Here is a 128,690-nt window from a genome sequence, read left to right on the forward strand (position 1 = left end):
TCTCTGTGGTGGGGTTGGGTGGACTGTCCAGGGCTCTGTGGAGCCGGGGGGCGCTACTGCACTGGGCCCCGGTCTGATGGGCCTGGGCCCCCCTTCCCTGGCGGGTCGCGGAGGGTGGGAGTGCCTACTGGGGTCAGCGGGGGAGCTGGCCCCAGGGAGGGGTTACCTGCCCCTCCCTTCCTTCCCTCCCCATCTCCAGCTGCCTCCCTCTTCCCGCTCCTCCACAACCACCCACACATGCAGGGCCTTGGAGTGGGGGTATGTCACCAGGGTGCAGAGGAGGCTACCCCCCCCCCCCCCCCCCCCCCGTCCCCTTCTGGCTGCCTCTGCCTCAATTTTATCCCACAACTTAGACATTCACATTATTCACACTCTCATTACACATACATATAGGATCTTGGGGGTGGGCACAATCACGGAGTCCAAATCACCATCAGGGTGTATACCTCACCCCTGACGTCGTTGCCCACCTCTCAATTTTAAATACACTTAGTCATTGAGGGTTAGCAGGAGGGACTATGCGCTTACCTGCTGCTCTCTGGCAGGTAGCTCCATGCCCTCCTGGGTTTTAAATGCACCTTAGAACACACATGCATCAACACTACAATGAGCGGGTGGAGGGAGGTTTGGAGTCTTCTCCCACCCCCATTCTCTGCGGCCTGCTGGAGCGGGAGGGCTAGTAGGAGGAGTTGGCCGTCCGACTGCGGTCTGGAGTGTGGGGCCTCCCTGCTGCTGCGGAGTCGGGGCGGTCTGCCTCTCCCCACCGCAGGGAAAAGGGTAACACCACCTGGGTCTGGGTGCAATTCCCCCCTCCAGGGGCAAGGGTACCTAGACCCGGTTCGTAGAGTACGCTTGGGGAGTGTGATCGTGTGTACAGCGTCTCTTTATGTCTGTCTCCACGTTGGTTGAGTGTGGAGTGAGTGCATATGAGAGCATGAGGGTGGGAATGGATGTTTGTGTCTGTGTGTGCCTGTATGTCTGTGTCTATATGTCAGGTTGGGTATCAGACGCCACCTCTCTGGGGACATCTCAGGCCCTCCAAGGTTTGGAGGCCTATCTCCACCCACCACCACTTCCCCTGCCGGTGGCGGACTCCCTCAGGTGTCGGTGTGTTGGTGGTTCTTTGTGTCTGGGGGTGGGCGTCCGGGTACACACCGGCTCACTCCTTGGCGGCCGCTTGTCGGGGCCTGGGGCCTGGGGCTCGCTCGGGCCCCTTTGGAGGTGGGGTGCCCCCGGCCTCTCGGCCTAGGGCTCGGTCACTCAGGCGCAGCTGGGGGCCGGCGGAGCTCACGGGCGCGTCACTGCAACTCCCCCTGACTTCTGCTCCGCGGCTGCTGAGTGAGCTCTCATCTGGGACTCTCCTCAGCTCTTACTGGGACAGTGGCGCGGCTGCCCCTCTGTTGGTCTTCCATGGTCTCTTGTGTTCTGGGGGCCTCTGGATGTCTGGAGTTTTGATCTCCTCCATACCCGCTTCACACCCTGGAGGACGGGGCTGTGGCCCCCCCACACTCCCTAGCAGATCATTACATGGAGAAACCTTTGGAATGCAAGCATGCTGATCCACACAGGTATGCACACATGGGTATTCACAGACGCGGACTAAAGCTTTCTTGGCTGCTGCCTCAAAGCACACTGTGCGCTGTCTATCTTGCGTGCTGCACAATATCGTTTATTATTTAGTAAATATTGATATCTATGGCTAGCTAGTTTATTGTGATGGTGCTTTGTTTTCTCTATTATTATGTTGCTCTTTGTTGTTTGCTGTCTCCTCTGTTTGTTTTTGTTTGTTTGTTTGTTTTTTTTTCTCCATACAGGTGACCCAGGAGTTCTTTTTTTTTTCTCTCTCTCTTCCCCCCCCTTCTCACCGTCTCTTCTCCTCTTTGGTTTTCTTTCTTTCTCTCCCCCTCTCTCTCTCATTCATTCCCCCTGTCCTATTTATTAAAAAAAAAAAAAAAAAAAAAAAAAAAAAATGACAAAGGATGAACTGAAGCTCTGCCATCACGTAATGTCGCATACTGCTGTTTCTGATGTCATTTAAAAAAAAAAAAAAAAAAAAGAAAAACATGATTTTCATGCAGGACAATGCTCCATCACACGCGTCCAAGTACTCCACAGCGTGGCTGGCAAGAAAGGGTATAAAAGAAGAAAAACTAATGACATGGCCTCCTTGTTCACCTGATCTGAACCCCATTGAAAACCTGTGGTCCATCATCAAATGTGAGATTTACAAGGAGGGAAAACAGTACACCTCTCTGAACAGTGTCTGGGAGGCTGTGGTTGCTGCTGCACGCAATGTTGATGGTGAACAGATCAAAACACTGACAGAATCCATGGATGGCAGGCTTTTGAGTGTCCTTGCAAAGAAAGGTGGCTATATTGGTCGCTGATTTGTTTTTGTTTTGTTTTTGAATGTTAGAAATGTATATTTGTGAATGTGGAGATGTTATATTGGTTTCACTGGTAAAAATAAATAATTGAAATGGGTATATATTTGTTTTTTGTTAAGTTGCCTAATAATTATGCACAGTAATAGTCACCTGCACACACAGATATCCCCCTAAAATAGCTAAAACTAAAAACTACCAAAAACATTCAGCTTTGATATTAATGAGTTTTTTGGGTTCATTGAGAACATGGTTGTTGTTCAATAATAAAATTATTCCTCAAAAATACAACTTGTAGTGTATAGTGTTTTTTTTTTTCCCAAGAGACGTTTTACTGTATTTGGAATTCGGGGGTGACTACTTATGTAAACATGCCTGGTCCATGACTGGTACAGGCGTAACTGGGACATAATAATGCCTCACTGTACCACTGATCAGTGGGCCTTGATCAGTGGTTGTTGATCACTGATCGGCAGAAGCAACAACTTCACAGCAGATGGCGATGAAGGCAAAGGAAGTTCTGCTCTCTTGTCTCAAGGGTTACCGCAGCTTCACGCGGGATACCCTTCCTGGCGAATATGAGATATAAATAAAAATCAGAATTAGAAGAGACTCTTGTGCATGTATAGTACACAATCTACAATTTACGGGTTACTGTTGTATTAAAAATCCAACTCTATTGGCTTTAGTAAGCGACATGCTAGAGATCAAGGCTAAAACTACTTTTCCCAGAAGTCAGAGCGAAAGAAAGAAGGCGCTGCATCTCAAAAGGAACGCACAAGGTATGCCTTGTTCCTCTTCGTATTTACCAGGATTAGAGATATGTAAACTCCGCTTCATTAATGCAAAGTCTGTCTGATGGTGTGACACCAGATAGGTCAGCTAATAGCTTCAAACACTGTCATTTATTAGTGGCAGTGAAGGCGTCACGACGGCACTGTTTTTATGCCCATGTGCTATTAGCCAGTTGGCTAGCAGCCTCAGTTCGGGGTGATTGAGCTACAAACTGAAGTCGGCACGTCTCGGTCGTTGTTCCAGCAGCACAAACAAATCTCCTAAATACAGCCAGGTTTGGCAGCTAACGTAGGAATAAGTCGAGCTAATGTGAAACACTGACATGCTAACACACTTTGCTTCCCTGTGAAGTAGTTGTGTAACTTGTTGTTCCCTAAAATTTGGAAATGAGGCTGAAGTTCAGTCAGGAGAAAGCCAGATCACTCCTGGAGTTGTGCTGATGTATCACGCTAAAATAAATAAATAAGAGGTAAGAAAATTGTTTGGTAAATTTTGCCCAAAGTTTAGCAACATTAGCATATGTTAGGGCTGTTTTTGTTGTGCATCTGCACTTTATTGTTGTCAATGTCTACGCATGGGACAGTGTGAAACGTAATTTCAATTCCTTTGTATGGCAAGTACATTTGAAGAAATTGACAAATAAAGTTTTCTATTCTATTCTATATAAATGCACAATATTTGCGAGTTTTTTAGTAAATCAGTAAACAAGATTAGGCTAACAGTCTAATTGAAGAAAAAAAAACTCAGATTATTTTCTTAAAAACTCTTTTTTTTCACTTCGGTGAAGGAGCTGCTTCAAGTTACAACAACACATATGGGAAAACGTTACATAAGTGAATACGGTTTTCCACGTCTCTGCGCATGCTCCGTTTAACCTCCGCGTAACCTGCCATGTATCTGAATGTTTCTGCCGCTCATTTATATGGAGTAGGTAGCAACAGTAGCACCAGGTTACAACCAGCAAGATCCACGGTTTCCCTCGGAGTTACTCGAGTTCAGGAGCTTCTCCTTCTCAGTGAGCCTCACCTGGCGATTCTTCGAAAGAGCAACAGGGTTTGCAGCAGCACCAGACACACTTATCAACTAGAAACAGCATGCTTTTCTCATCTGTCTGTCTGTCTATCTACAGCCCTCCACTGAATAAGTGGAAGATATTTAGTGCATTAATTATAAAAAGCTTCACCAGTTGTGGTTATTTTTTTTATCCTGATGTGATTGCTTATATAGAGCTTTTATATATAAAGCTTTTAATACTAGGCTGCAGTCAAACGAGGCCACTGCACTGTTGTTGTCCTTTTCACCCACAAATTAAAACATATTGCTTTTGTCTTAATACAACAAGGAGGCAGTTTCTGCCAGATAGCTAGCTGAGCCTGGATACTACTTCTAGTAGTGCACAGCTACATATAACAGTGCAGATACAGCCGTGTAGGGGCATGCAGGGTAATATCTACGCCAGTTAGAACAAGCACTGCGGCAACACCTTGGAATATAAGGGAGCATCTTAAATTACCCTTAGTGGTATCTGTGGCTGGATTATTAGTAGTGTGTTGAGGCCATGGCTTAGGTACGACATAACCTACGACATCTTCCGGCGCCCCCCGTGTGCGGCAGCCTGTTACAGCAGCTCTGCTCAATCTGAGTTTCTTTCTTTCTTATCTTTTCTTCTTGTAATTTTTTATAACTAACGTATCAGTAATTAGACTTTCTTTTCTAACAAATTTCCCACGTGTGGGACTAATAAAGGTTATCTTATCTTATCTTATCTTAACCATATAAACCAGGTGTGTAAAAGATAAGGCTTGGGGCCCAAAATCGGACAGCAAAGACTCCAGTCTGGCCAGCTGGATGTCTTTGGAAAATATAAAAATGGGTGTACATTTTGGACTTTCACCTGTATTTTCATTAATTTTACAGTTTTGCCTACTGATTGTACCTGATAGAAGCTATAGTTTCTGCTTGCCTACTCAGATGTGACACTGACACAGACTAAGAACTATAGTAGATTGTTTTTGTGGTAAGATGCCTCGTAAACACAGTGTATGGTTATCGCAAAGCACATGAATGAAAAACTTAAGTAGAAAATACAAAAATTAATTATAACTTGGATTTAAACATCGTGGAAGAACTGCTTGTTTTCTTTTTTGTTTTTTAAAAAAAGGCTTTCATGCCCCTCAGGCGTGCAAACGTTGCACTGCCGTCACTGTTTTGGAAGGCGCAGCAGACCAGCATTGATAAGAGTTATTGATAAGTATGGAGACACACAGGTCAGGTGGATTGCAGTTCTAGGAAGTGTTTTTCAATATCTTCCAATATTCATGGAAACGCACAGAAACATTTGGTTTACTGCAACACGTGAAGAAAACTGTCAAATCAGGGGTGGCAGCGCTTTGCATGAAAATCTTGTTTGTCACACAGATTAATAGTAAGAGTTAAAGCTAAGACCTGCTGTGTCAGAACAGACTGCGCAGCTCACATGATTGATTTTGTTTTTCAGGTGAACAATGACATTGGACTGAGCGGCTGGAAAGCTTTCTGTCTGACAATGTCAGAGAGAGGAATGGAGCAAAGGTCAACATTTTCTCTTACTCGCCAGCAGCAGCATGTAGCTTTTTAACCAGCTCGTCGGATGGTTCGTTCTCTCCAGTTCAGCCCTCTCTGACACAGAGAGGCAGAGGACTTGAGTTTGTTTTCTTCATAAATTCCAGGTGGAAAGTCGGCAGCTTTTCTTATCGAAAAGAATCCTCGCATGCTGATTTGATAGCGTGAGGGGGGGAAGAAAAAGTTACACGCCTGTGCAATGGTAGCAGAGGACACAGCAGGAAGTGGGGACAGATCAGATGGGGAGAAAGAGATGGATCAGAAAGCATCTGAAGACGGCGAGCGGCAGGAAGACGGGGATGTAGCGATGGCCGCCACTGCCGCAGAGTCTCCCTCTGGAGAGGATGAAGCCAGAGATCCCAAAAAGTGGAAGTGGTCTGTGATTTTCTTGTGTTTCTACGGGTTTATGTCATCCATAAAACCCGGGGAGCCCTTCATCACGCCATATCTGCTGAGCCCTGAGAAGAACTTCACCAGAGAGCAGGTGAGTGATGCACATTTCTCTGCGTAATTTGATGAAAGTTTGTGTTGACTGGTAACCTTCCCATTAGGGCTGGGCCATATCCTATCGTTCACGGTAATACCGGTATAATGTTAGGCAATGATAAGAAAATGAAATATTGCGATAAAATATGGGTAAAACACGCATTTGCAGTGCCTTTGTTTTCACACGCGCATAGCGGAAAAAGCACGGCGACAACAGAGAATGAGAAGGGCGAAAGCGGATGAAACAGATGAACCAGAACTGGTTTGTAAAAATGCTGCAGCTTCAGTGGTGTGGGACTGGTTTAGCTTTCGTCTGTCAGATACACAACAAAGCACATTATTTGGTAGAGCATGCTAGCGGGCCGTCGTTATTACCGAACCGATTTTATGTGCACGGCGCTTGAAAATCTGTTAACAATGTTTTAGTACGACTTTGCTAAGCTAAGAAGCCGCTTGGCTTGATGGATTGTCGGAGCATTACAGCTATCGTAGTCAGGAGCCTCGTGCAATAATACGTACTGTGCTTCAACATATTACCGTATTGTGTGTGTATAACCTCTTTTTAAGTTTTGTGTATATTATACATGGTTATGCTGAGGATATGTCGGCCAGTTTCCACTGGAAATGCCTTTTGGTTAAACTGTCAGCAACGAATTTGCATTTGCACTGTTACATGTTTATATAACTTATAAACATGCAGATAAAAAACAGCTGCTTGTTTAAGTGAAAATACATTGATGGGGTTTTTTGCACTAATAAAGTTGTGGAGTTGTAAAGTATTTTGCCTCACGTCAATTATATCGTCAGTTATATCGTTATTGCAAATTTTCAAATGTATATTGTGATAAATATTTTTGGCCATATTGCCCATCAACATTACGAGAGACAAGACCTTCCAGTTACAGTCCTGCTTACAGGAGTTTTGCAGAGTTGAAAGTCATGAGCAGTCCAAAAAGTTAACCTCTGAGACTCTAACAAGCTCTGCAGTTAAGCATGTATTGCATAGAGCTGGGCGATATGAGATTTTTTCATATCACGATATGTTTTTTTCATTTCAGGCGATAACGATATCTATCACGATATAAGCCAAATAACTATATTTGTAAGATTTAAATGTGCTGTTGCTCACAAGTAAAATGTGAAATAATCAGCAGCTTGTTTTTATTTAAATATTTATTTCCCATAATAAGTTCAACAGGGTAGATGTACTTAAGGAACATGAGACTTTTTCAGATAAATAAAGGCAAATATTGCAAACTACACAAAAGGCAGCCGCTAAAGCGTTTAAGTTTCAAAATAGAACAAACGAAACAGACTAAATTGTCAATTCCACTTAGAAACAAAATATTAATTCTAAAAATAAATCTTAGTTTGTTTTACAGAAGAACAGACAAAACTGACTAACTTTTGTCAATATCAAATAAACTGAGAACTAAAAGGAAATTCTCAATCTCTCCTTGTTGTATAGCTTAGCTTTTCAAACAGTTTTAACAGTTACTTTAGTCTGACAAAAGCCGAATGACGAATTAGCGCTTCCAGTCAGAGACTGAGGCTACGTCCACACGTACACGGGTATTTTTGAAAACGGAGATTTTCCGTTTTCGTTTTAAAAAAATAATCCCGTTCACACGTAAAGGCAGAAATGAAGGAAAACGGTGCTATGAACATGCCAAAGCAGCAGGTGGCGCTAGATTCCTAACCGTGCAGAAATATTGGCCAATCAGAAGTCTAGAAGCCTCGGTGGGAAAAAGTAAACAAAGCTGGGGCATAGAAGCAGAACCGAGTCGTATGTGTGGAGGGACAGTAACTGTGTGTATATGTAAGCATTTAAACACTGCAGAGAGTAGAATTAACAGTATTGTAGAAATTCATTTCACTGAAACAATAACGTGGCGCACAGTGTGACGCATGCACCAGTTTATTGTATTTGCAGACTTGCTTTCAGCACAATTTACAGTGCACGCTACTCTGTTTTTTGTCAGACTTGAAATACCCGAAATACCTTCACACTACGGAACTTCTATGGCTCTTCCGTTCGACAATCTCTCCGGCGTTGGAACCATCATCTGTTTTCTCTTCGGTCACGCTCGGTTGATTTCTCTAGTCGGCACACTCATTTCCTCCATTACCCGCTGGCTGCTTCCCAAACAAACACACGTGCAGCTTGGCACTTGTGCTGTACGTAACAAGTCACGCGACGTGAAGCTGCGGCTGTGATTGGTTTGGCTCTGCGCTACTTAATTTGGATCGGCCGACCTTTTTTAAGAGGACAAGAGCGGCGAGGTCTATCGCGATAGCTTAATTTCTCTATCGAGTAAAAGTTATATCGCGATAGATATCGTTATATCGCCCAGCTCTAGTATTGCACAATAGAATTAATGAGTTCCATGTGGGGAGTTTGCTGATCCATCTTACTGTGGTCAAAGTTCACATTCCTTCAGAGTGGGTCAGTGCATATGTGGAGTTAGACTTGTTTGTAGAGTGGGATCACTGGAAAGTGATCACTATTCTTGTTTTCCTATTGGCCTGGCCATAAGCACGAGGTGAGCTGCCAATGTGTCGACAGCATGTGGAAAAACACTTCCAAAGACCAGAATAGCAGGTTTACAGCAGAGCTGAACTCCGTGTAGAAATATCTGTTTACCTGTGAGGTTATTTAAGAGCTTTAGTCCATCGATTTTCCTGTTTTTGGGATTCCAGGGAACAAGCAGTTTATCTGTCATCAGTCCCAGTGAAGCTGGCATTTGTGAAACAAACATCAGTGCCAGACAGATGTCGATGCTTTAACCAGTTCCAATGTCATGAAGTCAGCTGTGATAGAAGTCAGTTAAACAGAAGGTGATTGGGGTGAATCTAGGGCTGGGCGATATGGCCTAAAATCCATATCGCGATATAATTTGAAGCACGTGCGGTAACGATATATATCGCGATATATTCTTTTCTTCTCTATAACGTGTTTTCCACACTATAAGGCACACTTAAAATCCTTTAATTTTCCCAAAAATCGAGAGTGTGCCTTATGTATGAATCCTGGTTGTGCTTACTGACCTCGAACCGATTTTTGGCGTGCAGAAATCTGTTAAATGTTTTAGTACAACTTTGGTAAGCCACTGCTTGATTGATGAAGAAACACAAAGGGTTTCTTTATTTTTTTCACATGACTGCACAAAGTCATGTGAAATTTCTCTTTTTCACCCCCACTGAACCCACAGCTGTTATTCATCAGTAAAAAAACCCTCCCCTTTATCTTGTACACTGTTACGACTGTTACTGTGACCAACAGTGTGTATAGTTAAGATAGAGGCTGGTATTTGCAAAATACTAAAGTGATGCAGAATTGTGTTTTGCATCAAAGCTCTTCAGCAACTACTCCGGCAAAAATGCAGAACATTTGCTTGATGAGGATGGTCAGGGGATTTTGAATTATTGGTTGGCCAAAACAAGTAATATTTGCATTTGCATTCGTGATCTTTGTCATATTTTAATTGTATCTTAGTTGTATCCTTACAGATGTGAAGAAGAATGCCAGCAATGTTGGTTTATATTTACAGCTTCGTTGAACTTTCTTTAAACCTTCTTTTAAAAGTAAATAAACTGTATATTTGAAGAAAAGTTGGCACTATTTAGGGTAGAAAGTGCACTGTCAGAAAGGTTCGTGTAAGACTCTAGCTTGATTTTGCTTTTTTTTTTTTTTTCCCCACGCCTTATTTGATTGATTTATTTCCAGGTGACCAATGAGATCACTCCAGTGCTGACGTATTCCTACATGGCTGTGCTGGTACCAGCCTTCCTGCTAACGGATCTTCTGCGTTATAAGCCGGTCCTGATCATTCAGGGCGTCAGTCAGGTGGTCATCTGGATCATCCTGCTGCTTGGCGGTACGCTGCTTCAGATGCAGTTCATGGAGTTCTTCTACGGCATCACCATGGCCTGCCGTGTCGCCTACTCCTCCTACATCTTCTCCCTGGTCAACCCGGTCCTCTACCAGCGCGTGGCAGGCTACTCGCGCTCCTCAGTCCTCTTGGGGGTTTTCACCAGCTCTATCCTGGGCCAGCTGTGCATGTCCTTGGGAAACATCACCTTCTACACCCTCAACAGTATCTCTCTGGGGTTTGTCAGCTTTGGTTTGCTGCTCTCACTGTGCCTGCCCTGGCCTAAACGCTCCTTGTTTTTCAACCGGACGAATCAGGAGGAAAAGGAACTGGTAGAAGTAGCCACCAAATCTGAACTGGACAAAATGAACCCAAAAGATGGAGGGCCATCCTTTGCTGCCCCCCCATGTCCTGCGTCAACCTGGAAGGATTCTGTGTTTATGCAGATGCTTCTGGAGGTTAGAAATGTGCTGAAGAGGCCAAACCTGAGGCTCTGGTCCCTGTGGTGGGTGTTCAACTCCACAGGGTATTACCTGGTGCTCTTCTACGTCCACATCCTGTGGAACAAAGTCTACCCTGCCACTGAGAACAAGAACGTTTACAATGGGGGAGTGGAAGCAGCTTCTACATTGCTCAGTGAGACATTTCCAGACATTTTAAAAAATAGCTTTACACAAATAGTGTTATTGAAATTTAATTTGTTTTGTATCCAGCTTGGTGTTGCTGCAGCTTGCTACATTTAGATACAAAAAATGTAACAACTCGTGCAAAGTATAAACTAAATCTCAGCCATTGTCTAATTTAAAGGCTGGCAGGATGTATTTAGCTTTGCAGTGATAGCATCAAACAACTACTTAATGTAGGACACAATCTGCAGGACTTTTATTTTTTAGGAAGAAAAATCTATGCTAATGACTCTGATAGACCCCCATCTTCATGAGAGACTCGGATCGAAGCAAAAGTGTGATAGGAGATAATTGGGTGTCTTTTTTCCAGGAACCAATTTGAGAGGGTCAGGAAGAGCTGAAGAATGATGATATGTGTTGTTATTTAAGACTAAAGTAAGGACTTGTCCACACATATACAAAAGTAGGTTTTGGAGTTTTAGGCTTTTATTCAAAGCAAATTCACTTTCAGATAGCTGAAAAAGGATGGTTTGGGTCCAGGCTAGATATAAAAGATTGACATAGCCAATGTAATGACACCCAGGCTGGTGTTTTTGCTCACCACATCTAGTGTTTTTTGTAATCAGAGGGTCTAGCTGGGGAGTAGCTCACTAGCTTTGTTAGAAAGATGGTCACATCCTCAAACTTAATTACACTTGTGTATTGAGTCTGTTATGTTCTCTGTGCCAGTGTTGTTACCAGCATACTGATGTGTGGGGTTCTTGGGTTGCTGTAGTTGGTGAAGTTTCTGTCTTTGAGTCGATCCCAAATGGAGGCAGCAGTAGCATCAGGGAATACTCAAAAGGAAACAATGGTACTGAATGGGCCAATCAGTGTGACTGTGCCGTTACTAGGGCAGGGTATCGTCACTGATTTCTAGAATCAATTCGATTCCGATTCACAAGGTCCCGAATCGATTTGATCCACTATTCGATTTGAATCAGGGAAATTTTGCCTCAGTCAGAAATATTCTAATTCTGATCACGTATCAGTACATTTCCATATTTTTATATCTGTAAAAAGCAAGCTGACACTTGCGAGACTTTATCAAAGGTGTGAGCATCACAGCTGATGCCTTTGTGTCAAAGTAATTGAGGATAAAACAGAAAAACATGAAGGTGGTTTTCCTGGCCTGGGATTTTATGAAAATATTCTGCACTAGATCAAAAACGAAAGAAAACCGTTAATCAACATATGAACATTACATGATGCTGCTGAAGTCAAGCAGCATCATGTAGCCCCCCCAGTCATTACTAGGGCTGGGGCACATTATACCGTTCACGTCATAATGTCAGGCAATGATAAGAAAATGAAATATCGCAATAGAATCTGGGTAAAACGTGCATGCGCAATGCCTTTGTTTTCATACGCACATGGCAGAAAAAGCATGGCGGCGACAGAGAACGAGAAGGGCAAAAGCGGATCATTGAATGAAACCGATGAACCAGAATTGTTTTTTAAAAACGTGCTACTTCAGTGATGTGCAACTGGTTTCGTTTTTGTCCGTCAGATAGACACCAAAGCACTTTTTTTTGTAGAATATGCAAGCGGGCCGTCCTTACTACCGTATTTTTTGGACTATATAAGACAACCAAAAATGTGATGTCCACATATGTGGACGCCAGGTCCGAGGAGGTTAATGCACATAAAAAACAGCTGCTTGTTTAAGTGAAAATAAATTGATGGGTTTTTTGCACTAATAATGTTGTGGAGTATTTTGTCTCGCATCAGTTATATCGTTATCCCAAATTTTAAAATATATATCGTGATAAATATTTTTGGCCGTATTGCCCTGTCCTAGAATTACATTTCTGGGGTGATGCATCAGTCCTCCCCCAGAGCCATGTTCTGTTGGAAGGTTTTTCTCCTGTTAAAAGGGAGTTTTTCATCCGCAACACCTTAAAGGCCGGTCCGTGAAAATATTGTCGGGCATGAACCGGTCCGTGGCGCGAAAAAGGTTGGGGATCGCTGATATAAAGTGCCCTGAGGTGACTGTTGTTGGGATTTGGTGCTAATATAATAAATACAGTTGAATTGAGCTGTAACCACTTGAAAGCATGCTCTAAAGTTGGGCTTTTAAATATGGGAGTCTGTGGGGACAAACCTCAAGTTTTAAGACCATTAGAGGATCTGTAGTTCTTGGAAATTAGAAGGGTGACAATGAGCATTTGACTTAGGATATCATCTATCAGTGCTTTTGATTGGGTCATACTGTTGGTTGAAAATACTTGACAGTATTGAGTATTATTATTATTATTACAGGGAAACACAGATTCAAGTCTGATTTCTTTTGAATCTTTTTTTTGGGCAAAATCAGATGAAATGAACTGTTGGATTTCTACCTATGATTCTGATGATTAGCTTTTTGAAATGATCTTTTAAATAATGTTTGTAAAAAAGGTATAGGCTCAAAATGGTTTTCTAAAAGTGTAGTCCTGAAACTGACGTGTGTGTTAACATAAACAGAAGAGCAACTGCAGTAAAGGGTGCGCTCAGCTGTTTGGGAGAAGCTTAATAATTGATTGGCCAGCCCTACTCTGTAAGGGATCACGTCAGCTTTAGACGGCAATAATTGCACTTTAAACAGTTGTAAAGATTAAAGGTAGCAGCTTCGATAATCTGGATGTCATGTGTAAGTAATGAGGTTTGATGACAAAAGTCTGATAATTGAACAGTGATTAGGAGACTTCTGTGCTGCTGCTGATATTTTTATGACAAGAACAGACTAACTTATGTCCAATATGAATAACTTTCATTTTATTGGTGACAGTAGTGCTTAGCCGACTGCTTACTCAGTCCCTCTCTACAGATTACTTGCTCTGTGCTTTAACTTAATCAGTTTAAAGACTATAACCTGTTTATTTTTCTGTAGGTGCTATAGCGTCCTTTACAGCAGGCTTTGTCAAAATTCGGTGGAACATCTGGTCAGAGCTGGTCATTGGTATCATCACAGCGGTGCAGGCCGGTCTGCTGCTTCTTATGAGAACCACAGACGACATCTGGGTCTGCTATGTTTGTTATGTACTCTTCCGAAGCTTCTACCAGTTTCTGGTGCCTATTGCCACGTAAGTGCCAAAAACAATGTATTATTTAAGATGCATCTGCTTACGATGATCTTAGTTGTAACTATGCTGGATTAAAGTTAAGTGCTATAGGAATGTGGCCAAAACTGTGGTGCTTATTATTGGAAGATTTAGGCCAGAAATATTTGGGGGGAAAAGGATCAGAAGCTAAACCACAGCTGCCAATATCAACTGCCACGAGAAACTTCACTCTGAAACGACTTTTTTCTTCTTCTTTTTTTCAGTCTTTGCTCAAGCAGAATGAAGGATAACGATCTATTATAATGACATAAGCTGACATGTTTTGTGCTGTTGATCGTACAGAATAGGTCCTCTGGTGTACATTTTTTGTTGATGATTTATACCAAGTGATAACAGCATAATAATGAAGAAAATAAATGTAGCCCTCAGCTAAACTCGTAATGAAAACGTTAATGAGATAACACAGCGTTCGATCTGATAAGCCTCAGTACGTTGTGTCTGTCTACACTAGTATTTTATTGCTTTAACTTCATGTAATTTCAAATAACCTAAATACATCTACAGCGAGTAAGAACATACAGCGTATCATACATTTATACAAGACAGTTGCTCATGCTGGATGTTATTGTCTTGCCAGTTTCCAGATTGCATCGTCACTCACCAAGGAGCTCTGCGCTCTTGTGTTTGGTATCAACACCTTCTTTGGGACAGTGCTGAAGACCATTATCAGCCTGATCTTTACTGATAAGAGGGGCCTGGCCTTGGACGTGCACTCTCAGGTAAAACAGTCAAACAGCAGGGATGTTTCACACCAGTTGGATTTGAGAGTCCACATGCAGTAGTATAACTGGAGTTACAGTTGTCAGAAGTTTCGTGCTAATGGTGAATGTATGTAAAGTCCTGATAATTTTGGTCTGTTAATATTTTTTTTAACTTAATGACTTGAAAAAAACAAGAATTGGGTGCACACGTTGGAATTTATTTTAAATTTTTTCTAATCCACAAAGGATGAAAAGTGTACGTACAGATTTCAGAAATATACATACACCCCCAATAATATTAGATTAAGTTTTAAATGTCTCTCAGTAAGTTGCACCTTGACCAGAGGTAGCTTTCAGTAAGCTGATCGCTCTTCTTGGCGGACTTGATATAGTTCAGTTAAACTAGTTGGTTTCCTGGAATGGGCGCAGCTTTTAAGTATAGTCCACAGATTTCTTTTCAGTAAGGTCGAGGTCGGGGCTTTGGGATCGTCATTCCAGGAGCTTAATGTTAGGCTGCTTTATCCATTCCAAAACCAGTTTTAATGTGTTTGGGATCATTGTTCTGGTAGAACACCCAACACTGACCAAGTTTCAACCACCTAGCTGTTGATCTGAGGTGAAGTTGAAGAGTTTGGAAGTAGTCCTTCATTATTCCATCCAATTTGTGCAATGTTCCAGTGCCACCGACAGCAAAACAGCCCCAGAGCATAATGCTACCACTACCATGCTTGACAGCTCATACACTGCTCTTAGGTTTTGAAGCCTCGCCTTTACTCCTCCAAACATACCTCTTGCCATTGTGGTCAAAGACCTTTGCAAAGTGGTGAAAAATTAGAATAATTCGTGGTTACATGCAGTTGGAATCTGCAGTTGTTTAGAAATGACTCCAAGAGACCTCCCCAAATTGTGTAACTTGACAATTCTCCCAAGTTGTTTACTGAGTTCATTGTCAAACAAATGCTGCTTATGCTGCATAGATAAACTCCCAGTTATAGTAAATCATGATCATTAATGAGAAGTTGGTAGGTAGCCATGTGAAATTAAGACATTGTAGAAACTTCAACACTTTATTAAAATATTCAAGTGAGGGTATGTCTATATCTGAGTCCGTATGTATAATTTCGACCCTCTGTGGGTTAGAGAAAGTCTAACATAAATTCAAACGTGTTTTCTGAAGATGTATGCTGCACAATCACTCCACCCTGGAAAAGGTTCAATGAAAAGCTCAAAATTATCATGACATTCATGCTCATGATGAGTTTTTGTAAACTTCTTACCACAACTGTATCCCTAATGTGGTCTATTGGTGTAGTTTTATGTTGTGCATCAGGGCTGTCAAACTCAAATACACAGTGGGCCAAAATTCAAAACTGGATCAAAGTCGCGGGCTAACGTTAATATTCATTGAAAAAATCTTCCTCCAAATATAACAAGGAATCTTTTCTTATGGACTCAAACAGTATGGAACAAGCAAAGCTTAATACTAAACAATATATTTAACTTATATAAATGTATATATAACTTAATATTGCACACATGCAAAATCAAAGTTCCAATTAAATAACACATCAGTGGAATTCATTTCTTAAATAAAAACTGTATTTGCAGCCTTCTGAATTAAATGTTATCATTCATCATATTTTCATCATATTCTCCCACCTGCTCCTGTTTTTATTCTTTTAGCCATTTTGGGATCGGTAGCATGGCAGTATTTGCATGGTTGCTATGACTATTGTCAACAGAGGAGAGGGAGCTAATGAGTCCTGTTGTGACTGATGCACCAAAACACCAACAGAGCATTCTGGGAATTGTAGTATTAGCAGTACATGACCTGTGTAATAGCAGCAGGCCAGCTCTAATAGTTTTGTATGGCTTCACGGGCCAAATGCAATTAGGCTGCGGGCCAGAGTTTGACAGCTGTGTTGTACGTTAAAACATCTGGACAGCTCCCTCAGTTGTATGTGGAAGAACCATACACATCCATGGGTGTAACCCACATGCTCAACTCTGCTGCTCAACCCACAGTGTAATCAACCAAGCAAAGACTTCCTTGCTTTTGGGGAAACTTGTTAGGAGACTCGTTTCTGCTCCCTCCTGACAGCTGTCAGTGGCCATATTTCCAAACCATTATTTTGCCATTTAACAGGTTCTTTACTTCATTATCGTATTCAAATGAGAATAGTGTTGTTGTTTTTTTGCCAGTTTAGTGGAAATTGGATTAAAATTTTGTTTGGGCTAGGATCTCATGAGGTGCAGGATAAAAAGCCTCATCCATTGCACATCTCTCTTACAGTTTCTGGTGTACTTCTTTTACTTCACTCTTCTTACTGTCGTCTACTTTGCCTGCGCTGCTGTGGTCATCTGCCGTCACTACCGAAACGAGCGGAGGGGAGGAGTAACCAGGGACCAGCCCACGCCCACGGAGCTCAGCCCTGTGGTGACAAACAAGGAGCTAGAAACTTTGTCTAATGGCAAAAGTGCCTAACCCTAAACACAAGAGGAGAAACGTGTAGTTCCATAACATTGTTAGACCAGTTTTACTAATAAGCTCGTGAGAGTCACTGAGATCAGTGTTTTAGCCCCTTCATACACTCAGGTGGGTTCAGTGATGCCTCTGAGCCTTAATCAGAAGTGCCTCATGTGCAGCGACTCCAAGAGTGCAGCAGCTTGTGTCTGAGGAGAGATTTTCTAGAGTAATTTGCTTTTAAAAAAGTCACTTTGGTGTTTTTAGACATTGCTAAAGCAGCCTGGGACCTTTAATATCACAACCAAGATTTCTTAGAAAACACGAAACAACCTTGTGACATGCTGGAGTGATTCTTTTCTATAGTCAAGGCTCACGAGACACGACCACACGTGTTTTTAACAAAACACTCCTATTGTACTTTGTTACAATTACTGTGTTAGTGGCATTTTTAAAGAACATGTGAGTATGAATGCACCTTAGTTATTGATGATGATTATCACAGTCTGACATCAGTGTTATGGGATCGGTAAGATCTTCACTGCCGATCATTTCAAGCAGCACACTGCAGATTTTGTGCAGTGTACTCTGCTCAATGCAATGTCGTCTGGTGTCTGTTTGTATTGCAGGAGCAGCACCACAGACGATTGCAATAATCTTCATTTGATACAATCATTTCTTTTTTCTTTTTTTAGGACTAATTAACATTTATACACATCTTTACAGAAAATTAAAACCTGTTCTCAATTTCAGTACCTCAGTCAACTGGAGCTGCTCGTGAGTTTGTCGATAAGTTCAGTAAACAACAAACCAAGTAAAATTTGTAAAACCTGATTTTATTTATTTTTGGTCAATGAATGGCTGTTTTTCTTTCTTTGCTTGTGTTTAACATTTAAACATGCTGGGTCAGTGCTGTAGAGCAGTGGCTCTCAAAGCTGGGTCTGTGATTCTTTGGAAAAGCAACATGTCAAGCTTTTTACTTCCACACTTAGTAACTTTGGCTCAATAGAAGAGCGTGTTACATATCAGAAGATTTAAACATTAATAGGAAACTTAATGAGGGGATTCCTTTGAAAGGCTCTCCCCTCTAAATGGCCACTGACCCCAGAGAATTTCAGAGCCCCTGCTCCGGAGAACACTAGAGGCAACAGGAAGTGCAGCGGAAATGTTAAGTAGGTTTTAAAATGACTTTGCTTGATCACTTAAACAGAAGATTGAGTTATTTCTTACAGCAGATGCAATGGTAGTTTGTGTTTACTGCATTGAGTATTCAGTGGGATGATACATTTACTGTATAGATTTGTTCTCTAGCTTCAGTTCAGTGTTAAGTGCATTTTCACTTGTGTTGTAAAATCAGGAGTATCTGCACTGCCATTGTGTCGTTTTAGTGTTTGAAGGCAGAATTTTGTGATTGACATCATTGCTGAAAAATGACTATGAACATGTCTGAGTGCTGTAACAAGGAAATGAGATGTTTGTTTTTTATTCACAAATAAATTACTGAGTGGATAAAAACATGCTGCCTCTGTCTTTTTTTGAGTGCAGTAAACCACATTTACAATTTGACACCATGTGATAGAGCTTTAGTGTCTTTAGTGTTTAGTGTTTTTTTTTAAAACCTCTTGTTTTATTGTCACAACAATCGCTTGCTCGGATCAGCTGGGGGTAAGTTTGGGCTTTCAAAGCTGTTGCCAACAAGCAAGATGCAGCATTTCCTCTGCTGGACAAACTTTACAACGTCAACACTGACTATGATTGAAAGGCATTTCTCCTCTTTCTACTTTAAAAACGTTCATTCATCTGACATTGTAAATGCTGATACCGATATCATTAAATACAATAGCCAATATATCAGTCTGACTCTAATTTATAACTTTTTGGAGCTAAGATTCGGTTGAGACCGAGCCACTCGGTGGGCAGGAAAGTTGATGGGAAAGCCGAGGGATGCATTTATCAAACGGGGCATTATCTCTGTGACACTATCCTCCTGTGTACGTCTGCAGCAAAAATATAAAATGTAGATGTAACTCAAAAAAATCTCTGTACTGATATGAGTTGATATTTTGTTGATTTTAGGCATTTAAATAGCCGATATTCTTGTAACCAAATTTGCAGATATGAATACAGTCGAGTGTTCAGTTTTAGTTGCTTCTAGTTACACTGTGTTAAATGACCAGATATACAGATGTTTGCTCAGCTGCAGTTGCTGCTCACAGCGTGATCACACAGAGCTCTTTGATTCTTATTTATTTTTTGTACATTTCTTAGCAGGAGGCCACTTATTAACTGGACTGTTTGTACAGCTGGTGTGATGATCCTCCCGTGTGATGAATGTTTAGCCTGAGAATCTGCACATCACCTGGTTTCTGCTTCTCTAAAAGTACAAAATAAATTCTGAAATAAATAATGTTGAAAAGTACACACTGAATCCCCCTTTTTCAAGTGATTATAACACAGTGGATTGTTACTGTAATATGAGTAAACAGGCCCAGATTCACATTTTTTGTGTTACCTTTATACTAAATTCATTGTCATTGTAGAGGCTAAGCCTACGCTTGAAGCCACTGAGGTGGTCGTTAACGGGGGTGACGCGATGTCACTGGTATGCATGAATTAAGTTCACAGTCCAATAACTCCAGCAGTATGTATCTTGTCCTTTTTGGTCTTTATTCCGTATCGACATAGCATAACAGCGCAACGGTCACAAACTGTTTGCCTTCTCAATGACACACCTGACGCCGATTACGTGCGTCTACCTTAAATACCTTTACATTACATAATCAAAACAGAAAAAGGTGACCTCTAGTGACCACATAAGGTATTAACCCAAGAATGGCTCCTACAGTCATGTTGATGTTTAAAGGAAAGACTGATATTGTAAAAACACCTGGGGACAGATCATGGTCTCGGTAAATCTGCTTTAAGGAGTAAAACATAATCTGGAGCCTCGGGTGATGTTTCTTGGCCTGCTCGCAAAGAAAAATCCTTCTTTTGGAACTATGTATTCATGCGCCATAGTTTTCACATTTCTTTTACATAGTTACCTTATGTGACACATTTGTGGTTAATTGGGTGAGTAGTTTTCATAGTCTTCGTGTGCTTTTCTTATCTGGTTCATTTATTGTGTCTATGGCCACTACGTTATACACTACGGAGAGTTTACACTGTACAGCACCGTGCTTCAGATGTGCTGTATTAGTAAAATATGGAGATCGAAGGCACCCTGACTTCAATCATTGGGTGAAAATCTTCTCTCAAAAAAGTTTGTGGATTTATTTATGTTTATTTATTGATGGCCGGATCATGATTCCTCATAACTAAATGAAGTGGTTTCCACATGTAACCGGCTGCTGTTTTCCATTAAATAAAAGCTTAATCAGAAGCTACAAGATGAATTATGTTCCTGTATTAATGAGACCATGTACGTTATTCTCTTGCATTTTTAACAAGGCATCCTGGTTATTCTACAAAGAAACTAGCAAACCGCTGTCATCGGTCAGACTGCACTGATTTGCTGCCCTCAAGTGATGTGTTTTTTTTTAGCAACACAAATTTTGAATTATTACCTTTACCAATAAACTCAGTGATTACTCTGTTTGTGTGTCTGTACAATTACAACAAAAGCTTATGGATAGCTTTGCGTGAGCAGCAGTGGAAGATGGAGACATTTGCACGTTTCACAAATAATCATCAAAGACAAAAAAATAGAATCATTACCTTGTTACTATGAAGAAAATACAAAGTGATCTACATCCACGTGTCCTTTTGGATCCAGTGATTGCATCGTATAGAGGAAATAATCAGTATTGTGTACAGACTGTTTTTGTTAAAGTGAAAACTGGTAAAAAAAAAAGGTTTTTATTAAACATAGCTCATAAAGACACATATATGTTTACATTATTTGCATCCTCACACACTGCAGCTTATACTTGACTTCCAGTTAGTTTGTGCCTGACAAAAGTCTGACAGTACAGCTACAGTACATCCTCCGCACACACAGTAGGTTTGAATGAGACAAAACATTGTTACAAACAGAATTAAAGTTCAGTGAAACACAGAAGATGAGCTAAATAAGATCCACGGTCAAAGAAGGATTAATAGAAATAATAAGACATGTAAATAGAAAACCTGCAACTTCATCCAGGCTTCAATTTTATTAGTAGCGCACACACATGCACAAACTGTACAAAGCACTGACTGTTGTTTGACCCTGCGGCCCAAACCAAACAATGGCGTTCCTTTCCCCTCCACACACACTGTCAGTTTAAGGTCCTCCTCACCTCGAATCACAGATCATCCCCCAGCGTTCCTCTTTAACGTGGTTGATGTGTCATTTGGTGTCAGGTATGCAGTCAATCACAGGAAATGGCACTTTGCTGAGTTTCCTACTATTGTTTAAATCTTTACCTCTTTGGAAACTCCTGGAACGAACCTCATGAAGATGTGAGATCTGCTTCAAGCCTGAAAACCTTTATGACTCCTGTTATATCTCATGTATGTGTTATTGTAGGGTCTGCTTTACAATACAACGCCACTTAAGGTGACTGTTGTTGTGATTTGGTGCTGTATAAACAAAGTTAAATTGAATTTTTAAGCTTTTTGGGGCAAGTTAAGTTTTTACATCTAACTACATCTAACTACATCTATAGTGTTTTAAACAGTAAAAGGAAAAGAAAGAGTTTATCTTCACTGCAACGATGCAGTGCAGAAGATGACCAAAGCTGATTCTTGATCAATATCCGATTATGGTTTCTGTTCAGTTCTTTGCATCAAAAACAATCAGAAAACAGCTTTAACTTCTTACAGTAGCCAAGGTCACATGACTTGTTTGCTTAGGTTTCTGCACAGATACAAACTGTTTAAGTGCATTTGTGTTGTTTGGATCCCACTGCTGCTCAACTTCCACGCCACGTCTGCACTTCCTGATTTTCTGAATCTAATTTTAGAAATCTTTCAGGTCATCTCAGTTCCCACCTGGCTGATATGATATGATAATTGTCTCCTCTTGCAGAACAACAGCAATTTTCTGTAACATGTACATTATTTATAAATAGTTTAACAGCGGTAAAGTATTTATATGATAAAAAATGTTGTTTTTTTACTGTACAATCAAAAATACTTCTACTCTTAAAGGTTTTCAAAAAAAAAACAGAGCTGGAAATAGGCTGAATGCTGTATGTCCTTGTTAACATTTTCTCTCAGATAGATTTACTGCTGTCAGTGGACAGAAGCTTAACTAGTTTGAAAGCGTCTCACCTTGAGCCTTTTTATGCTTTTGACGAGCAGAGGCGCCGTTATCCCCACAAGCTTCTCCTGTTGTTTCAATGACAGCTTTTTGATACCATGAAAAAACAGGAAAAAAAAGTAAGAATCCCAATGTGGCTGAAATCAAAGAATGATGAGATTAACAGAAAACACCGCACAGTACTGTGGACATTGTGAGACCCCTTCAGATGCTGTAAAAGATGACAGCAGCAGTAAGTGGCTTTTCAGAGTTGATGACGTGCAGCATCAAGGAGTTTGAAACGAATGCTTTGAAAGGAATGTACAGTTTCCACATCATTGATGCTGCCCCAATCCATTTGTCAATCTCATGCTCCACTCTCCCCATATTCGTGAAAAAGACCCCAAAATACTTGAACTACACAATCTGGGGTAGTGACTTGTCCTGGACCCGGACTGGGTACGTCAACCTTTTCTGGCTGAGAATCATGGTCTTGGCCTTGGATGTCCTTTCATTCCCGCCGCTTCACATTGGCGAACAGTGCACTGCTTCAGTGCAAGTAGGAGCCCACCACTTGATGAAGCCAACAGAAACACTGCAAAAAGCAAAGATAAAATCCTAAGGCCACCAAAGTGGAAACCATCCACCACCGGGACACGCCTGTTCTGTACAAAAAAACCCAACCAAACTGTACAGAATAGGCCTTTTCCGATTATTGTCTTCTCAAAGTCCACAAAACAAGTAGACTGCTTGTGCAAACTCCCATGCACTCTGGAATATCCTTGCGGGGATAAAGAGCTGATCCAGTGTTGAAAACCGCATTGTTGCTCCTGTGTCTAAGATTCGGATGGGCTCTGCTCTCTGGCAGACTTTCCTGAAGACGCTGATGAGTGCGATCCCCTTATAGTTCTAGAATACCCTCTGGTCCCCCTTCTTAAACCAGGAAACGCCAATCCAGCCTGCAAGTTAAGGGACACCGCCCCGGAGCTCCTCACAACGTTGCACAGATACGTCAACTAGCACACCCTACAACATTCAGAGCCTTAAGGAACAAATATCCACCCCAGGGACCGTCCACCATCTTGTTCTGGGATTACCGCCACAAGAAGAACAAGTGACTAGTTCCATTATGTCCCAAACATCCAGAACTGGGTCGACCCAAAACAATCAACTCACTGAACTCAGTTTTCTTCTTTTTGTCTGAAGGAATGTTTAGTAAAAAAAAAAACAAAATGTATAAATGTTTTGCATAAACAGGTTGTGCTTAGAACAATTTTCGGAGACATTCCTAACCACTGGAAGATGGAGGCATCTGCGCATTTCACAAATGAACATCAAAGACAAAAAGCTCCCTGAATCACAATCACGTTGAGGCTGTGAAGAACATATAAACTAACCCAGATCCACATCACCTTTTGGATTCAGAGATTCATTTCTTCCATGGTATAGAGGAAATGATCAGAACTGCCAGAAGTGTACAGAGTGATGCATACATGTAAACACTGCAACCTGCATTTTTGTAGGTTTTATTAAACATAGTTCATAAAAACAACACATATATATTTACATTATTTGAGTCCTCAGACACTGAACCACAATAAATACAAATCCAAGGGAATAAAAACAAATATTAGTGCTTGTTGTATGAAGCAATGTGGAAACTTTAGTGTATCTGGAGATTGCTAAAGACCGATGGCAGCAGCACTGCAGCTCATACCTGACTTTCAGCTCGCTACTTGTGCCTGACAAAAGTCTAACGCTACAGCTACAGAACATCCTCTGCACACACAGTAGGTTTGAATGAGACAAAAAAAAAAAACTGTAACAAAAATAATTCACTGTAACAGAGAAGACAAGCCAAATAAGATCTATGTTCGAAGATGAATTAATAGAAATAATAAGACACGTAAATAAAAAACCTGCAACTTTGTCCAAGCTTCAATTTTCCCAGAAGCGCACACATATGCATTAACTGTACAAAGCATTGACTGTTGTTTGACCCTGTGGCCCAAACCAAACAATGGCGTCCCTTTTGCCGCCAGAAGCTGCCAGTTTAACATCCTCCCCTCCACACTGCGAGGCTGCACCACACCTGGCTCTTATTATAAATCATCCCCCAGCGTACCTCTTTAACGTGGTCGACGTGCCATTCGGTGTCAGGTATGCAGTCAATCACAGGAAATGGCACTTTGCTGAGTTTCCTGCTATTGTTTAAAAAATTTTTTGCCTCTATGGAAAATCTTGGAGATCTGCTTTAAGCTTGACTCCTGTCACATCTCATTCAAGTTACCTTTTTACATCTAACTACATCTGTAGTGTTTTTAATAGTAAAAGCTAGTAATTAAAATACTTCAGCAGCTTTAAGCAGGACAGAAAAAACAATACTTTCATGTCAGATTAAACATCGGATTAAAGTGAACATGAAACACTACATTTATAAAGGCTGATTTACACTGTGGAGCCCTACTCTAATCTGTCATCCTGAAACGTCAGATCAGCCCCACCAACTGTGACTTAACAATCCAAGATGGCGGAAGTGAATGTAAACAGCAGTAAAAACGTAAAACTTATAATCTGGACTGCCACTGCTGTGATTTCACAGATGAATCCTATAATCATACTCACAGCACTGAACAGGCTCTATCCACGAAGGGGCCACAGCTGTGTTCTTAATAAGCACCCCCCCCGAATGGTTGCATCCTGCTAAGAATCAAAATGAACCCGGTTTCTCTGGTTTTCCCAAATTTCCTACTGGAATGCAAGATTGCTGAGGTAACTGGAAAATGGCTTTAGTATATGTGAACTACTGAGTGACAGAACTGTTTTACAACAACAGTTACAAATATAACTATTTTTCTTACCAATGCACATGGAAATCCTGACGTCCATCAGCATGTCCACAGAGGAAAAAGTCTCCATGTTACGCTCTCCTTCACTTATATTAGGGTTTTGATTTTCCCCACTTCTAGTATGAAGTAATGCACTGACATCATCATCTCACTCACTCCAACGAGTGTAGCAACTTTCCCTCTGATGTTCCTGTTCTACACATCACTCTGTTCCCCCTGCAGAATCTCAGGATTCCTGATGTGTTTGAGATGGGCATGTAGTAACTTATGTTGTAAACTGGTTGGGCGTGTTTGAGGAAAGAAAGACTGTTTTACTGCATAAAACAACGCTTCACATCCTCTGAACATCTGCTCTGCCAGCTAATTGTGTGCCGTGTGTCTGCATCCAACCAAAGGAGGAAAAATCAAAGACAACGGGGACAGTGTCAGACTGAAGCTTCTCGTCCTTGTAAATCACTAGTCCACCTAACTCCAACAAGCTCTGCTCATTTATAAAGTGCTCTACAAACCCGAACAATACGGCTAACTGGTGGAGTCCCATATTTCAGTGCAGCTAGCCAATAATGAACGACCACTTCGTGCTGAAGAGACAGAGAGTGAAAGGGGACAATACATCCTTGGTACTTTAACATAAAACTCACTACAACATAAACTAATGTAAGTCTATTAGCACCAACCAACCACATAACATCACTTTCCATACTGGCACAAGATGGCACTAAAAACCTTATACACATATTATTATTAAATCCAGCTTCATAGCCATTTTTTTAAAAGTGGGACTCGATGCTGTAAATCAGCCTTTATACATGTAGCACTTCCTGTCCGCTTTAAATGTGTTCACAGTAACAATGCAGGGCACACGAAGAACAAAGCGGAGTCTTCTTCTGATGGAAATGACTTCAAAATATTACATGATTCATTCATTTCAAGTCTCTAGACAAATTAAAACAACAACCAAGTAAAACTCGTTTTACTGGTGTGTGGTTTGGAGCCTCCCCCGGCGAACGTCCATTGTACGTCTGCACTTCTTGACATTCTTAAACATTTTCAGTTTCTGTTTGGATCTTTCAGATCATCTCAGTTTCCGCCTGACCCGTCCTTACTTGATGTTTAGCCGTTGGTCATTGGCGTCTCCTCTGACAGATTTCAAAAAGAAGACAAAGAAGAAAAAAGTTACACACAGCTGTTAAAAACCTGAAGGCCTTATAAATATGGCCAAAGTTTTAAATTAAATTAAACGCCGATTCAGGTGCCCGCAACTCTCAGCTCTGTATCATGTGACTAAACCATACATTTGTGAGAGGAGGACGAAAAGATGAAAGGTGGCTCACATGGAGCAGAAAAGGAAGTGAGAAAGGAAATGAACTGAGGGACAGTATATGATGAATAAGTATTTTTAAAGCTGTGAGTCTGTCGAAGCAGCTTCCACAGAGTCCAAGATCAAACCACAGAGCTGGAGATATGCTAAACACGTCCTTTATAAACTCTATACCCAGAGCGATTTACTGCTGTTTAAGTAGTTTGAGACAGTTTTACCTTCAGTTTGTTCATCGTTTCGTTGTTGAGCAGTGGTGCCGTTAGCTGCAGGAGCTCCTGTTATTTTAATGACAGAAATATACACATCAGCTTTTTAATCCCACACAAAGCCCCACTGTGAACATAAAAAATACAATTTTGGGCTGAAACTTACTCTGATGTTCATCACTCCTCCAGAAATCTGAAGTGGTGGAACCCCCCAAAAACAAAACATAAAGAACAATGACATTAACAAGAAACAGCACACAGAAGAACCACGGGTGTTTCTGAGTTCTACTTTCTAATAGACACTGATTTAAAAAAAAAAAAAAAAAAGGGCTATAAATGATTTGTTACTGACCTCCTTCCCACGGCATGGACTCTGCAGAGAGAATTACAGCAAAGGACAGTTAAAGACACCAGTTTTTGTTTTATTGTTCGTGGTCATCACTGAGCTGCCAACACTTTGATATTTATATCATAAAAAAGGACAATATTTTCTTTACGATGCTGTTATTATGCTGCATTTCACTGCCTGATCAGAGAATCTGATTTTGAACTAAAAATACATCCACGTTCACTAAAACGCTGCAGCATTTCTTGAAGCCAGTCAGTTCTGTTAAAGCTTCAGCTGTGATGGTTTCAACATTAGAGCTGAAACTGAAGAGAAATGCTCCTTCAGTCACGTTCTGAGATCATTTATGTACAACACAAACTGTTTGCACGTCTCTCCATGTTGTTCGTGTTACCAAGATCCACCACGGGCACGTGGTTTGTAAAACTAACGCTCCAGTCTAAAGATGAATCACATGTCATGTATTCTTAAACTGACTGAAAATATCAGATAGCATTCACAACTAATTCACCATTTTAAAATAGAGAGTAACTGACAAAGCAAATCAAGTAAATGTTTACTTTTCAGCTTCAGATTTGTTTAGGAAGCACTTTGTTTTAGACTTCTTACCTTTTTCAAAAAACCACATTCCTGGAAGAAATCAAAAGAAAATTACAACATTAGATTAGCGATCCACCAGAAATGAAACTCAAATACAACCTCAAATAGACTTAAACGAAAAACCCTTATTCTGAAAGTTCTGGGACAAACCCTACACTCACTAGCGACTTAATTTGTTACTCGCTAATATCGGGTTGAATCCCCTTTTGCCAAATGCACTAATTAATCAATCACCAGCAAATGTGAGCCCCTCTTTAAAATCAGAGGTTTTGACGGTGTGTCGGTCTGGAGCATTCAGGTGTCTTCCACCTGAACAAATTCACTCCAGTCAGACGTGAAATTCCAAAAAACCCAAGAGCTACATCTCAGACTCTACTGGTCTCAATTAGCAAAACACTGAACGCGTGTGTGTTGTTTGTATGAAAGTGTCTTCATTCTAAATGAACATGGCAGCGGGGATTAGGTTTGTAAAACTGCATCTGAATAAACCACAAGACATCAGAAAAACATACTTTGGATGGTTGGACTGAAGTGGACATGTTCGGCCATTAAGCACAGCACCACATTTGGTGAAAATTAAGCAAAGCAGATCAGCACACAAACCTCAACTGTCATCACGATAGTGGAAGAGTGATGGTTTGAGGTGGTTTTGTAGCCACATGATCTGGGTACCTTGTGGTTATCGAGTCGACAATGAACTCCTCTGTATACCAAAGTATTCTAGAGTCAAATGTGAGGCCATCTGTTGCCTTCAAAACTGTCTGAAAATTTTAATGGCACAAATTCAACAAGTTGCTGGAAACATTCAAGCATAATTTGGTTGTGAGAGGTTATTTGACTTGCTGTTATCTTCAGCTGGAAGCAGTCTGAGCACTGACAACAATGAGACATTTAGACCCATAGAGCTCTGAAAACTTGAAAATCCAAGTAGATTACCAGCTTGTGAAAGACTCATCTGGCACCAATAACCACATCAAAGTCACTTTAGTCACCTTTCTTTCTCATTCAGCAGCCACCTTTGCCATATGTGTATATATAACGAGCAGCTGAGGAGGTGAACATGTGTATATGCTTTGTTTAAGCTCGATGCCAGCAATGCGTTTAAATAAATTACTACAGAGCATCTTTCCTAACATGTTGCATTAGCTTGTCTTTTAACAGCAAGCTGTAAGCATTAGCAAGCTGAGGAGACTGTTGTAGTTTTGAATTACATTGAGGTTCATTTCATGGTCAAGGTCATTTTTTAAAATATTCTGCTGGAATCTGAGTAGGGATGGGTACCGGTATCTGGTGCCATTATGGCATAAATGGTAGTAACCAGACCGAAAAGCAGCGCACATTTTGGTGCTTTATTTCTGTGCTTTTTTCCCCCCTGAGCTGTGATACACTTCAGATTCTAGCCAATCGTTTTACGTTTCCGAGGATAGTAGGCGGGTCCAGGTACGTACGTTCTTTTAGAGCAGAGCTACAGATTAAAAATGCCCAAGGCGAAGCTGTCAAAGTCTGGCTGTACTTCACAGCAAAAGATGCAAACTCAGCAGCAACAAGTGCTTTAAGCTGATACTGTGATACTGTCAAAGGAGGTAACACCTTGAATCCGATGAAACACCTGGCGACGCATAGCGTTTTTTTTTTTAAAGCCGAGAAATGCGCCGTATTTGATAGCTTGCTGCGAGACCTCACACCGAGCACATCTACTGCGGGTGTGGTGCCTGTTATCGGATTCGGAGTTAGCAACATCCCCTAAGAACCCGAAGAGGAGAGTCCTGGCCCCTAGCCCTGCCAGTGTAGCAGAAATGATGAGGATGATGATGCAGCAGCAGCCGTTCTTCTCTGCGTGAGTAGCTTAATGTTGTTCGTGTGTAATTTACGTTGAGTAGGCTAACCACGTTATTACATTAATGCATGTAAAGTGAACTAGCAAACATCATCATAGCTACATGAGGCTGTCTTCTTGTTTGATGGCAGATGCTCCCTTCACCCTGGCCAAAAAGGCTAAAATGACCAAAGAAAAAGTGGAAAACAGCTGAACATGAGAGGTTTTTGGACAAAGTTTGTGTTTTTTCCATTGTTTAAGCTTCCAGCCAAGAGTGATACCATATATGCCCCATAGCTGCAGAAAAGGCTAACATTGTTATCTTTTTACAAAAAAAAACAGCTGAACATGAGAGGTTTTTGGACAAAGTTTGTGTTCTCCATTCTTTAAGCACCAGCACCGTTTCAAAAGTACTGGTTTGGTACTGGTATCGGATAAAACCTAAACACTACCCACCCCTACATCTGAGCCTATGAGTTTGGGGGACAGGGGGAATCACAATACTGAATATCAATATGCTGATAAAAGACTGTATTTATTTTGTCACCTGTTTTCCATTTATGAAAGGCAACCAGCAGTGTGACGACAACCAGCAGCACGATGAGCACTGTAAGTCCCATGTAAATGTTTGGACCTCCTCCAGGTGCTGTAAAATAATGACAGCAGCAGTAAGTGGCTTTTCAACGTTGATGACCTGTAGCATTAATAAGTTTGAAAGGAGTGTTTTACAGAAATAACTCACGAGATATCACAGAGAATGAGTCTGAAGAGATGGTGATCGGTTCACTTCTCTCCCGGCTGATTGGGTTTTCTATCTCACAGCTCAACTCATAACTGATTGAACTGTTCACCTGGAAATGCAGTGAAATTGTTAATATAATTGAAACCACAGAGAAGAAGTCTTCGCACCTTCTAAAGTCTACTTAAAATACCTTATGAACAGTATATTGTTTCCCAGATGAAACATGCTTCCCAGTATCATCTGACATCCACGTGTAGCTGACTGGAGTGGCTCTGGCTGTGGTTCCTTCACAGATCAACTCACATTTGCTCTCATCACAGGATTTGTTAACACTGGGTACAGGGACGGGAGCTGTTGTTAGAAAAGGAAACAGGAAAATTCATCATGTGATTCACTTTCATTAGTTTTGATGTAACATACTAAACACTTTCAGTTTTACTTGATAAGCTGAACACAGTTTGATTTATCCACTTACAGAGGACGACGAGGCTAACTGGAGTGAGTCGCCTGTTGTTGATCTCGGGTGTGTAGCTGTTGCTGTCATTATGTAACAGACCGCTGATCGTCATCACACCAGTGGAAGTGTCCAGGTGGCCACGATCTTCAAACATATATGATACTGTTACCTTTAACTCATCACTGATAATCAAAGATGGGACCACTGCACCACTAACACAGCTTACCACGAAACTGACGATAGCCTGTTGCATTCGTATCTCCTGTCTCCCACTCCATGGCTTTGTTAGAACCTTCTTTCCATGAGATTTGTGTGATGGGGCCAGACACAGAGTTGGCAGGTGGTTTTAGGACAGCTTCTCCTCCCACTTTTCCATAGACTGTAGTATCTGCCCAGATAAATGATCAGATTAAAAACTTTAAAGTTTCTATTAGTGACTGGTCACATATTCAATAATGAAGATCAAACTGTTCTTTAGGAAAAAGTGACTAATTCTTTAAAGTAGTGTGAAAGTTTCATTCTGAATAAAGCTAAACTGCACACATACAACACGTTTCTATAAAAGTGCTTTGGCATTTCAAACATGCATCGTGCTGCTGTCTGTCTCATTGTATGCTAACTAATCCTGACTTATTTATCACCTGTTGTTTGACACATGCTGTTACAGCTGTAGCTTCCAGTTCACCTCCTCTATTCTGGAGTCCATAAGGACTCAGTCCTGGTGTGCTAGCTTTTGTTGACTGTAAGAAACTGGCTGAAAACACTATGTGAACGCCGGTTTGCACTGGGTGGGGTCACAAACAGGGAAAATCACTAAACTACGATTCAGCTTTCATAAAAACACCCACCCACTCCGCAAAAACACAATTTTCACTATGTGCTACAAAACGAGCTGCTTTAAGGATCCTTCAAGAGGACAGCAGACTTACCCGCATGTACTGAAGGAGACACGGCAGCTAGGACACACAAACAGCCGAGCGACACGATTAGCGTCTCTGAATGCCACATCTTCGTCACTTAAACGGTCATAAACAACGAAAACTCCAGGCTGGAAGTACCGAGAAACATGCCAGATAAACTCAAAGTCAAAAACTAAACGCACAGTAGTTCAGACGAGCTAGCCTAAACGGTTAAGCTAGCATAAACACCGAACAGCGCAGGGCGGAATGAAATGAAAGCAGGGTGGGAGTCCCCACCGGAACCCGGACATGCCTCTGTAACTAACACCCAAACGTGGTTATATTGTTGGATAATCACCATAAAGCGTTTGATACCAATAAAACTAACTTTAAACGAGGTTAAGCAAAGTTAAAGTACTTTTTAGAAAGTAAATGGAAAGTTAAAAAAAAACAAAAAAACAAACGTAGTTTTTCTCCCCCTGGCGACAATAATGTGTTACTGCAACCTAAGAAAAAGCTCCCCTCAATCTTATTTACGTCTTCAGAGATATGCATCCTGTGGTTATGAGATAAAAACTCATATTGCAGCACACTTACTAGTGACCAACATTTCTCATACCCACTCCAGTCAACTCTGATAAAGAGGAGTAATGCTTCCCTTTGCTGTACTACAGGTATTTGTTTTTTAATCTCAGGTCTTATTAAATTCAGAAAAGTGCTTTATTTAAATTACAGCATTCACTTTATTTACTTTGACTGTTGATTGTACAATATAAATGCTCTTTTGTGTCCCAGTAACCACTGAAATTAAAGTTAAAATAACTTCCCAAATAAATGGCAAAAGACATTTCATTTCATATAGGTAAAGAAGAATTAACAGTGAACCGAAAGACAAAAAGTAAATCTTAAAAATGCTGTCAAAAGTCAAATGAAAATATAACCAAGTAGATTGCACCCAAAAGAGTTTTCAAATAGTTTTTTCTTTCAATGTTTTAGGTTCTAGTGGTTATCACAAACACAATGAAATCCCTATGTGGTTCCTACCTGTTTTAATGAATCCTGGTGATAAAGAAAGGAGCTTTTCAAAAGGATGAAACTGAAACAGACTACACACGTTTCCTGAAAGAGTGGACACTGTAGTAATTATTTTAATCCTTTTGAAATATAACAGAGGGACTAGGGTGAAAATCAATATTTAACCACATTTCAGTGGTTGAGCTGTCAGTTTGTCCATTATTAGCAGTGTAAACTTGTCACACACATTGACTGGGAGCCCCTGTCAGAGAAAAGTGAAGGTATCACAAAGCTTCCTGCAGTATTTCCATCTGATCCTTAACCTCCTAAGACCCGAACTCTTCCATGGCATGTATTTTTAATTTGTCTTTGATATTTGGGCTGATTGGGACCTCATGAATGTAAAAACAAAGAATCACCAGATTTTTTTTACCCGATATTTGTTTCTAAGAAAAATACCGTAAGAGCCACATATGAAGACATTCATTTTAAATTTTGATAAAACAGAAGCAGTATAATGTCCTCGCAAGGGGATATCAGGCCCTTGTGGAGCTAAATTTAATATTTTGGTCTAGACAACCCAAAATGTGATTTATTTTGATAAATTAAAATACTTTAAACAAAACACAATCACATAATAATAATAATAATAATAATAATAATAATAATAATAATTTTAAAAAAACAGCGCGTATCGATGTTGATGACGCTAGACGTAGATCGAATGCTGATTGGTTGAAACACTGAGTTGACCCGGGAAAGAGAAAAGCTTCACGGAAGTGGACAAAAATGCAGGCGCTCGAAAGTTTCGAGGAACAGTTAGCTGAACAAATTGCGTTACACCACAACCTTTATGACCCTGGACACAAGTATTACAAGAACCCGCACGTTAGCATCAAGTCGTGGCAAGAAATAGCAGCCGCCCTCCAGACAGAGCCGGACAAATGCCGCGAGAAGTGGAAGCAACTTCGGGACAGGTATGTTCGGGCCAAGAAAAAGTTCAACAGCAAAAGCAGCCAGCCAGCGAGACCAGCGAGAACCCCTCCGCTGCTGAAGTCCCTGTCGTGGCTGGACGGGTACGTGAAACACAGGAATGCCGTGACGAGGTACACAATAGAGGTACGAGACGCAATAACTTCCAGCTGTGCAGAAAAATAAATAAATAAAAATAAACAAACTATAAGAAGGTTTGGGTTTTTTACAGTTCATGTGTCCTTAATAGAGTCCCGAAGACTTCTCATCCTCCCCCGCAGGGCCGGCCCAGGTGCTGGAAGACATGGCTAACCCTGTAAGTGTTCCTGTTTGTGTGTGATGTTTTGATGCCCTTCACCTGTATGTTTAGCTATGTACAGTCATAGCGGAAGTGTTTGGTGGTGTTACTGAATCTCAGTATTTTTACACTGGTGCTTTTTTCCTTTAGTATCCCGATAAATCCCAGAGTTCAGCTGCAGCATCCCCTGGACCGTCACCACACAACAGCAGCCAGGGAGGCGAAATACAAGTAAGAGCTTTTACAGGACTAGCCTGACTGGCACAGACATGTGTGGTTCATCTATTATGCTATTTTAAATATATTTGTTATAGCACTGTGTATAATCAGATGACAAAAACTTGGTTGCTTATAAACACTTAACAGAACCATATTTACATATGGAAAAAATGGGAATATACACATACACAAATGGAGAATGTAACATTACATTGACAAGGTGATGATGAAATAAACATAATATATGTGGAAATTAAAAGAATTATTTTTTGGAAAAAGTTATTAATAATTGCCTCATGTCAGATATGTTTCTGCAAATTCATCTTCACCCACTGAGGAGGAGATGTGGTCCATACAATGCAGTCATTATGGTAAGGTTAATAACTGCTTGATGATGCTTCCTTGACTAGTAATTTCCCATTCTGTTTCGTTGCAGTTGATGGAGTCGACTCTGCCGAGCCCCTCCAGGTCCGAGGGCAGCCCGACGCGGCGCTGCATCACCCCGACCCCACAAAGCCGGCCTAATAAAAGGAAGGAACACGATGAGGACCACGCCACCACCTCCATAAAAGACCTGCTAACGGACTGCTCCAAAATGGCAGCATTACGTGACATGTGTGCTGTGCAAGGGGATGAGCTGGACGAATCGCACTACTTTGGAATCGTGGTCGCAAAGGGGCTGCGGACATTGCCGGACAAAATGCGGGCAGATGCCATGGCACAGGTGATGGCGCTGTTGAGCAACTTCCGTCAACAAGCTTTCGAGCTGCAAACAACAAATGACAACAAGAAAACCTGATGACACGTCTTTGTTGTTCTTTTTTTTCATCCATTCTTACGCGTTGTTCTTAATATCATAAAATCTTTGCTTCCATCTTCTGCTTTTGTCTGTGAGGCTCGTAGAGAGAAGCTGAGAGTTTCTCTGACAGCATGCTGTGAAGTGTGCGCTCGCTACACTGTTGCTGACAGTTTCAGGACATTTTTATAGTTGTCAAGTGTTTAGTTTATACGTGTGCACATACATCCGCCAAGTCCCACAATAGCCTTATTACAAAAATACAGGAATTAGTATAGCACAAATGTATATATTATATGTTTATATTAAATATGTAGTGTATATTTATAAAATCTTTGAACTTTTATTTATAATTATGTGCTTTGTTTGTCTGGTACACTAGATGACTGACTTTGATTTAGGAACTAATACTGTGACGATGATGAGAAGCAAGACAAGAGTTACCAGGATGTCGCAGCTCTATGTAGTTTGCATAGACAACGGGAAAGAGCACTGTTACTACACTGTACACACCATAACACTGGCAAGTGTATCTTGATCATGGTCACTGGTGTTTTGCCACAGCGCCAGTCCGATAATAGCTGACTGCTCTGGCCCAACAAGTCGTCTTTAATGTCGAGACTTTGTTGAATGTACGTTTAAAGCCTAATGAAAATCAGGGTAGTATTGCTCGTATAAAGAAATTAGCTTCCCACTTTTCCTTTCAAGAAACTACAGAAAACAATTTGTTTACTGCAAAATTTTTAAATTTGAAACAGCCCGATTTCTTAGTAATTAGAGCAGTAATTTAACATGTGCACATCTCTGTGAAATTGCTAATGATTTATGTCTCATAATGTGAGAGCTAGCAGACAGCTGTTAGAAAAAGGAGAACAATGCACAGCTTATTTCTTTCTTTTTTTTTAAATCTGAAAAAGCAACAGGAACAGTTCAATTCCATTCATAAACCTATTGTTAATAGTGTGATTACATATCCTAAATTAATAGCAAAATACTGTTCTGCCTTTTACAATGAACTGTTCAAATCCAGCCAGTCATCTACATATAATGTAATGAATATTAAGATTTATAGGAATCACTCAGCTGAATGGAAGAGTAGATGTGATGCTTTTCTCACTCTGGGAGAAACAAGAATAGCCATTTTGAAACTGAAGTCCCTAAAACTTCTTGTTTTAAAGTCTCGAATTATTACAGTTATTAGATATCGGTGTCGTTTCTGGATTCTGTTGTTTGAGACTACAAAGTCAAGTTTGCAGTTAAAACCCATGAGGCCTGCTGTTAAAATAGCTTTATTAAGCTGGTTTTGGTCTTGCAGTAGTCTGGATAGTAGCGTCACGGCCATACCAGCCTGTTCTCATCTGATCTCTGAAGCTGAGCAGGGGCGGTCCTGCATAGTAGCGTCACCTTCACCTTGCTCCGTGTTAGAAACTCCATGATATGGTGTTCCCTGCTCAGGGTAGCACACTGATGCGCATTTATTCAGTACTCCAATAAGAGTTCAAACTGGTTGCACATGGGTGTCAGGTTGACACTGCGCCCGCTGCAAACTACAAGGTTAACAAGTTCCTCTCGACTGAGGCCAGACGGACTAGCCACAGAGATTTTGTACATTTACAGAATAAATAAGTTTGTGTATTTCCTAAATATTTGGTTGTTGTTGTTTTTTTTGTTTTGCACAAAAGCGAAATGCAATGAGGAGCGTTGTCATGAAGCTTTTCCTGAAGCTGCCTCCACTGAGTGAGCAGCGGCGCCCTCTGCAGTTTGTGTGTGGAAGTGCAAAAGCTTACAGCACCTGGTATTCCCAGGCGGTCTCCCATCCAAGTACTGACCAGGCCCGACCCTGCTTAGCTTCCGAGATCAGACGAGATCGGGCGTGTTCAGGGTGGTATGGCCGTAAGCGAGAGAAGCCCGCTATAAAAGACCTTTTATACTTGGCAAATGTCACGCACTTTAAAATATAGTATTGTGCTAAGCTTCACATGTTACAGGGAAAACATGCAAACCTTTTTTGCGAACTGCAGCTTCAACGCTGAGCTGCAAAAATGCTTTTCCCGCGGTAACGTCACCATAATAACACATGTTCCTTTCTCACAGCACAGTGTTAAAGTGACACAGAGCACACAGTGTGTTAGGACCATTTGGAAGTGCAACATTTTTGTGCTTTGGACAATTCAACTTATATACAGGACATTAAAAAAACGTAAGCATGACTGTGTCATCACAGCATGTATAAAGAGGCTGTTTGTGAAGCAGTCCCTCGCTTACGGCCACGCCACCCTGAACACGCCCGATCTCGTCTGATCTCGGAAGCCAAGCTGGGTCGGGCCTGGTCAGTACTTGGATGGGAGACCGCCTGGGAATACCAGGTGCCGTAAGCTTTTGCACTTCAACACACAAATGACAGTTTAAATGTTGAAACGGATGTGAGGCACTCTTTAAGCTCATTTTCCAATAGGATGGTTAGTGAGTCTTGCGCAAAGAGCTCTTCCGCTCATGTAGTAATGTCAAATTCTTCAAGCGTTACATCAATATCTCTGTACATGCACAGAGCACCTGTAGATGTTTTTGTGCAAAGACTCACAATTGTTTATGACGTGAATATTGCAGCATTAAGTATGCATTATAACTCTGTTGTCATGTGCAGCTATTAAAAAAAGTAGAAACTAATCAATATCCTTCACTCTAAATTGTTTTTTAAATCCCAATAAATGGGTTACAGTATCTACATGACCCCCGTTGTCGAGGAAGCCTCTCACTTACGGCCATACCAGCCTGTTCTCATCTGATCTCTGAAGCTGAGCAGAGGCGGTCCTGCATAGTAGCGTCACCTTCACCTTGCTCCGTGTTAGAAACTCCATGATATCGTGTTCCCTGCTCAGGGTAGCACACTGATGCGCATTTATTCAGTACTCCAATAAGAGTTCAAACTGGTTGCACATGGGTGTCAGGTTGACACTGCGCCCGCTGCAAACTACAAGGTTAACAAGTTCCTCTCGACTGAGGCCAGACGGACTAGCCACAGAGATTTTGTACATTTACAGAATAAATAAGTTTGTGTATTTCCTAAATATTTGGTTGTTGTTGTTTTTTTTGTTTTGCACAAAAGCGAAATGCAATGAGGAGCGTTGTCATGAAGCTTTTCCTGAAGCTGCCTCCACTGAGTGAGCAGCGGCGCCCTCTGCAGTTTGTGTGTGGAAGTGCAAAAGCTTACAGCACCTGGTATTCCCAGGCGGTCTCCCATCCAAGTACTGACCAGGCCCGACCCTGCTTAGCTTCCGAGATCAGACGAGATCGGGCGTGTTCAGGGTGGTATGGCCGTAAGCGAGAGAAGCCCGCTATAAAAGACCTTTTATACTTGGCAAATGTCACGCACTTTAAAATATAGTATTGTGCTAAGCTTCACATGTTACAGGGAAAACATGCAAACCTTTTTTGCGAACTGCAGCTTCAACGCTGAGCTGCAAAAATGCTTTTCCCGCGGTAACGTCACCATAATAACACATGTTCCTTTCTCACAGCACAGTGTTAAAGTGACACAGAGCACACAGTGTGTTAGGACCATTTGGAAGTGCAACATTTTTGTGCTTTGGACAATTCAACTTATATACAGGACATTAAAAAAACGTAAGCATGACTGTGTCATCACAGCATGTATAAAGAGGCTGTTTGTGAAGCAGTCCCTCGCTTACGGCCACGCCACCCTGAACACGCCCGATCTCGTCTGATCTCGGAAGCCAAGCTGGGTCGGGCCTGGTCAGTACTTGGATGGGAGACCGCCTGGGAATACCAGGTGCCGTAAGCTTTTGCACTTCAACACACAAATGACAGTTTAAATGTTGAAACGGATGTGAGGCACTCTTTAAGCTCATTTTCCAATAGGATGGTTAGTGAGTCTTGCGCAAAGAGCTCTTCCGCTCATGTAGTAATGTCAAATTCTTCAAGCGTTACATCAATATCTCTGTACATGCACAGAGCACCTGTAGATGTTTTTGTGCAAAGACTCACAATTGTTTATGACGTGAATATTGCAGCATTAAGTATGCATTATAACTCTGTTGTCATGTGCAGCTATTAAAAAAAGTAGAAACTAATCAATATCCTTCACTCTAAATTGTTTTTTAAATCCCAATAAATGGGTTACAGTATCTACATGACCCCCGTTGTCGAGGAAGCCTCTCACTTACGGCCATACCAGCCTGTTCTCATCTGATCTCTGAAGCTGAGCAGGGGCGGTCCTGCATAGTAGCGTCACCTTCACCTTGCTCCGTGTTAGAAACTCCATGATATGGTGTTCCCTGCTCAGGGTAGCACACTGATGCGCATTTATTCAGTACTCCAATAAGAGTTCAAACTGGTTGCACATGGGTGTCAGGTTGACACTGCGCCCGCTGCAAACTACAAGGTTAACAAGTTCCTCTCGACTGAGGCCAGACGGACTAGCCACAGAGATTTTGTACATTTACAGAATAAATAAGTTTGTGTATTTCCTAAATATTTGGTTGTTGTTGTTTTTTTTGTTTTGCACAAAAGCGAAATGCAATGAGGAGCGTTGTCATGAAGCTTTTCCTGAAGCTGCCTCCACTGAGTGAGCAGCGGCGCCCTCTGCAGTTTGTGTGTGGAAGTGCAAAAGCTTACAGCACCTGGTATTCCCAGGCGGTCTCCCATCCAAGTACTGACCAGGCCCGACCCTGCTTAGCTTCCGAGATCAGACGAGATCGGGCGTGTTCAGGGTGGTATGGCCGTAAGCGAGAGAAGCCCGCTATAAAAGACCTTTTATACTTGGCAAATGTCACGCACTTTAAAATATAGTATTGTGCTAAGCTTCACATGTTACAGGGAAAACATGCAAACCTTTTTTGCGAACTGCAGCTTCAACGCTGAGCTGCAAAAATGCTTTTCCCGCGGTAACGTCACCATAATAACACATGTTCCTTTCTCACAGCACAGTGTTAAAGTGACACAGAGCACACAGTGTGTTAGGACCATTTGGAAGTGCAACATTTTTGTGCTTTGGACAATTCAACTTATATACAGGACATTAAAAAAACGTAAGCATGACTGTGTCATCACAGCATGTATAAAGAGGCTGTTTGTGAAGCAGTCCCTCGCTTACGGCCACGCCACCCTGAACACGCCCGATCTCGTCTGATCTCGGAAGCCAAGCTGGGGCGGGCCTGGTCAGTACTTGGATGGGAGACCGCCTGGGAATACCAGGTGCCGTAAGCTTTTGCACTTCAACACAAAAATGACAGTTTAAATGTTGAAACGGATGTGAGGCACTCTTTAAGCTCATTTTCCAATAGGATGGTTAGTGAGTCTTGCGCAAAGAGCTCTTCCGCTCATGTAGTAATGTCAAATTCTTCAAGCGTTACATCAATATCTCTGTACATGCACAGAGCACCTGTAGATGTTTTTGTGCAAAGACTCACAATTGTTTATGACGTGAATATTGCAGCATTAAGTATGCATTATAACTCTGTTGTCATGTGCAGCTATTAAAAAAAGTAGAAACTAATCAATATCCTTCACTCTAAATTGTTTTTTAAATCCCAATAAATGGGTTACAGTATCTACATGACCCCCGTTGTCGAGGAAGCCTCTCACTTACGGCCATACCAGCCTGTTCTCATCTGGTCTCTGAAGCTGAGCAGGGGCGGTCCTGCATAGTAGCGTCACCTTCACCTTGCTCCGTGTTAGAAACTCCATGATATGGTGTTCCCTGCTCAGGGTAGCACACTGATGCGCATTTATTCAGTACTCCAATAAGAGTTCAAACTGGTTGCACATGGGTGTCAGGTTGACACTGCGCCCGCTGCAAACTACAAGGTTAACAAGTTCCTCTCGACTGAGGCCAGACGGACTAGCCACAGAGATTTTGTACATTTACAGAATAAATAAGTTTGTGTATTTCCTAAATATTTGGTTGTTGTTGTTTTTTTTGTTTTGCACAAAAGCGAAATGCAATGAGGAGCGTTGTCATGAAGCTTTTCCTGAAGCTGCCTCCACTGAGTGAGCAGCGGCGCCCTCTGCAGTTTGTGTGTGGAAGTGCAAAAGCTTACAGCACCTGGTATTCCCAGGCGGTCTCCCATCCAAGTACTGACCAGGCCCGACCCTGCTTAGCTTCCGAGATCAGACGAGATCGGGCGTGTTCAGGGTGGTATGGCCGTAAGCGAGAGAAGCCCGCTATAAAAGACCTTTTATACTTGGCAAATGTCACGCACTTTAAAATATAGTATTGTGCTAAGCTTCACATGTTACAGGGAAAACATGCAAACCTTTTTTGCGAACTGCAGCTTCAACGCTGAGCTGCAAAAATGCTTTTCCCGCGGTAACGTCACCATAATAACACATGTTCCTTTCTCACAGCACAGTGTTAAAGTGACACAGAGCACACAGTGTGTTAGGACCATTTGGAAGTGCAACATTTTTGTGCTTTGGACAATTCAACTTATATACAGGACATTAAAAAAACGTAAGCATGACTGTGTCATCACAGCATGTATAAAGAGGCTGTTTGTGAAGCAGTCCCTCGCTTACGGCCACGCCACCCTGAACACGCCCGATCTCGTCTGATCTCGGAAGCCAAGCTGGGTCGGGCCTGGTCAGTACTTGGATGGGAGACCGCCTGGGAATACCAGGTGCCGTAAGCTTTTGCACTTCAACACACAAATGACAGTTTAAATGTTGAAACGGATGTGAGGCACTCTTTAAGCTCATTTTCCAATAGGATGGTTAGTGAGTCTTGCGCAAAGAGCTCTTCCGCTCATGTAGTAATGTCAAATTCTTCAAGCGTTACATCAATATCACTGTACATGCACAGAGCACCTGTAGATGTTTTTGTGCAAAGACTCACAATTGTTTATGACGTGAATATTGCAGCATTAAGTATGCATTATAACTCTGTTGTCATGTGCAGCTATTAAAAAAAGTAGAAACTAATCAATATCCTTCACTCTAAATTGTTTTTTAAATCCCAATAAATGGGTTACAGTATCTACATGACCCCCGTTGTCGAGGAAGCCTCTCACTTACGGCCATACCAGCCTGTTCTCATCTGATCTCTGAAGCTGAGCAGGGGCGGTCCTGCATAGTAGCGTCACCTTCACCTTGCTCCGTGTTAGAAACTCCATGATATCGTGTTCCCTGCTCAGGGTAGCACACTGATGCGCATTTATTCAGTACTCCAATAAGAGTTCAAACTGGTTGCACATGGGTGTCAGGTTGACACTGCGCCCGCTGCAAACTACAAGGTTAACAAGTTCCTCTCGACTGAGGCCAGACGGACTAGCCACAGAGATTTTGTACATTTACAGAATAAATAAGTTTGTGTATTTCCTAAATATTTGGTTGTTGTTGTTTTTTTTGTTTTGCACAAAAGCGAAATGCAATGAGGAGCGTTGTCATGAAGCTTTTCCTGAAGCTGCCTCCACTGAGTGAGCAGCGGCGCCCTCTGCAGTTTGTGTGTGGAAGTGCAAAAGCGTACAGCACCTGGTATTCCCAGGCGGTCTCCCATCCAAGTACTGACCAGGCCCGACCCTGCTTAGCTTCCGAGATCAGACGAGATCGGGCGTGTTCAGGGTGGTATGGCCGTAAGCGAGAGAAGCCGGCTATAAAAGACCTTTTATACTTGGCAAATGTCACGCACTTTAAAATATAGTATTGTGCTAAGCTTCACATGTTACAGGGAAAACATGCAAACCTTTTTTGCGAACTGCAGCTTCAACGCTGAGCTGCAAAAATGCTTTTCCCGCGGTAACGTCACCATAATAACACATGTTCCTTTCTCACAGCACAGTGTTAAAGTGACACAGAGCACACAGTGTGTTAGGACCATTTGGAAGTGCAACATTTTTGTGCTTTGGACAATTCAACTTATATACAGGACATTAAAAAAACGTAAGCATGACTGTGTCATCACAGCATGTATAAAGAGGCTGTTTGTGAAGCAGTCCCTCGCTTACGGCCACGCCACCCTGAACACGCCCGATCTCGTCTGATCTCGGAAGCCAAGCTGGGTCGGGCCTGGTCAGTACTTGGATGGGAGACCGCCTGGGAATACCAGGTGCTGTAAGCTTTTGCACTTCAACACAAAAATGACAGTTTAAATGTTGAAACGGATGTGAGGCACTCTTTAAGCTCATTTTCCAATAGGATGGTTAGTGAGTCTTGCGCAAAGAGCTCTTCCGCTCATGTAGTAATGTCAAATTCTTCAAGCGTTACATCAATATCTCTGTACATGCACAGAGCACCTGTAGATGTTTTTGTGCAAAGACTCACAATTGTTTATGACGTGAATATTGCAGCATTAAGTATGCATTATAACTGTGTTGTCATGTGCAGCTATTAAAAAAAGTAGAAACTAATCAATATCCTTCACTCTAAATTGTTTTTTAAATCCCAATAAATGGGTTACAGTATCTACATGACCCCCGTTGTCGAGGAAGCCTCTCACTTACGGCCATACCAGCCTGTTCTCATCTGGTCTCTGAAGCTGAGCAGGGGCGGTCCTGCATAGTAGCGTCACCTTCACCTTGCTCCGTGTTAGAAACTCCATGATATGGTGTTCCCTGCTCAGGGTAGCACACTGATGCGCATTTATTCAGTACTCCAATAAGAGTTCAAACTGGTTGCACATGGGTGTCAGGTTGACACTGCGCCCGCTGCACACTACAAGGTTAACAAGTTCCTCTCGACTGAGGCCAGACGGACTAGCCACAGAGATTTTGTACATTTACAGAATAAATAAGTTTGTGTATTTCCTAAATATTTGGTTGTTGTTGTTTTTTTTGTTTTGCACAAAAGCGAAATGCAATGAGGAGCGTTGTCATGAAGCTTTTCCTGAAGCTGCCTCCACTGAGTGAGCAGCGGCGCCCTCTGCAGTTTGTGTGTGGAAGTGCAAAAGCTTACAGCACCTGGTATTCCCAGGCGGTCTCCCATCCAAGTACTGACCAGGCCCGACCCTGCTTAGCTTCCGAGATCAGACGAGATCGGGCGTGTTCAGGGTGGTATGGCCGTAAGCGAGAGAAGCCCGCTATAAAAGACCTTTTATACTTGGCAAATGTCACGCACTTTAAAATATAGTATTGTGCTAAGCTTCACATGTTACAGGGAAAACATGCAAACCTTTTTTGCGAACTGCAGCTTCAACGCTGAGCTGCAAAAATGCTTTTCCCGCGGTAACGTCACCATAATAACACATGTTCCTTTCTCACAGCACAGTGTTAAAGTGACACAGAGCACACAGTGTGTTAGGACCATTTGGAAGTGCAACATTTTTGTGCTTTGGACAATTCAACTTATATACAGGACATTAAAAAAACGTAAGCATGACTGTGTCATCACAGCATGTATAAAGAGGCTGTTTGTGAAGCAGTCCCTCGCTTACGGCCACGCCACCCTGAACACGCCCGATCTCGTCTGATCTCGGAAGCCAAGCTGGGTCGGGCCTGGTCAGTACTTGGATGGGAGACCGCCTGGGAATACCAGGTGCCGTAAGCTTTTGCACTTCAACACACAAATGACAGTTTAAATGTTGAAACGGATGTGAGGCACTCTTTAAGCTCATTTTCCAATAGGATGGTTAGTGAGTCTTGCGCAAAGAGCTCTTCCGCTCATGTAGTAATGTCAAATTCTTCAAGCGTTACATCAATATCTCTGTACATGCACAGAGCACCTGTAGATGTTTTTGTGCAAAGACTCACAATTGTTTATGACGTGAATATTGCAGCATTAAGTATGCATTATAACTGTGTTGTCATGTGCAGCTATTAAAAAAAGTAGAAACTAATCAATATCCTTCACTCTAAATTGTTTTTTAAATCCCAATAAATGGGTTACAGTATCTACATGACCCCCGTTGTCGAGGAAGCCTCTCACTTATGGCCATACCAGCCTGTTCTCATCTGATCTCTGAAGCTAAGCAGAGGCGGTCCTGCATAGTAGCGTCACCTTCACCTTGCTCCGTGTTAGAAACTCCATGATATCGTGTTCCCTGCTCAGGGTAGCACACTGATGCGCATTTATTCAGTGCTCTTCGGGACCGCAGTCGGCAGCCAATAAGAGTTCAAACTGGTTGCACATGGGTGTCAGGCTGACACTGCGCCCGCTGCACACTACAAGGTTAACAAGTTCCTCTCGACTGAGGCCAGACGGACTAGCCACAGAGATTTTGTACATTTACAGAATAAATAAGTTTGTGTATTTCCTAAATATTTGGTTGTTGTTGTTTTTTTGTTTTGCACAAAAGCGAAATGCAATGAGGAGCGTTGTCATGAAGCTTTTCCTGAAGCTGCCTCCACTGAGTGAGCAGCGGCGCCCTCTGCAGTTTGTGTGTGGAAGTGCAAAAGCTTACAGCACCTGGTACTGACCAGGCCCGACCCTGCTTAGCTTCCGAGATCAGACGAGATCGGGCGTGTTCAGGGTGGTATGGCCGTAAGCGAGAGAAGCCCGCTATAAAAGACCTTTTATACTTGGCAAATGTCACGCACTTTAAAATATAGTATTGTGCTAAGCTTCACATGTTACAGGGAAAACATGCAAACCTTTTTTGCGAACTGCAGCTTCAACGCTGAGCTGCAAAAATGCTTTTCCCGCGGTAACGTCACCATAATAACACATGTTCCTTTCTCACAGCACAGTGTTAAAGTGACACAGAGCACACAGTGTGTTAGGACCATTTGGAAGTGCAACATTTTTGTGCTTTGGACAATTCAACTTATATACAGGACATTAAAAAAACGTAAGCATGACTGTGTCATCACAGCATGTATAAAGAGGCTGTTTGTGAAGCAGTCCCTCGCTTACGGCCACGCCACCCTGAACACGCCCGATCTCGTCTGATCTCGGAAGCCAAGCTGGGTCGGGCCTGGTCAGTACTTGGATGGGAGACCGCCTGGGAATACCAGGTGCCGTAAGCTTTTGCACTTCAACACAAAAATGACAGTTTAAATGTTGAAACGGATGTGAGGCACTCTTTAAGCTCATTTTCCAATAGGATGGTTAGTGAGTCTTGCGCAAAGAGCTCTTCCGCTCATGTAGTAATGTCAAATTCTTCAAGCGTTACATCAATATCTCTGTACATGCACAGAGCACCTGTAGATGTTTTTGTGCAAAGACTCACAATTGTTTATGACGCGAATATTGCAGCATTAAGTATGCATTATAACTGTGTTGTCATGTGCAGCTATTAAAAAAAGTAGAAACTAATCAATAACCTTCACTCTAAATTGTTTTTTAAATCCCAATAAATGGGTTACAGTATCTACATGACCCCCGTTGTCGAGGAAGCCTCTCACTTATGGCCATACCAGCCTGTTCTCATCTGATCTCTGAAGCTGAGCAGGGGCGGTCCTGCATAGTAGCGTCACCTTCACCTTGCTCCGTGTTAGAAACTCCATGCTATCGTGTTCCCTGCTCAGGGTAGCACACTGATGCGCATTTATTCAGTACTCTTCGGGACCGCAGTCGGCAGCCAATAAGAGTTCAAACTGGTTGCACATGGGTGTCAGGCTGACACTGCGCCCGCTGCAAACTACAAGGTTAACAAGTTCCTCTCGACTGAGGCCAGACGGACTAGCCACAGAGATTTTGTACATTTACAGAATAAATAAGTTTGTGTATTTCCTAAATATTTGGTTGTTGTTGTTTTTTTGTTTTGCACAAAAGCGAAATGCAATGAGGAGCGTTGTCATGAAGCTTTTCCTGAAGCTGCCTCCACTGAGTGAGCAGCGGAGCCCTCTGCAGTTTGTGTGTGGAAGTGCAAAAGCTTACAGCACCTGGTATTCCCAGGCGGTCTCCCATCCAAGTACTGACCAGGCCCGACCCTGCTTAGCTTCCGAGATCAGACGAGATCGGGCGTGTTCAGGGTGGTATGGCCGTAAGCGAGAGAAGCCGGCTATAAAAGACCTTTTATACTTGGCAAATGTCACGCACTTTAAAATATAGTATTGTGCTAAGCTTCACATGTTACAGGGAAAACATGCAAACCTTTTTTGCGAACTGCAGCTTCAACGCTGAGCTGCAAAAATGCTTTTCCCGCGGTAACGTCACCATAATAACACATGTTCGTTTCTCACAGCACAGTGTTAAAGTGACACAGAGCACACAGTGTGTTAGGACCATTTGGAAGTGCAACATTTTTGTGCTTTGGACAATTCAACTTATATACAGGACATTAAAAAAACGTAAGCATGACTGTGTCATCACAGCATGTATAAAGAGCCTGTTTCCCAGCCAACATTTATATGTGGGGCCCATATGGTTTGGAAATGGGCTGAAAAATGGGCCCCATATAGGATTGTCCGGGGGTTCCGTAATGGCCCCATATTAAATGCCCATATAGGTGTTATGTTAGGAAAATCTGGGAACTAAATGGGCCCCAACTGGGAAAAGTACACAGAAACCCACCTAGGCCCCATCTTTCAAGTTTTTGTGGGTACCATGTAGGCACCACATAGGCTAAAAAGTGGGTTTTAAGTGGGATTGTCCGCAGGTTCCATAATGGCCCCATTTTATAAGCCCATCTCGGTGTTATATTGGTAAAATCTGGGAACTAAATGTGCCCCAACTGGGCAAAGTACACAGAAACCCACCTGGGCCCCATCTTTCAAGTTTTTTGTGGGTACCATGTGGGCACCACATAGGCTAAAAAGTGGGTTTTAAGTGGGATTGTCCGCGGGTTCCATAATGGCCCCATTTAATAAGCCCATCTCGGTATTATATTGGTAAAATCTGGGAACTAGATGGACCCCAACTGGGCAAAGTACACAGAAACCCACCTAGGCCCCATCTTTCAAGTTTTTGTGGGTACCATGTGGGCACCACATAGGCTAAAAAGTGGGTTTTAAGTGGGATTGTCCGCGGGTTCCGTAATGGCCCCATTTTATAAGCCCATCTCGGTGTTATATTGGTAAAATCTGGGAACTAAATGGGCCCCAACTAGGCAAAGTACACAGAAACCCACCCAGGCCCCACCTTTCAAGTTGTTTTGTGGGTACCATGTGAGTACCACATAGGCTAAAAAGTGGGTTTTAAGTGGGATTGTCCGCGGGTTCCATAATGGCCCCATTTTGTAAGCCCATCTCGGTGTTATATTGGTATAATCTGGGAACTAAATGGACCCCAACTGGGCAAAGTACAAAGAAACCCACCCAGGCCCCACCTTTCAAGTTGTTTTGTGGGTACCATGTGAGTACCACATAGGCTAAAAAGTGGGTTTTAAGTGGGATTGTCCGCGGGTTCCATAATGGCCCCATTTTATAAGCCCATCTCGGTGTTATATTGGTATAATCTGGGAACTAAATGGACCCCAACTGGGCAAAGTACACTGAAACCCACCTAGGCCCCATTTTTCAAGTTCTTAGTGGGTACAACATGAGGAAAACATGAGCTAAAAAGTTGGAATGGCATTAGCAGTGGGTTCTGTATTTGCATCTTATTTCTAGTTTGAATTGACTAAGTTCTGGCACTGAGTGGGCCCCATGTAGTAAAACAGTCACAAAATCAATTTTTCAGACGGCTAATACGGGTTCTGTGACACAAAGACACCAAATATATTAAAGCTGACCGCAAACAAAATCTAGTTTGTAAATAAAACCATTTCAAAAATCACGAGGGTACACAAAACAACATTTTTCACATTTATTTTGTCCAACAACTGTGATTTTACGTAACTGTATTCCAAAGTGCGTAAACGTTTAAAAACTAGAAATGTCAAACTACAGCAAAATTCCTTAGATATTTGGAACTGTAGCAACATGGGGAAAAAGTCAGATGGAAAACTCAAAAGCTTATCTTGAATCAGCAGGGTTTGTTTTTTTACAGAGCCGTAAGTCTATTTTGTACCCTTGCAGCCCTCGGTCCTCCTCTGTCTTTAGCTCCACTGAACCACTTGGACAGAGCCTTCTCTGCTTCTTGCAAGTTGACTTTTGATGTTAAATAATTCTTCAGTGCCTCTGCAAATGAAGAAGAAGAAAAACGGGCAAGCCAAAGTAAAGTTAATCTTAGCTTACTTCATTTGGTGATGATTTTCAAAGAACAATGTTTATTTCACTTTATTGCCTCAAAAAATATATACAAATTGCATGATAACCAATCTCAGTTACACTTTCAAACACTTTATTAAAAAAGTTTAGTTTTCTAAAGTTCAAATGTCTCAAGTGAAACTAACTTACCATACACAACATTAAAAAGACGCAAATCTCTGAACTTTTTTTCCCCATGTCGGCCAAGCATGTTGTACTCCACAGCCAGCTCAGGTGATATGAGGAATTTCATCATCCTTCTTGTGGCATCGTCTACACTTGTTTCCCCTGTATCTGCTACCATGGCAACCTGAGGGGAACATACAAAAAGGACAGATTAGATACTGGCATCTGGTTAGGATGCCTCCCTGGTGAGGTGTTTTGGGCACGTCCCACCAGGAAGAGACCCAGAACACCCAGGACATGCTGGAGGGACTATGTTTTTCGGCTGGCCTGGGAATGCCTTGGGATTCCCCCGGAAGAGCTGGGCCAAGTGCCTGGAGAGAGCGAAGTCTGGGCCTCTCTACTTAGTACCGGATTGGGTCGAGGGGCAGCAGCCTAAGCTTAAGATAATGGACCGGAATGGAGGATAAATGGACACTTTACATATTACTTAATGTTTACTGTGTGGTGATAAAAAAAAAAATGGTAGTAAACACAAGCTAAACTAAAAAAATTAATTGCGCTTCCTTAACCCTTTATCCCCAATAATGTTACGCAGGATAACTGGTAGGTCTGGTAGGTTTTTTCCTCTACTGTATACTATATGAATGTAATCAAGGATTAATAACAGAAAGAATAAAGAAATTGAAATTTTGCCATTTTTACTAAAGGCAATCAAAATGTACATGAATAAAATATTTAAATTAGTCAATTCAAATTAATAACTCTAAAACACTGAACAAAATTAAGTATTTGACCCTGTGGTTTATTTTCGGACATCTCTTTTCTTCTAAAAGTCCAGGCGTGTTGGGCCCCTGGCAGAGCTCAGGTTTGACGAGACAGGTTTGGAAAAACCTGTCGCTGGCGACTTTTTGGGGGCTAAAGGGTTAAAATAAATAGGAATTGGCCAAAATTTGTATAAACTATGAAATAGCAGAACAAAAGTAAAAAAAAAAAATCTTTATCTGTTATCAGAATCAAATATTTGAATAGAATAAAAAATTTAACTTTCTGGAAGATTTCTCATTACATCTGTCATAAAAGTAACAACATCTCAGAAAAGAAACATGATAGCAACAGAAAAATATGATAGCAGTGTGATGTGATGGTCCCTGGCCAGATTTTTACACATATTATAAGCCCTGTGACACAAAAACCACAGAACTCTGACACGCACAGACTGTTTTCCTTCGTGCTAATGAAGAAAAATGCTGGTCTGGTATGTAAAAGGGAAGGTAGGTTACTATGCTGATAAATTATTAAAATGAAACTAATGTACACTTACTCTATACTTCTAAAAGGGAATTTATTCTTCCAGGACCTGAAGCTCCGTAATGCAGCCCTCCAACAGCCAAACCTATCTGTTCTCTGATTGTCTTGATGCATGCTCAATCATCCAGGTAAGTAAATCTCCAAAAGTTGATTCTGTTCATCTGGACGTAGCGCTTGCAGCATTTTCTCCCACTGAAAATGCTACGTCCAGATGAACAGAATCAACTTCTGGAGATGTTCTCTGATTGGATTGTTTAATTGGTGATTGACATGAAATTGACCAATCAGCTGAAAGGAAGAAAAATAGGGTCAAAATTTGGATGTGTAAGTATAAATCCACACACAGCCAGGAAAGCCGAGCGCAGAGTTGTTTGTAGCACCAATTCAGCCAGAGTGGAGCCAGATGGATTTTCCATCCATCCACACTGTAAAGTCTATAGACCAGCAAGTGATAAATTAACAGTGTTGTTGGTATTTTCTAAAACAGTTGTATGCAATAGGAATTGCTGTTTATAGTCCTCCTGTATATCTGCATGTTCCCTCCCAATTAAAACCTGTGATAATGGAGATTCAAATTCATGTCATACCTATACCAACAGTTATCAAGTATCCAGATCGACCTTTACTGATGTGCTCTGTCAGTGCGCCCCAGGGCAGCTGTGGCTACAATGTAGCTTGCCATCGCCAGTGTGTGATTGTGTGTGTGAATGGGTGAATGACTGAATGTAGTGTGAAGCGCTTTGGGGTCCTTAGGGACTAGAAAAGCGCTATAAAAATGCAGGCCATTTACCATTTAAAGGAAAATTGTTATTTCCATGTATTTTCCTGTTCTGCCTTCAACTTTGAGGACTTCCCCCCACATTTCTAGTTGTGACAGTGCACCTACAACAAAAAAAATCTGCTGTGATTTACATTTGTTGAAAGAGCAATTTTGTAAAATAGTCTATTTTTGTATGCACAGTTTACAAATCTGTCCTGTACAGCATGGACTGATTGCATGCTAAAAAGTTGTTGCTTAAAAATAAAACAATAAATTTTTAATTAATAACATCAGCAGAAAGCCTTGTTATTAATTAGATGTACAATTTCTATAGAATACGAAACAACTCAGTTCATTTTTGATCATATCAATACCAGCATATTACACAACTAGTGATGGGATTTTCGTCTCTTTTTAGAAAGCCGGCTCTTTCGGCTCCCAACCGGCTCTTCAGGTTGTTTTGTTGCTTTAATTAATTTATTATTAACAACAATATAAAATTATGAACAAAAGGAATTACTAATGTAAAAAAAGAAATGTGGTTTTATTTATATATGTTTATATATAAATATATATGGTGGCCCCTAGAGACAAAGCATGTACAAACTCCAAAACCCATTTCTAGCGTCAACTGAACTTCCAAAACAGAGCTATCTAGATCACTTAATTTACACAATTGAAATCATATGTGTATTTTTTGTGTATTTATACACAAGCACTCATATATATTCATAAAAAATTCCAAAAGCTGTTCATTTACCTGTTACTACCACACACCAAATCCGGTCGTTGGTACTTCCTGGCTTGTGTAGCCACTAGGTAACAAAATCTCAACACTGTGCCTAGCATCCTGGAGCACTTCTGTTGTGTTTTGTACGTGCTTTGGAGTTTGTACGTGCTATGGAGTTTTTACGTGTTTTGGGGTTTGTACGTGCTTTGTCTCTAGCAGCCACCGTAAATATACTTTTATTTATTCTCTCCACATAAAATGTAATAAATAAATCATATAATACAAAAAAAACAACTATTTACATTTCAACTTTTAACTATTTAAATTTTCAGCTTTTTCCTTTTAAACAAATTTAAAGTGAAACAACACAAAACACTGCAAACCACAACACAATTAAATATAAATTATAATATGAAAACAAACAGAAGATGCACATTCTCTGTCATATGGGCCTGCATGAATAAACTTTCTGAATCCTTTATCATCCGCAATTGAAAATAGTTGTGGATGATTACTATACCTTTCTAATGTGACGTTGTTGTCCCTGGCTCTTTCTCTCTCCCTCCTGCTCTGTTACTGTGCTACTGCGTGTGTAACAACCGCCCCTCCCCCCTCTTCCCAGCGCAAAGCACAAGGCTCGCGTGCAGAGTGAAGCGGAAAAAAAGTGCGAGAGAGCGGGTGAGAGAGAGAGAAAAGACACGCTTGTGTCGTTCACTTCAAAGAGCCGTTTCGTTTTGACCAACACATCACTAACAACCATGATGAAAAACGCTCATCTGCTTCCATCACCATCAGCTGATTAACATTGAGCTGCTGCAATCAACACCATCAAACTAATTTACTGTTTAATGTTATGTTATTGAATGCTTTTATTTTTAAATCTTTACCAGCGCTTAAAGACTGTAGATGTTCACACCTGGTGTTAGAAAACCGAGCTCACTGCAGTATTTTTTTTTATAACAGGAAATTTAAATTTTTATTGGTTACCGTGTTTATTACCACTTTTATCAGTAATGTACTTCCTATAAAATATGGATTTGATAAGTTACCGGTTTATTGAAATCAGCTAGTGAACACATCGATCACTTTATTGAACTACACGCCTTACACTCTTGTGAGCTCTGGTTACTAACAGCAGGTGTGAATGTTTGGAGTCCAAAACGCAGATAAAGATTAGAATAACAAGGCAATGTAAAATCAGTTTAATGCAGTTGACAGTAGCAGCTCAGATGGAAATCAGCCAATTGTGAGGAGAGCAGAGGACCAAAACTGTCAGAGTTGTGGGTCAAGTGAAGAGAACACTGTTGGCATTATTGTTAGCATAAAAGATGAAAATTAAATAAATGTTAAATTTTAAAATAGATCATTGCCTCCTGTGCCTAAATAAATATATATACTTAATACCAATAAAAAAAAAGGATGCCCCAAAGACCATCACTTTTCAAAAATAATAATAATAATAATAATAAGTAATACAAATAATATGAAAGTTACTTACATGTCAAAGATGGTGCTTGTGATCTTGAAGAATCTAAACGTGATAAGGAAATGAAAGAAAGTGCATGAGAAAATACAAACATTTTTGTTTTTTCCCAGGATAATTCAATATAAGATTCTCTTACTAATGCACAAAATGAACAGTGTAATTAAAAGTTTGAAAGGCACTGCATGTGTTTATATGATAAACTGACTAATTCAAGCAGCAAACACTAGCAGTGCAAAAATGTATCTAACTAGCTGACAGACTTTAAAGTCACAGGAAGATATATCAAAATGGTGACTTATGCCAGAACAAATGACTTGACAGACATAAATCCTAAATTCCTTTAAGTAAAAAAGGAATTACTTTTTTATAAGTGGTCCCTAGTGGTTTTCAAATTATTACATGGCTTGTTAATTTTTTATTAAATTATTAAGAAGCCAGATGAGTTCAAAACATTTACAAATTACTATAAAGCACTATCCAAACTTCAAATCAAGTGGCAAAATCTCCAAATTAAAAGTACTCGCAAACTATAAAAATTTGATTATACTTAAAAATATGCAAAAACTAATTTAGTGGAATTTTTACCTGCTCAAGAATACATTGAACATGCAATATTTAATTGAAAAGAACAAAATTTGTGTACTTTTAGAAAGGATTATTAAATATTTGGGGATACTAGACATAAAGAGGGTCTCGTACATTTACGGGCATCTAATTTCCTGGATTTAATGGTTTAAAAGTTTAATAGGTCTTTGAAGTTGATAATAAAATTGAGTCCATTATTAGCAAAAAGAATTTTAAAAAAAAAGAGCAAAAAAATGCTTAATATATAATAATTGTTTTAAACTTAAGCTTTGTAATTGTAGCAGATTTCATTATGTCTGTAATTTTTTATTTAGCCCCACAGTAGTAAAAGCCATAAATGGGAGTTAGATTTATTACTAGTATTTTGCACAGCATTCAGCTATAATAACATGTTCTGCATTTTCCTACTTCACCATCTGATCTGAACAGTTGCACTCTCTTAATTAATTAATGACCTAACATTTCTCAGTAACCAATAACTAGATGGAACAGCACAGTATCTAAGAGAGTGATCAGACAGTGTTTGAGCTAAAGACGCTGTGTGTTTCTTTTGGGGGCTTTTTACACACTGATCCACCACCGTTTTCCCATAGTACAATGCATATCTGGTAACATTACCGTATTCAGATCAGAAAACCGTTTCAGCTGCAGGCATCTACTCCTGTAATTTAAACAATCACCTTGCTACACTGCACATGAATATTACGTAACATGGTATGACTAGCTCATGTTCAGACATTTAAGATACTGTTCAGCCATTTTGTTTACTGGGTAGTGCATAATGGCCGAGTTAGCTGAGCAGGAATCCACTAAAGCCAAAAAAATTATATAAATTTTTTAAATTAATTACAAAAACCTTATAGGAAAACCCAAGAAACAGTTGCAGAAGCACAGAAAAAAACTGCCGTGTACGTTATAGTGTGTAAATTCAAAAACTGTATAGAGAGAATGGTGCAATGAAAACAGAATAAGATAAGATGAACTTTATTGAGTAGAATATAGGCAGTAAGAGTTTTTTAATTAACTTTAAATTATGTTTGCCAAAGACAATGCAGCAATGCTGATTAACCAAAACTTCCATCTTCCATGTAACTAACTGTCTTTTCTCTAATACAGTAGAGTGTGTCTGATCTACTAAAAATCCTCAACTGCATGTTTGCTCAAGTAAATAGTCTTAATTGTTTGAACAACCAGTAATCCTTAATTTGCAAATGCCAAATCTGGATTTTGTCTGTGTAATTCACTTTTATCTTAGGTTTTTTATTCGTATTTTTTGCTTTTCTTTTTTTCTACTCTTGTGTCCGTTTTAATCACTTATTATTGCTGCTGTGACAAGTGAATTTACCTAAGAAGAATCATGAAGTCCTTATTTTATCTTATCTGAGCCTCACCATGCAGCCTACCATGCAGAGTTCACATTAAGTACATAAAATGAAATCTAAAATTAAAAAGTAACCAGTTTCAAACCAGTTATTTGGAATAGTGTGCAGAGTGTTTTGAGTAACATTGAATGTTCAAAAACACCAAAGTTCCTATAGTCTCACTTGACAGCTGGGTTGTAGTGTCTGATAACACATAACATCTTGAGGTCTCAATGTGGACTTTGAGTACATTTGCTAGCCAAGGCTAAATACTGAGAGGGTCAAAAATGAAGGGTCAAGAACATCTGACTGTACGTAAGGGTAGCAAAAGTGATAGACTGAGGTTGTGCCAAATATGTTAAAGTTAGGGTGATTTCTTAGAGAATGGTACCACATGGGTGCCGTCTGCAGGTTATAAAAGAGAGTTATGTTCATACTTTCTTTTGAGATTATTTTTACAATTTGACTTTCAGAACTCCCTGGGTTGTGCGCAATCTGTGATGGGCTTGTTTGGAATAAATCCTCCTTTATTCAAATAACACTTTCTCAGGCTCTTCACAGAAGAAGAATCCTCACATAAGCATGTGCTACCATTTTGAACCTATGTACACATTTACCATCACTAACCCAACTAGGACCTACATTGGATGCCCACCCATATGGATTTGATGTTAGAAACGCAAGTGGGTCCCATATATACTAAACAATCTTGAGCCCATGTAAAATATATGCCCATATTAATTTAACACAACCCATTTGGGGCCCACATAGACATGTTTTCAGGGTCTGACTTGCATTTTCCCATGTGTGACACATATAGTTTGACCAGGTGGGCCCCACCTATGTCATCAGTACCAAAAAATATATACCGATTACCTCACTTTGCCCCACCTGGGGCACACAGCAAATGCTTTTCTTTAAATGACTGTGTTTGCCCATGTCTAACCCAGGTGAAAAACCCAAGTGGGTCCTACGTGTGTTTCCCATTTTGAAACAAGTGAAGTGTTTCCCATGTTTGACCCAGCCAGGACCTACTATATGTTTCCACTCGGTTTTGCCCATATGGCTTTAATGTGAGAAACCTAAGTGGGTCCCATATATACTAAACAATCTTGAGCCCACATAAAATATATGCCCATATTAACTTAACATAACCCATATGGGGCCCACATAGACATGTTTTCAGGGTCTGACTTGCATTTGCCCATGTGTGACCCATATAGTTTGGCCAGGTAGGCCCCACCTGTGTCATCAGTACTAAAAAATATATACTGATTACCTAACTTTGCCCCACCTGGGGCACACAGCAAACGCTTTTCTTTAAATGACTGTGTTTGCCCATGTCTAACCCAGGTGAAAAACCCAAGTGGGTCCTACGTGTGTTTCCCATTTTGAAACAAGTGAAGTGTTTCCCATGTTTGACCCAGCCAGGACCTACTATATGTTCCCACTTGGTTTTGCCCATATGGCTTTCATGTGAGAAACCCAAGTGGGTCCCATATATACTAAACAATCTTGAGCCCACATAAAATATATGCCCATATTAACTTAACATAACCCATATGGGGCCTACATAGACATGTTTTCAGGGTCTAACTTGCATTTGCCCATGTGTGACCCATATAGTTTGACCAGGTGGGCCCCACCTATGTCATCAGTGCTAAAAAAATATATTGATTACCTAACTTTGCCCCACCTGGGGCCCACATAGACATGTTTCAGGGTCTGACTTGCATTTGCCCATGTGCGACCCATATAGTTTGACCAGGTGGGGCCCACCTGTGTCATCGATACTAAAACATATATTGATTACCTAACTTTGCCCCACCTGGGGCACACAACAACAGCCTATCCTTAAATGACTGTGTTTGCCCATGTCTATCCCAGGTGGAAAACCCAAGTGGGTCCTACATGTGTTTCCCATTTTGGACCAAGTTAAGTGTTTCCCATGTTTGACCCAGCTAGGACCTACTAAAAGTGCTCACTTGGGATGGCCCATATGGGTTTAATGTGAAGAACCCAAGTAGGCCCCATACAAAAAGCCCAGTTTGAGCCCATGCCCACATGGTACCCATCCAGCCCGAGCAAAAACCAGGTGGGGCCCATATATACATGTTGGCTGGGTTGTGAAGCAGTCCCTCACTTACGGCCACGCCACCCTGAACACGCCCGATCTCGTCTGATCTCGGAAGCCAAGCTGGGTCGGGCCTGGTCAGTACTTGGATGGGAGACCGCCTGGGAATACCAGGTGCCGTAAGCTTTTGCACTTCAACACACAAATGACAGTTTAAATGTTGAAACGGATGTGAGGCACGCTTTAAGCTCATTTTCTAATACAGTGGGGCAAAAAAGTATTTAGTCAGCCACCGATTGTGCAATTTCCCCCACTTAAAATGATGACAGAGGTCAGTAATTTGCACCAGAGGTACACTTCAACTGTGAGAGACAGAATGTGAAAGAAAAATCCATGAATTCACATGGTAGGATTTGTAAAGAATTTATTCGTAAATCAGGGTGGAAAATAAGTATTTGGTCACCTCAAACAAGGAAAATCTCTGGCTCTCACAGACCTGTAACGTCTTCTGTAAGAAGCTTTTCTGTCCCCCACTCGTTACCTGTATGAATGGCACCTGTTTGAACTCATCATCTGTATAAAAGACACCTGTCCACAGCCTCAAACAGTCAGACTCCAAACTCCGCCATGGCCAAGACCAAAGAGCTCTCGAAGGACACCAGGAAAAGTATTGTAGACCTGCACCAGACTGGGAAGAGTGAATCTACAATAGGCAAGCAGCTTGGTGTGAAAAAATCAACTGTGGGAGCAATCATCAGAAAATGGAAGACATACAAGACCACTGATAATCTCCCTCCATCTGGGGCTCCACGCAAGATCTCATCCCGTGGGGTCAAAATGATCATGAGAACGGTGAGCAAAGATCCCAGAACCACACGGGGGGACCTGGTGAATGACCTGCAGAGAGCTGGGACCAAAGTAACAAAGGTCACCATCAGTAACACACTACAACGGCAGGGAATCAAATCCCGCAGTGCCAGACGTGTTCCGCTGCTGAAGCCAGTGCATGTCCAGGCCCGTCTGAAGTTTGCCAGAGAGCACATGGATGATACAGCAGAGGATTGGGAGAATGTCATGTGGTCAGATGAAACCAAAGTAGAACTTTTTGGTATAAACTCAACTCGTCGTGTTTGGAGGACGAAGAATACTGAGTTGCATCCCAAGAACACCATACCTACTGTGAAGCATGGGGGTGGAAACATCATGCTATGGGGCTGTTTTTCTGCCAAGGGGACAGGACGACTGATCCGTGTTAAGGACGGATTGTGCAGTTTGTGTGTGGAAGTGCAAAAGCTTTCAGCACCGTTACCGCGGGAAAAGCATTTTTGCAGCTCAATTTGAAGCTGCAGTTAACAACAAAGGTTTGCATGTTGTCGCTGTAACATATGAAGTTTAGCACAATAACATATATCAAACTGTGTGACATTTGCCACCAATAAAAGGTCTTTTTCTTTTTCAGTACTTGGATGGGAGACTGCCTGGGAATACCAGGTGCTCTAAGCTTTTGCACTTCCACACACAAACTGCAGAGGGCACTTCGGCTCCTTCTTGTGCTTAGAGGCATGAGAAGTTAATATTTATGGGTGACAAAATCCTTTTTCTATATTTTTTACATGAGAATATCAGTTTTCCATCTTGTGTTCCAGAGTAATCGGACAAAAGACAAACGTAGAACAAGGAAAAAAGAGGCCAAGTGTCTCACCTATACAACAAAATTACTGTTTTCTGAATAGTCTCACACAGATAAACATTTGCAGGGAATACCTTTTCCTTCAAAACAAACGTCAGAGACTGTGTTTTTCTTTACTGATTGTATTTGAGTAGAAACTCAGATTAAAATGGCATGAGTGCTCATAAAATGATTTAACTGTAAAAGTAGGTGTAGTGGATCACTTTGCATAGATGTAGATAAAAGTGCAGTAAGCAAAGACTACAGTGGTCATTGAGCAGCTGTTCCTATAATGTGAATCTGGGATAAAGGCACAGATTATTTGTTTGCCTTTGTTTCCTGGTTCTTTCTTTCTTATCCAAATGGAAAAAGAGAGCATAAAAGTACTGTTTACAAGCAGCTTATCTATCTCATTGTGCCCACTATCATAAAATCTTGGTTGACTTAGCACTGAGCCATCTACCACTCGACATTGAACCTGTGTAGGACAACAACAAAGTCCAGTATACTAAGTTTCAGTAATGTGCAGTTTTTTCTGTGGAAGATGTAAATCTAAATAGATGTCCTATTGTATGCATAATATACCACTGAAATTTATAAAACAGCTTCTAAAAACAAATTTCGATTTATTTTAGATTTTCTCAAATCCAAACAGCGCTAAAAGCATACACACAGTCAAATATTTTTCATACGAGGTGCTGAAGGTTCTGCAATGTTCTGTCAGTGCGCCCCAGGGCAGCTGTGGCTACAATGTAGCTGCCATTACCAGTGTGTGAATGTGTGTGTGAATGGGTGAATGACTGAATGTAGTGTAAAGCTCTTTGGGATCCTTGGGGACTAAGTAAAGCGCTGTACAAATACAGGCCATTTACTGTGCGTGTGTTTATGCTCAAGTGTATGAATAAATTAGTCAGTTTTAAACAGTTGCAATTTAAACAGTAGAAGAGTGGCACTATATTTATATATTTATAAAGAATTTCAAACAACAATTAATTGATGCTCAAAGCAGGTTTATTTAATTAATATCCAGATTTCCAATTAGTTCCGAATTGATTCAGCAGCAAATCACATCACCAGTCACTTCAAGGCTGTATGTATTATTGTAAGGTAGACCCTACAATAATACATACAGAGAACCCAACAATCATATGACCCCCTATGAGCAAGCACTTTGGCGACAGTGGGAAGGAAAAACTCCCTTTTTACAGGAAGAAACCTCCGGCAGAACCAGGCTCAGGTCGGGGCGGCCATCTGCTGCGACCGGTTGGGGTGAGAGACTGAAGACGTTTGTTGTAGGTCTGATTGAAGGACTGATGTGATGGTAAGTTGTCTGCTGCTCCGCTTTGAATATTGAGAAATTAGTTGATGGATTTCAAGCCAAATTGTGCCCAAGTTTAAGACCACATTCATTGCTTTTTTTTGTTGATGTTATTGTTTTGGGCTTTTTTTCCACAAGAATTTCTAGCTCCCCTAGAATTCTGGCCACCCAAACGATGATTGCTGCTGAGAGAACACAAGGTTTTGTCCCCCTGTACTATTCATGTCAGTGCAGGGGGTTCTCCTTGAGAGGCCAGGGTCGAAAAAGGGATGCTTCAGAACCTCCGAGGGTGTTATGCGCTGATTTGCATCCAAGGCCAACATTTCTTTGATTAGCCTTACAAATAATGTTTGGCCATTTTCCGGTCCTCGCCTAACTTTCAGCAGTTTTTCGAGGTCATCGAGACACTTAAGTTTTATATATCGAGTTTCCTTGGATCGATAATCTGTCTCGTATTGAAATTGTTCTGGGGTCTTAAATGTCCAGCGCTGTTTGTTGTAGTTATCCTCGATGAAGTAGCAGTCAGTGTACAAGCCAGACTCTAGGAGATGATCTGGTAGCTGACCCTGGGTTTCAATTATGAATTTTAAAACATCATAATCGTCTTCCCCAGGATAGAGAGGCACCCCTGTAGCAAGCTCCACAGCTACCAGCCCCAGAGACCACATGTCGATTGCTTCGTCGTATGGAATGCCAAGCATAACCTCAGGTGCACAATAACCAATTGTCCCCACACGGTCACCAGGAATCACTGCAGAAGCAGGACATGCGAGGCCAAAGTCTATGAGTTTGACTTTGACGGGAGACTCACTGCGGTTCACAACCATGATGTTTCCAGGTTTGAGGTCAGCATGCACTATTCCCACAGAACCCAGGTGGAACAGAGCATTTGCGAGCTGATGCAAAATTGGCCTGAGTTCTCTCATTGGGAGACCTCGGTTATTCCGGTCCCCAATGTAGTCCCACAGGCTTTGGTCGAGCAATTCGAAATTCAAGCAAATGCGCTGTCCATCGAGGAAATAGTCGTTCCATTCCACAATGTTGCACCTGTCTGGATCCAAGCGTCGTAGCTGCTCCAGGATGAAAATTTCCAGTTTTGCCTGGAGCAGAATTTCAGGGTCGCTCTTGTTGACTTTAATAGCAACGGTTTTGTTGTTTTTTGTATCGCGACATCTGGTTACCAAACCAAAGCCTCCTTCTCCAAGGAAAGCCTCTACCACGTGGTGATCTCCTAAAATGGTCCCTTCCGTTATTTGAAGATCATCTTCAGAGGCAGATGGGTTGGCTGAGGTGTTGATGTCTCCTTTTTGAGGAAATTCAACTGAGTTTTGGAAACTGCAGCTGAATTTTTGCAATCCATGACTTTTCCAGCTTGAAGGCTGCTGAGAGAGCACAAGGAGTTCTCCCCCTGTACTATTCATGTCAGTGCAGGGGGTTCTCCTTGAGAGGCCAGGGTGGAAAAAGGGATGCTTCAGAACCTCTGAGGGTGTTATGCGCTGATTTGCATCCAAGGCCAACATTTCTTTGATTAGCCTTACAAATAATGATTGGCCATTTTCCGGTCCTCGCCTAACTTTCAGCAGTTGTTCGAGGTCATCGAGACACTCAAGTTTTATCGATCGAGTTTCCTTGGATCGATAATCTGTCTCGTATTGAAATTGTTCTGGGGTCTTAAATGTCCAGCGCTGTTCCTTGTGGTTATCCTCGATGAAATAGCTGTCAGTGTACAAGCCAGACTCTAGGAGATGATCTGGTAGCTGACCCTGGGTTTCAATTATGAATTTCAAAACGTCATAATCGTCTTCCCCAGGATAGAGAGGCACCCCTGTAGCAAGCTCCACAGCTACCAGCCCTAGAGACCACATGTCAATTGCTTCATCATATGGAGTGCCAAGCATAATCTCAGGTGCACAATAACCAATTGTCCCCACACAGTCACCAGGAATCACTGCAGAGGTGTTACATGCGATGCCAAAGTCTATAAGTTTGACTCTGACTTGAGACTCACTGCGGTTCACAACCATGATGTTGACAGGTTTGAGGTCAGCATGCACTATTCCCACAGAACCCAGGTGGAATAGAGCATTTGCGAGCTGATTCAAAATTGGCCTGATTTCTCTCATTGGGAGACCTCGGTTATTCCGGTCCCCTATGTAGTCTGACAGGCTTTGGTCGAGGAGTTCAAAATTCAGGCAAATGCGCTCTCCATCGAGGAAATAGCCGTTCCATTCGACGATGTTGCACCTGTCTGGATCCAAGCGTCGTAGCTGCTCCAGGATGAAAATTTCCAGTTTTGCCTGGAGCAGAATTTCAGGGTCGCTCTTGTTGACTTTAACAGCAACAGTTTTGTTGTTTTTTGTATCGCGACATCTGGTTACAACACCAAAGCTTCCTTCTCCAAGGAAAGCCTCCACCATGTGGTGATCTCCCAAAATGGTCCCTTTAGATATTCCAAGCTCATCTGAGCCAAAGGATGGGTTGGCTGACATGGTGTAAAGTTTGCGCTGTGAATTGGTGAGAAACAAAACTGAACTTGTTTTGGTTTCTCTCGTAAATTGCTCTCAAATCTTCTCAAAAGGGTTTTAGTTGCTGCAGGTCAACGTCCGTTAAGCATAAAGTAACAGGTGAGCGCTCCTATTTATAGGTTTTCGGATCAAAGCAAAGTTATGACGTCAGAAAGGATCAAAGCAAAGTTACCACGTCACAAGCGATCGAAGCGATTCTAATATGTGCGCATGCGCACATATGAGAAGCGATCGAAGGGATTCTAATATGTGCGCATGCGCACACGTGCTTGCTTGTGTAATATTGTTCACAGTAAACTTGACCCTAATCAATTTAATATCAGTCAATCAAAGAAAATGTTAGTTTTGGAAAATTTTAAAATGACATAACTGACAGTTAAAACATTTTTTGTTCATGTATTTGTATTTGTATTGTCTTCGGGGTTTTTTTTTTGCATACCATGTCAAGCTTTTCTGTATATAGTCATGTCGTAGATTTCGGAGCAAACAAGAAATTGAATTGGATTTTAATATTGCAGTGCTTGGATTTCGGATTTGGTGCTTAAAACTTCTTGAAACTGTAACCGTATTTCATTCACCACAAAGAACTATCTGATTGAATAGTTTTCTTATCAGATAGAGAAATAAAACGAGTCGCAAAGTCTAAAAGCAACATTTGTCTGCCTGGGCTGTACCTCTGCACGTTAGTCTGTTTCAGTGTGTGACCCCCCACCCCCTCCCTGATCAGTCGGGGGTGAGTGCGCTAATGTGCCTGGAGGCCGTTTTAATGAGTGTTTGCTGGAAAACGAAAAATACAAGAAGGATTTGTACGTTTTCACAACGGCGGAGTTTGCGTAAGTACTAGTAAATAATTTTCTCGAGTGTGTACGTTACACATGTTATTTGTTTAAAATTGGTATTATTATTTTGCTAGCTAGCAAACTCGCGGGATAAAGGATTGAAGTGCACTCAGTGCGATACAATACGGTGGCGCTATTCTAACAGTTAGTTATTGCAGGGTAACTTGTAGAATATGCTGTGAATTGAACCAAGATTACACAGCAGTAGCAGTAATACGAGTTACTTCCCTCAAGTGAAAGCGTTAAACGTTAGCCCGATGCTTAACTAGCCAACGTCAGGCTTTCTGATTGAAGGCTAAAAGCGACGTTGTCACCAAGTAAACAGAATATTGATGATATTTTTGTGTATCGCTGCAGCCTTTTCAAGTATTAACCTGGTGTCTTTGGGAACAGCTTAGGGGGAAATGACGGTAATATGACTGAACCATATGGGAAGAAAGAATAGGCACTTTTTTGTGCTAGCGAAGTTTCCTCGCTTTCATTCAAAATCTGTTTATCATTAAACAATTGAAACATAATGGCTTCGAGCTGACATTGAGGCCTGTGGGGCACTATCAGCCACTGAGACAGTAGACAAGTGACTATTTCACACTTTAAGGCTGCCTGTTTATTTAAGGGAGATGAACAGTACATTCTAACTGTACATAATAATATCAATGATGATAGATTAAATAAATGGGTTTTTGAAAGACGCTTGTGCATTTTTAAAGTCTAAAGTGTTGAATTGATCTGAGTATGTCATGTGTTCAAAGCCTCTCCCAATCAGTGCTGTTCTCTATGCCTGTCTTACTCTACATGATGTTATTAGCACAAACACTTTAAAGGTGATAATTAGGTCTACAACAATAACACAGACTGCAATGTAGTTAAGCGTCTTACAGTTAGTTTTGAATGAATGAACTTAAAAAACAACACAAGCAAAGATCTGTCTCCTCCTGTTTTTTGTGTCACATAAGAAAGAAGCATCAATATCTGATGAGAAGACTTATTAATTTGGCCTTTCACGTGGTCTTACTCAGGTGATGCGAAGTGAAATATGCATCCTTTTTATGGTAATGTGCTGGAAAATGTTGAAAATGGACATTAAACGTGCTTACAAAGTGCTTGAATTTGACCCTGAAAGGTGTATGAAGCCAGAAAAAGTCACACTTGGAGTAAAAACCTCTCATAGCAAGTTAATCATATTCAATTGATTTGATGCTTTCAGCACAAAATTTAGCCACACAGTCAGGACAGCGTCTGATTTACCTTCATCGGTAAACGTGTTTATGCAGTACATAGTAACAGTGTGGCTGAGTCCTCTGGTTCAAATCAGTTCCAGTACATTTGGAGATGTAAGTCTTAACCTTTCACATGCATCGGGAAGGAAAAAACATTTAATCTGCACAGTACTGCCGAAGTGCAGCGATACATTGTGAAGTGCACATTTGCATTTGTCATACAGTACCGAGCAAAAGTCTTGAACCACCCCCTTATTTTTTCGTGTTTTGCCAGGTCAGTCTGTGTTAACGGTGTTATTAACTGCATTCTTCAACTAAAGAAGTGAGAACAAATGATGTGGGCTTTTGTTTTTTTGCAATAGGCTGCAAGTAAATGTGTACAGATACAATTTAAAATTGGTTCTTTGTTAAGTTTTCTGGTCCTTTCCGTGACTTAGGTGTCTGTTTATGTTTGAATGTTTCAGAGATTAGTGTGAAGGGTCTTAACAGACAAAAAGTGGTCAAATACAAGCCCTGGATTAAAAATCAGAAACACTTTAAAAAGCCTGGAGAGCTATTCCTTAATACCACTTTAAAGATTACAGGGAAGTCCGGATCCCTGGAAGCAAATGAGGGATGGCTCAAGACTTTTGCACAGTGCTGTACATGTCATGTTCCCTGTTTTATAGCTCAGCTCAAACTGACACGTTCTCACTAACTGCTTCTCATTTTCTCCACAGTAAACTTTGACCACTTCCAGATACTGCGGGCCATCGGGAAAGGAAGCTTTGGAAAGGTAATGCAGCCTCCATTTTTCACGCGACTTGTATATTGTTTGCCCTTAATTACCCACCACGGTCGTCATCTCTAAAGAATCAGTGCAAGCGAAGCGAAATGTGCTGGGATTACACTTTAGTTCTCGTGTGCTGCTGTTATTTAATAACAGTTATAAATGCAGCTGATGTAATTATTTCTATAAAGTCAGTTAGAGGAGAGCCGATTTCTATTTCATCTCACTCAATCTAGGTGGGAATTTTGACCCCACGTCTCAATTTAATTACACAGCAGCAAAATTCTGCAGCTCTATTTGTCATCGCGCTCAACGGTTGGGCTGAAGGCAGGAGGAGAACTTAGTGTGTGTGAGATACACAATTGGGGCTGCAGAGATTGGAATAGTTTACTTTCATTTGAAATATCACTGCCCTGTGCACATTGTCAGCTTTAAAATTCAAACTTAAAGAGTTTGTAAGTAAACTGGCTGAGATGAGACAGACGATGCACCGGGTCCTCGTCTGAGTGCTGGCTTTCAGTTGTGCTGTTTCTCTTGCCCAGCCATGCACACACAGACACTGTGCTACACTTACACAGTGAGACAGATGCTCACAGAGACGTCCAGATACATTTTGTCCTTGCTGGAGGTCACCTTGTGTTTTTTGGCCCACTGTGGCCTCACACCGAGCTCCTGCTGTTTTTTGAACACTTTAACAGCTAACAACTTTTAGCTTCCTGTTGAACACACTTAAGTGGGGGAGGTGTTATTATTAGTGGTAAATGATTTGTGTATTTGTTGGATGCACCTCAGAGCAACAGGAAACATGACACGACACGCTCCAGTAACCTGCAGTCTTTACAGTGAGGACACACAAACATTAACCCTCTGCTCCTTACAGAAACTCTCTAAATCCTGTAAGTTTCTTGACTGCCACTTGGAAAGTTGAAACTTCAGCTCCCTCCACAGATTTTCTACAGTACTGATGTCTGGAGGGTTTTAAAAAAACTGCAGTTTTGATTTTAGTGAAAGACACTGTCTCATGACTCATTGAGTGCCGCGACTGACAAGCCAATCCGTGGCCTGCAGTCTGACGATGTCACATTTCCTGACTGCTTGGAACCCCGACTAAGTCGTCCTGTAGCCCACATCATAATGTTTCCATCTCTCTGCTTGACTGCGGGGATGCTATTTTTTGCATCACACTCCTATTTCAAAAGGTCAGTTAAAGCCACATAATTTCGTTTCATCTCCCCACAGCACTTTCTCCAAAGTCTTCCCTGAATCATTTAGATGTTCACTGGCACTTGAGATGGGCCTATACATGTTTCTCCTTGAACAGGTAGCTACCCTATGTTAGCCTAGCTTTCTATCACTGATGCTCTGTGTGTATGCTGCTGCCTCTCGTCTCGTGTTACTTAAAAAATTAACCCCACAGCTTCAATAACCGTATCTAAAAATCTCTCAGTGAAAGTTACGGTTGAAGGTTTGGAAACATTTTGGGGTAGCCAGTGTTAAATAGAGACAGGGCCACATTCTTTATCTAGTCATTGTAATGAAAGAAGCACATTAAAAACTATATGAGAGTTTGCTTTTAACAAGCATGTAATGACTCTACTTAGTTTAGGTAGTCTTAGGGAGTCAAACTGAAGGTAGCATTTTGTGGATGTTTTCCCTGCTGCCCGATCCCATCAGTCTCTTAAAGCATCATTTTTTATGCGCCCTGGTGTGACAGAGGTTTCATGGCGCTACAGGTTACCTGAGCACATCAGGTATATTACGGTTGAAAACGAGTGCCCGGCCTTCCAGTGGGTGTTCGACCCCTCGTGCACAGCTCAGGAGTCTAAACGACCCAGCAGTTATGGACATGTGTGTTTTTGGTGTGCTGTCCCTCGTTCTCCCTGCTTGCAGGTATATCTGTGTTTGTGTGTGGATGCCGGAGTTTCTGAGAGCACCTGTTTACAGGCACCTTCAGGCCTGGTGGGTGTGGCCCTGCCAGGTGGTTGGCCACACCTGAAGACCATCACACAGCTGATCAAGCCTTGTCGGAGGAGCTACTTAAGAATGCGGTGGCGCTCTCTCTGATGCTGGATCATTGCGTGACTTCACGTTAGTCTCTCGGCCAGTCAGTACGGATAGTCTGCCGCATTGTATGTGTCTTACAGCTGCCTGTTTGTTATCTCCCCAGGAGAAGCGTGGAGACGAGAGGGCAGCGAGCACGGGGTGCTCAGACACTGAGGAGCGGAGACAAGGAACACTAGCACTGGGAAGACGACATTTCACGGGAGTCGGGAACGCACTGCGGATTTATTGTTATTTTCCATTCACTGTAAATAAACGCACTGCTTGCATTCAGAGCTCCGTGCCTGGCTCCTCCTTCCTCACATCCCCACGGTTGACGCTGGCCAACCGTGACAAATACCTTTTCTTAGATTCATTATTAGTTCAACATTGACAAATGGTAGTTGACTAATATCAGGAGCCAAAAAGAAAAGAAAAAACAAACTAAATAAATATTTCAGACGCTGAAAATAAATTATTACGGTTGTTTAAATTTGCTGTCCGCAAGTTAGGTCTAATACATGTAGTCAATCTAATGAATCAATATTACATGTAAAAAGTACAGAACTGAAAATGAAACTAAAATATAACGGTAAATGAACTGGTTCTTGTATAAAACCTTTCTACTCTCTACAACTTGCCTCATTCATGCACTCACTTTTTTCTATGCTTTTTCTCTGTAAGTGCTTTCTATCTAACATTAATACGCATTCATCCTCCCGATGGATGCATCGGAGAGCAACTTGGGGTTAGCATCTTGCCCAAGGATATTTGGCATGCAGGCGGGGATTGAACCAGCAACTTTCTGATTAGTAGGTTTCCTGCTCTACCTGAGCTACAGACACCCCAATTTGTGGTGCTCTGGAAACAACACGTTCTCATCCCAACAGGTAACGATGCTATGTGACAAATCATCGGTATGTGTAAATGTGTTTTTTGTTCTAATCATGAATTGCTTTGTAAAACAAGACCTGATAGGGTTAAAGTTATGGTTAGAGTTAATGTTAGGGATAGGGCTGGAATGGACGGCTGGAGCCTCTCCTCCAAGTGTGTGTTACTGCCGCGAACAGCATTCTGTTGTATGCTTTTCTCTGTAAGCGCTTCGAGCCTGTACTTTTTTGCTTTAGCTGAGTAATGAAGTTGAATCAGTACTTTAAGTTTCACTGGAACAATAGTATTTTTACTTCTACTTAAGAATGTCTGATCTTTTGCCAACTCTGGCTGTCTCTCAGTCTTGGAATACCCACTTGTTGTCCAGCGGTGTCCTGGGAATATGGGAACTAGACAGACTGGGGAAACAATGGGAGGAGACACAAAGATGGAATCACTTTTACCATCTTTTATGTATTTGCTGGTCGTCTTATTTCTTCTATTTTGCAAGCACAGTGTTGCAATCATTGTCTTTGTGGTACAATGACACAGGTAGAATGCAGGTGTTTTCATGTAACACGATGCCAGAAAGATGAGTAATGTGTTTTGAAGAGAAGATAAAACATCATGTTTGAACAAAGATAAGCAGCAGACACGTCTGTGTGTGAGTTATTCAGGTTCAGTAAGAAGGTAATATGTCTGCAGAATTTGTAATTCTTATGAAGATATTGCTTGTACAATAAATAAAATCCCTTTAACTTCTTCTTCTGGAGAGTGTCTTTATATATTTAGTCATTTTGGGGCGATCCTTTATTTAGTACTAACTCTAGTCGGGGATATATATCAGAGTTTACTTTCAGATATGAGCATTGTGTTTCCTGTGGATTAATGAATGAATTATTTATTTATGTAATTTTTGAAAGACTGGCTCATGTAAAATATCTGAAAGTATGATAAAGCTCTCCTGTTACACTTTATGGACACCTGAGCGTCACCATGAGGGCCTGTCTTTATTCACTGAAATCCACTTTTATAATGAATTCACAGTAATCGCTGACACCTTCAGAGCATTACATTCATTAAAGACGTCTTCTACACCTACTCTTCCAGACGACCGACACATACTTCAACCACTGCAGGTTAACCAGCCACTCATCAGTAAAGCAAAAACTAAATGTAAATGTCCTCATGTGGAAAAGACTGAAACACAACTCCCACATATCACTAATGTAACAGATCCATTTAGGGAGAGTGAGAACACTAGGCTGGATGTGTTTTAATGCAGGAACATTCATCATGTCTTGAGTTCAACAAATCATTTACATTGAATATGTGAGCTGGATGGTTACACGATACAATGTGATTGTCAACAATAACTGCAATGAACGCTGGTTTGAGGGCGGAGTCAAGGAGGCCATTTACGTGAAAAGGGAAAGACCCTCTCTGAATCAAGGAGGGGGCCTAAGGGTACATCTGTCACCATCTTACAAAGCTGTGATTGCAGCCATTCTCCAACTCTCTGTGAATGGTACTCAAGACCATTGATCAGTGGTTGTTGATCAATGGTCATGAGAATTTGCATAATCATGATTAAGGAACTGACCTCCCAGCCCATTGTTCCTTCAGTCGGCTGGTTTCTCTGACTGAAAACGCTACGTCCAGAAGAACAGAATCAGCTTTTGGAGATTTACTTCCCTGGATGATTGAGCACGCATCAAGACCTTTTAATCAGGCCAACAAATATCTTGTACTCAATTTTAGCAGCAGCCATTGTGACACTGATGATAAAACTTGTGTAAAAGTGCGAAGCTGTAAAAAAGTAATTATAAAAAAGCATTTTTGTAGCTGAATGTTACTGGATAGCCGTTTCATGTGTAACACATCAAAATAACCTGCTAAGGTTTAATAGGCTATAAGGAACACACTCACTTCCTGAGCCCTGGGCAATAAGAGACGTTTTGTGTTTTATAATTTATTGATATGTTTGATCCTTTCTGACCTGCGTTAATGAAGCAGTCATTAGAGCACCATGTCCGCTATAATAGTTCTGTAGTTCGTTGCAGACTTGTTGAAACTCCCTCACCCGTCAAAGCAGCGTCTTTGTTATTCGAGTCCAGCAGATGGCAGTGTTTCACTGTCTGACGGCTGTCTGAAGCTTCAGCTGGATTATTCGTTTGCTATGTTTGCCATGTTACAGTGGGGAGGAAAAACTCCCTTTTAACAGGAATATCTAGACATGAGTGATTACTGCAGTGGGGCACTATCTGTGCTATCTATAAGAAATGTTAGCAACAATAAAACTCTGAGTGTTGCGGCTCTTCCAACCAATGGCCGCGGCAGGCTAAACATGAGGACACCGATGATGCGCAACAATTAACGCACAAAATACACTTCTGTATCATTTGCTTCTTTATTTCCGCATGCAACTGTCCGAACCACAAATCAGCATATGGGATTAACTGTCAAACAAACTCACAGACTGCACAAACAAATAACTGCAACTTACGAATAACTGCACTAGCTACTATGTCAAAATTACAAACTGGTCTATGGTCTATTAGTGCACAAATATACAAACACCATCAAGTTACAGTCCAAATATATCACAATCATTCAAGCTGCTATCAATTGCGATCACGTTGTGTTCAATTTGCATTCATATTGCGATAATATTACGATCATGTTGCGGTATGTTGCGGTCAACAGAAAGTTTTGCCTCGTGCTCACCCTACCTTCTGCTCATCACATCAGGTGCTGTGAACAAGTGAGTGCAACCACATTTATCTTATACCACACCCATGCGACACGACCCAAACCCATGCACCAATACAGTGAGTCCATTTAAACCAACCCACTTAGTCAGATGGAAACAACTCATATGGCTCCTACATACCGGCCCCTAATTATTTTAGAGCAATAATTACATCATACTTACCAGGTAGGAGACATATTGATAAACATGGTCTATCCTTTATCAAACATTCAAAGATACAATTTCAATTCATAATAAACAAATATACATTAATGCAAATAGATATTTGAAAAAAGTCAATTTTCATGACTCTTCTGCTTCCTGTAGAAGACACACTTTAGTGATCGGCCTGTCCAAATAACCAGTCTTTGTTTTAACACGAACCCGACGTACAAGTCCTTTACTGTCAGAAATTGCTTCCACAATCCTTCCAGTCACCCAAGAGTTACGAGGCGCAAAACCATCGACAACGATAACCACATCCCCAGGAATGAAGTTCCGTCCGATTCTCTGCCACTTCTGACGCTCTTGAAGCTGGGGCAGGTACTCCTTAACCCAGCGCTTCCAGAACAGGTCCGACATGTACTGTACTTGCCTTACTTCCATCGACGTCGTCCATACACGTCCCCCTTCTGAAACACTCCTGGTGGTATCAATGGCTTGGTCTTAAGCAGCAACAGATGGTTAGGAGTCAAGGCCTCCAAATCATTAGGATCAGTAGAGGCTTTAGTTATTGGTCTACTGTTCACAATAGCCTCTGCCTCACAAAGAACTGTACAAAGGCCTTCTTCGTCCAAATTCTGCACTTTCAAAATGGAATTTAACACCTTCCTGACAGACCTTATGAGACGTTCCCAAACACCGCCATGATGGGAACCAGCAGGAGGATTAAAGATCCACTTTATGCCCTTTTGCAGCAGCATCTCATGAATCTGTGCCTGATTCCATCCTTCCACTGCCTCTTTCAACTCACGTTCACCACCCACAAAGTTTGTACCATTATCCGATCGTATCTCCAATACCTGACCTCGCCTTGATATAAATCGACGAAGCGCATTAATAAAATAATCTGTGCTCAAAGATGGCAACACCTCCAAATGCACAGCTCTCACAGCCAGGCATGTAAAGATAATTCCATATCTCTTTACTTCACACCTTCCATGCTTAACTTGAAAAGGTCCGAAACAATCCACTCCAACCCAAGAAAATGGAGGTTCATCGGGTGAGATGCGATCTTGTGGAAGGTCTGTCATCATCTGATATCCTGATGCTGCATGAAGTCTGCGACACACTATGCATTTAGCCAAAATCCTCCTTATGGCAATGCTTGCACCTGGAACCCAATACCTTTGCCGCAATTCGCACAGCATGTGGTTACGTCCACCATGCCCTATTTTCTGATGTACATGTTGAAGTATTAGGTCAGAAATATGCAGATCCCTGGCTATAATTGCGGGATGCCTTGCATCTTCAGGCTCTACTAAGCCTACCTCCCACTCTCAACACACCATTCTCAAGCTTAGGATTAAGTCTATAGAGCTCGCTACTCTTCTTCACCCTTTCACCCCTCTGCAATCTACTGATCTCATCGGCATATCTCCTCCGTTGGCAAAAGAAAAGAACTACATTCTCAGCCCTGTTAAGTTCTTTTACCGAGAGAAATCCTTTAGCAGCATGGTCCTTGACAGTTTGCAACTCTCTTTTAAGCTTTTCCTCAAGATTTCCCTTAGTAACGCTAGACGCAAAGCTCTCTTCCAGCTGTTTCCTCCTTTTACTAAGTTCCTGCAACAAATCTTTGAATCTAAGAACCCATGCAACCATCCTTTTTAGACGAGTCCACGAAGAAAAATAAGTAATGAACTTCATCGCACCATTCTTGCATTCATTTGCATCAACAGCATTGACTAAAACTGTCATTTTAATCTCTGGATCATTTATGGAGATCTTTCCAAAATCAAGGTTCACTGGCCAATTAATTTCTGGTTCAGCAAGAAACTTTGGCCCTGGCAACCAAGAATCATCCTTCAAAAAGGTTTGCACCTTAACTCCCCTAGAGGCTAGATCAGCAGGATTACATGATGTATTAACATATTTCCACTGAGAAGGTTTGGACACTTTAAGTATCTCGGTCACTCGGTTTGCTACAAACACCTTAAACCTTGAGGTTTCATTGCTGATATACCTTAACACAGAGGTACTATCAGTCCAGAATCCTGACTCCTGCAAATGCATTTGCAGCTCTTTTTTCCACATCTTATCCATTCTACTCACAACTAAGGCAGCTGTCAATTCCATGTGAGGAATGGAAGTTTGTTTCAATGGAGCCACTCTTGCTTTACCCATTATAAATGCACAATGCACTTGATTCTGGGTGCTGCGCAACAGCAGATAAGTGACTGTGCCATAACCCTCCTCGCTTGCATCTGCGAAGTGATGTAACTGAGCAGAAGCAACGTCTCCAAAATCAGAAGGTTTAAGGCACCGGTCGACCTTAAAATCTGCAAGAAGGCAAAGATCATTTAGCCAAACTGTCCATTCTTGTTCAACAGTAACTGGCAACACATCATCCCAACCCCAATGACTTCTGCACAGTTTCTGAAGGATCAACTTAGCAGGCAGCACCACAGGTGCCAAAAACCCTAATGGATCGTAGATCGAGCTCACAAGGGACAATATCCCTCTCCTTGTGGGAGGTTTGTTTTCAGTGTGATCTTAAACTTAAATGCATCTGATTGGATACACCACTGTACACCCAGTACTCTCTCTACCGGTAACACATCACTATGCAAATCCAAATCCTTAACCTCCTTGGATCGTTCCTGTTGAGGTATGGCAGCAAGTACTGCTCTTCTGTTGCTAACCCATTTTGTGAGCTTAAAGCCTCCTTTAGCACAAAGAGCAACAAGTTCCTGATAGAGCCGCACTGCCTCCTCTTCAGAACCAACAGAGATAAGGCAATCATCCACATAGAAACTATGTAAAACATTGTTGACAACCTCTAGTCTAAAATGATCTCTGTTGTCCTCTGCACATTTCCTCAAGGCAAAATTCGCACAACTTGGGGATGAAGTAGCTCCGAAGAGGTGTACTTTCATTCTATATTCCACCAGATCCTGACTATGATCTCCGTCTGGCCACCACAGAAACCTTAACAGATCTGAGTCATCTCTTTGTACTCTGACCTGATAAAACATGGATTCAATGTCTGCCATGAGCACCACATGTTCTTTTCGGAATCTGGTTATGACCCCAACTAGCAAGCTAGTGAGAACTGGGCCTTCCAGAAGTTGTCCATTCAGAGACACTCCCTGAAACGAAGCACCACAATCAAAGACAACTCGCAACTTCTTCTTCTGTGGGTGATACACCCCATGAGTGGAATATACCACAATCCTTCATCACAGCGATCGAATTCTTCAACAGGCACCTTCTCTGCATACCCTTTAGAAATGATTTCAGTCATAAAACTGGTGTAATCGTCGTGAAATGAACCATTCCTAATAAACTTTCGTTTAAGGCTCAGAGCTCGCTGTTCTACAGCCTTCCTATTATTTGGCATGTTTACCTGATTGCACCTAAAAGGTAAACCAATGGTGTAATGACCATCAACCAACTTAGCAGAATCCATCACTGACTTCATAAACTGCTGGTCTTCTCTAGACAAAGCCAACTGCTCATCCTGAATACATTCTGGAAAGTCAGTCTTCATTTGACGTTCCCACAGTTCATCCAATCTTGCCACGGAAATCCTATTAACACTCACATCAAAAATGTCAGTATTACAATCCTCTCTGAGAGGACCATTCACCGTCCAACCCAGCATAGTTTTTACTGCATAGGGACCTCCATCTTGACTTCTAACAACCTCCCATGGCTCTAAAGCCTTGGGCACATTGGTCCCGATCAACAGGTCTACCCCGGAATTTATCTCCAGTATGTTAATATGGCGCAAATGTGGCCATCTGTCGAGATCTTCCTGTCGGGGAATATTACGTTGATGAACAGTCATGCTTTTCTGAGTAAATAAGTCAGGCAAGTCACAGTAGTGATCTAAATCCAAACCAGCTACTTCCAAATCTGAAACCACATAGCTACTGACCATTTTCTCCTGACCCATTGTCCGCAAAAGAATGCCAGTTTTCCTTCCTGAAAGATTCAGTCTATTCATGAGCGCTTCCATACAAAATGAAGCTGAGCTCCCAGGATCTAGAAAAGCATAGGTTATCAGTGACTGATTACCTTTCTTGTCCTCTAACTGGTATTATGGACAGAGCACTATTTTGCTCACCGGCCCCAGTAACACCACTGCTTTGCACCGCACATGAAGGACCTTCATCTGGTGGTTCTCTCCCTCCTTGGCCACAGTAGTAGCAAAACTACTCCGCTTAGCCTTAGGGTAAAACTGAGACTTACTATTCCTCGCCTCTTTTCTGATGGCTGTCGGAGGATCTTGTATATCTCCAAACAATGGATCCCTTGCAATCTTAACTTGCCTTTCAACAAACTCAACAACATCGCAAAAAACCACCTTACGTTGAAACCTCCCCTGCAGATCGCAGACGACATGCCTCCACTTATCCCTGAGCTTATAAGGCAACTTCTTTATAACTGCTTGCATATTAGCAGAGACATCCAACTCATGCAAGGACTCCACGTCTCCCATTGCATTACAACATTGCCTTAGTAAAAATCCATATTCCTGCAAAGCCTTCACATCATCAGATTTTATAGATGGCCATTTACTGACCCTTTCAATGTAGGCAGCAGCAATTTTCAGCGAATTGCCAAAGTTCTCCTGGAGCAAAGATTTAGCTTTAGCATATCCATACTCAACAGGCATATACTGACAGCTGACAGCTTCGGACCATTTCTCTGGGATGGCCTCTAGTGTATTGCTCGAGAAAATATAAACAATCCTTAGCACTGTGAGCTTGACTCTCCACCATGTGCTCAAAAGCTCTCATAAATGTTTGATATTGCAAAGGATCGCCATCAAATAACTGAATGTCACGTCTTGGTAACAAAAACAGAGACTGCTGCTCAGCTAATAAAGTTGTAATTTCATTCTGTTTCTTCAAAACTGTGACTAGATGATCATGACCCTCACCACCTTGCACTGTATGTGTAAGAGGTTTTAATTGTGTGTGAGACTGCGACATCATTTGAGTAGTTGAAACTGCACCTGGAAATACTTGATGTAACTTCGTCTCTGACTTTTCCAAGGAAATGACCTTAGGCTGAAAAGTATTTTTAACCTTGGGCCTAACATCCAATACCTGCGCTTGATGATCACCTGCATCAACACCCTGATATGGTTGCTCTGGTAACACAGGTTTGAACGTCGGAGCATTAGGATTTAAAACGCCTAAACGCCCCTGCTCTTGTTCTAAATACGAATTCATTCCATCTGATTTAACATTAACAGCACTTGAGACTCGGGACATTTCAGAAGTTTTTAAAACATTCACCTTTGCTGCTGAGGCTGCTATTTCAGTTTCTAAGTCAAGCAGCTCCTTTCTTTTCTTAAGCTGTATTTCTTGTTCTTCCAAAGCATGCTTCTCTTTCAACAACCTCTGTCGAACAAGAAGGGCAGCCATGTCAGCTTCTGCCATTATGCGTGCTGACAAGGCAGATGAAACCATTGAGCCACTGAGTGATGATTTGCTTTTCCTACAACTTTTGTTTCCAACATTAGAGATGCTATCACTTGGATTAACATCATCTATCGCAGCACCTTTACTAACGGTGTGCCTAGAAACACCAGAACCATTTCCAGCAGGTAATGGATCAGAGGAATCAACACCAGGTGGATTTAAATGTGGCAAATCAAGCTCAGACACCTGATTTTTTCACTCTGAGGGTTTCCCTTTGCAACATGAAGCCATTTCTTTATCTCTTCCATAAACTCAGTATTATGTGCTCGCACACTTATAAACCAAGCAGTTTGTTTTTCTTGCTCTTCTTGAGGAAGCAAAGGAAGCAAGGTTTCCTGCAGATGAGTCGCCTCATTAAGCAACACAGACAAATTCTCTAACTGAGCCTGAACAGTGGAAACAATATCCTCAGATTGCTTTAATTCTTTAATAATCTTTATGACCTTTTTAATGTTATTAATCTTAGTGTGACGTTCTGTCTGAACACCCATGCACCAATACAGTGAGTCCATTTAAACCAACCCACTTAGTCAGACGGAAACAACTCATATGGCTCCTACAAGCGTTGTCATGAAGCTTTTCCTGAAGCTGCCTCCACTGAGTGAGCAGCGGCGTCCTCTGCAGTTTGTGTGTGGAAGTGCAAAAGCTTACAGCACCTGGTATTCCCAGGCGGTCTCCCATCCAAGTACTGACCAGGCCCGACCCTGCTTAGCTTCCGAGATCAGACGAGATCGGGCGTGTTCAGGGTGGTATGGCCGTAAGCGAGAGAAGCCGGCTATAAAAGACCTTTTATACTTGGCAAATGTCACACACTTTAAAATGTAGGATTGTGCTAAGCTTCACATGTTACAGGGAAAACATGCAAACCTTTGTTGCGAACTGCAGCTTCAACGCTGAGCTGGAAAAATGCTTTTCCCGCGGTAACGTCACCATAATAACACATGTTCGTTTCTCACAGCACAGTGTTAAAGTGACACAGAGCACACAGTGTGTTAGGACCATTTGGAAGTGCAACATTTTTGTGCTTTGGACAATTCAACTTATATACAGGACATAAAAACGTAAGCATGACTGTGTCATCACAGCATGTATAAAGAGGCTGTTTGTGAAGCAGTCCCTCGCTTACGGCCACACCACCCTGAACACGCCCGATCTCGTCTGATCTCGGAAGCCAAGCTGGGTCGGGCCTGGTCAGTACTTGGATGGGAGACCGCCTGGGAATACCAGGTGCTGTAAGCTTTTGCACTTAAGATTATCTTGTTAATAATTTTACCTCCTCACTACGTACGACTCTGGATACTGTAGCTCCTGTGAAAACTAAGGTCTCTAATCAGAAGTACCTGACTCCGTCGTATAATTCTCAAACACGTACCCTAAAGCAGATGACTCGTAATCAGGAGAGGAAATGGCGTGTCACAAATTTAGAGGATCATCATTTAGCCTGGAGAAATAGTTTTCTTCTTGATAAGAAAGCCCTCCGCAAAGCCAGAACATCTTACTATTCATCACTGATTGAAGAAAATAAGAACAACCCCAGGTTTCTCTTCAGTACTGTAGCCAGGCTGACAAACAGTCAGAGCTCTTTTGAACCAACAATCCCTTTAACGTTAACTAGTAATGACTTCATGAACTTCTTCACAAATAAAATTTTTATCATTAGAGAAAAAATTACCAATAATCATCCCACAGATGTAATATTATCTACAGCTACTTTTAGTACCATTGATGTTAAGTTAGACTCTTTTTCTCCAATTGATCTTTCTGAGTTAACTTCAATAATTACTTCCTCCAAACCATCAACGTGTCTTTTAGACCCCATTCCTACAAAACTGCTCAAAGAAGTCCTGCCATTAATTAATTCTTCGATCTTAAATATGATCAACCTATCTCTAATAATCAGCTATGTACCACAGGCCTTCAAGCTGGCTGTAGTTAAACCTTTACTCAAAAAGCCATCTCTAGACCCAGCAGTCTTAGCTAATTATAGGCCAATCTCCAACCTTCCTTTCAGATCAAACATCCTTGAAAGAGTAGTTGTCAAACAGCTAACAGATCATCTGCAGAGGTTTATTTGAAGAGTTTCAGTCAGGTTTCAGAGCTCATCACAGCACAGAAACAGCTTTAGTGAAGGTTACAAATGATCTTCTTATGGCCTCTGACAGTGGACTCATCTCTGTGCTTGTCCTGCTAGACCTTAGTGCAGCATTCGATACTGTTGACCATAATATCCTATTAGAGCGATTAGAACATGCTGTAGGTATTACAGGTACTGCACTGCAGTGGTTTGTATCATATCTATCTAATAGACTCCAGTTTGTTCATGTAAATGGAGAGTCCTCTTCACACACTGAGGTTAATTATGGAGTTCCACAGGGTTCAGTGCTAGGACCAATTCTGTTTACATTATACATGCTTCCCTTAGGCAGCATCATTAGAAGACATAGCATACATTTTCACTGCTATGCAGATGACACCCAGCTCTATCTGTCCATGAAGCCAGATAACACACACCAATTAGTTAAACTGCAGGAATGTCTTAAAGACATAAAGACCTGGATGGCCGCTAACTTTCTGCTTCTTAATTCAGATAAAACTGAGGTTATTGTACTCGGCCCTGAAAAGCCTAGAAATATGGTATCTAACCAGATTCTTACTCTGGATGGCATTACCTTGGCCTCCAGTAACGCTGTGAGGAACCTTGGAGTTATTTTTGACCAGGACATGTCCTTCAACGCACATATTAAACAAATATGTAAGACTGCGTTCTTCCATTTGCGCAACATCTCTAAAGTTAGAAATATCCTGTCTCAGAGTGACGCTGAAAAACTAGTTCATGCATTTATTACTTCCAGGCTGGACGACTGTAATTCATTATTATCAGGAAGTCCTAAAAACTCACTGAAAAGCCTTCAACTGATCCAAAATGCTGCAGCAAGAGTCCTGACAGGGACTAGAAAGAGAGAGCAGATTTCTCCTGTTTTGGCTTCCCTTCATTGGCTTCCTGTTAAATCCAGAATTGAATTCAAAATTCTGCTCCTCACATACAAGGTCTTAAATAATCAGGCCCCATCTTATCTTAATGACCTTGTAGTACCATATCACCCTATTAGAGCACTTCGCTCTCGCTCTGCAGGCCTACTTGTTGTTCCTAGAGTATTTAAAAGTAGAATGGGAGGCAGAGCCTTCAGTTTTCAGGCCCCTCTTCTGTGGAACCAGCTTCCAGTTTGGATTCGGGAGACAGACACTATCTCTACTTTTAAGATTAGGCTTAAAACTTTCCTTTTTTCTAAAGCATATAGTTAGGGCTGGACCAGGTGACCCTGAATCCTCCCTTTGTTATGCTGCAATAGATGTAGGCTGCCGGGGGATTCCCATGATGCATTGAGTTTTTCCTTTCCAGTCACCTTTCTCACTCACTATGTGTTAACAGACCTCTCTGCATTGAATCATATCTGTTATTAACCTCTGTCTCTCTTCCACAGCATGTCTTTATCCTGTCTTCCTTCTCTCACCCCAACCGGTCGCAGCAGATGGCCGCCCCTCCCTGAGCCTGGTTCTGCCGGAGGTTTCTTCCTGTTAAAAGGGAGTTTTTCCTTCCCACTGTCGCCAAAGTGCTTGCTCATAGGGGGTCATATGATTGTTGGGTTTTTCTCTGTATCTATGAAGCGCCTTGAGGCGACTTTTGTTGTGATTTGGCGCTATATAAATAAAATTGAATTGAAAATTGAATACAGCCGGGCAGCGAGGCTTCGGATGTCATCATTTTCAGCTCCTCCCATAAATGAAGCAAGCCTCGATACGCGCATCGCGGAAATGCCCCCTCCATTACTCGACACAAGCTTCGAAGCCTCGATACAGAACGTCACATCACTATGTAAAAGTGCAAAACATAAACAAACCTGGGATAGTTGATGTTTGCCTATTGCAGATTACATGTGAAATATGGTTAAATCAAAACAAGAATGTTAACTAAGAATGTAGACAAATGGTCTTCTCACCCACTTTGTCACACACCCGCAGGAAGAAGCTGGAGGTCAAACTCAATGAAAACAACAAAAAGTGGAGGTGTGAACTGAGAAAACTGATGAGAACCAGTGGCCAACCTGGACAAAACAAATGAACTCTTAGTGATTTCTGCAAGAGGTTTACAGGTTCACAGCCCTCTCCTGCCTACACACCCAGACTGCCTTCAACAATGTTTCCCATCCGTTTTAACTCAGATGAACTCTTTGGCTCGGATTACCCCACCTCTGACAAACATTACGGTTTTACTGTGACTTTTGGCCAAGTTAGGAGGAGGGGGAGCTGGAGAAACTACATGAGAGCAAACCTGCAGGCCAAGATGGCCTCCTGTTCGTGAACCCTATCCGGTTGTTCAGTGATGACGCGACGAATCCTACTTCCGGGTCTAAAGTAGTCTGCGTTTAATATGGCATTTGTGTTGTTAACATGTTTAATGTTATGTATTTTCTTCTATTTGATCTCAAAAAGCTCCTAAAACAGTCAGTGATCACTGTTGACCTCCCTCGGCTTTTATTACCGCTAATCATTTATTTAAGCTCAGTTTTTAAAACCTTAGGATGTAGCTACAGCCCAGCCCATGCTGCAGTATATGAATGACTAACCTCGTATTGTGGATGGATTATCTCAGTTGTTCTCCTGGCTGAAGTTTGGTCCTTTTACAGCATCCTGCCATGCGATTACATTTGTTCCTGACCACCGAGAACACTCACGTTAACTTTTATCGAGTGGGAAAAAAGTTAGCTTGTTTATATTATGCTAACATAGCTGTGTCACTAGCGGTCACGTAGCACATCATTATATACCAGCTAGCCCAACTTCAGTAACCAACCAGCGAGTTTGTGAGATCAGGTCCCTGTAGAAGCTGACTGTTCAATGATGCTCCTTTATAAGTTGTTCCACAGTCAAATACAACTCTTAATTTGCCCTTTGTGGGATGATACACTCCATGATGAGGGATGTACCACACCTTTCCATCATCTTTGTGCAACTCATCTACAGGCACAAACTCGGCATATCCTTGTTCAAGCATGTTGTTTACACATTCAGTGTATTCATCCTTATAATGAGTATCCTTTTCGAATCTCCGTCTGAGACTCTGGAGTCGCTGCTCCGCGACACAGAGGTTATTTGGCAAACTGGAACCTTCTCTCCTGAAAGGCAAATCAATGTGATAATGATTTCCAATAAGCTTTATTGAACTACTAACAATATCCATGAAACACAGATCCTCTCTAGACATTTCAGTCTGCTCCTCTGATGATCTTTCATTAAAATCATGATTGTACTGTTTAATCAACATTTCTTCAAGATGCTCAACAGAAATCCTATTGGCTGTTACAGCAGTGCAGTTGGTTTCATTTCCACTGTTACTTCCAGTGCGCAGGGGACCATTTATGACCCAGCCAACTTTTGTTTTTACAGCATAAGGTCCACCCCCCACACTGTTTATCACCTTCCATGGCTCCAAAACATTGGAAGCATCAGTGCCTATCAGTAGCTCCACCTCTGCATTAACGTTGTGAAGTTTAACAGGTTTAAGATGAGGCCACTGATCGATGTCGCTTTGCTGGGGAATATTAACTGTAGAAACTGGCATAGTCTTTTGAGTCAAAACATCTGGCAATGGCATGAAATCATTTGCTTCCAAACCAGACACTTCCAAACCAGACAGAACTTGTGTACTAACAATCTTATCTTGACTCATTGTTCTCAAAAAGATATTGGTCCTTTTACCTTTTACATTCAGCCTTTTTGCCAAAGTTTCTGTACAGAATGTACCTGAACTTCCAGGATCCAAAAACGCATAGGTTTGCACAATTTTATTGCTCTTTTGGCTCTTAACTTGAACTGGAACTATAGAAAAAATTGCATCAACTTCATGACCAGCCCCAATATACCCACATGTCTGAGTGGTTGCAGTTGAAAAGTTGACATTAGAGTTTGTCCTCTGTTGAGTTTGTTCCGAAGACGCACCTGGATCCTTTCGCTCTATATGAAGAACCCCTGGGTGTCTTTGGTGACACACGTCGCAATCCAAATGACTCCTACAGTCTTTGCTTGTGTGACCAACTTTTAAACAACCAAAACAAATTCCCCTTTCCTTGATAAAAGTCAACTTATCCTGATGCGTTTTAGCTTTAAACTGCTTACAATTCTCTAGTAAATGATTGCTGTGTGAACAAAACAAACAACTATGCAGAACGGCGGAAGTTGTTCTGCTTCCAGTTGTTTGAGCTCTGATTCCTGGCACTGTACTGACATTAGGGCTGGGCCATATTATACCGTTCACGGTAATACCGGTATAATGTTAGGCAACGATAGGAAAATGAAATATCGCGATAGAATATGAGTAAAACACGCATGCGCAGTGCCTTTGTTTTCATACACACATGGCTGATTGTTGAGTGAAACAGATGAACCAGAATTGGTTTGTAAAAATGGTGGAACTTCAGTGATGTGGAACTGGTTTGGTGTTTGTCTGTCAGATACACGACAAAGCACATTTTTTTGCAGAACATGCAAGCGGCCGTCGGACTAAGATGCCCTTAAATCTGGGAGTAATCTGGGTCCTAAACTCCGTCTTTTTCAGGTCAAACGAAAACTGCAGCATCACTGAGAGTTAAAAACTGTCTAAATTCTTTCATCTTTAATAAAAACGATCAGCGTTGCTGCTTTACCAGGTGTAACTATGAAGTTTAACTTCCAGGCATCCATGAAAACAAAATGTATTACATTTAACGGAGTTAGAAGCTAGCAGGAAGCTAGCGGAAGTTAGCTCGCTAGTTACCTAAGCATGATATAGCATGTTCTGACTGAGAGATTTCTGAAAAAAATCAAACGTACAGCTCTGCTATCACTTCCAACATAAATGAAGACAGGAAACTAAACAGCAGTGACGTTTGTAGGGTTACTGAAGTTGGGCTAGCTGGTATATAATCATGTGCTACGTGATCGCTAGCGACATAGCTAGCGATCAATAGCATAACATAAACAGTGAAGCTGAAGGACGAACACTAACACTTTTCCACTTATAAAAGTTAACGTTAAGGTTCCTCATGGTTAGAGACAAATGCAATCGCATGGCAGGATGCTGTAAACGGACCAAACTTCAGTCAGGAGAACAACTGAGATAATCCATCCACAATAAGAGGTTAGTCATTAATATACTGCAGCAACATGGGAATAGAGCCGCTGCCAGAGAATTCAACATTAATGAATCAATGGTACAGAAGTGGAGGAAGCAAGAAGAATGAGTTTAATAAAGTTTGATTTATCTGACTGCTAATGTGCCTTACAATCCCGTGCACCTTATGGTCCGAAAAATACGTACTGCACACTGCAGTTTAATGTTGCAAAGCACCTCTTTTTAACTTCAGTGGATATTATACATGGTTATGCTCAGTATATGTCAGCCTATTTCTACTGGAAATGCCTTTTGGTTAAACTTTCAGCAAGGAATTTGCATTTGCACTGTTACATTTTTATAAAGCTTTAATGTACATAAAAACCAGCTTCTTGTTTAAGTGAAAATAAATGATAGGTTGTCTTTTTGCGCTAGTAATGTTGTGGAGTTGTATTTTGTCACGCATCAATTATATCGTCGGTTATATCGTTATCGCAAATTTTCAAATATATATCGTGATAAATATTTTTGGCCATATCGCCCTGCTCTAACTGACATTAGTGGCAAAACTACTTCCTTTTCTCCTTTGCTTGGTAGAACTTGAAGCTTTAAAGCTGCTTCCAGATTGTGAGTCTTGGATGTTGCCAAACACTGGATCTGATGCTACTTTTACCTGTTTTATTATAAAGGTAACCAGATCAGTGAATACTGCTCTGTAACCATTTTGTTCCTGCAGTTCATAGGCAACAACTCTCCATTTTCCCCTCAATTTGTATGGAAGCTTCATAACAACCATTCTCATATTTGAGGGCAAATCCAATTCCTTCATATAAACAACTTGCTGTGTTAGATTCGAACATCCTTGAAGAAAAAGAGAGAATGACTGTAGACCTTTCACATCCTCACTTTTAATAGGTGCCCAACTCACAATCCTCTCCATATATGCAGAGGCAATTTTATTTTCGTTCCCAAAATGTTCTTCAAGAAGATCTTTGGCTGTGGAATAGCCCTGCTCAGGAGGTAAGTGCTGACAACTATGCACCAAATCCCTAGGCTGCCCCCTAGTGAACTGCTCTAAAAAATGCAAACAGTCGCTCCAGTTATCAGTTTTAGCTTCCGCTCCATTTTCAAAGGCATTCATAAATGATCTGTACTGTAAAGGGTCTCCATCAAACACAGGGATGTTTCTGGCGGGGAGGACAGAAGATAAGTTTTGTTTTACAAGCAAAGTAGTGATATCATTTTGTTTTTGCATAATATTTACAATCTCCTTCGTGCAATTCCCAGTCAAAGTAGGAGACTGAGGCTGTGTTTGCTGCGTCACTTGAGCTGAATCATCAACCTGATGTTGGGTTTGACTTTGTCTAGGTACGATTACTTGTGATTCAGATGCAGAATTTATACCAGAGTAATCTCTTGATGTTGGAACAAATGTATCGGCACAAGGATTTAAACTAGGCGCTTCTTGTACGTGCCCTCTTTCAAAATAAGAGTTCATTCCATCAGAATGCTCAGAGCTACAAACTGAATTTATTTTTAAGACACGAAGCTTTGCATTAGTGGCTGCCAGCTCTGTTTCCAAGGATAATGTCTCCTTTTCTTTTCTCAGTTTTTCCTCTTGCGCTTCGATAGAATGTTTTTTCTTTAATGCAGCGAGTCGCTCCATGAGCGCTGCCTTGTCAGCCGCAGCTTTAATGCATGCGGAAGATGTTGATGAAATTCGACTTTGCTGTGACAAGGTTTTTGAAGGTGGTTTTACACTTGAGATATTAGAGACACTGTCTTCAGGTTTTATTTCATCCAAACTTTCAACAACTTTATCATTACGAACAATATTGCTTTGTTCAGTGTACGGCTCGCCCGCCTCCTGCAACCAAACCTTTACTTTGTCCATAAAAACAGAGAATGCTGTCATCTTCGACTGAAAATGTGCATTTTGCCTTTTCACTTCATCTTCTGGCAGTGGCAAACTTAAAAAGGATTCTTGCAAAGCGTTTGCATCTTGATAGCATTTAATAAACTTCCCAAATTCAGAAGACACTTCCTTAACGTTCTCATATGAGGTCATTAAAGCGGAAGTTTTCCCCATGTACTTAGATGCTTGCTTACACATTGAACTGCGCTTTTCTTGGCATGTCTTTATATACAAATCCAAACCTTTTGGCGTAAATTTAACGCAGTGTCATCCTCTCGTTTACTCTTAATATCCGACATTTTTATTGTCCTCTTGGATTATTTCAAACTTCATAAAGATGCACAGCACACTGAGAATCCATAGCCTAAAGTACAAACATGACATCCATTTACCTGCCTTTTGCAGCGAACAAACATTTCCACAGAGGGCGTTGGCATGTTTCAATTAGCGATCCAATTTTGCACCAATTTAGTACGTCAAAACTCAGTTCATCAGTCTTTGTAGTGAAATTATGTCTTTAAACTCCAATAGCTTCACCGTTTTCCTTTACGGCTTAAACAATATTATCACTCACCAGCTTTGACGAACGAGTGACATGTTGATCCAGGCCTCAACATCAAATCCGTCTGGATTACTCACCAGACGATCCAATAACATTTATTCGAGTTCGACGGTGATCCTTGAAATCCTTATATCCATTAATGAAGGATTATTCCTTTGTCCACGGGATGGTTTTTTACTTTATGTAGTGGCAATTCCTTTACTTTTGTAAGATCAAACGTCCCACAACTTAAAGTCCACAAGCCACTGCTGCACTGAGGTAATATTTCGTACGCAGGCAAAAGAAGTCCATTGTCCAAACATTTTAGTTGAGAGTTTTGGTTTATTTATCCATCTTGGCAAGCAATAACAAGATCCTTCCTGCTGCTTCTCCTGCTCTGGTAAAAAACCATAGGCCCACCCCAATGCATGCTGGTCCTATACCAGTCTCTTTATTTATAGAAACAAAATGGCCCTACAGCTCTTACTAACTAATTTAACAAAATAACAACAAACAAATCATTTAAAACAAAATATTAACCGACAAATAAACCCCAAAATATAAGTAAACTAACAACAAACTTTAACCAATTTAAAGAACAAATAGCTCCAACAAGGATCATTATTAGGTTATTTGTAAATAACAAAATAACTTAAAGCAAAATTGGGAAACATAAAGTCCGAAACAAGTTTTTATATTAAGGCCATCAGTCAAACAATACTGTTGCTCTGGGTCTAAACAGAGCGCGTTGTGTGTGACGTCTTCTTTTGCGCATGCGGGCGCTTTGAGCGTTCACACTAGAGCGCGTTTGCTGTCGCATTTTATTTGTAGTGTGAACGAGCAGACAAAAACATCGGATTTGATCAAAAAAATCGGAATTGAGCATTAAGACCTGCAGTGTGAACGTAGCCTAAGGGGCCAAGCCCAATTCCTGAAAACAACCACACACCATGATCCTCCCTCCACCAAACTTTACACTTGGCACACTGCAGCCAGATAAATACTGTTCTCCTGGCAACCACCAAACCCAGACTCATACATCAGATTGGCAGTTGGAACTATAACTGGACTTGTTGAACAGGTGACATCCTTTCACAGTACATCACTGAAATTCATTTAGCACCTGAAAGTGACCCATTCTTTCACAAATGTTTGTAGAAGCAGGTGTGCAGACTGCTTCTAGACTTGGCGATGAAAGTGATTGCATAACCTGAATTCAGTGATTTGAATTGGTGAGTAAATTCTTTTGAAAAGGTAGTGTATCTTTGTTAGATAATTTAAAATACATTTGAATTTAATTTCATCAAACTCTTCTGTTCTTTTTAGAGATGTAGTTTTTTATGGTCATTCATTGATCATTAACGTCACTACACTCCTGGACAATATGTGAGGTCTAAAGACAAAGGTCAGAAGATGTCTTCTCTGTTAATGATCATGCCGAAACAGCACTTTTTTTTTTTTACATGTTTAAACATTGTGTCACATAAATTCTGCTGATGTGTTGTTGGTTCAGTGAACTTGAGTATCTTACCAAGGAGCTGTCTGCTACTTATCTCTGTCTGAACAATATTTTATGACAGTTTTCAATATTCAAATCGGATAGATCATTTTCCAGGCTATAAGACTCTTGTAAAGCAGTTTAATCACTGAACCTGCTGTGCCACTTTTACCTGGCACATGAACTGCAAAGCCTTTTCATGGAGTTCATCGCTCACTTTCAGTCAAGTATTTCAGGAAATTACTGCACTGGTTAGCACTGTCCCTCACAGCAAGAAAATCCTTGGTTCAATGTTCTCTTTGGAAACTCTGGTTTCTCCCACAGTCCACTTAGTCCAACTCCTGAGTCTAGATTGACCATGGGTGTGAATATTAGTGCAAATGGTTGTCTGTCTTTATATATTCACCATGGATAGACTGACAGTTTGTCCAGGGTTAGTCTGTCTGTTGATGTGTTGTGAGGTCAGTGAACTTCAGTGCTTCAGACAGCGACCTGCTTGTTACTTATCTCTGTGCAGATACAACACAGTACTCCAGCTTTCATTATTCAAATTTTATTTGAATAACCGCCATCATCACCACTGATACCACCACTATGTCTGGATAGAAAAGTCATATAAAACATTTATTTATTTATTTTTAGATTAATTTAAGAAACTGTCTCTAGCAATGTCACTTTTGTCAGCATTGTGAATGCTGAAGAGAAAATTTTGCTGTTAAGTCAGGAAGACTGAGTTTACCAGACGTCTGCAGCCAGCTCGCCCTCTCTGTTTCTCTGTATTTGAATACAAAAGAGCACAATGTCATATCTTTAAGTGTTTATGTTGCATTTTAGTTCAAGAAGGTGACAGGTGAGTTTTGGCAAGAAATAATATATTTGAAAAAAACAAACAAACATACTGCTGTGTTGAATTTCATCGTATTTACTGTTGGAGTGAGGAAAGGAATGCAGCTTAATGGTATGGATTACAAGACCAGACCAGTAACCAGTAGTTGATAGGGCTGTTAGGCTGAAGTCCACAAGACATATAGATAAGCAGAAAAGCCTTTACTTTGTGAAAAACAATCTATATGTTTGCTGAGTCAGTGAACGTTTTGTGGATGCAGATTGGATTTTCTTCTTCATGGACCTTACCAGTCTCCAGCTTCAGATGATTTTAACTGAAGACCAAAACTAAAACATAAGAAAGTGAAAATGATTGTAAATCAAAAGATAACAAATAATTATTTTAAAACATATTTGAGACACTCCTTTGTTGTCTATTTCTTATGTTTTATTCCAGTAATTCCAGAGTTGCTGTGGAGCACACACATTTTTCTTGTACATTCTACAATGACAATAAATAGCTGTTCTACCTTTTATGTTCTATTATACTACTATCCGGTTGTTCAGTCTGACGTCACTAGCCGTGTCTGGGCCTAAACTCCGCTGCAGGTCCATATATCAAACGATCACTGTGGCATTACTGAGAGTTGAAAAACTGTCTAAAGTCTTTCATCTTTAATAAAATGATCAGCGTTCTGCTCTACCAGGTGTAACAATTGAGTTTAACATCCAGGCATCCATGAAAACGGAATTTATGACATTTAACGGAGTTAGAAGTTAGCAGGGAGTTAGCTCGCTAGCTTCTATCTAAATACAATATAGCATGTCCTGACTGCGGGGTTTTGGAAACAAATTAAAACGTACAGCTCTGTTATCACTTCCAGCATAAATGAAGACAGAAAGCTAAACAGCAGTGACGTTTGTAGGTTCTGATCAGATTTAGACAAGAGCCTGTTGCATTAATGGCGGACATTGATTCCATGTTTCACCAAGTGCACGTCTCAGAAAAACATGTCAACTTTCTCCGTTTCCTGTGGTGGCAACATGGTGACACTTCAAGGTCTGCACAGGAATGCAGGATGAAAGTGCATTTGTTTGGAGCTGTATCTTCGCCAAGCTGTGCAAATTATGCTCTACAGAGAACTGCAGATGATAATGCACAACAGTTTCCAGCTGAAGTGGTTGATACAGTCAAAAGAAACTTTTATGTGGATGATTGTTTGAAATCTGTTGCTTCAGAAGAGGAGGCAGAGCACATGGTGAATAGACTGACAGATATCTGCGCTAAAGGAGGCAAGGCAAGGCAAGTTTATTTGTATAGCACAATTCAACAACAAGGTGATTCAAAGTGCTTTACAGAGACATTAGAAACAAGAACAAATAAAAAGCATGATTTAAAATTGATTAAAACAAGCAAATAAACTAACTAATTAACTAACAAACAAACAAACAAACAAAACAGTATATAAAATCAAAACAGATAAAATCAGAACAGTAGATAAAATCAGTAGTTAAATGTAAGTTTTGAAATTTAAGCTTAAAAGTGTGGATTTGGTGCTTTATTCAAATGCAGCTGAGAGTAGGTGAGTCTTCAACCTGGATTTAAATAAACTGAGTGTTTCAGCTGATCTGAGGCTTTCTGGGAGTTTGTTCCAGATATAAGGAGCATAAAAGCTGAATGCAGCTTCTCCGTGTCTGGTTCTGACTCTGGGAACTGATAAAAGACCGGATCCAGATGACATGAGGGATCTGGATGGTTCATACTGGGTCAGGAGGTCATTGATGTATTTTGGTCCTAAACCATTCAGAGCTTTATAGACCAGCATCAGAACTTTAAAGTCTATCCTCTGACGGACAGGCAGCCAGTGTAAAGACCTCAGAGCTGGACTGATGTGGTCCACTTTTTTGGTCTTAGTGAGGACTCGAGCAGCAGAGTTCTGAATGAGCTGTAGTTGTCTGACTGATTTTTTTAGGTAGACCTGTAAAGATGCTGTTACAGTAATCAAGCCTACTAAAGATGAATGCATGGACTAGTTTTTCCAGGTCCTGTTGAGACATCAGATCTTTTATCCTTGATATATTCTTGAGGTGATAGTATGCTGACTTTGTTATTGTCTTAATGTGTTTTTCTAAGTTTAGGTCTGCATCCATCACTACACCCAAATTTCTCGCCTGGTTTGTGGTTTTTAGATGTATAGATTGAAGTTCTCTGGTGACCTGTAATCGTTTTTCTTTGGCGCCAAAGACTATTACCTCAGTTTTGTTTTTGTTTAGCTGGAGAAAATTGTGGCACAACCAGTCATTGATTTCCTCAATGCATTTACCAAGAGCCTGTACAGGGCCTCGGTCTCCTGGTGACATTGTGATATATATTTGTGTGTCATCTGCATAGCTGTGATAGTTTATTTTGTTGTTGTTTATAATCTGTGCCAGTGGGAGCATGGAGGATTTAAGCTTTCAAAATGGATCAGCAACAGTCGCACAGTGCTCATGTCAATCCCAGAGGAAAGAAGAGCAAAGGAAATTAAGGATCTGGATTTGGACACAGATCAACTTCCAGTTGAGAGAGCACTGGGTTTACAGTGGTGCATAGCAACAGACAAGTTCCAGTTCAGAACCTCCCTGCAGGACCGTCCAACAACCAGAAGGGGCATTTTGTCTGTGGTCAGCTCACTGTATGATCCTTTGGGAATCTTGTCTCCCTTCAGTATGCCAGCTAAACTGTTGCTACAAGAGCTTTGCCGACAAAATTTGAAGTGGGATGAAGTTATTCCCCACTCTCTTTCCCAGCGGTGGCGTGATTGGCTGGAGGATCTCCAGCTGATTTCAAAGTTCAAAGTGGAACGTTGCATTAAACCAAATTGCTTTGGAAGACCAGATGGGGCACAACTTCATCATTTTTCTGATGCAAGTCAAGATGGGTATGGAACGGTGTCATATTTAAAGTTGGAAAAGAATAACGTCACGCATGTTGCTTTTATCCTGGGAAAGGCTAGAGTTGCTCCTCTCAAGCAAACTACAATTCCCAGGTTGGAATTGACGGCTGCAGTTCTTGCAGTTCGGGGGGACAGGCTTCTGCAAAAGGAGCTGCAGGTCAGGTTGGAAAAATCAGTTTTTTGGACTGATAGTACAACAGTACTGAAATACATCTCCAATGAAACCAGAAGCTTCAATACTTTTGTTGCAAACAGAATTGCTGTCATTCAAGAAGCAACAGATGTGAAGCAGTGGAGATACGTTTCTTCTAAGGAGAATCCTGCAGATGACGCATCCAGAGGCATGAGAGCTGGGGATTTCCTCAAATGTAGGAGATGGATAAAAGGGCCAGAATTTCTCTATAAGTCAGAAAAGGAATGGCCTAAACTGGATGTGGAGTACAGTGTAATTTCTGCAGATGACCCAGAGCTCAAAAGGGACCTGACAATGAATGCCATTGTGAGGGAATTACAAAATCCTACCAGCTATTTTATCCTCTACTTCTCGTCTTGGGCAAAACTTAAAATCTCTGTAGCCTGGCTTTTAAAGATGAAAGAGGTCTTGGTGTTGTTGGCACAGAAGAGGAAAGAGTTGCTTGCTGCAGGTTTGAATAAGAATGATCCGGAAGGTCAGAAAGAAATGGATGATGAAGGACTCCAAACAGTTTTCTGTGAGGTTGAAGCTACAATGAACGACAGACCCATTACTAAAGTTTCAGATGTCTCAAATGATCTTGAAGCACTGACACCCAATCACTTGTTGTTGCTGAAAAATAAACCAGTTTTTCCACCAGGACTGTTTCATCCAAGTGATTTGCATGTCAGGAAAAGGTGGAAACAGGTACAGTACATGGCAGAGTTGTTCTGGAAGAGATGGCTTTCTGAGTACCTACCTTTGATGCAAGAAAGACAAAAATGGATGAGGACTAAAAGATGTCTTATACCTGGAGATGTTGTTTTAATTGCAGACGCTACAGCTCCAAGAGGATCATGGATGATGGCGAAAGTCTTAAATGTAAACCAGGATGCAAAAGGCTTGGTGCGTTCTGTGAGACTACAAACAAGGACCAGTGTTTTGGAAAGGCCAGTGACGAAACTTATTTTGCTACTGGAAGCCTCATCGTGAAGAAAATCCTCAATGAAAATTAAGGATTTGTTTAAGGGAATAGCTCCTCCTTTTGGGACTTTAAAGTAATTGTGATTGTATGCACAATTAGGGGCCGGAGTGTTGGAGCTATTTGTTCTTTAAATTAGTTAAAGTTTGTTGTTAGTTTACTTATATTTTGGGGTTTATTTGTCGGTTAATATTTTGTTTTAAATGATTTGTTTGTTGTTATTTTGTTAAATTAGTTAGTAAGAGCTGTAGGGCCATTTTGTTTCTAAAAATAAAGAGACTGGTATAGGACCAGCATGCATTGGGGTGGGCCTATGGTTTTTTACCAGAGCAGGAGAAGCAGCAGGAAGGATCTTGTTATTGCTTGCCAAGATGGATAAATAAACCAAAACTCTCAACTAAAATGTTTGGACAATGGACTTCTTTTGCCTGCGTACGAAATATTACCTCAGTGCAGCAGTGGCTTGTGGACTTTAAGTTGTGGGACGTTTGATCTTACAAAAGTAAAGGAATTGCCACTACAATCCTTATTGCTGTTTTAGAGAGGAGCGGTGCTTCGAAGGATAGTTGCAGATTTCTGTCAGAATCTGCAGATTATACAGTACAAATAAAATGTTCACGTTTTCTCCATCGTTGTCTTCCCAACAGTTTCACTGGATGGCCAGTAAGCGTTCGCGATGTCTTCTCTGGCGCTGACAATTGGCGTCTGTCTTGTGTCAGTGATGTAAAAGACGGATTTAGTGCGACATGACCGTCAAACAGCAGTCGCTTTCTGAAACATCAGATATGTATCGGATTCAGTACCACATACGAAAGTGACCCAGCTCGGATTTGAAAATATCGGATTTGTGCCGTTCACACTGTCATACCATGATCGGATATGGGTCGCATAGGGTCAAAAAAGTCGGATTTGATGCGCTTTCGCCTGCAGTGTGAACGTAGCCTTAGTTCTAGTGAAAGGAAGTCTTAATGCTTCAGCAAACCAAGACATTTTGGATAATTTCAGTTTGAGGATGGCCCTTTCCTGTTCCAACATGACTCCACACCAGTGCACAAAGTAAGATCTATAAAGACATGGATGAGCGAGTTTGGTGTGGAAGACTTGACTGGCCTTCACAGAGGCGAGCCAAATCTTCTCGTCCAACGTCAGTGTCTGTCCACACAAATGCACTTCTGGAAGAAAGGTCAAAAATACCCATAAACAAAAGGCAAAGAGTTGGCCGGCATCATGTTAAACCCTGTGGTTACGAATGAATGTCACTCATGTTCATCCCTGTAGCTTATAATTAAAATTGTGTGTGGGGGGGGCAGTTTCTTAACAAAAGCATTTCTGCTCTGAACTGGAAGAAAAAACCCTGAGTAGAAGCTCACATCAAGACAATAGCTTGGTTCACAGTAGCATCGCTCAGCTAACATGCTAACAGCACATTTGAGTTACTCACCCCCTCCCTTGCTGTGCTGAATCATAGCATAAGCGAATCACTCAGGACTCTCTAACCCCCTCCCTCCTGGCTCACAGCTCAAACGAGTTGAACGAATCACTCACTCACTCACCCCCTCCCTTCCTGTTACGAATCACTCACTCACCCCCTCCCTCCTGGCTCACAGCTTCTTCTTCTTCTTGGTTGGCAACCAATGTTAAGGCGCATTACCGCCCCCTGGCTCACAGCTCAGTGGACATTAAGATGAGAAAATATATATTTAACACAATTAAGGAAAATACCAATAAAATAAAAATAAATAAATGTTCCCTTTAGAATTTTTTTTGCTCTTTTTTGCTCTAAAGAAAATAGTTGTTTTCTTTTACAATCATACATCATGTCATACAGTGAAAGAAAGTGGTTGAATTTTTACTCTTTTATCTATGTCTTCTTCAACAGAACAACTAAAAAAGTGTTATCTGACCTCGCCTGAAGCAACAAGTCAAATCATCATCATCATCATCATCATCATCATCATCATCATCATCATCATCATCAACTTTATTTATAAAGCACTTTAAAACAACCACAGCTGACACAAAGTGCTGTACATTGGAACTGTAAAATAAAATTACATGAGATATAAATAAAAAACAAATAAAAGAAGAGTGAAATCATTAATTAAATAACTACTGCATTAAAAAAGAAACTAAGTCTCACTGAGGTTAAAAGCCAAGGAATAAAAGTGGGTTTTAAGACGTGATTTAAAAGTGGACAGTGAAGGGGCCTCTCTAACATGCATGGGCAAATTATTCCATAATTTTGGAGCCACAATAGAGAAGGCCCTGTCCCCTCTGAGCTTCCTCCTGGATCTTGGTACCTCCAGGAGCAGCTGGTCAGCTGACCTGAGAGACCGACAGGGTATGTGGGGATGAAGAAGCTCAGAGAGGTAAGGCGGGGCAAGACTGTGTAGGCATTTAAAAACAAACATAAGAATTTTAAAATTAACTCTAAAAGACACAGGCAGCCAGTGCAGAGAGGCCAGCACAGGGGTTATATGCTCTCTTTTTCGAGTTCCTGTTAGGAGTCGTGCAGCCGCATTTTGAACCAGCTGCAGACGTGAGAGCAATGACTGACTGACCCCCACATAAAGTGAGTTACAGTAGTCCAGGCGGGAAGAAATAAAAGCATGGATCACTGTTTCAAGGTGCTGCCTCGAAAGAAAAGATTTTAGTCTTGCCAGTCGCCTTAAATGATAAAAACTGGACTTCACCACTGCTCTGATTTGGTTGTCCAATTTAAAATCACTGTCCAACTTAAAACCAAGGTCAGTAACAACAGATTTAAAATAGACTTCCAGGGATCCTAAAACAACAGAGGAGGACTCACAGGGACCACTGGGTCCAAACACCAACACTTCTGTTTTCTTTTTATTAAAATTTAAAAAGTTTCGAGCCAACCAAGCTTTAATGTCATCTAGACATGTCAAGAGAGGTTTTATGGAGATGGCATCCTTGCGTTTTAGTGTCAAATAAATTTGGCAGTCATCGGCATAACAGTGAAATGAGATCCCATGCCTTTTAAGGATAGAACCCAGAGGCAGTAGATACAGAGAAAAGAGCAGTGGCCCTAAAATTGAGCCCTGTGGGACACCACATGACAGAGGAGCAGAAGACGATTCGTAACCGAGAAGGCTGACAGAGAAAGTTCTATCTGACAAATAAGACCTAAACCAATTGAGTGCAGTGCCACCAATACCCACTACATCATGTAATCGAGAAATTAAAATATTGTGGTCTACTGTGTCAAAGGCAGCAGTTAGGTCAAGCAAGACAAGAACAACATGGTTACCAGAATCACATGCCAGAAGGATGTCATTAAAAACCCTTAGTAATGCAGATTCTGTGCTGTGAAGGGTTTTAAAACCTGACTGAAAAACCTCAAAGATTCCATTTTCATCTAGAAAATCTTTCAGTTGACTAAAAACAATTTTCTCTAAAACCTTGGAGACTAAAGGCAGCTTGGAAATAGGCCTATAGTTCGCTAAAACTGTGTGATCAAGGCCAGGTTTCTTAAGCAGTGGCTGTACTACTGCATGTTTGAAATTTGCAGGAACCAGCCATGCTAGCAGCCTCAGAGAACAACACCAAGGAGGAGGCCTCATCTAAAGTATAGCTGTTGTATGAAGGCTTGTGTGTTCTCTCACCACAAATTATTTAAATATTAAATACTAAAAATGACAACTTTGTTTGCTCAAAAGCTCCCAGTCAAAGTGGATGCTGTATAACAGAGTTACAATCTGAACAGTTCATCTTATGTGGATGCAAAATGCCCTGCTGCTTATTGAAAAAAAAGTTTAAGTTGGCTGGAAGATAACTTCTCTCATCTGAACTGACAGCAGCATAGTGATGAGAAACTATCGGTTGATGTCAGCAGACAAAAGAAAAACATCACCAAGAAAACGGCGTGAGTTTGATCAAATAATTTAAAAAGTGAAACTGAAGATACAGATTACAGGAAGCAGAATATTACCAGGAAAAGTATTTACTGGTATGTGCGAGTTATAGAAAAAAGGATTTTAACAGTATTTGACATGATAATTTAAATGGCATCCTCCAGAATTTATCCAAAAGTTTTTCACTTGGAAAGTTGTGACACCGTTAATCTAATGTAAATGCAATTCAAAGCTGAAAGTCAAGTTTAGATTATCCAATATACACAACCGCCTGGGGTAACCATGCTGTACAGAATGTAACAAATACTTAAAAGTAATCAGTTTCACTAATCTAAAATGACAGGCATCTTTGTGAGGATGAAAAGGTCACAACAGCCACATATGCAAGTATAGAAAGAAGAAAGAAAGAAAAGAAAGTTTGAACACAATAAAGAATATCTTTGTGATTTTGTCGTTATTTTTGCTTCTGCACTTAAATGTATTATGATATTAAATGTGTTTTCCAGTGGTGATAATGCTACATCTATAATGCTTTACAGCTTATTCAAAAAGATTTTGACGACACAAACATGACTGCTTGGGTATGAATGAAGTAATTATGAGCGCTAGGTTGTAACAGTTGAGAGATAAGTAACAGACAGCTCTGCTCTGTGAATTATTCAAAGTCACTGAGTCAATGCCACATCTGCATCTCACATACGACTTGTTGTACATTGTGTTTTAAAGTGTAAAACACCACCTGAAATGGTTAGAGAACAGCTTGTTGTTGGATGTGATCATGAACACATGATCTTTTTTTTATCCATTGTGCTTCAGACAGTTACATAATACACAACATTTTCTCTAATTTGCAACAATGGACTTCGTTTAAACTGACATAAAAATGCTGAAATAAATGTGCCTTTAAACTGGCAGGTGCACAAAAACATGTTAAAGGAAACTCTATAATGATACTTATAATCTTCATGCGGCAATAAAAACATGACACTAGCATGTGTAAAAGGACAAACAGCGCCCTCTGCAGCTTGTAGAAGGAAGTGCCCAAGCGGTCTCCCATCCAAGTAGAAAGAGATTTTCATATCGGGAGTGTTCAGCATGCATGAGGCATGTCAGTCATCACTATAAGAACCACGGAGTGTTTTATGTCCATAGAAATACATGACGTAACTCTGAATACAAACACACAACAACAACAACAATAATAATAATAAAAAGAAGAAGAACAAGACTGTATAGCAGGGCTCTTATCCAGGAAGGGAGATCAACAAACTCAAAAGAAACTCCGAATTGATAAACGCTGAGCGTCCAGAACAGCTGATCAGAGTTAGTTTAATCAACTCTGAGTATGCCCACCCTGAGGTAAGCACGTGCGTGATACCATTTTTTTTTAACCCAATCCAAAATCCAAAAGCCTATGATTCACCATGGAAACCGGGCAGAGAAAACGCTCGGCTTACTTCACCCCACTTGAAATAGATATTCTGCTGAGTGTATATGGAGAGTACGAACACATTTTTAGCAAGAAAGGCAACACGGCTGCAGCAGCAAAGGAGAGAGAACTGGCGTGGGAGAGAATTGCAGCGCGTGTAAATGCGTGAGTTGAAACGGTAAATACTAGTCAATACAATCCTGAGATGCATTTACAGGCGAATTTTTACTCATAATTTTAATTAAGGTGCAATACGGGAACAAAAAGGACTTGGCAGCAGCTGAAAATGAAATATAAAAACATAGTTCAAACAGGTAAGGCCCACTTTTTCTTTTGTATATGAGTCCATAAATGTTTTTTTAAACCCACAGGCCTAATATCCTGCTCAGATTAACATATGGCTTCAATTTAGCTAACAGAAAGAAGGCAGAGGCTCGCAAAGTGGTTGAAGGGGCACCTCCATCCATGCTGACGGAGGCAGAACAGTTTTCCAAGAGTAAGGATACTGGATGCCCGGTGGCTGAGCCCGTCACCCCACAGAGCGCAAGTGTCTGCATAAAATGTAATTATTTATAGCACACACATACATGAAATTTGAATATGTGGGATGAAATTCTCATTTCCTTCCTTTTTATAAACATAACCAAGTAAATTTTAGTGCCAACAGTTTAAGTGTTAAAGTGAATGAAAATTTAATGAATTACTGAGTGAAGTAAAAGGCAAAGCATAAAGGTTCAAATGCAACAAACAAACCAAAAATCGAATTCATTTATATCTCTTTAAAAAATAACTAAAAGGAAGCAATACTTCAGGAACCATCTCAGCTAGACTCTTTGGCCACGTCTGACCAAAGTACATAGTGAGTTATACTACAAATTACAATTCACAAGTGTTTGAAATGGGATCATTTCTGTCTGCATTGTCTCAACTAAAGGTTCAGTACATTTGGTGAAACAGTAGCTAAATTTCTTCATCAGCAGTGCAGTACTGATCCTTGTTACTAGTATTAGCTTGGACATGCATTTTCCATAATGTCTTTATTACTTAGGAATGCTGTTCCCTGCTGACTTATTCATAATGCCATCATGTGCTATAACACATCTGCATATTTATTTCAACAGTTGCTGATGGCCTTGATGAGACTCCTACTTCAGCAGAAGCATTTCCATCCCTTCCATCTGTAAGTAGGTGACTGAGTGCTCCTGAGATATTTCTAAAGAAAGGTTTCTAAAACAGAATGTTGCTCTTCATCACAGGAAGCAGACGAAGATGACGATAAGGATACATTATCTGCTGAGATAGAACCAGATAGACCTAGTGAGGTACACACCATGACAGTAGAGGTATGTTTTAGTCGTGTGTTCTTGTATTTGAAATGTGCAGTGAAGTGATGACGATGACTGGAAAACAACCTTCATATTCATGTTTTTATCTTTTAAATTAACAGAGCAAGGCCGAACATTATCAAGAGGAAGCTCCATCAACTACCCCAGCACATATTAACACAGTGAGACGTTCAATGCCATTCTGCATTTTCATAGCTTTATTTAAACTGCACCATGCATACATTTCAAGCCATTCTTACATTTTACAGTTACCAGTTAAAGAAATTTACAAAATGCACCTCATCCAAACAATGACAAAAACTGACAAAGAAATCACATACTTGGATCGTCAGATTAGAAAGACAGATCTGGAAATTGAATTACTGGAGCACCAGCTAGAGGTGGGTAACATGTTACAGGTGGTTACTCTCAGATAAATCCACAAATGATAATGGCTGGTTTTGTATTTGTAGGAAATAAAGAAGAACAAATAAAATGTTGAATAAAGAGTCCTGATTTATCCTCTGGGGGTGGGGTAAACTAATCTGAAAAGCGATTTTAGCAAATGGTTTCTCTGACAGCTCTTGCATCATGAACATTTTCAGGGTGAACAGGATCCTCTTCCCCAGGTTCATCCAGTCATATGGCAGGGTGCTGCTAAGAGAGGCAATATTATGGAGAACAACACATGCCACAGTTCTCTCTGATGATACCTTGAGTCTATGCAGGCACTGGAACCAGGATTTGAATATTCCTAGAGTCATGTCAACCCAGAGATGGGGAAGTTTAATTACAGCAGCTACAATCCCAAGTATAATCATGAAGTATAACTGAAGGATTTGTACATCAGTCACCTGCTGTGCTACAGAATTCCTCTTTAATACTCCTTCTTACCTTACGAGATTTCTTATTTGGAATACTACAAAATTTTGTAGCTCATGTGTAAGAGAAAAGTAAATCTTTCTAACTGGTGCATAGTTTGTGTCATAAAGGAAACCCCTGATGGTGACAAAGCAAATTGCCACACAAAGAGGTTAGTCTGATGTGAAAAGCACGACCTCGCTGTGTTATATTTGATATGTATAGGGTTGGAGCAAAATGTTCGTAATGGAGACATTCAACGAGATGCTCATCTGGGAATGAAAAAAACTTCTAATCAGGGTGTCACGCACAGAGATCTGAAAGATCTTCCGGGGATGGTGACACTATATAGGCAGCGATTTTATACCTGTTAATCTCTAAGATAGATCTTAATCTGCTCTGGTGCAGGTTTGGTTCAAGGCAGGCATGTGCAATAGTGCAACTTCTGGTACTGATTGGATGCTAAGTAATTACATGGCCGGTACCAATACCGATATTTTGATCTTACAAAGGCAGCTTATGTCTGGGTGAGCAGTGCGTCATGACTTATGAGATTAATCATCAAGTTACAAATTCTTAACACATTTTAATGAGCACCAAATCACTGTTAACACAACAAAACACACCTCAGGTTTTCAGGTTTTTTTGAAACTGGGGTTTTTGGAGACCTGAAATGTAAACATACCTGTCTCTTAAGGAGTTTGTGTTAACTTCCATTGTTTAAAAGCGAGGCTATAAATAAAATAGATGTGACAGTCAGTGCAAAAAAGTTCTGACATTTTTCACAGTACAGCTACAGTGGGCTACATACTGGACATAGAGGACTGAAACAAAATATCAGCCCTGTTATGCTAGTATCGACCCAATACGTGTTGGTATGGATACAATAGACTTTGTTTTAACTGAAATAAGCAGTATTTGTTTTGATCTGCTCACCTCTGATTCACAGCATAAGTTACCATGGGGATTTAGTCCTGTGAGAAGTGAACCCCCTTCATAGTATAGGTAACCCTGAAGTTACCTACATAAGACAAAATCCTGCTTTGTAGTTTAAGCTTCTGCTCCGGTATCAGGTTATATTTGTTTCGATCTGCTCGCCTCTAATTCACAGCATAGCTTACCATGGTGATTAAGCCAGGTAAAACTTTCATACTACCGAAAGCTCAGATTTAAAGCTCAATACAGCCAAGCTGACTTTGCGCTGTACTTCAACGCATCTGTCCAGTTTTTTTTCTTTTCTTTTCCATCATGGACTGTATGCTTTCATACAGTTGTGTTTTTCACGAGAGACCCCTGAAGGCCACACTGATTGGAATCTCGGAGCAGCTGAGAGACAAACACACTGAGCCCGGAGAGCGACGGGAAATGGTTTTGGAAACAGCGGCGTGTTATGAAAGCAGCCGGGAAAGCGCGTACCTGCAGGTGTTATACTTATAGCTGCCTGCCACAGGTAAGTTTCACTCCGCCACAGTGGTAACTCTGCTAGCTGATGGGAAGAAGCTGTTAACTCCCAAGTGAGACCCTAAACTGTACTATTCACAAATGTGTAGTTTTATTTTAGTACATTTAAAAAGTTGTTTTACCTCGAAAATCTGTAATTTGTCACATTTCTTGTACGCAAACGGTTTTACTCCACAAATGAGCTGAACAGTCATGTTTTCAGCAGTCTAAGTAGTTTGCCCTCGGGTTATTCTTCTGTTTTTTCGTTTACATAAAGCACTGAGTGGTTTTTCTCCCCCTGAGCCTTACTTTCTGTGGAGAACTTGGCATGCCACAAGAAACAGGCAAATTAGTTAACGGTGTCCAGAAATCTTTTTATTACTTTTCTGTGTCAGTTGTTATTTGCTTGTTTCCAGGGTAGAGTCATCAATATATTTTTGCTTTGCTTTGTGTTACGAAATGGACATTCCTGCTGCTTTGCTATCATCTTAGCTAACTGACCTTAGTCATAGAGGCTATAAAATGGAGAGAATGGAACGAATCGCTCTTTGGGTGTAGGACCTTGTTGCATTGACCGTCTGCTGACATTTGGCCATGAACCTAAGAGCCTCACTGCTGCTATTACCCCCACCCTCTGATGAACCCCACGCACCCTATGCATTGCTATAGCATGTTTCATTATTTGCAGGGTATTGTGAATGACTCTAGTATGTGTGCTTTGAACTCCACTATCATATTAGACATTCTTTAAATCCATAGGGAGCAATCCATTCTAATATTGAACTGCTGAAAGCTTGCATCATAAAGAGACCTTAGTTTAAGAGGCAGTTCTTGGAGCAGCTTGAGCTGAATTCAGTAGGTTGTAATACCTTGTGCAGTTGTGATAATGCTCAAAATGATTTATGAAGGAAAATCTCATCATCTAGTGTCTGTTGTTTGTTTTGATAGTCTTCAGTAGTGATCTGGTCCCTGTACTAAAGACTGAGTTCATCATACCCACGGTGCCATTCTGTTATCTGGCTTCTCTTTAGTGTAACATCAACAATCAGCGGGAACAGGCACACAGTGCTGGTTATCAGATTGCTAAGTTAACCCAATCACAAAAATGAAGTTTACTGGCAGCAGAATTGACGATAAAATTATGCTATAGTAAAGATATGAAACTGTTACGCCCAATACAGACCGAAAATAACACTGCTGCTGCAGACACACCAGCTGAGTGAGAGAAAAAGCAGTTTACAGTAGTTTAGTATTAAAAGAAACCAGAATAAACACGTAGGCTTAGTCTGCATTCAAAGGCATTTTTAAATCTGCTTGGAAGACCCACTTTTTCTGTGTGGCGTTTGACCAAGTGTGAAATTTTATTGTTTTATTTTATTGTGTCAATCCATGTTTTTGTGTCTTGCACTTTTAAAAAAAATAAAATTCTTATATATAATTGTAACTGTTTGGTGCTTTATAAATAAAACCTGGCTCAGCTTTGTATCTTTAGTTCATCTATCCACCAGATTTCTGTGGTCACAGGAAAGATAACTTCACCAGCTCAAAGTTCAAACTCATAATCTGATTACAGAATGCCTGCACGTTGTTAACGTAGGAAACATCGGAACTTTTGTGATTCTGTTTACTCTTAATTTCTTAGTTTTGATTCCCCTTCTGTGATTTGCTTTGCTTTTGCACACATTTTTTTTTTCATAATTTCCCAGGTTTTTGCCAACAATAATGCTCAAAAGTCACAGTTTAAAACAAAACAACTGTCTGGTTCACAACAAACAACTATTCAGACTGGTACTCTGCTGGGCCCCAGCAATTAGAAACTGAACAAAACACTTCAGTGTGTGGAGGATGTTTGTGTCGTTGGAGAAACTGTAAAATCTGATTTATTTTTATTCACACCTGTGAGATACATTATCAAACTTAAACTCTAAACAGGGACAAAGATACAGTGACTTGTGTTGATCAGATTTAAATTCAAACTACAATATTGTCATAAATCATAAAGTAAATGTTCACCATTCTAGAAGCAATAAATAAAATGAGCCACAACTCACTGAGTTGTTTTTGTTATTTTTAAATTAAGTATTAATAATATTGTTGGTAGAGCCTCTGTCATCTCATTAACTCCACTTTTACTCTCCCTCTCTGCATGCAGCAGGTTTAAAGGTTGTCCTGAATGAAATGGCAGAAGGGTACGACTGGTTCACCAACCAAAGAAAATCTCCACCTGCTTCCTATTCCCCTCTTTCATGTCATGACAGCGGCTCCATCCAAAAATGTCTGCCAGTGAAAACTCTGCAGCCTTTCTCGAATGATGGTAAAATTGAGCATGACGAAGACTCTGGGGGCCGTCAGTTGAATGAGGGTCCTTCGCCTCATTTGTATGAGGAACTTTTCTGTGCCGGTCAAACTTCCATCCCTCTGGGCCATCTGGCCAGTGCCCTCATGACCTCGTCTGGGCTGAAGACTGATGTGGTGAAACAAGGTTACCTGGGGAAGCTGGAGCGGAACCACAAGAGATATTTTGTCCTCAGAGCAGGGAGTCACACTGGGCCGAGCCGACTCGAGTGGTACAAGAGCCAGGAGAAGTTCATGGCAAAGGAGAAGTCTTCTGGCAAAGCTGCGCTGTTTGGGTCGAGCAAACAAGGGTCTGTAAAAGTGACTTTATATGTGAAGCATATGATACAGCACCCTCAAATTGATGTTTTTAGTAGTTTCTTTATAAATCTCTAAATAATAATACAGTTAAAAATATTTCAACTATTAGCAGGTAGTCCTAAATTTAAAAAGTATGATACTCAAAACATGTGTCCAAAAATAGGTGTGTTTGTAGAGGGTTTATAGGATGTATGTCTTTCATTTTCATCTGAAGAAGCATTAAAATCTAACTGTATTTAATTCCCCAGAGTGATTTACTTGCGGTGCTGTCTTGGCGTGAGCCGGATTGCCAGTTCCCGGAAAGGCCACACTGTGGCGTTGTATCCCAAGGATCAGACCATGGTGCTGGTGATGGAGGACCAGAAGGAGCAGGAGGATTGGTATGTAGCCCTTAAGAAACTGATGGAGGAAGAGCAAAACGATGAAGAGTATGGCGAAGGGGCTGATGAAGATGATGATGGCTATTGCACTCTGCCCCCTGCTGCTTTCTTTAAAGAGGTTAGAGCACTTTTCGGTTGTAGTTAAGATCATAAGCAGTTGATTAAATATACTGAATTTAATAACATCTTGATCAAAGCGAGTAGCTTCCCTGATACTCAGAATCAATCAGAAATGGCAAATATGACAACCTTATTCTCAATAGGACACATTTATGCCACACAAGTGCTGTACCTCCTTCAAAAAGAAACCTAATCTAATGATTAAACATAAAAAAGGACTGTGCAGAATTCATATTTTCATCAGATGGCTGCTTTGACACCCTCAGTCAATTCAAAATAGTAATTAAAAAAACCTCCCAGCTGTCTTGCTCCAACCTGTTTCTGTCACATTGTCTAAGGTTTGGCCCATTACGGTGAAGCCCAGAGGTCTGGGTAGTTCCAAGTCCCTCACTGGTGAGAATCGGCTCTGCCTCACAGCAACATCTCTGATCTTGGTGAGAGTGGGTGCAGGAAATGATTTGCCATCCGTCACGATACCTTTGTTGAGCGTTCGCCGCTTTGGCCACTTGGAGGGCTTGTTCTACTTGGAGCTCGGCAGGTCTGCACCAAATGGTCCTGGAGAGATTTGGATGGAAACAAATGACCAAGGTAATTAAACAAACAAAAAATGTTGTGTTGAGGCCTGACTGGACAAAAGTAAAGAGTGTGACTCATCCTGGTGTATATGTTCTTTACAGGAAACAGAATACTGGCCCAGCATATTCACGAGGCAGTTCGGGAGGCAGTTCGGGCACTAAGAGTTCTTCCAGAGTTGAGCTGCTCTCCAGTCTCCAGTCAGAGTCAGAATAAAGGCCTTCTGGCCTCAAAACGCTGCAGACCTAAATACAGAAACAGAATGGTGAATGTAAGACCACAGCGTCCCTTAGTCTTGTTCCCCAGAAGTCCTGACATACAGACTAGTCCTGCACAGTCTTGTGTAAAGCCCCTCGAACCAGACGAAACAAATCCTGAATCGTCTCCAAGCTCGAGCTTTAATTTCAGCCCTTGCAGATCTCAGAATAGGTCCATTTCTGAAACTTGGAGTGACATGGAAATGAAGATGGACCAATGTGATGCCGCAGCCTGTGAGATGCAGGAGTCCGTTGACGACAGGGAGGGACTGGGATACATGGTCATGTCCCCTCATGTTAGCCGCAGCTCATCTGTGTTATCTCATGATGACTATGTTACCATGGCAAGCCCACATAAAAATAGCCAGCCAGCTTACTCGTCATCCTCTGCTTCTCTGCAGACATCATTCATCAGGCAAGTCTTTTTCTTACCTATATTGGTACTAGTAGAATATATGATCTTGAAACAATGGCTGAAATACTTTTGACAGAGGGTACCGCAAATAAAAATGTCAGAATTGATCAACATGTTTTTTGTTTTGTTGTTTTGGTTCACCTTGGCTGCCAGTTGTGTAATTTCTAGAGTAAAACTTTTGTCGTTTTAGCTCCTCCTCTGACAGCAGCTCTCCCCTGGACCCGCCTCATCATCTGACCAATGAGCACAGTCGGCCACACTGGCTGATGACACCAGCCCAACAGTCAAAAATGGATGCTGACCAATCGCAGATGAGCATCAGTTGCTCCACCGAACCACAAGTTGATACAAAGCAGGAAGGCAGTAAAAGCTCAGCACAGACTGGAGTCACTTCTCCTTTAGGGAGCATTGATGGGTCCGACCTGAAAATTCCATTTGTCACATTTGGATCAGGCTGTAGTGGGCCGATCCAGGCTAGTTTCAACTTGGATACAGATCAGTCTAGTCAATTCCAAGCTGTACCAGGCCAGTCTAGTATTAGAAGATGCTGGCTGTCATTGCTTCTGCCTGCTTGCCTTCAAGCTGAGGACGCATCCTGAGTGTTTGTAATGATTTAATGTTTTGTTTGAATCTCAGTAGTGTAAAGAAAAGCTGATTATTTATAGGTCACTTTACAAATGAAAAACTTGAAAATTAAAAGAAATATTTCAGTGAGATTGTTGCTGACACTTGTTGCACTTGATCACTTGCAGTCGTTGCACATGAAAAGAGAAGCTGGGACTAACGTCTTTACACAGTTTAGTAATGAGTATACTTTTGAGAAAAATAAAGTTGTTGTTTTACAGTTTGTCTGTAAAAGCGCACAGTGTGCCTCTTTTTGTCAGTGGGTGTTGTTTTGGGGGGTTTCTTCTGCTTGGAGTCTTGTTGTTTCGTGGAGGAAAAAAATTGTTAAATAAAATGACATAAATTGAGTTTTTCTAAAAGTTTTTCTTCCCCTGTTTGGTAAAAAATTGTAAATGCCAGTTGATAAAATGCAAGTGATGCATTATATCTAATCCGTCTGTTAACACGTCACTAACTGTTCTCTAGCAAGACTTTAACACAACATATTAAAACTATATTTAAAACTGTAGGGAATTAAGTGTTGAGTGGCCGGTGACTGTTAAGCTTATTTCTAGCTTCAAAATAGATTTTTAATATGCTACCATGTCGATGGATTTGTGAACATGTATATCATATGCACAACTGTGTGTGGCCTATCTCCATTCAAATAAAGTGTAGTACTCTACAATACTCTAATTAAATTCAAATGTAGGAACATTTCCTATTCCTGTATCAATACAATGAGGACAATGACCTAACACTGTTGTATTGCAACATGGAGTAGTGTCCAAAAGCCACCCCCTTATTTCTTTATATTCTGCTAGGAAAATGGGTGCAATGAACCATTTGCAAGCATACATGGAAATACAGGATGTAACGCAAAAACAGTTGTAGTACTTTAATGCTCAGCACAGCCTGAAGTATTTTAGGCAGCTTTTAAGTAGTCTTCAGGAATAGAAGGACACTCAAAGCTCTTCTTTGGATGAGAAAAAATGATGCAACTGTAGCTGTAGTATTGATTCTGATATAGTGCAGGCCTGAGCCTGACTTGTAATGCACACTGGCAGAGCAGTTACTGCAAATAAATCCAGATGTGGCCACCAGGAACATCATGGAAGCCTTTTGTGCTTAAACATAAAAACCATGTCGTGGGGTATGAACCCAAAGAGAAGCAAAACAGGATGTCTGTGTTTGCAATTATACTGAAGAACAAGCTGTTTTCTAGTTTGGGAAATTGACTTCAGCTGTGATCTTGCAATACTGTCTGTGGCTTTTTCCTGTTGAAATATAATACACTGCTCTTCTTTATTCAAGTGGGTGTCAAATTCTTATTAAGCTGTAAAGCAGTGTCACTGCTGAGCGCTACTGCTGCTCATCCCTTTAAGTCTGTATACAAACAAAAGTCAATGACTGTAACTTTGTTATTATTGCATGCTGTAGTACCTAAGAGTACGCATGTTCTTAGTGTTTTCTATCATTTCAGTGTCCTGAATGGTTCTAGGAATCCTCACAATAACAAACAGTGCTTTATAGAGGCTGTAACAACAATTACATGCAAAGCTGCCTCTGTAACTGTGCAGCTGCGTTTCGTTTTAACGTTATTCTACCTAAAATCATGTCTCACTAATGCATTACTATGTTCTCTGTATGTAGTGTACTAACTCACTGCGTCACTGTATTCAGATGTGTTTTCTTGCTTCTGTGGACACAAACACACTCAGATGGTTTTTGTGGTAATGACTGGCATGTGTCTGATCCTGCCACTAACACACGACTCTAAATATTCACAACGTCAGGAGCCTAAGCACCATCCGGCCTGGTTAGAACCTGAAAGGAAGACTGCCTCTTTTTGAAAAGTGTTGTCTTTTCTTGTGTGTGTGTTTAGCCTCATGCTTTTGAATGTTCAAATACTGGCCCAGAGAAGAACAGACCACTATTGAGTTAAAGCCTGGTCACCAGGCACTCCCAAACAAGCTCCCTCACCAGACCTAGCATCAGGATGGGGTCTCCACCGGTGTCCCTGGGTATCTCCAGTAAGGTTTATATATTCAGAAATCAGTTTATGGACTGATTTCAGATTTTGAGTTGCACTTAGTCTGACCCCTCACCCAGGACCATTTGCCCTGACAACATTGCTCCTGAAATCTAACATCTCATCACAATAAGGTGAGTCCTGACACATACAGGGTCTCCATCAAAAGGAATCATCTAAGGTGCATTAGGCATCTGATCAGGACGCCTAATGCATCCTGCATTGGAGTCTTAGATGAGGCGTTTTGGGCTTGTCCCACAGATAGGAGACCATGGGAGACCAGGGCAGGATGGGAAGATTATGTGTGATGACTGGCCTGGAAACCAAATGGTAGAAGTGCTGGAAGAGGCAGCTGGGGAAAGTGAGGTCTGGGCATGTATGGTTACTACCCTATGACCCAGACCTGGATAAATGATTGGTATTTAAAAATGCTTGTTGATATGTTTTTAAGACACATCAATAAAATATATTTTGCACATTTATGCTATTAGACTCTGGAGCTCCCCCATGTTCAACGTGATTCACTTACCAAAACAAAAAAGAAGTGCAATAAACAATCTGAGTGAATTTGACAAAGACAGTTGGTGATAGCAACAGATATTAACATTATTGTTAAATGAAAAATTGTGTTTTTTTGCAAAGATTATCATCATGTACACAAAATCTGATACATGATTACAATTTTCATTTTTAATGTATGCTGTGATTAGTTAGTGCTCATTTAAGAGTTTAGGAATTGTTGTGCCCATGGTGCAGTTGTCATTGAGATTTCCTTTGAGAGGAAACATGACATGTAGAGTTTTTATGAAATGACAGAGACTAACAAGAGCTCGACTACAATAGGCTCATCCCAAACTGGATTTTTTATTCTATTAAAGCCACAACTTTAAAAAAACTAAAAATGTTTCCTCTTGTACCCGTTGTGTGAATTCTGTGGTAAACATGTTGCCCCATGTGATTTGATCTGTGAAGGAGAACGAGAAATGCATGCCACTTTCTTCATTTACGCTTTCTCTCGGAAACACTTTCTAAGACACTATGTCAAAATTTAGCTTTGTTCTTACATACACATACAATTTTACTTTACATTTCTGGGGGCAGACATTTAATTTGGTTATTAGCTTTCTAGGGATTTTTGTTTGTTTGTTTGCTTTTGTGTGTGTTTTGCCATTTCACTTTTTTTATCAAGCTTTTTTCCAGGATGGGATAATGTTTATATTTCTACAACTGCATATTTTGGAAGATTTTGCTTCTCTATGTACAAACTGCTTCCAGCACTGTTGCACAGTACAACAATGCAATGCCTTTCAGTGGTTTCAACAACTTGATGCAGTTAGAGCAATGCAGTTCAGTGTAATACTTTAACCTTTCAGTATTTACAATCAGAATTGGTGGGGTGGAGCAGTTTCCTCTCTACATGTTTCAACATCAGCAACTTCCCCCTATAAGAAACACGACAGAGCAGGATCAGTGGTGAGAAACTTGGACTTCTGGATGCTAATTTCTCTCTCCTAATGATGACTCTCCTGCACACTGTCCTTGCTCTGGTCCTCAGCTGGACAGGTCTCTCTTCAGTCCTGTACATTTTCAGTACTGGACTGTTTACTGTGGTTGCACTTTGGACTGCGAGGCTGCTGCTGCGTCACGCCTGGTACACTCACAAGTTGTCCTGTTTCAGCAAACCACAGACACGTTCATGGCTGTTGGGCCATCTTGGGAAGGTACGACACGCAGCAATCATCTAGATTTTTATGATCTATTTGACATATTTATCTCTAAATCGTAACATAACTGTAGAGTTCCGAATTAAACAGGGTTTACTTTCTGTTGCAAAATATCACCATTATTTCCTCTTCGACTGTTTTAAACACCGCAAAACTTTAAATTTTGTTTCGGGATGAAACATTTTAGATGCAGAGCACAGAAGAAGGTCTTCAGCGGGTGGATGACCTGGTGCAGACATACAAACACTCCTGCTGCTGGTTCCTCGGTCCTTTCTATCATCTGGTCAGACTCTTCCACCCTGACTACGTCAAACCTCTGCTTATGGCACCTGGTAGGGTAAAACACCAACAGTCAGTCAGTATTAAACCACATTTCCAAAGCTTTTGTTCTTCTCTCACATCATCTGTTATTTACTTTTTTCAGCCAGCATCACAGTGAAAGATGAACTCATTTATCACCATCTACAGCCATGGCTGGGTAAGTCAGACATTTCAGCTTTTCTCATCCATGGTTGCAAGATAGGATCACTGTCAAATTTTTTTAAATTACCCAGTCTTAATAGAACATAGGAAATACAGGAAAGAATTATTCCTGCAAACTCTCTTTTTTCTCTCAGGAAACAGTGTGTTGATCAGTAACGGAGAGGTGTGGTCTCGCAAGAGGCGGCTGCTCACTCCAGCTTTTCATTTTGATATTTTGAAGAGCTACATTGCCGTTTTTAACTCCTCAGCTAAAACCATGCATGTAAGAGACACACAGGCACACATACAGATACACAAAACATGCTAATTTTAGTTTTTACTGACATATTTAGACAAGCAAACACTTGAAACCTTTAAAAACTGCATATGGTTAAACTGATACAGCAATGAGGAAAATTAGGTTTCCAGTTAACTTCAGGTTACAAATTAAGTTAATTGAAGGTTACCCATAATCTTCTTATGGCCTCTGACAGTGGCCTCCTCTCTGTGCTTATCCTGCTAGACCTCAATGCAGCATTTGATACTGCTCACCATAATATTTTGCTACAGAGATTAGAACATGCCCTTTTTAAAAAATTTTTTTATTTTTTTTTAGACTTTACAGTGTGACTGTATTTATTCAGGGTCAGGACAAGATCTCATTTCAGATTTCAGAACTCCTTTACAACGTTTGTGTAATGTTTTCTTGAATAGCTTCTGAAGGACGGTTTTGATTCAAGTTATCAAAAGTTCCTGTTTGGGAAATTGTGAATACAACTTTTGTTTTCTTTTACAAATTACACGTGCACAGCTCTTATATTTGAGCTTCTCTGGGTGATGGCAGTCAGACTTTTGTTGCTTTCATCTTGCTCATGACAGATTTGTGTTGCACAAGAATGTTTGACACTGTATGTTTCGTCCTCACTGGTAGGTACCCATTACTACACATCACAAAGAGCATGTATAGAGGCGCTGCGCACACAAGCACACAACAGCAGTGACAAAACTGCGTACCCCAGAGGTTCCCGTTGCCACATTTCTCATTATATCAAGCCGTGCGAAGCTCACTTTGTATGGAGTTGCTATGGTTACTTGTTAGATCCAGCTGGTTATAGATTTTATATTTGTGTATTGTTTTATTTATATATTTGAATATTATATTATGATATTTTCCAGTATTGTCAAAAACGTATGCTTATCATGCACAGAGCAGGTGCTGTAAATTATATACCATATGAATCACACACCACATATGATTTGTTTCCATGCTTATGCTCACAACTTTATCCTGTTAATCCCTCCTTGTTTCCGTTTTCAGGACAAGTGGTGCCGACTTGTAGCAGAAGGCAAAACTAATCTGGAGATGTTTGACCACGTTACTCTGATGACTCTGGACAGTTTACTGAAATGTGCCTTCAGCTACGACAGCAACTGTCAGCAGTGAGATCAGCCACTTACTTCAACTGATATCTCCCATTTTTGTTGTAGTTGTCAGTTTCTAAGAAGATTGTCCCTCCAGGTCTTCCAGTGAGTACGTATCAGCCATAGTGGAGCTCAGTGACCTGATAATAGAGCGTAGAGAAAAAAATATTTTACACCACTGGGACTGGATTTACTGGAAGACTCGGCAGGGGGAACGATTCAAACAAGCCTTAAACACAGTACACAGGTAATAATCTGACCTTCTGACATTCTGCAGCTGAGTTACACAAGTCACATAGAAGGCTGCAATTGTGATGACACATTGTTACTCCCAAATGGTGAAAACTAAACTGTTACTGTCCTTTATGTTGCTTATCTTCTTTTCCTTGTGCAATACTGTTGAAAAAAAATCTATTTAAATCTAATGTTCTAGATACTTTTGATGCTGTAATATTCTTGAATAGTAACTTGTAATTATGTCTAATGAACTGTTGAGTATGGTAAAGGCAGGCTAGTGATGTAAACCGCTGCATTCTGGTTTACAGGTTCACTAGGGATGTGGTTGAGAAGCGCCGCACCCTCTTTAACCAACAGAGGGAGACAGAAGCACAATCTGAAATTGCTCCAACAGCCCAGAAGAGGAAAGATTTTGTAGACATCCTGTTGTTGACAAAGGTAGGATGGTACTCAACTTTAATAGAAAGCGACTGAAAGAAAATGAGCCGGGCTGAGCCGAGTAGATACCAGGAGGAGGTAGTAGTGGAAAAAAGGAGTGTATAGAGCCATTTTTAATTGAAATACTGCACCGGCTTAAGTGTCTCTTAAATAAGGGTTTGTAACATGTAGATGATTCATAATGAGGAAATTTCAACATAGCCAGACTTTCTCTGCATTAGCTGACTTCACATAATACTAGATGTCAAAATCTCACAGAGGTGAAAAATAAATTACCTGGAGTCATATTTAGTTTACTACTTCGTGCACTTTTGCTGCTGCTGTATATTTCATACAGCTGCACATTAAAGTTAAAACTTTTCATACATTTAAACATTAAAAGTTACTCTGTGTATATATATATGTATACACTCATGTTTAAAAATGATTAAATCAACAAGGCACTTTGTTCACATTGTACTACATTAACTGTTTATTAAAACCTCTTTGCAGAAAAATTCAATCTTTCACTTCATTCTACCTGCATGAAGAATGTATCATAGCAAATCTCACAGCAAAATATTAGTTGTTGGATCTCTACATTTTCCCCGTGTGTTTTAGCATGCAGCACAGTTTCTGCTGCTTTGGGAGTAAGACAATATTTAGATGACACATATCTTTGGCCAAATGGAATTCAACTGTATTGATTTCACTGCATATTCTTCGAGCTGGTTGGATATATAGATGTGCTATACAGGCTCACTCTTATGGGCATCTGAGTGGGTCCTGGATAAGTCCTTTTAGTGACCAGTGACTTGTTTTTCTTGGCCTCCGCATATTAATTATCCTGCAGTTTGTGGTGTGTTTTCAGGCAGTTATATAATAATACCCTTTCCATATGATATGTTCTTGGTTAAGCTTCTGTTCATGGATGTAGTGTTTTAGGCTACATCCAGATGAACAAAATCAACCTTTTGGGATTTAATTAGCTGGATTATTGAGTATGCATCAGTTATTCGCTTCCAGAGCCATTATATTTGAACTATTACTGAGACAGCTCTGAAATAATCATGTAGAACTGATCTATATGTGGAATTCTGTGCAGACAGAGAACCTCCACCAGTCATTAGTGGCCTGGAACAGGTGATGGTATGGACCTTCCACACATATGCGTAAACTAAGTGAAAGTGTGTAGGAAGATGGTGTTGGGGACACTTTGAAATTGGCCACAGTGTAGGTAAATAGTTAGAAGTGAAACAGGGCATTTTAACATTGATCTCAAAAAGGCCTTCGACACAATCAATCACTCAATTTTATTGGATAAATTGGAAAGATATGGTATTTGAGGGAAAGCTGGTAACTGGTTAAAAAGTTACCTAACGGGTCGGGAACAATATGTTAGCATAGGGCATTACCATTCAGAGAAACTTGGTATTACATGTGGTGTTCCCCAAGGGTCAGTGTTGGGACCAAAACTTTTCAATGTATACATAAATGATATTTTTGATGTTTCTCAAGTACTTAAACTCATACTGTTCGCAGATGACACCAACATATTTTTCAGTAGCGATGATTATACTGATCTTGTAATGACTGTAAACAGGGAGCTAAAATTAATAAAAAAATGGATGGACATAAATAAATTATCATTAAATATAAATAAAACTAAAGCAATGTTTTTTGGTAATTTAAAATATAATATAGAATTACCAATTATCATTGAAGGTGTACCAATTGATAATGTGAGTGAAAACAAATTTTTGGGAGTTATAATTGATAACAAAATTTCATGGAAACCCCACGTCAGACACATAAAAACCAAAATTTCCAGAAGCCTCGCAGTTTTGAACAAAGTGAAACAATTCCTTGATAAAGATGCACTTCGTACTCTGTACTGTACCCTGGTTCTTCCATATCTTACATATTGTGTGGAAGTGTGGGGAAACACATATAAAAATACAACTAATCCATGAGTCACAGTACAGAAACGAGCACTGCGTATTATTCACAAGGCTGGTTATCTAGATCATACTCACAAATTCTTTCTTCAGGCAAAGTTACTTAAATTCCAGGATCTGGTTAATTAACATATATGTACATGTGTGTGTAGATATATATATATGTATGTGTGTTTGTTACTTGTAGTTATTACTGCCTGTTACCTGTGGTAATGCAATTTATAATTTATATATTCTGTATTCAGTTATGAAGGCTCTAATTGTTGTTTGCGAGCTGCCGTTTAGATGCTTGTATGTGCCCGGGGCTGTTGATGGGTCTGTATGCAATGATGGGCGTAGCTGCGGGAAGTTTGTTTTTTTTGTTGATGAGTGAGTATAGGGGTGGGATTTAATAAGTTTTCTTCGTCTCACTCCTTTTTCAGGCAATTTTTGTTTTTTGTTTTGTGCATTTTATGTTCAATATAGGTATTTGTTGTGCCTGAAAATGAACAAATAAATGAAATAAATGAAATGAAATGAACATGCATTACATTTTTGGCACTGCATTAGTTGCAAGATGTCTGTGTGTTGAAGGATGAAGATGGGCAAGGACTAACGGACGAGGAAATGCAGGCTGAGGCCAACACTTTCATGTTTGCAGGTGACATGTTACAGTAACATCTGTGGTCACACATAAAAATTACACCATAGTGGTAACTGCTGCTGTATACTCTAGGATGTCTCTTTAAAGCTGCAGCTCATAGTTTGCTGTCATTATCCTCACACTTTGCAAATCTTCCTTCTTCTCGGGCAGGTCATGACACAACAGCCAGTGCCATCTGCTGGACGCTTTATAATTTAGCACGCCATGAACACTATCAGGAAAAATGCAGACAGGAAGTGATGGACCTGATAGAGGGACGAGATGGACAAGAAATCCAGTGGTCAGAAAATACAAATGCCAGCAACATTATTGGTAGTTTCAGATGTTTACATGTGAATTTTATCTCAGTGCCCTGACATGACTTGATCTTAAGGGAGGATCTGTCCAACCTTCCCTTCACCACCATGTGCATCAAAGAGAGCCTCAGACTCCACTCTCCTGTGCAGGCTGTAACACGGAGTTACACCCAGGACATGGTGCTGCCAGGAAACCGAACAGTCCCAGCAGGTGAGGGGGGAAACTCTCTTTCAAGATTTTCAAATAGACTTAGGAGATTCAAGAGCTGTGTCTTGTCATAAATCATGCTTTAGCTTTCATTTGTGAGACAGTACTTTAAGGGATACTATTTAAGGAGAGATTACTATATATTAGTTCCAGTTTTTAATGTCAAGTTACACACTTAATGAGAGAAGCTGATAACGAATAAATGTTGAAGTTGTAAAAGGAAAGTTTAAGCTTTAACTAACTCAACTAATTGTTTCTTGTAAACCAGGTACAATCTGCTTGGTAAGCATTTATGGAACACACCATAACCCCACTGTTTGGACAAACCCACATGTAAGCACTTAGTAAGATCATCTTAATTTTTGATACAAATCTGTCATATTTAATCTTTGTCATTTGCTCTCTAACCAGGAATATGATCCCCAGCGATTTGACCCAAGCAACAAAAAGAGCCAAACCTCTCATGCCTTCATCCCCTTCTCCTCAGGCCCCAGGTTCAGTTTCAGAATTATTCCCAACAGTACAACTAGGAAATGTTTTGGTAGCAAAATAACAAGTATATTTTAACAGGAACTGCATTGGTCAGAAATTCGCCATGGTGGAGCTCCGTGTTGTTGTGGCGTTGACCCTGCTCAGGTTTCGACTGACCCCAGGAGTGAATCCTGAACTCGGGAGCAGCAGAGTTCGCCGTCTCCCCCAACTCGTCCTGCGTGCGGAGGGAGGCCTGTGGCTGCAGCTGGAGCCTCTGAACACGCCCACATAGCAGGAGCAGTCAGATGAATGAGCCAATAAGATGATATAGTAACTTGTGTTTTTGAGAAAAGAGTAAAGAAAAGATCAGCCAGGAAGTGAAACTTAATGCAGTATCTACGTCGATGCCCACTGACAAACGTTATCTATCTGCAGTAACTTTTTGGTGTATTTATCTAATATAGGCAAATGCAATAATAACCATGCAACTCTTTAATGTACCTCTCAGACCGTAATTAGCAGTTTGGTTTTGAGGTTTCATACATTAATATAAGGGCTAAAATCTTCTTGTCAGAAATCGACATTTAACTGGGCAAATAAAAAAATTATCTTCTTTAACATAAAAAGAAACATAGCATTCACAATTTTGTTTCCTTTCTTACATTTTGGTGGCACAGTTGATCTGTCATAACTTCGATATACTGCAGCTCTATATTTAAGTACTGTTAAGAAAAAAAATAAGTGAATTTCAAAAAACCTTTTTTTAGATATAAATATACGGCTTTATAGCTTTAACTTTTACCTGCAATATTTTTACATGTGTAAAAATGATTACATTTTAACTATTAATATGATGAAATGTTCCTACAGCACAACTGATCAACCTTAGAGTTGCAGAAAAGTACTGTTATTATAATGTAATTGTATGTCAATTCTCCTACATGGCAGTCTTATTTAATCATAAAAATTACATACCACCCTTAAAAGTCAAAATGCTCTTAAATACTGTAAAACTAGCATCTGGGTTTGTAATTATAACAATCTACTGTTCATTGTTGATTCTATCAACTGTTATTGATATAATTTATTATTTATAACTTTATGTAAGAAATCGTGGTATTTAATAAAAAAATATTTTAAAAATAAGTTATTCCAACCTACAAAGTTTAAAATGACGTTTTATTTAAAAAATTAAAAAATGTTAATGTTATTAAATGTTATTGGTATTGTAATCACATGCACATGTAATTACATTGCTAACTACAAATCTTATCAAATCAGACTGGATTCCATATAAACACTGAAAGTTACATTTAATATTAGCTTTGGTTTGTTTGATACTATCATAACAGTGCAGTAATACGGCATAGCATTTTGATTTTTATATAAACATTTACCTACTTAAACATTATAGAGTTATGAAATTCAGTTTTCCAATGACAGCTTTTAAACACACTTCCTGTGTCTCAACATTTAATCCTTTTTTTTAATCCTGTTTGTCATCCTTCACCAGGTACAAACTATAAATGGCCTGTTTCCTTCCTCCAAATTTTTTCCTTATTGCTGCCTATTGGATGAAACTTTTCAATTTCCAATCACATCATTTCAGATCTTGTCGAGGTTGCGCGGCAGAGTACCAGCACTAACACTGCTTCTGTTAAGAACTAAGATACAAAATGTTTTGACTGATTGGTGGCACAATTTTCTCAATATAACCCTTTCACTTCTATTTTTCAATAAAAAAAAAGTACAAAAATATTGATATTTTTAGTGTTACATAACTGATAGTACTTTAATTATATGAAATTTCAATAGCCATCTGTAAAATAATATTATGATTGATTGCATTTTAATAATGAAAACCTGTAATTTACATGCAATTGTTCATACTCATTACATTTGTATCTATATATAATCTGTATACAATATACATTTCTGAATCTGGCAACTACTGGACAGTAATTATAGTTTTCAAAGATAATTATATCTGCAAAATTCTGCAAAGATGTAACAGAAGAAAAATGTAAAATTACAGATTTGTTTTTACAGCGTATACAAGAACTCTATAAGAATTTTGTTTGCGTTTTGTTGATGTGCTGTAAAAAAAACAAAAACAGTTTTGCTCTAGCACAGGTTACAAAAATGCCCAGAACACAATACTCCCAGTCCTCCCAGTTCCAGTTTTGTTTTTGGTTTGTGTCCAGATAAATTGACAATGTGAAAAATGCAAGCATGTATTCTGCTTCAAAATGTATTCATAGCTGTAAATCCAATAAATCAAAAGACAAACAAAGATTGCTGGAGGAAGAAAGTTTATTCTGCTATATTCAATGTTTCCCAAATTCTTACACTTCCAAAATAAATCCTTTAATTTCCAGAATTAACTGAACATAGCCACATAATTAACATTTAGATAAATGTTACTTCCAAGTAAAGAGGCACAAATAGCATCACTTTCAACTTTAATTCTTCCACGCATCAAGGTGTACAGGTTTTCCATTGTTACACGTTATCACCTGAAGTTTGGTTTCAGTGTACTTGTATGAACAAGGGTTCTTGCTCGATTGTTTACATTTAATAACGTCATACTCTCTGGGGATGAATCCTGTGTTTGTTTTTACACACACAGTCAGAACTGATTCCAAATACTCTTCTTTGATGAAAGTGTTTTTCTCCTTGCATTCATTTCTGCCATTGATGTTTTTCATCATTTGATCACAGGAGCCCTTTCTCACAACGATATGTTTAGTTTTGAGCTTGTCATCAGTTTTACAGAGCACAGCAGGAGAAAACAGCACCAGGAGCAAACAGGCACATTGAAACCTCATGATCCCCTGATAAAGAAAACAGAGCATTTACATTAATATTTCCTCATTCTTGTTACTGGTGTAGTAGATCTGTCATAAATTTGATATAGTGCACATCAACTGGATGACACTGATCACATTTTACTTTGGTTTTATCTGAAAATGTGTAGATTTACAGTAAAACAGTGTTGAGCCTCCATCAAAATGTTTGCGTTTATTTGATGCTCTGTAATAACAGAGCCACAGAGACACTGCTTTTGCTAAATGCAGTTTCACATACAAAAATATCGGTTACCCAGCACTCTACCTTTTTTTGTTTTTGCTTGTAGTTGTTTGGTTAACTCGCAGTGGCTCAGGAATGAGTTGGTAATCTGCAAAGTGGAGCAGAATCAATAATTCAGACTTTGGTATTCAACACACGTCTTTACACCTGTGTGTGAACTTCAGTTAAGAGTTTTGTCTATCAATGAGTTTCTTTCCTATAATATATGATAAATGAATGTTCTTACCAAACATGAAGTGAAGACTGAAGACCAACAGATATTATATTTTACATTTACAAGTCATAGTTTGCCTTTGTCAGAGCGTAGACTCTGTGCACTTCCGCTTTTATACATAAAAGCACAAACATCTCAGATAATTATTTGCATCACTTTTGCAACCTTCCTGAGACGCTTTAGCACTTCTCTATTTGTGATTAGGAAACAATGCAACTGTCACAACAAATGACCACAACAGCTTGTAGACACAGTTTGCTATTCAAAGCTGGTTTTACATTAAACAAGGTATTCCTGCATGTTTGTCGGCCAAACTGTGACAGCACTTTTTCACAGCACTATATTTATATAACTGATGATTTATACAGTTTGTGCACACTCTGCTAACATATCTGGTGCAACAACAGATGAACTATGATGTGGCATTTATTCTGTGACTGACAGACTTGTGAAATGTTTTGACAGTTTGCTCATATTTCCGCATTTTAAACCAGAAGACCAGTTGCACTTGTGGCCACAGGCATGACTCTAACATGACACGTATCTCTATACTTCTGAATATATCTACAATTTATAATTATTCTGCCACACAATATATACATCAAATAATATTCTGCCAGTCTGCTAATAAACTATTTGCACATCTCTGTTGTCTCTCCTGTATATGACAGACATCTATCTAATGTAGGTCAAGGTACACTGCATATCATATAGTATATGCTCGAAAAGCTAAAAACAAAATAGAAGTAATACACTTTTAGATTGTCTGAGGACACTAAACCTTTAGATTTTTGATCAAAACATGTTCCAGTTAAATATTTTTGATTATTCTTATTTATTTGGGAGTAACAATATGTAGTGACAGTTAAAGTTCAACTTATCAAGATGCCAAATGTCCCAGTATTAAAGTCTTGTGTTAGAAGTTTCATGATTTTAGTTTCTTGTATTATTAATTACACTTTATACACACTGTGGCCCCATTAAAGACTGATTTGGCCATGGTAAATTCAGATGAAACATTTCAAAGTTCATATTCACTCAGCTGTAATGTACACATGACTTATTTTGCCATTACCTATTTAGAGATGGCACGATACCACTTTTTTATGTCCGATACCGATACCGATATCATAAATTTGGATATCTGCCGATACCGATATGAATCCGATATAGTGTTTTTTAATCAACAAAACTTGTTTTTTTTAATATCTTGCTGCATTTTGTATAAGTTCATACTCAAGTTTAAAACAACAACTACACTAAAGCTATTCTGTTATACCTGTATGCAAAAAAAAATGTTTCATAGTTCAGCAATACTGATCAATCTAATAAACTTAAACCTACACCATCCTCCCTATTCTGGTATTTTAAAGAGTACTTAGCGTAAATATTAAGCAACCTAACTAATAGGGTTCCAACTCCCAGCAACAAAAATAAATAAATAAAAAATGGGGAACCACCCCTCACGCTCCACCTCATGATGCTTAATCGACGTAATCAACCTTAATTTGATGCAGTGTGAAAAAAAATGCACAGAAATCAATTATTTTTCAAGAAATATTAAATAGATTCAACATCTTTCTTCAACAAAATTGCAGACTGCACAGATGGTACCTTCCCAAAGGAAAAAGTACTATAGCTTACTAGGGTATATATATTAGACTTAATAGTCACTATATACAGTAATTGACTTCTATTCATTTTACATCAAATTAAAACTTTGGCTGTCAGATAATTATTTATTAAAAGCTAGACATTTTAAATGAGAATAAGAAAGAAAAGTATGTCTTTGTGCCCCCTTTTCCCTGTTAATGCCCTGTCGGCCCCCCTGGCTAAACTTTGCTAGATCCGCCCCTGCACAGTTACCAGCGTCAGCTACGTAGAAAAAGATCCTGGTGTAGAAAGTAATATTAAATAAATTGTAACAACAGCTTATCAAGCTTAAACATGCTGCTGTTGTTCAGCCGCTGGTTTCCTCTTTCTGGTGCAAAGTGGGCCAAAAACAAAGACGGACTCGCGACAGAAAAGCTGATCATTAAGCAGTTTCATGATTGAAGTAGCAGCAGGAGAGGCAGTCGCTCGTTAAGCTTAACGCAGGAATGCTTTACATTCAGAGATGGACTTACACACTTGCTTTACTTCTCTCGGGATAACTTTGTCGGAGATGAAATGCCAGGTTGCTAGCGAAGCTCCAAATGCTATCCAGACCACCGACAGGTCCCGCATGCCACAGCCGCTCTATCACGTGATGCATACTGCTCCGACGTGCTAACGTTCTGAGGTGAGTTACGGCGTGTTGCAAGTTTTGTGAGGTGCTTTCGTGATATTTAATGGATCGGATTACATTTTTTATTTTTCTCCGATATCCGATCCAGTAATTTAGGTCAGTATCGGACCGATACCGATACGTAATATCGGATCGGTCCATCTCTATACCTATTACAATAGCTTACTGCGGGAAATGGTTAATGCGGTACAGAAGTTTAAAAATAAAGAAAGAAAAGCTAAAGTGGCGAAACTGTTTTGTGACTTCCATCTCTGTAGAGAGATAAGCACCTCTGCATGTCACATGGTCAAAATTCACTGAGTCAATGTCACGTCTGCAGGACGTGTGACTCTTGTGAACACACTGTACACCCCCTGTCTGCAACACCACTGGAGTCTAGAAAACAGCTTTTGTTTTGTTATGATCAGATAAGACATATTTCTCATGTAAACTCATAAAGATGTACATGGTGTGATGATTGACAACATAAAAGGACTTTTTATTTGAGCACTTTGGCCCTTTATGGTTTGCATCATGATAAAAAAATATTTGTTTTAGTTTAAGTCACAAATAATAATAATAATAATGTTAATGTATTAAACCAAATATATATGTGTGTGTTAGCAGAGAAGGGCGTAAGTGCATTTCCTTGTTGTGGTCATGTCTCTGTAACTCTGTTGGTTAGTTGTTTATATGCCGTATATGGGCTTAAAATACACACTATGAAATGGACAGGAAGTGTGGGTGCTAAACTGTTGCTCTGCATACCACAGGAGTAGGGCAGGAGCTGCACAGAGGAATCAGGGTTCTTTCTCCCTTGGCTGTTTTGTTTGACTTTTTGTTCCTTTTTTGGTGATTTTCATCTTTAAGCAGGTCAGTCTTTGAACTTGTTATATTTTACCATTTTGCCTTTGTGTAACCTTTTGCTAGTGGGTAATAACATTTCCGTAGGCCTTTTGGTTATAAACACTGATATCTGAAAAATGTACATCATAAAACTGCATGAATACAATGTTTTTAGTCCATCATTAATGATAAAACTATAATAATAATGGCAGTTGCATTTTGTTAGTACTAAGATTGACCAGAATCGACAGGATTAAAAAAGATTACATCAGAGGGACAGGTTTTGGAGACAAAGCTGGAGAGGGCTGGTGTGACAGATGAGGATGGTAAGGATAGGATGATAACTAAAGCGAACAGCTGAAAGGGGAAGAAGAAGACTAGAAGTTGTATACAAAAAAAGTATTACATTAATTAAGTAATATCCTTGGAATGCTTCAGAGTTAAAGAAAACAAAAGTAATAGTGTCTCAGTGAATTTGTATATCTGATAAATGACCTCCATAACTTACACACAGAGCTGTTTGTGAAAATAAGTGACTCGTTGTTGTTGGATGTTGTTCAAGTCATATATCTCACATACACAGCTGACTTTAGTGGTTACTTTGCTTTTGTTAAAGTTAAAGAGTCTATCAGCAGGTCACTGTGTAATGTATTTACTATGATTCAACCATATTCATCAGATTGAATCTAAAAATACATCTTTACCATCTGGTGCTTCAGACGACCAGCTTATGTCCACCGCAGATTAACCAACCAACCCGTTCTCAGTCAAGTCACAAAACTAAGTAATTCAGCAAGTTTGCATTACAAAAATTTAGTATATTATAAAAAGTTTGTTTTGTTTTCTTCTTTTTCTGTACTTACTGTTATAGTGTACTAAAAAGGTCCAATTTTTCTTGTAATTCCACAAAAATGTAAACAAAAATTCAGAAAGTTAATTTCCCAGAGTATTGTGTTGGATGTCATTTACTCAGAAAATGTTTTTTTTATTATGACTGTTTAAACAATATTATATTTTTTTTGTTCTACAGACAACTGCCCACTAAAATCAAAACTTTAAAGAGGACAGACTAATGTAAATGTTTGGTTTTTCTTCACCAGGGACTCATGAAGGTTCAATGTGCCTGTTTGCTGCTGCTGCTGCTCTCTGCTGCTGTGCTCTCACAAACTTATAAAGATTTCAAAAGGAAACACATCCTTCCAAGAAAGGGCTCTCATGACTGTAATAACATGATGATAAATGTCAATGACATAAATCAGTGTAAGTCAATAAATACTTTCATGAAAGATAAGGTGACCTTAGTAGTTGCTTTGTGTAGCACTAAAAAAAAGGGGTTTGTCACCCACAAATTTGATGTCATTGACTGCATAATGATAAGCAGCAAACCTTGTTTATACCAAATGCTAACACTCAGAAAAAACAAAAGGATAAAATGTGAAAATGGCCTACCTGTACACCTTGAGGCCTGAAGTATCAGGTTTCAATGATGCCTTAAACGGTTCTCTGTCTTTCTGTTTCTTTATCAGTTATATATTTTATTGTGTGATGCTGAATCTGAGTAAATAAGTCACAAAAAGAGTCCCATCAGTCAGACTCTGCCCAAACTTTGCCTGTGCCACAAGCCTTTAATTTTGACCTTCCTTTATAAACATTTACTTTTGATTTAATAAAGGCTTTCTAAAACCACAAAATTAACAGATAGAAAGTATGAAATTGTTTGAAATGTGTCTATGAGGAAGCAATATGTTCATAAAAAATGTGAATTTGAACATGTGCTATCTCAAGTATATCATAAAATAGTTTGAAATGTTTAATCACTGTAGGGTCTGTGATTTGGTGCAATATAAATAAAATGTCATTCAATTTAATGCTGTTTTAAATAAACAGTAGAAATTCCTGATTATGTGTGTGTTGCTTGTTGAAGCACTTTGAGTTTGTTGAAGACCATCTCTGAAGATGTCCTTTGGATCAGTTACTATCCTTACATGACATTATCGTGTATAATGTGTGTTTTAACCGTTCTGAGAACATGATTGTGATTGGCAGTCAAAACTACTGTAACAACATTTGTTGATAAGTTAACATTTGCACGTTTTCACTTTTTGATCATCTGGAGATCATTTAACTAAAATAAAAATGTGCAATCTGACAAACCAGGCTCTTGATTTGTCTCTTACATTTTTGTGTTCAGTACTGGCATAATCATAAACTGATGGTGAGACTAATCAAATAGTTATTGTGGTATTAAAATGTAGCACGGGCTACTCAAGTGAAATATCTTCAGATTTTACTTAAACACAATTCTTACATCATTGTTATGTGGATAAATGCTATCTCTGGTATTGCACTAATAGCCATGTTACTGTAATACCTCTACTAGAAGCAGAAGAATCAAATACTCACGTTGGCATTTTACAATAAATGCCAGCTATAGTACACAGAACTGAAGAGTCTAAGGCTACGTCCACACGTACCCGGGTATTTTTGAAAACGCAGATTTTTCTATGCGTTTGCGCCTTTCGTCCACACGTAAACGGCGTTTTCGGTCACTGAAAACTGAGATTTTTAAAAACTCCAGCCAGGGTGGATATTTTCAAAAACTCAGTTTTTGCGTTTACGTGTGGACGAGGAAAACGGAGTAAACGCAGCGTCAAAGGTGTGCGCCTCTTCTGACGTCACACTGTGCGCCACGTTATTGTTTCGGTGAAATTAATTTCTACAATGGCGGACGTAGACAAAATACTGTTACAGAGGAGGCTACCCCCCTCTGTCCCCTTCTGGCTGCCTCTGCCTCAATTTTATCCCACAACTTAGACATCCTCATTACACATACATATAGGATCTTGGGGGTGGGCACGATACACGGAATCCAAATTACCATCAGGGTGTACACCCCACCCCTGGCATCGTTGCCCACCTCTCAATTTTAAATACACGTAGACATTGAGGGCTAGCAGGAGGGACCATGCGCTTACCTGCTGCTCTCTGGCAGGTAGCTCCATGCCCTCCTGGGTTTTAAATGCACCTTAGAACACACATGCATCAACATTACAATGAGCGGGTGGAGGGAGGTTTGGAGTCTTCTCTCACCCCCATTCTCTGCGACCTGCTGGAGCAGGGGGGCTAGGAGGAGGAGTTGGCCGCCTGACTGCGGTCTGGAGTGTGGGGCCTCCCTGCTGCTGCCGAGTCGGGGCGGTCTGCCTCCCCCCACCGCAGGGAAAAGGGTAACACCACCTGGGTCTGGGTGCAGTTCCCCCTCCAGGTGAAAGGGTACCTAGACCCGGTTTGTAGAGTACGCTTGGGGAGTGTGATCGTGTGTACAGTGTCTCTTTATGTCTGTCTCCACGTTGGTTGAGTGTGGAGTGAGTGCATATGAGAGCATGAGGGTGGGAATGGATGTTTGTGTCTGTGTGTGCCTGTATGTCTGTGTCTATATGTCAGGTTGGGTATCAGACGCCACCTCTCTGGGGACATCTCAGGCCCTCCAAGGTTTGGAGGCCTATCTCCCCCTACCACCACTTCCCCTGCCAGTGGCGGACTCCCTCAGACATTGGTGTGTTGGTGGTTCTTTGTGTCCGGGGATGGGCGTCCAGGTACACACCGGCTCACTCCTTGGCGGCCGCTTATCGGGGCCTGGAGCCTGGGGCTCGCTCGGGCCACTTCGGAGGTGGGGTGCCCCCGGCCTCTCGGCCTGGGGCTCGGTCACTCAGGCGCAGCTGGCTGCCGGCGGAGCTCACGGGCGCGTCACTGCAACTCCCCCTGGCTTCTGCTCCGCGGCTGCTGAGTGAACCCTCATCTGGGACTCTCCTCAGCTCTTTCTGGGACAGTGGCGCAGCTGCCCCTCTGTTGGTCTTCCTTGGTCTCTTGTGTTCTGGGGCCTCTGGATGTCTGGAGTTTTGATCTCCTCCATACCTGCTTCATGCCCTGGAGGACGGGGCTGTGGCCCCCCCCACACCCTCTAGCAGATTATTACATGAAGGAACCTTTTAAAAAACAAAAAACAAGCGCGTCCATGCTCACAGGTGTACACACGGGTGATCACACCCACAAACTACACCCTTTTTGGCTCCTACCTCAAAGCACACTGTGTTCTGTTGATCTTACGTGCTGCACAATAATGTTTAACATTTAGTATTTACTGTCATATTCCCATATATCATTGTGATGTTGTTTATTCTATTACTCTTGTTCTCTTCTGCTTGTTTTCTTTTTTCTTTCTCAGCAGGTGACCCAGGTGATCGATATATGCATTTTTTTTCTCTGCCCGTTCTGTTGGTTTTTGTTTTTTGCCCTTCTCCCCCGTCCCTCTTCTCAGCTCTTTCTCTTTCCCTCTTTCTTTCTCCCCTTCTTTCCCCCAGTCAAGTCTGTCCCGTATTCAGTAAGTGAAAATAAAATAAACAATAAAAGGTGAATCAAATGGACCATTACGGCAAGGCTGGGATGGTCAATTTGGTAAAGTAAATCCGTTGGGCATCTTTGTTTGCCCTTAGACAACAATTCTGATGGCAAAAGAGCCAAACGGGACAGGCAAAAAAAAAAAAAAAAGAGTCATTGTAGGTGTGGTTTGGCTCATGCTGCCTGTTGAAGAAGCTGCAGCACAGTCTTTGCCTTTCACTTCTTGCTCCACTTCTGTTGGCTACACAACACTGTTTAGACTGAACATCGACAGAAGCAATTACAACCCAAGCATGGCTGGCAAGTTCGATTCTGGCAGGACAAACGATGATGAGATGAGGATAGTGATGGTGGGGAAGACTGGAACTGGAAAGAGTGCTACTGGAAACACTATTCTGGGCCGTGAGTGCTTTGAATCCAAGTTCAGTCCCATATCTGTGACTGTAGAATCTTTCAAAGGAAAAGCTGCAGTGGATGGACATCGCGTTGCTGTCATTGACACCCCGGGCCTGTTTGATACCAGGGTTGATGAAGAGAAAACTCAGAAAAATACACTCAACAAAAATATAAACGCAACACCTTTGTTACTGCTCCCATTCCCCATGGGATGGACGTAGAGACCTAAAATTCATTCCAGATACACAATATAACCATCCCTCCCAAACAGTGGTCACAAATCAGTCCAAATGTGTGGTAGTGGGCACATCTGCCATATTGAGATAATCCATCCCACCTCACAGGTGTGCCACATCAGGATGCTGATCTGACATCATGAGTAGTGCACAGGTGTACCTCAGACTGCCCACAACAAAAGGCCACCCTGGAATGTGCAGTTTTTTGCACTATTGGGGGTCTGGGGACCCAGAACCGGTCAGTATCTGGTGTGACCACCATTTGCCTCATGCAGTGCAACACATCGTCGCATGGAGTCTATCAGATTGTCAATTGTGGCCTGTGGAATGTTGGTCCACTCCACTTCAATGGCTGTGCGAGGTTGTTGGATATTCGTGGGAACTGGTACACGCTGTCGTATACGCCGGTCAAGCACATCCCGAACATGCTCAATGGGTGACATGTCCGGTGAGTATGCTGGCCATGCAAGAACTGGGACATTCTCAGCTG

At 40.7% G+C, this 128,690-nt stretch overlaps 7 protein-coding genes, 1 long non-coding RNA gene, 17 other non-coding genes and 1 pseudogene across 29 annotated transcripts; 14 read left to right on the forward strand and 12 right to left on the reverse strand.

Annotated features, from left to right (window-relative positions):
* Positions 1-2,945: 2,945 nt before the first annotated feature.
* slc19a1 (solute carrier family 19 member 1) lies at positions 2,946-18,603 on the forward strand. Of its 3 annotated transcripts, none has more exons than XM_086282837.1 (6): positions 2,946-3,166; positions 5,677-6,264; positions 9,994-10,774; positions 13,676-13,868; positions 14,485-14,626; positions 16,902-18,603. In XM_086282837.1, the coding sequence occupies exons 2-6, from the start codon at positions 5,980-5,982 to the stop codon at positions 17,091-17,093; spliced, it is 1,593 nt and encodes a 530-aa protein (XP_086138963.1). In that variant the 5' UTR covers positions 2,946-3,166; positions 5,677-5,979; the 3' UTR covers positions 17,094-18,603. The 3 variants fall into 3 exon arrangements, with proteins under 3 accessions (XP_086138963.1, XP_086138966.1, XP_086138964.1); XM_086282840.1 differs by lacking the exon at positions 2,946-3,166 and adding an exon at positions 3,189-3,648; XM_086282838.1 differs by lacking the exon at positions 2,946-3,166 and adding an exon at positions 3,726-4,232.
* A 5,186-nt stretch (positions 18,604-23,789) lies between these two features.
* On the reverse strand, positions 23,790-32,028 carry LOC147302949 (lymphocyte function-associated antigen 3-like). Its single transcript, XM_086283328.1, has 11 exons — positions 31,563-32,028; positions 30,860-31,021; positions 30,652-30,777; positions 30,367-30,527; positions 30,177-30,285; positions 29,982-30,080; positions 27,628-27,648; positions 27,025-27,045; positions 26,839-26,865; positions 26,685-26,741; positions 23,790-26,284 (listed from the first exon to the last, which is right to left on the reverse strand). Exons 1-11 carry the CDS (start codon positions 31,639-31,641, stop codon positions 26,259-26,261), a joined length of 888 nt encoding a protein of 295 aa, XP_086139454.1. The 5' UTR covers positions 31,642-32,028; the 3' UTR covers positions 23,790-26,258.
* A 1,278-nt stretch (positions 32,029-33,306) lies between these two features.
* Positions 33,307-36,612, forward strand: LOC147302950 (uncharacterized). The gene is made up of 4 exons (XM_086283967.1): positions 33,307-33,665; positions 33,769-33,834; positions 33,967-34,047; positions 34,472-36,612. Exons 1-4 carry the CDS (start codon positions 33,336-33,338, stop codon positions 34,832-34,834), a joined length of 840 nt encoding a protein of 279 aa, XP_086140093.1. The 5' UTR covers positions 33,307-33,335; the 3' UTR covers positions 34,835-36,612.
* LOC147302951 (5S ribosomal RNA) lies at positions 36,612-36,730 on the reverse strand. Its single transcript, XR_015127397.1, has one exon. It is a non-coding gene; the product is annotated as a 5S ribosomal RNA (ribosomal RNA).
* Positions 36,731-37,090: 360 nt separating this feature from the next.
* On the forward strand, positions 37,091-37,209 carry LOC147302952 (5S ribosomal RNA). The gene has a single exon (XR_015127428.1). It is a non-coding gene; the product is annotated as a 5S ribosomal RNA (ribosomal RNA).
* Positions 37,210-38,035: 826 nt separating this feature from the next.
* Positions 38,036-38,154, reverse strand: LOC147302953 (5S ribosomal RNA). Its single transcript, XR_015127398.1, has one exon. It is a non-coding gene; the product is annotated as a 5S ribosomal RNA (ribosomal RNA).
* Positions 38,155-38,514: 360 nt separating this feature from the next.
* LOC147302954 (5S ribosomal RNA) lies at positions 38,515-38,633 on the forward strand. The gene has a single exon (XR_015127429.1). It is a non-coding gene; the product is annotated as a 5S ribosomal RNA (ribosomal RNA).
* Positions 38,634-39,459: 826 nt separating this feature from the next.
* On the reverse strand, positions 39,460-39,578 carry LOC147302955 (5S ribosomal RNA). The gene has a single exon (XR_015127400.1). It is a non-coding gene; the product is annotated as a 5S ribosomal RNA (ribosomal RNA).
* Positions 39,579-39,938: 360 nt separating this feature from the next.
* Positions 39,939-40,057, forward strand: LOC147302956 (5S ribosomal RNA). Its single transcript, XR_015127444.1, has one exon. It is a non-coding gene; the product is annotated as a 5S ribosomal RNA (ribosomal RNA).
* Positions 40,058-40,883: 826 nt separating this feature from the next.
* On the reverse strand, positions 40,884-41,002 carry LOC147302957 (5S ribosomal RNA). Its single transcript, XR_015127401.1, has one exon. It is a non-coding gene; the product is annotated as a 5S ribosomal RNA (ribosomal RNA).
* A 360-nt stretch (positions 41,003-41,362) lies between these two features.
* Positions 41,363-41,481, forward strand: LOC147302958 (5S ribosomal RNA). The gene has a single exon (XR_015127430.1). It is a non-coding gene; the product is annotated as a 5S ribosomal RNA (ribosomal RNA).
* Positions 41,482-42,307: 826 nt separating this feature from the next.
* LOC147302959 (5S ribosomal RNA) lies at positions 42,308-42,426 on the reverse strand. The gene has a single exon (XR_015127409.1). It is a non-coding gene; the product is annotated as a 5S ribosomal RNA (ribosomal RNA).
* Positions 42,427-42,786: 360 nt separating this feature from the next.
* Positions 42,787-42,905, forward strand: LOC147302960 (5S ribosomal RNA). Its single transcript, XR_015127434.1, has one exon. It is a non-coding gene; the product is annotated as a 5S ribosomal RNA (ribosomal RNA).
* Positions 42,906-43,731: 826 nt separating this feature from the next.
* Positions 43,732-43,850, reverse strand: LOC147302961 (5S ribosomal RNA). Its single transcript, XR_015127402.1, has one exon. It is a non-coding gene; the product is annotated as a 5S ribosomal RNA (ribosomal RNA).
* Positions 43,851-44,210: 360 nt separating this feature from the next.
* On the forward strand, positions 44,211-44,329 carry LOC147302962 (5S ribosomal RNA). Its single transcript, XR_015127431.1, has one exon. It is a non-coding gene; the product is annotated as a 5S ribosomal RNA (ribosomal RNA).
* Positions 44,330-45,175: 846 nt separating this feature from the next.
* LOC147302963 (5S ribosomal RNA) lies at positions 45,176-45,268 on the reverse strand (annotated as a pseudogene).
* Positions 45,269-45,628: 360 nt separating this feature from the next.
* Positions 45,629-45,747, forward strand: LOC147302964 (5S ribosomal RNA). The gene has a single exon (XR_015127433.1). It is a non-coding gene; the product is annotated as a 5S ribosomal RNA (ribosomal RNA).
* Positions 45,748-46,593: 846 nt separating this feature from the next.
* LOC147302965 (5S ribosomal RNA) lies at positions 46,594-46,712 on the reverse strand. The gene has a single exon (XR_015127403.1). It is a non-coding gene; the product is annotated as a 5S ribosomal RNA (ribosomal RNA).
* A 1,744-nt stretch (positions 46,713-48,456) lies between these two features.
* LOC147302966 (uncharacterized) lies at positions 48,457-53,383 on the reverse strand. 2 transcript variants are annotated; one of them, XR_015127226.1, is made up of 3 exons: positions 53,275-53,383; positions 49,003-49,162; positions 48,457-48,783 (listed from the first exon to the last, which is right to left on the reverse strand). It is a non-coding gene; the product is annotated as an uncharacterized LOC147302966 (long non-coding RNA). The 2 variants fall into 2 exon arrangements; XR_015127227.1 differs by lacking the exon at positions 53,275-53,383 and adding an exon at positions 52,297-52,361.
* A 3,966-nt stretch (positions 53,384-57,349) lies between these two features.
* On the forward strand, positions 57,350-57,468 carry LOC147302967 (5S ribosomal RNA). The gene has a single exon (XR_015127445.1). It is a non-coding gene; the product is annotated as a 5S ribosomal RNA (ribosomal RNA).
* A 2,476-nt stretch (positions 57,469-59,944) lies between these two features.
* On the reverse strand, positions 59,945-62,881 carry LOC147302968 (uncharacterized). Its single transcript, XM_086282677.1, has one exon. It carries the CDS (start codon positions 62,756-62,758, stop codon positions 60,422-60,424), a length of 2,337 nt encoding a protein of 778 aa, XP_086138803.1. The 5' UTR covers positions 62,759-62,881; the 3' UTR covers positions 59,945-60,421.
* A 14,701-nt stretch (positions 62,882-77,582) lies between these two features.
* On the reverse strand, positions 77,583-77,701 carry LOC147302969 (5S ribosomal RNA). The gene has a single exon (XR_015127404.1). It is a non-coding gene; the product is annotated as a 5S ribosomal RNA (ribosomal RNA).
* Positions 77,702-78,058: 357 nt separating this feature from the next.
* On the forward strand, positions 78,059-78,177 carry LOC147302970 (5S ribosomal RNA). The gene has a single exon (XR_015127415.1). It is a non-coding gene; the product is annotated as a 5S ribosomal RNA (ribosomal RNA).
* A 20,062-nt stretch (positions 78,178-98,239) lies between these two features.
* LOC147302971 (uncharacterized) lies at positions 98,240-100,061 on the forward strand. 2 transcript variants are annotated; one of them, XM_086283358.1, is made up of 7 exons: positions 98,240-98,423; positions 98,505-98,572; positions 98,671-98,820; positions 99,380-99,438; positions 99,515-99,601; positions 99,706-99,765; positions 99,853-100,061. In XM_086283358.1, the coding sequence occupies exons 1-7, from the start codon at positions 98,254-98,256 to the stop codon at positions 100,018-100,020; spliced, it is 762 nt and encodes a 253-aa protein (XP_086139484.1). In that variant the 5' UTR covers positions 98,240-98,253; the 3' UTR covers positions 100,021-100,061. The 2 variants fall into 2 exon arrangements, with proteins under 2 accessions (XP_086139484.1, XP_086139483.1); XM_086283357.1 differs by having other exon boundaries at positions 99,706-100,061.
* A 1,350-nt stretch (positions 100,062-101,411) lies between these two features.
* LOC147302972 (uncharacterized) lies at positions 101,412-107,366 on the forward strand. Its single transcript, XM_086284077.1, has 6 exons — positions 101,412-101,894; positions 104,037-104,529; positions 104,788-105,037; positions 105,378-105,627; positions 105,717-106,284; positions 106,475-107,366. The coding sequence occupies exons 2-6, from the start codon at positions 104,063-104,065 to the stop codon at positions 106,881-106,883; spliced, it is 1,944 nt and encodes a 647-aa protein (XP_086140203.1). The 5' UTR covers positions 101,412-101,894; positions 104,037-104,062; the 3' UTR covers positions 106,884-107,366.
* A 3,008-nt stretch (positions 107,367-110,374) lies between these two features.
* On the forward strand, positions 110,375-120,296 carry cyp4f3 (cytochrome P450, family 4, subfamily F, polypeptide 3). The gene is made up of 13 exons (XM_086283314.1): positions 110,375-110,640; positions 110,831-110,975; positions 111,068-111,121; positions 111,261-111,388; positions 112,424-112,545; positions 112,625-112,774; positions 113,073-113,202; positions 115,713-115,779; positions 115,933-116,062; positions 116,156-116,289; positions 116,555-116,619; positions 116,698-116,780; positions 116,857-120,296. Exons 1-13 carry the CDS (start codon positions 110,434-110,436, stop codon positions 117,047-117,049), a joined length of 1,608 nt encoding a protein of 535 aa, XP_086139440.1. The 5' UTR covers positions 110,375-110,433; the 3' UTR covers positions 117,050-120,296.
* The last annotated feature ends 8,394 nt before the right edge of the window (positions 120,297-128,690 follow it).

This window comes from Aulonocara sp. 'chitande type north' Nkhata Bay, linkage group LG23, assembly GCF_057382095.1.
Source record: "Aulonocara sp. 'chitande type north' Nkhata Bay isolate Kocher_YH1m ecotype deep benthic linkage group LG23, A_spYH_male_GT1.1, whole genome shotgun sequence".
Lineage (NCBI taxonomy): Eukaryota > Metazoa > Chordata > Actinopteri > Cichliformes > Cichlidae > Aulonocara > Aulonocara sp. 'chitande type north' Nkhata Bay.

What these genes read in the sequence shown, in the direction of transcription:
- slc19a1 (XM_086282837.1), top strand. Translation starts at nt 5,980, where the DNA reads ATGGTAGCAGAGGACACAGCAGGAAGTGGGGACAGATCAGATGGGGAG. An exon ending in AGAACTTCACCAGAGAGCAG is followed by an intron (nt 6,265 to 9,993) that starts GTGAGTGATGCA and finishes ATTTATTTCCAG; the next exon opens with GTGACCAATGAGATCACTCC. An exon ending in CCTTGGACGTGCACTCTCAG is followed by an intron (nt 14,627 to 16,901) that starts GTAAAACAGTCA and finishes TCTCTCTTACAG; the next exon opens with TTTCTGGTGTACTTCTTTTA.
- LOC147302949 (XM_086283328.1), bottom strand. Translation starts at nt 31,641, where the DNA reads ATGTGGCATTCAGAGACGCTAATCGTGTCGCTCGGCTGTTTGTGTGTC. An exon ending in AGTTAGCCTCGTCGTCCTCT is followed by an intron (nt 30,528 to 30,651) that starts GTAAGTGGATAA and finishes TTCTAACAACAG; the next exon opens with CTCCCGTCCCTGTACCCAGT. An exon ending in AACAATATACTGTTCATAAG is followed by an intron (nt 30,286 to 30,366) that starts GTATTTTAAGTA and finishes CTGCATTTCCAG; the next exon opens with GTGAACAGTTCAATCAGTTA.
- LOC147302950 (XM_086283967.1), top strand. Translation starts at nt 33,336, where the DNA reads ATGCAGGCGCTCGAAAGTTTCGAGGAACAGTTAGCTGAACAAATTGCG. An exon ending in TGACGAGGTACACAATAGAG is followed by an intron (nt 33,666 to 33,768) that starts GTACGAGACGCA and finishes TGTCCTTAATAG; the next exon opens with AGTCCCGAAGACTTCTCATC. An exon ending in TGGAAGACATGGCTAACCCT is followed by an intron (nt 33,835 to 33,966) that starts GTAAGTGTTCCT and finishes TTTTTCCTTTAG; the next exon opens with TATCCCGATAAATCCCAGAG.
- LOC147302968 (XM_086282677.1), bottom strand. Translation starts at nt 62,758, where the DNA reads ATGTCAGCCAACCCATCCTTTGGCTCAGATGAGCTTGGAATATCTAAA.
- LOC147302971 (XM_086283357.1), top strand. Translation starts at nt 98,254, where the DNA reads ATGGAAACCGGGCAGAGAAAACGCTCGGCTTACTTCACCCCACTTGAA. An exon ending in TAAAAACATAGTTCAAACAG is followed by an intron (nt 98,573 to 98,670) that starts GTAAGGCCCACT and finishes GCTTCAATTTAG; the next exon opens with CTAACAGAAAGAAGGCAGAG. An exon ending in CATTTCCATCCCTTCCATCT is followed by an intron (nt 99,439 to 99,514) that starts GTAAGTAGGTGA and finishes TCTTCATCACAG; the next exon opens with GAAGCAGACGAAGATGACGA.
- LOC147302972 (XM_086284077.1), top strand. Translation starts at nt 104,063, where the DNA reads ATGGCAGAAGGGTACGACTGGTTCACCAACCAAAGAAAATCTCCACCT. An exon ending in GATGGAAACAAATGACCAAG is followed by an intron (nt 105,628 to 105,716) that starts GTAATTAAACAA and finishes TGTTCTTTACAG; the next exon opens with GAAACAGAATACTGGCCCAG. An exon ending in CTGCAGACATCATTCATCAG is followed by an intron (nt 106,285 to 106,474) that starts GCAAGTCTTTTT and finishes TTGTCGTTTTAG; the next exon opens with CTCCTCCTCTGACAGCAGCT.
- cyp4f3 (XM_086283314.1), top strand. Translation starts at nt 110,434, where the DNA reads ATGATGACTCTCCTGCACACTGTCCTTGCTCTGGTCCTCAGCTGGACA. An exon ending in CCTCAGCTAAAACCATGCAT is followed by an intron (nt 111,389 to 112,423) that starts GTAAGAGACACA and finishes TTCCGTTTTCAG; the next exon opens with GACAAGTGGTGCCGACTTGT. An exon ending in CAACACTTTCATGTTTGCAG is followed by an intron (nt 115,780 to 115,932) that starts GTGACATGTTAC and finishes CTTCTCGGGCAG; the next exon opens with GTCATGACACAACAGCCAGT.